We start from the raw sequence: 121896 nt of genomic DNA on the forward strand, positions 1-121896 counted from the left end.
ACAAACCCTTGAAAAAGAGTCATGCTGAAATTATGAATACCTGGAATTACAGGGCCAGGCTGCACCATTCCAGCAGCCAAGGTAGCTTAAGCATTCTCCTCTGGAGGATTTCCCTTATGTAAGGAGAGTCCCCGGGTGGTATAGTGCCAGCAGAATGGTTTCATACCACAAGCTGTGCTGAGCACTGATGGGCCAACTGCCAGGATCTGGCTCATTATGGGTACCTGTGAACAGTTTCCTTCAATCTCCTTTGACAAACTATGTTATTTCTAGTCCACTGTGTCTTTTTATCAGGTTTTCTGGGAATATCAGCATGTAACTTGTTCTGCAGCCTCCTCCCTGCAGCAGGAGATATGTGAGCCATTCTGTTGCATGTCAGATTGCTTGGTAGTTCTTGAAGAAACCTGATAACACATGATTTCCTTCTAGGTCAGCAGTTTGCAAACTGTCTTTCAAACTCAATTACAATGGTTTATTTCCCCAGTGGCCTGAGGATCATAAATGGAAGAATGTCTGTATTTAATATTTCTCTCCTTCAGAAAGCCTTCATATTTCTTGGATGGGAACTGAGGTCTGTTGTCAGACTATGTCTCATCCATTTCCTTCACAAGTGAAAATTAACAAGGACTGTTATGAACGTAAGATGAGACTTTAACTCTCTGGGCCTAAGTCACCATTGTTCTGACACCAATGCAAAATGACTGCAAAAAGGGTGAGGAATACCACTCTGTTTATCCAGTAACATTTTATACCCGCTTTGCACAGGGGCAAATGGCTATGCAGAGAAGTGATGAATCAGGCCCAAGTGTGGCCATGTATTTGCTGAAGTAACCAATTAATACGCTAATGGCTGCTAATCACAACTGCCATATTAAGATCACACAATCCACACCCACAGTAAAATCACCTGTCACCAGCTGGTGTTCTCCCACCCCAGCAATGAATGTGATTCCAAAGCACACAAACTAATGGAAAAACCACAGAATTCTTCCTTTTCCTGGGTTTAATCTTGTCCATATCAAAGTTCTCCTTTTTCCAGGGTACAGGCAATGCAACCCACTATCTCCTTGGGTTTTCCACCACCAGCAGCCGTACTCTTATTCATCCTGTTTTCTTTTAGTGGCAACTAGGCCCTGTAATTTAAACAGCTCTGGCTGTATTGCTGTGCCAGCTACTTAACCCTGCTGGTCTGATTCTCTGATCTACAGACCTGCCAAGAAACTTAGGTCATTGGCTTTGGTCCTACCTGGGCAACCATGACCACGGGGGTCCTGGCATCAGGACAGGCAGTGTCCCACCAGTGAAAGAATCCTCAGTGGTGTAGGAGAGCTGTGGCTACAACAGCTCCGACACCATCTTCTTTTCAGGAGCCCTGCCCTCCCACCACCATCATGTAAGAAGCATGTCTGAGAAAAAGGGTGCAGAGCCAGGTTGTCCTTGTCCCCTGACAATCCCCAGCAGCAGAATAGCCCCTGGGGACTGCTGACAGTTGGCTTAGTTTAGCTGGCTTTAATATGGCTTTAATTTGCACAGGGAGACCAGCCTGGCTGTTGAGGATTGGGGGACTGCAAAGGTGAAAGCCACCTTTGTCCATGCCTCCCCAGTCTTACACCAAACACTGCTCATCTGGACTCTAGAATCTGGGTCAATGTCTTTGCCCCAAGGTGCACCAGGAGAAGCCAATGGGATTACCTTTGTGAGAAAATACCTTCTCATGTAAGTAAGGGTTTGCAGCATCAGACCTTGAATTATGTGATAATGATAAAGAAATTAGTGCAATTTATTAGAAATTAGAGAAATTTATTCACAGACACACAAACACACACACACACGGTTTAATGGTATGGTCCAACTAGTTTCAAACATCTTTTTTGCAGATCTGAGAGCCATCAATTATCTTTGATTTAATGATTGTCTGTCACTGTCATAACAGTATGTTATGCCTGTAATGGGCTATGTTGCCATTAATTATTGAAATGCTATCCATTTAGTTAACAGGAGAAGACACTTTTCTGGTTAGTATTAAGGATGAGTTGAGCACTATGACAGTTTTACAGACTTATTCATATTCTCTTTACAAAGAGAAACAGATGTTTCAACTTCCGTATGTATCAGTTGCACACCATGCACCTCATACTTCTGTATATATTTCACCAATGCAACTAATTCTATTTTTATCAATAATGAATACAAAACACAGTCCTCTATTCTGGTCTGTAGAGGACAAATTGATTGGGGTCTAATATGTGTATTTGTGTTAAAATATTTCCAAAAGCTTTTTAAACACCCAAGGGAACCAATTTGGGGGCTAAAACAACATAGAATCTAATCTTCTCATGGTATTTCAGTGCACATATATTGGAAATACAATGAGGACACTAGTTCCTGTGTATTTTGCACTCATAAATGGCTTTCTAAGACATTATAAATGCTTGGTAAGAAGCAAACATGAATACCAAGCGTTACCAGAATGCTGTTGCTCCTGTGAACTAGAATGCACATCCCTATGTTTTGTGATGATTTGATCTAATAGTGAATTCAAGCAAATCAGACCCAGTAGGGGTAAAAATAGCTTTGTTTAAATTGTATTTTCACATATTGCATCATATTTCCGCCACCTATAATTTACTGTGAACAGAGAGGCTTTAATAAATACCCTATGTCTGCATAAACATAAATAATATGGAACTCCAATGACTAAAAATTCATTCATTTACAGAAACTAATCACAACCGTTGAGCAAACCATTTTCCAGAGAGCTGAAGAAAAATCCAGTGAAAGGTTTTAAAGCCACACACTAGCCACATGCAACCGGCTTTTTGGAAACCCTCCCATTTATTGTTCAACAAAATGAGGATGTACGGATGTCTCAAAAAGGGGACAATTTCTGCTTGCCTTTTTTAAAAGAGTAATCCACTGAAGCTATTGTGCCTAATTCTTCTCCCACCAGTATAATTCCATTCTTTTCATGGAGTTATTTCATGGAATGAACGAAAAATCACATAGGTTAGTTCCAATTCAGAGGTGATGTGCAAAGTGGTTTAAATCAGACTCCTTACATTAAGATAGACTCCTCTAGATCTACTTCCTTGAGCTGGTCAACATTTTTTGTCAAAACATATTTTTCAATAAAATTTTAAAATTGTAATGGCCAATTTTCGTTTTGGTCACAATTTTCCGGGTTTGCCTGTTGACAACCAGAAATCATAATGTAACAATTTATCATAAACATTGTCATTTTTTCATTAAAAAATATCATTTTTTTGGTTCTTGGTAAAAAATGTGAGGGTTTGGTTTTTGAAAACCACGCTTTATTTTTACCTGAAAAATGTTTTCAGAAGCAAACACTGTTTCAGTTTTTCATTTCCTGTTTGCATTCGAAAATATCCACAATCACTTTATAAAAAGAAGAAAAATGATTGAAAGCATCCTGTAAACAAATAATAGGCATTGTAGGGCCACTTACAGTAATGTTCTAATGTGTGTGGGAGTGAGATAGAGCCTCTAAGCGGGATAGCAGTCATTGAGGGTATCGGAAGAAGTTGTACATTTCACCTACTTGGGGACCCTGGACTTAGACTCCCTTCTGAATAGAATCATAGAATCATAGAATATCAGGGTTGGAAGGGACCCCAGAAGGTCATCTAGTCCAACCCCCTGCTCAAAGCAGGACCAATTCCCAGTTAAATCATCCCAGCCAGGGCTTTGTCAAGCCTGACCTTAAAAACCTCTAAGGAAGGAGATTCTACCACCTCTCTAGGTAACGCATTCCAGTGTTTCACCACCCTCTTAGTGAAAAAGTTTTTCCTAATATCCAATCTAAACCTCCCCCACTGCAACTTGAGACCATTACTCCTCGTTCTGTCATCTGCTACCATTGAGAACAGTCTAGAGCCATCCTCTTTGGAACCCCCTTTCAGGTAGTTGAAAGCAGCTATCAAATCCCCCCTCATTCTTCTCTTCTGCAGGCTAAACAATCCCAGCTCCCTCAGCCTCTCCTCATAACTCATGTGTTCCAGTCCCCTAATCATTTTTGTTGCCCTTCGCTGGACTCTCTCCAATTTATCCACATCCTTCTTGAAGTGTGGGGCCCAAAACTGGACACAGTACTCCAGATGAGGCCTCACCAATGTCGAATAGAGGGGAACGATCACGTCCCTCGATCTGCTCGCTATGCCCCTACTTATACATCCCAAAATGCCATTGATCTTCTTGGCAACAAGGGCACACTGCTGACTCATATCCAGCTTCTCGTCCACTGTCACCCCTAGGTCCTTTTCCGCAGAACTGCTGCCTAGCCATTCGGTCCCTAGTCTGTAGCTGTGCATTGGGTTCTTCCGTCCTAAGTGCAGGACCCTGCAGTTATCCTTATTGAACCTCATCAGATTTCTTTTGGCCCAATCCTCCAATTTGTCTAGGTCCTTCTGTATCCTATCCCTCCCCTCCAGCGTATCTACCACTCCTCCCAGTTTAGTATCATCCGCAAATTTGCTGAGAGTGCAATCCACACCATCCTCCAGATCATTTATGAAGATATTGAACAAAACCGGCCCCAGGACCGACCCTTGGGGTACTCCACTTGATACCGGCTGCCAACTAGATATGGAGCCATTGATCACTACCCGTTGAGCCCGACAATCTAGCCAGCTTTCTACCCACCTTATAGTGCATTCATCCAGCCCATACTTCCTTAACTTGCTGACAAGACTACTGTGGGAGACCGTGTCAAAAGCTTTGCTAAAGTCAAGAAACAATACATCCACTGCTTTCCCTTCATCCACAGAACCAGTAATCTCATCATAAAAGGCGATTAGATTAGTCAGGCATGACCTTCCCTTGGTGAATCCATGCTGGCTGTTCCTGATCACTTTCCTCTCATGCAAGTGCTTCAGGATTGATTCTTTGAGGACCTGCTCCATGATTTTTCCAGGGAGCAATAGGACCTTTTTTATAAGGAAAATAAGTACAATCTGAGCCAAGGCAAATGACTGTTATTTCTAGAAATCAGCAGAATAATTTCAGGTCAGCAAACCTAGCAGGAATGGCTGACTGCATTGCTCAACTAAGTTCCTATTGTCTCATTTCACTTTCTGAAAGCCGTGGAACACAGTTACATTGAATCATTGTTAGCACCTCTTCTCTTCAGAATCTGTTTAATAATGGAAATCTTTCAGGTACCCATGTTTCAAAGGGGTTTGCTTGTCGTCTTGTCTATTTATAATAGTGAGTTGTTTTGAAGTAAAAGTAAATCTAGACAATAAAGAGAGCATTGTAGGTATTTCTTAAGTAAATCAATAATAAGAGTGGCAGAAAGGTAAATATTAGTTAAGGGATCCTTTGGCAATAAAGCAATCATTTGCTTGATCACATACATAAATTAACTACAGACAATGGGAATGAAATGGTAAGGCTGCACAGTTAAATGAGAAAATGTCATGCAACAATAAAATGAAGAAATCAGCATTTCATTATATGCATTTTACTTTGGAAACAGTAATATATTGTATTATACTGCACCTTTTACCAGAAAACAGAAAATAATACACCTGTGTCACCGGGCTGACATAACACTGCTGTTGATACTTTACATTTCTGATTTTGTGTTTTTAACTTTACACTGATCCCATTTTTGCATTGAGTTGCATGCCTAACTCATTTGCATATTTGCAGAATTGAGGGCCGGCACAACATGATAGATTTTTGAAAAGTGCTTTGATGTTGTTCCTTCTCCACTCCTAGCTTTCTTCTGACTGTAAGGGTGGAATGATGGCCACGCAGAAGTCAATGAGTGGGGCAGGGTTGCTACTGACTTCAACAGAGTGAGGATTTCACCCTCAGTTCAAGGCAGAGACTGTGTCTTCCCAGAAGTTTGTACAGAACTTCAGATAGTTAGGGTACAAAATGTAAGCAGTTACTATAATAATAGAGACAGGAAAAGGGGCAGAGTTCCTATAGCTTCCTACAGCCCTCCTTACCTGAAGTCTGGCTATTACTGGATAGGTGCCTCTAGATTTATTTAAAAAATGTGAACATATAAATAAATAAACTAAGTATTTCACATTGGATATTTTTGGTGAGCATTTTTCAATGTTTACAGAAGTTTTCCTCCTTTATTCCCCCAGTCTAAGAGGCACAGCAATGACCTTTTCTGTGGAATAGCCAAGAAAAGCTGTACAATGCTCCCTCTGGTCCTGGGTGCCTAATGATGTTGCTCTGTCGATCAGCCAGTGGAGGGGATTATGTCATTCAAAAGCAATGCAAGCTCAGCAAAACTGAGCTTGGGACCCAAAACTGTACCCCAATATGGTGATGGTGCATTATTCTGCCACCAGGACACAAAGCCAGCCTTTACATGTCAGTGTTGTTTACCCAGTAGAGATATTCACCACAGCAACCAATGCATCAATTAACATGCACCTAAAATGTATTATTCCATGTTTAGTTCTTGGAATCAACATAATCCACATTTTTATTGAAGAAAAAAAATTGAAACCCAAGGAACAGCAAGTGGTCTCTTTAAAAAAATTACAACTTTGTTCTAAATCCGTGGAAGAAAATTTGTTGTGTTCTAGTTTCTCTGGCTCATTAAGCCTAGAAATCTGATAACAGTCTTAACACCACAGGATAACGTTAAATTTTAAATAGGAACAAAATAAAGCATGCCCAGGAATATATTAACCTGTTATGTCCCCAAAATAAATGCACATACTTCCACTGAATGGGAATTTGCAAAAGATGTTGGGGAGATGTACAGGATACAAATAGGCTAATACATAAACATATGGACATGGCTTAAATGTTGATAGTGGATAAGAAAGAGACACTCATCCATTGTATAAACAAAATAAACACCGTCATCAGAACCAGTTTGCTTTCTGACATTGTTGTTAGCATTTTCAGGCTGAGAGGCAAAGACTATAGCTGCAAGTAATTCAAAGACCACAAATTCACATGCCACTGCCCTGGGCATCATACATAGAGACATGCAATGGTATGATTGTTTATTAAAAACAACAACAACAACAGAAAAAGTCACAGGATGCTATTTCCAACCATACTCATATGGCCACAGCAGTGTCAGGTGCCCCCATGTCCTAGGTAAGTTCTGATGGGCATCACTGACACTGCTTCACCAAACACCTACCTCCTTTTCCTAGGTTGCCAGCATTTCTGTTTTGACTGCAAATCCATATTGGAAGAACGAAGCTATGAATGCCTTGCTGGATGCTGATAAACAATGTGGTAGTACAATGAGCCCTAAATATAAAGAAAAACATGAGGTAGATCACAATCCTACAATTCTAAAAATATAAAGGGCTAGTTAGTAGCTTTAACCCTAGCCCTGAGTAGGGAAGATCATAGGAAGAGAGGCAGTCTCTCAGATACTTAGGGCCTAAGCCATATAGGGATTTATACACTAAAACACCTAAACTGCATCCAGAACCAAATAGCCAGTTGGTACAGCTACCAAAGGGCTGGTGTATTGTGTACCCTCCAGCTAACACAACTCAGGAAGTGAGCATTTGAATGTTATATGAACAGTTGTTTCCCAGCAGTCACAAAGGCATGGGTCATAGGATCTGAAAGAAAAGGTCATAAATGCATAGCTAAATACAGACAGAAAGAGACACTCTTGGCCATCAGTGACACCTATGATTCCAGAAGAAGGAAAGGCCCCCCAAACTGAGAACTGCTTTGGTAGGAAGTGGACAAACGCTTGAATACTGGGGGGTGCAGAAACCATCACCTCAAGATCCTTCCTCACTCAACTACAATCACCTCCTTACTGTCCAGACTAAGCATTAGCCAGCTGGCTCTCATCCAAACCCCCACTTTCAGCTAGACATTGAAAAAGCAAAGACATCTCATTATCTTGGCTTGATGAAATTGAAATCTAGAGCTGAGTGCCATCCTTACACTAATAGAATTGCAGTCCAAATCCCTTCACAATTTCCCCACATATGTATGGAGCAGGAGAAGGTAGCAAAACAGAGCTTCATGGAACCATGCTTCAGAGATCATATAGCAGAGATGAGCAGTTGCTCAAAACTTCCCCCATGCAATCTCTGCATGCAGCAAGAAAAGAACAAAGCTGCTGATGAATGATATGATCCCTCCCAGGGCCTATAGATGAATTAATAAAATCTCATAGTTGATGCTATATAAGGTTGCTGGCAGATACAAAAGAATCAGCATGGACACCACACTATTTTCCTTTGCTAGGAAGAGGCTATCATGCAATGAGACTCATGCAGTTATTTGCTATGCTATGCCAGGAGAGCTGGCTGGGGTCAAGGATATCTAAGGACTTCAGATGGCACCTTGTCACAAATGTCTCAATAATCTTCCCTGGAAAAGAGAAAGTTGCGGTTATGTTCCAGAAAGAGGAAGAGGCTGGAGCTTCCCCCAAACCTGGAAGATTCCTACTGTACTGAGGGAGTATGCATGGGGGGAATGACCCTGTAAATCAGATCATCTCAGTAAGAGGACATTGGCATGAGGAGGAGTGGGTCTAGGGGAGCTGGTAGGCTTCGTGGAGGTCTAGTTTAGCTGTGTTGTTGGTTTTCAAGGAGGAAAGAAGTTGGGGACTAATGCTGTGCGAATAACTTTCAGTTCAAAATATACATTTAGTTTCATTTTGGGTTTGAAGAAAACATTTCATTTTGTTCTGCGGGGTTTTTTAACTTGCTGTAAAATGTTAAATGAAAAGGCATTTTGAATTAAAAAAATCAAAATGTTTCATTTAGAACATGTTGAGTGGTCAACTCTGGCCTCTGATAGGCCCACGATGCCATCTTCCTTTGCCCACTTGTTGAATGTTCAAACAAGCATGACGGGGATTGATCACTTGATGATTACCTGTTCTGTTCATTCTCTCTGAAGCACCTGGCACTGGCCACTGTCAGAAAACAGGATACTGGACTAGATGGACCTTTGGTCTGACCCAGTGTGGCCATTCTTATGTTCCTATGTTCAAGCACCTTCTTGCTTCTGCTGCCCCTCAAGTTCGGGAGAAACTCCCTATAAACATCCACAAACTTAACTCATTATCCTCTTTCAAATTCCTTCTTAACACTCTCCTTTGCATTGATACCCACAAAAAACTTGACAGCGGTTAGGCTGCTGCTGTGTTGAGACCACTGCCTATCATGCTGACCAGTATTGTCTCATTGTTTCCTTCCACTCCCTTATCTGTTTGCATCTGTCATCTCTTGTCTTAGATTGTCAGCTCTTTGAGGCAAGGAATGCCTTTTAGCTCTGTGTTTATATAGCACCTAACACAATGGGGTCCTGGTCCGCGGCTGGGTCTTTTAGGTACTATGATAATACAAGCAATGCATCATAATATTAAGTTTTAATTTTTCCAAACAAAAAGTCTGTTTTCCCCCCCAACCAAAACAAATTCAACCCAAATTCATGAAATTCCTCAGTCAACCCAAATCTGCATTTTTTTGGAGGGAAAAAGATTTTGTGCCCAGCTCTCTTAGATGACTGTTGGAAATCAAGAGTGCAATCACAAGATAGATCCAGGGGATGTACCAGGTCATGGTGAGGAATGGGAGTTGCTGAGGTTTCCCATCTTAGAAGGCTATGCACCCAGTCTTCTGAATACTTATCAGATCAGACTTCTGACTCTTAGAGATCTCAGGCTGTTCTAAGGTGTACCAGGGGACTGGCTGAGCATGGAGCAGCCCAGGATCAAGAACTGCAATGGGCACCTTTACACCCTTCCTTCCTTAACTGTGGCAAGTGCTCCTTGGCCATAGTTGAGAAAATCTGTTAAAGCCTTTTATAGAAAAAGACGAGTTTGCTGTACTCTAGAAATTGGGGAGGGTGGGGAGAGAAAAGGACATAAGTAACTTCTTAAAGTCCTGTTCCCCCAGTCAGCATGTGGCAGACCTTCTTAGGGGCTACTTTCTTTCTCAGGTTACTGTGGCAAGGGAACCAATAATTCAGCAGCTACTTGATATCCTGACAAAGAATGTAGATAAAATTACCAACCATGGCGGGGAAATATGTCATTTACCGGGCAGCTCCAAAAGGCAGCAGGCCACCTTGAGGAACAATGCTTTACAGAGCTTCCAGCAGAGAGGCCTGGCTGCCCACCACTCCTAGTTCTGAGCTCTGCCTTAAAGGCACAATCAAGCCCTAAACTAGTTCCAACAAGAAGCCAAGCATGAAGCTACAGCGGGGATGAATTTGGCTCTACATAGCTTGACTGAACTGTGTGCAGATGGGAAATGCATGAATATTAGCATCAGAAACGCACTAAGAAGGCTGCCTCAGAAAACTTCCTTTGGTGTCACAGGACACCCATATCACATGCAGTACGTTCCCAAGTGTTTCACTTGGTCTTAAAATGATGACTGACAGGTCTTGAGGTTGAAGATCTGTGTGAATATCAAACACAAGGCTTTACTCCGAGTTTCCTGAATGTTTTGTCAGAGAGAGCACTGGAAAATGCTCAATCACTAGTTACCTAAGTCTTGAGGCCACTAATAGGGGTTACGCAGGACATAAATAGTTGTGCAAAACCACTTCTTGTACAATTATGAGTCAGCCCTATTTTAAATATTGCATATACTATCTACTGATTCAGTTGTTATGCTTGCCCCTCATCAGACTAATCTCTCAAATTCCACAAGACTGAAGTGGATTGATGGTAGTGGGGCAGAAGAGAATCCTTACATTTACTTATTAACATCACAGATCCACAGGATCCTGCAGAGCCTTCTGGGAAATTTTACTGGGGTTACTGCAATTGCCCCCACTCTACCATTGACCATTTGACTTCACTTGATCCCCAAAACACAAAGAATCACTCCTTGATGATGGCTCACATACTGTATTGATCACAAAACCAAAGGTAGAGACACTCTGAGAAGGTGAAATTACATACAGGCAACTCAGCAGATTTAATGCTTGTGTTTGTGCTTTCTTCATTGAAGTTACCAGTTGTGCCTGCAAGAACTTTGTCACTGAGGGATCCAGTTCTGCACTATTCAGTTTGTGGACACAAAGACCAAGCTGTCTGAAGAGGATGCATTAGTATTATTCTTTGCAGGACAACTTGCTGTATAGCTGTCTTTTAAAGAGGAAGAAAATAAATTTTCATAAGAGTTCTTGGGTTTCCAATTGATGAAGAATCAAGAAATCCCTCCTCATGCCTGGCATGCCTGAGTGCCAATCTTTAAAAAGGGAAGAAGGAGGATCCTGGGAACTACAGGCCAGTCAGCCTCACTTCAGTCCCTGGAAAAATCATGGAGCAGGTCCTCAAAGAATCAATCCTGAAGCACTTGCATGAGAGGAAAGTGATCAGGAACAGCCAGCATGGATTCACCAAGGGAAGGTCATGCCTGACTAATCTAATCGCCTTTTATGATGAGATTACTGGTTCTGTGGATGAAGGGAAAGCAGTGGATGTATTGTTTCTTGACTTTAGCAAAGCTTTTGACACGGTCTCCCACAGTATTCTTGTCAGCAAGTTAAGGAAGTATGGGCTGGATGAATGCACTATAAGGTGGGTAGAAAGCTGGCTAGATTGTCGGGCTCAACGGGTAGTGATCAATGGCTCCATATCTAGTTGGCAGCCGGTATCAAGTGGAGTACCCCAAGGGTCGGTCCTGGGGCCGGTTTTGTTCAATATCTTCATAAATGATCTGGAGGATGGTGTGGATTGCGCACTCAGCAAATTTGCGGATGATACTAAACTGGGAGGAGTGGTAGATACGCTGGAGGGGAGGGATAGGATACAGAAAGACCTAGACAAATTGGAGGATTGGGCCAAAAGAAATCTGATGAGGTTCAATAAGGATAAGTGCAGGGTCCTGCACTTAGGACGGAAGAACCCAATGCACAGCTACAGACTAGGGACCGAATGGCTAGGCAACAGTTCTGTGGAAAAGGACCTAGGGGTGACAGTGGACGAGAAGCTGGATATGAGTCAGCAGTGTGCCCTTGTTGCCAAGAAGGCCAATGGCATTTTGGGATGTATAAGTAGGGGCATAGCGAGCAGATCGAGGGACGTGATCGTTCCCCTCTATTCGACATTGGTGAGGCCTCATCTGGAGTACTGTGTCCAGTTTTGGGCCCCACACTTCAAGAAGGATGTGGATAAATTGGAGAGAGTCCAGCGAAGGGCAACAAAAATGATTAGGGGACTGGAACACATGAGTTATGAGGAGAGGCTGAAGGAGCTGGGATTGTTTAGCCTGCAGAAGAGAAGAATGAGGGGGGGTTTGATAGCTGCTTTCAACTACCTGAAAGGGGGTTCCAAAGAGGATGGCTCTAGACTGTTCTCAATGGTAGCAGATGACAGAACGAGGAGTAATGGTCTCAAGTTGCAGTGGGGGAGGTTTAGATTGGATATTAGGAAAAACTTTTTCACTAAGAGGGTGGTGAAACACTGGAATGTGTTACCTAGGGAGGTGGTAGAATCTCCTTCCTTAGAGGTTTTTAAGGTCAGGCTTGACAAAGCCCTGGCTGGGATGATTTAACTGGGAATTGGTCCTGCTTTGAGCAGGGGGTTGGACTAGATGACCTTCTGGGGTCCCTTCCAACCCTGATATTCTATGATTCTATGATTCTATGAGTAGAAGCCAGAATGAATAACTGAAGAGGATGAAGAGACAGTAATTACTGAATACTACCAAACTGAGATTTTCTGGAATTATTTATCTCAGATGACTTTGTTATGGGGCTCGGGGTGCAGTACAGACCAGTAAAGGATTGTGTCACCACTTGCTCTGTAACCCTGGGTACCTCACAATGCTTTGCTGCTGTAGCTCCAAATGTTGGATGCTCACAAGCAGCCTACAAGCATGAAGGTCACACTCTGTGTGTGTGTTAGACAGCCCTGCTTCAGCAGCTCTGACCCCAGCAGTCTGCCCACAGCCCCAGTCTGGTGGCAAGGTGACCCCAACACACTCCCTGTCCTAAATTTTACAAAAACCATGTGTACTGTAATGTCCAGCCCTTTCCTGGACAGTTCAGAGAAATGATAAGGTCCATTTTTCTCTAAAGGAAAAAAAAAGCACATAATAATTTATTAACTTTAATTAATTTATTAACACCTTTCCCTTTAAACACAGCACTGAGTTGGTTTTTAGTAAAAATAAAAGAAATTTATTAACAATAGGATATTGGTTAAATGATGCCACGTAAGAGGCATAATGTTAGAAAGGGGTACGAGTAAAACCAGAGCAAAAACACACATCTAAAAGTTGAAAGCTTAGTCTAGCAAGGTACAATCTTTGCATAAGCAGGTTTCTCACCTATATTCAAGTCCCAGAGACATTGATCCCCCTTTAATTGAAGGCTGTCTTTCTCAGCTTGCAAGAGCTCTGTGCCCTTGTCTCTAGTGGTGGATTACCGCACAGGCTGAGGGTGCCCATGCCCAGGGGCCCCAGCCATTTTAGGGACCCTGCAGAAGTGCCGGAACTCTGGTCCTGCCCCCTGCTCCTCCTCTCCCCTCAGCGACCTCTGTCTCCCTGCTCCTCCTCTTCCCCCTGAGGCCCTGCCCCTGGCCTGGCCAGAAGACGGAACCTGTGGTAGGGTGACCATACTCCTGCCCTTCAGATAGAGCTTGCCTGAACGCCCTCCTCCTCTCTCCCGCGTGTGACACAGAGCTGGCCCAAGCCTCTGTCCCCCCTGTGCGGGGCTGGCCTGAGCCACTCGCCCAAGCCCTGCTCCTTTCCTGTACAGGGTTGGTTTGAGCCCCACTGCTCACCCGCCCTCCCCCACCAGCCTCTTTTTGGCAAAACTGGGCATTGGTCTTGTTTGCTCTTGCCATCTGGTGCAAAAAAAGTCAGGCTGTCTGGAGCTGAATTGAAGCAACTCAGACCTCACGTTTTGCTGTGCATGAATAGTTCAAGTTCTCTCCTGAATTTAGGACCTGTGAGTGAAACCCTGGGCGTACTGAAGTCAGTGGGGGTTTTGCCATTACACTTCAATTTGGCCCGAATTCACTCTGTTATTTTTGAGTTGGTTCTAGCAAAGTGAGTCTTCTCATCCATAGAGTTAAACCTTCGAGTTAAAACTGTCTTTTATGCCTTCCCATGTTTTTGCTGATACAAGTATAAAATATATTTTGCTGTGCATGAATAGTTCAAGTTCTCTCCTGAATTTAGGACCTGTGGGTGAAACCGTGGGCCTACTGAAGTCAGTGGGGGTTTTGCCGTTACACTTCAATTTGGCCAGAATTCACTCTGTTATTTTTGAGTGGGTTCTAGCAAAGTGAGTCTTCTCATCCATAGAGTTAAACCTTCGAGTTAAAACTGTCTATGCCTTCCCATGTTTTTGCATATTAATGATCGGAGTTTTGTTATTTTGCATTAGATACCTTTGCCAACAATTATTCCAGAAACTCCCTCCGATCTTGTCTTATTCCAGCACTTTACAGACCTCTCCCAAATATCTGGCTGAATCTGGCTCTATGTTTTCTCTTGCAAAAAATGCCTATAAATTTTAAGGAAAATTGGGACTCCAGTGTTAAACCTTACATGAAAGACAGCGCCCCCCATAGCACCGCGCCACATAACTGGCAAAGGCAGTGGTTTGATACTGGATCAAGTCAAAAGTGTCACCTGTTGAATCACCAACACCACACTCTGTGCCTCCATGGATTTTCCTTGGAGAGCTTCTAGCTTAGTCCTATCATGCTAGACTCTGCACTACATGTAAAATCGGATGAGGTCACACTTGAGGAGATACGGCAGTGGGCACATTTCAGCATTTCTTTCTCCACTAAGCCTGATGAAAGCTGTAATGATCTACCAATCGTTAACTCGGTAGGAATCCTGCCTGTAACCTTTACAATCTTCGTTGATGAAGTGAGGCCGAGTCTGCTGTCAGAAATCAAAGCCTGGGGGATGATCCATAGAATATATGAAATAATATATTGCAACAGAAATAGGCCAGTAAGAGCAAAAATCAGTAGCTGTGATACAATTGGGTTTATGGTGTTGAGGGATGGAACCAGACTCATCTTGGTTCATTTTTGTGGAGGGAGGGGAGAGGAACTAAGGGAAGTGCATTCATCTCTATACAATTTATTTGGTGACAAAATGAGAAGTCGATCAAATATTTAATATGTTGACCCAGGGAGCTGTAGCTGACAGATCAAGTGCTTTCACGTTAGATTCAAACATTCAGGAAACAACAGAAACAGCCAGCATACAACCAGTATTTCTGGCTAGACCTGAGGGGGAGTGCTGGCAGACAGCTTCTTTCCCTCCTTGAGCACCTGCCAAAAGAACACAGGGGGAATAAAATCCAGGGGAAAGCAGATAGAACGAATGTGTCAACTAGGACTTTTCATGTTCAGGGGCATGGCCAATCAGGCTGAAGGCATGTGCAAGGGAATATATCCTTGCTAGCATTTACCATCAAGGCCCAGGGAATCTGTGTCATTTTTGAAGACAGCAGTAAGTGCTGCTGCTGAGAGGGAATATGTTGACCCTCAGGGAGCAATCGGGGAGCATGCCAGTGAGGTGCTTTAACCACAAGACAAATCCTTCTTCCAGTAGTCCAGCCTGCATTTCAGCACAGTATAGAGTTAGGGGTCATTGGTAAATTCTGATCCAGGAGCAAGTTTGGATTTTGAACATCACCTAGGTTTGATGGTGGTCAAAACCAGTCTTTGGGTCCTGCAAAACCCGTACCAGTTGGCCCCTTTGGTTTTGAGGAGGAATCAATAGCAGTATAGTAAGAGAGGCCCCTGTGCTGCTGATACAGATGGGGAACAAAGATGAATGTGGCATGTACAATAGCTGCATAGTGCCTCAGCTGTACGAGTCTTCTATCAGTTTTACCTGTAGATCCTTGGCCTACATGTAGTTTGGTAGCCCAATTCCTTCTACACCCCCAACTATCCCATAGTACAAGGCAAGGACAAGGAGTAGCTCTTCAAAAGCCACCTATCTATTTGGAGTAACTTCTCTCTTTCTCTGCAGGTTGGAGTGTAAGGTCCATGGTGAAGGTTAAAGGCAGTTAAATATCCAGAATCTCCTGCCAAGAGCATCTGGTAAGACCCCAAACATACAGCAAGCTTTGCATTCACTAAGGCTCTTACAAATTCTGTTGATTAATTCATCAATTGATGCAGTAAGGACTCTCCTGCTAGAATAGTTTTACTTATAACTCTCAGATCACAGCAGATCTTGATTTGGCCTGATCCCATTAATACTGCTGCTATACTGGAAATCAATTGTGGAGCATCTAAGAACCATATTTTCATTCCTGGGGGACATGTAAAATCATGCCCGGGGCTCCATGGGACCATCGGGGTCCTGAACTTTATAACATGGTCTAGACCTCATGAGACCAGGCTTTCTCATAGTATTTAGGTACTGCTGCTGCCAGTTCTGTCTGAAACATATGCAGAGGCACCAAAAAATGAAGAAGATATGATATGGGTAAGAATATAAAATACATTTTTCAAACTCTATTAAAGCCTCAACTCAAATTTTGGGTGAAGGCTTCAGCTGGTACTGATCTTATCCCAAGTGCTTTGCCATACCTTACTTTTAACTTTTACTGGGCCTAAGCCAGAGACATGCTGACTATTTGAAAACCCCATTGATTTCTCTAGCATCAATAAGTGCCCTGCACGTCTTTGGTCAGGTCCATATTGTGCAAGATTGAAAGCAAACAAAAGTTTGAGGGGATTTTTTGTAAAGAAGTGCTGATTTTTCCATTCTGTATTCCCACTCTTTTTATTTTGTGTCTGTTTGGAAAGATAATCTTATTTCTTTTAGTCATGTCAATGACTCACTTTTTGTGGAAGAATAGCAATTTTGTGCCATTTTACACAGCTGGTGTCAGCTTTAGCTTAATAAGTCAGGAAGCACAAAAATAGAGAAATTCAAGCCCCAGAATGAATGACAGATAGCAATGGATGACTCCCCCACCTCCCCAGGAATGCAGCTCTTTCATATTATGCAATTATACACTAATGTGATTCAAAAAAGTGTTGCATGTGAAGTAAAGGAATGAAATTTCGGCTGGTTTTGGAAAAAAAAACATCTTCATTGCTGAGTTTTGATTATGTTGTTGTTAGAGTGTAAAAAACACTGAGGCAGGGATTTGGGCTTTCTCTTTGTCCTGGGAAGTGCTTAGCACACTTCTGAGAGCTGTATAAATAACAAGTGCTAACTGTGAGGGCAGGTCTGCACTTAAAACGCTGCAATGGCGCAGCTGCACCACTGTAGTGTTTTAATGAAGACACTTTATGCTGACAGGAGAGAGCTCTCCTGTCTGTACTTAATCCACCAACCTGAGAGGTGTTAGCTATGTCGACGGGAGAAGCTCTCCCTCCAACATTGCGCTGCCTCACTGGGGGTTAGGTCAGTATAACTTCGTCACTCAGAGGTGTGGATTTTTACACCCCTGAGCAATGTACTTATACTGATGTAAGTCTGGAGTGTAGACCAGACCTGAGTTTCTAGTGAGAGGCAGTTTTGTCTGCTAGTGAATTGAAAAGCCCTGGACTGACAGTGAACTGGTAATTGGATTCCCATCAGCGTGGGTTAGTCCAGTCCGAACAGGGTCACTGCTAAGGTAATTCATTCTCTGGGCCTCATCCAGCCTTTGGTCTCTCTGCTGAAATTGCCAGCAAAGAAACCAGTTGTGACATTGGGTATCTTTATGGTGAGGACACTTTTCCATTAAGAAATGGGCTGAGATCACCAACTCACGTCATACTGGCTGCTGGGCAGCTATTAGAATGTAAAGATTTTTGGCCTTGGGTCAGATTTGATTCACTGACTTGAAAGTGAAAAGATCCATGTCCCATTACCTAGTCTCTGCATCTGCATGAAAAGCAGGTTCATTTTATACCAGGAAAATTGCGTTTGGCTTTACAAAAGCTGCCCTTGTGAATTACTGCAGTGGAAGAAAGGTTTGAAGGTCAGGGTAAAATGTGGTAAAAATAATTAATCAAAATGGTTTTAAATTGCTCTATTTTGTATAGCCCTTACATTTCTGTTTGTCTGTTAAAAACTGAAAGGAAGATGAACTGATATTCCTATTTAGTCTTTTTTTCACACTAGGGAGTGAATCAGAGTAGAGTTGGGGGGTGGAGACTGTGATAAAATGCAAAGTTAAGAGAGCAAAAGGAAAAGAAAGAACCACTTTTATGTCCTCCTACCTTGACCCCTTAAGAATATTTGGATTTAACACACTGGATAAATTCTATTCTATTCCATTTTAAATAAGTTCTTATACTGCATTCTTCACCACAGTATCTGAATCAATAAGGTCATCGGCCAATTTTATTTGTAAGCCACACTGGCTAGAATTGCATGGCTAGAACCCTAAAGCAAGCAGGCTTTGCCATGTATCTCCATGGATGCAGATCCCCCTCTACTTGCAGAACCCTTCCTTTACCAGTTCTAAATCATCTGGGCTGAGTTATGTGGCTGTTTTGTGCCGTGGCCAATTACCCCCAGAGACTTGGATAATTTGTTTCACTTGTGATGTCACAATGTCAGCTTGAATCTCCTGTAATGACCTAAGTTTGAAGGAGGGGAGGAAATCTCTGCTCTCCCTCTGCATTTTAACTCTCAAACAAAATAATACAAAGCTTCATGGCATCCACTTACTCCTCTATTGGGAAATCAGTCACCAGCACACCTTAGAAAGTGGGGCCCACGAAGTCAGACTCTGAACAGGTGCTTGAAGGAGCTAATAGATTAACAAACAGCAGCAGCTCATATTAGGTAAATAGGTATTTCCTCTGCATTCCTACTTAGGGCAAAAAAAACATTACAACACTAGGACAATCCCCTTAATTTATGCATAGGTGAAGTTATTTGGCCAGAATCAGAGATTTTCTTATGATAATTAAAAAAAAAATAGGTGACAATAAAGGAAAAAGCCATACATTTACTGGGAAAGAAAACTAGATAGCAGTGGTCACTGGCCAGCACAGCCTCCTGCATTACACCATCTTCCACAGCAGTGTCTTTAGCCTGCCCTTCCTGCCTTCCGCTATACCTGAGATGTCTTTAACCTAACCTTTCTGTGTCACACTATACCTGCAGTGCCTTTCACTTAACTGTAGATACTGCAGCTGGGGTATTGTTACTGAAAAAAGAGAGCAGGAGGGGAAACAAAATGCCACCACATCAGTTTCCTAAACATAAACCTTGAAAACTTCCTCAATAGCGTAGTGTGCAACTTTCTGTTCAGAAGGTGAGATGGAAGTCAGCCATAGCTGTGAAGATTAAAAGGAATCAGGGACTTATCTTCTGTAACAGCTGTTGGCCTCCCAAAATCTTATGGCTAGAAGGGGACATAAATAACAGCATCCAGCTTCCCTATCGCTTTGTGCTGGTTTATTTCCAGAATCTAACAATTACTTTACACAGAGTGAGTGTGCGGGATAGGTGGAAGGTTACAGTATTTCACTGACAAATCCCTTAATAAGTTACTGTATTCCCCTCTGTCTTCGCTCATTTTGCACCTTGCCCCAGTCACACACACTGCTGTGGAACAAACTCTTAAAAGCTGGGAACAAATGAGAGTTTAAGGTCCCTGAGTTTCCATTTCCCATGGACATTACTATAAAACCAGATGCTATTGTCAGGCTAACCGTATGGTGAAGGGACATGGAACATTAAATATAGATTCAGTTAGCTCAATCAGAGAGAGAATTTCATGTTATCTGCCGCTAGGAAAAGTTTCATTTATGCTAGTGTATTGATTCAACTCTGATTCTATGATTCCTAATTGCGGAGTTTAACCCAAGTGCCAACACTAAATACAATAGCAACGTCTTAAAAAAGAATCAAGCAATTTCTTTTATTGAGTCATACTCTGCTGTTCATACAGAAGATCATAAACAAAACTCTCAATAAAATTCAAACAAGCCAGTGTTTCCAGTTTCCATCCACCTCCACCCTTTTTATCCTTTCCTTCAGTGAGCAGAACAGCATACAACCATCTCATCATCCCTTTTAAACATCCTGGACATTTTACCAGATCAAACACCTGGCTGCTCAGTTTCCAAAAGTTTTATGTGCCTCTTGACTCAGCACGTTCAGTGCCTGAGATCTGAACATGAATGGGGGAGAAAGACTATTTTGCAATACAGCAATCAGGTTTCAAACCCTTATACAGATCTTATATGATTCTGCAGATTTTCAGTGTAAATTTCTAGATGAGGCAATATTTCATTAAGATATATTTTAAAATGTAACATTTTTATGGGACAAACCCTGAGGTGTTTACTCAGGCAATACTCCTACTGAGTCTGTGGGCATTTTATCTGAATAAGGACTAAGTAGAAATTAAGATTCAGATCCTGTTCCAGGGATCTGTACAGTATAAGGATTTCACTCCAGGCCCAGTGTGCCCTTCCAGGCACAGCTGTTCCACTGGGACTTTGCTCAGAAAAGAATTGGAGAGTTTGGCGATGAGGTGAGAGGTGAAAAGGGAAGAGTGAGGGTCTGGTCATGCTCCATAGCACCATCCAGGGGTAGCCCAATGCTAATAATAATAGAAATTCTTTTTATATTACATTACCCAGGAATCCTAGTCAAGGATCAGGCCCCATTTTGCTAAATACTGTATAGTTAACAAGAAGATGGCCCCTGCCACAGACAGCTCACAATGTCCATGTCAGACAGGCTTCAACAGGTTGATAAATCTGAAAATGGGTGGAAGTCAATTGCAAGGTTAATGTTACACTAAAATAAACAAAGTTTAGCAGAATAGCAGAAGTCACAACTCTTCAGGTGCCTAATCAAGGCCGGATGTTGCAGTTACAGGGCTATCTGCACCTATGTCCCCCCTGAGGGCACCCTTCAGGTATCAGACTTTTACCTCTCCAAAGGTGGAACCACAATTTCCCCCTCTTAGACCAGCCCTCGGCTACAGTATCCTGTGTATCAACCACGCTTACCCAGCAAGTCTGACTGAGTTCAGGCATCTGTGGTTCTTCATTCAGGAGTCTATGACCAGTGGTATCCAGTGACAGAAGAACCTTCTTCAAACCAAAGTACTGTTTATGTTCATTGTAGGAATAAAGCATGAGAGAAAAAGAACTTTAACCATCAGCCAGTCTACTACATGCATGTCTCTTACCTAAATTCTTATCAACCCCTGTTGGCAGCCTAGGCAGGCCTAACTTCTTCAGACAACCCAGCAGGTGCTGGTGTCAGTTTGCTCCCCTCGAACAACTCCCCCTCTTAAGAGAGTGTTCTTTTTCAAACTGCTATATTCCTTTTGCTCTCCTGTGTTCCTGGGCCTTTTCCTATCCTGGCACTCTCCCTTAATAACCCTGCAGTGTTTGTGAAGAAATGGCGTATCCTGAGTCATTCTTTCCCTTCCTGGTTGGTTTTCCTTACAGCCCCCTATTAAACTAAACCAATATAGTAATATGGTAAACAACTCAATAGCCAGGTCAACATACTATATTCATTGGTTATTTCAGAGCCATTCCAGTTCCATCACATCGGGCAGGAGTGATTTGTAAGCATCATGACAATGGAATGAGAGTTAATGCTCGCTGAAGCAGTATTAACTATCCCGAGGTCCCTTATCTGACTGCTGTTGAGCAGCCTTAAGGCAATCCAGCTACGTTGTGTTGACAGAAGGATGGGAGGTAGCAGAGAGGGTCATGGGACTAGCATAAAAATCAGAAATATCATTGGCAGCTGGCTCTTACCTTGCCATACTTGAGGTCCTTTCCCTACAGATCCACTGGTGGGGAGATCTCACTCCAGGAGACATCTGTAAGACTTTGAATTCCTCTCCTGTGAGTGAGTATCTCTGTGTGAAGGAGCAATCTGGGCCTAAGCAAGGAAGGACTTCAGGATTAGCCCCTTATCCTTTAGTTTAAACAGCTTTTGCCTTCATGTTCACTATGGAGCTATGCTTTTCTTTTCCATGTGCTAGGGAAAGTATTTATGGACGTATGGAAGCAGAAAGAGATTGTGGCAAGGAAACCAGGTACTTTTTCATGCAATAGTTATGTACTTCACTGCTAACGTAATCCTGATAACATTATTACATAGACACCAGTAAATGTTAGGTACTTACTAAGAACATTACTGCATTGACAGACCTTTGATATAGAAATCATATTTACCTCACTTCTAAGGCTCTCATGGTTATGATTGATCTATAAAAAATATTTCTATTAAGATGCCACTTTTTAAATAATAATTTGCCTCCCAGCCCCAATGTCTACTGTAAATTCTCCAGAGCTGGAAATACAGTATATCTTGATGTTACAAGACACTCTTCACATTTTAAGTGCCAGATTGGCAGAGCAGGAGACGGAGAGCTTCCATTTATTAACAGAAGAAGGTTAGTCTCAGGGCAGACTTCCCTTAAACAGATCTGCCAGTTTCCCTCAACCCTGATTTAAATGGACCATCTCATAGCTCACAGGGATAGTTAAGCCTTCGTGTCTCTATTGAGACAGTCAACAACCAGGCCAATGACTGCCAGGTGGGGAAGTGGATTTTGTGATGTAGAGTTTTCTGCTCATAAGGAATTGAACAGAGACCAGAAATTTATTTCCAATAGGTCAAAAAATAGCCATCATTTGTTGTCAGATGTCACTGGTATGGTGCTCTGCTCTGTTCAATGTTGATAACAGTTGGCTGTGTGCGTGTGTTCCCTCTGCAGATTGCCAGCACAATAGACCCCGAGAGAACCCCCAATGACCACAGGCTCTGATAAGGTACGAAGGCACCCGGCCAGGTTTATTGCCAAACGAAACAGTCTCTAGCTCCCCAGATCAGATGTCTACAGTTCTGCTAGTACATATGTGCTCCCTGACAATGGACACAGCTCAGTCAGTGGCGGGACGCTCCACTGCCCCCTAGGCTGGACAGAGACACCGCCCCAGGGATGCATTCTTATACACAGGTACAAACAAGTTACACATCATTCCTGACGTATTGAGGTGCAACCCCTCTACGTAGCAAGGTGCTGCCTTTCACCTTGTACATGTTGGTTTGAACAAAACAACTCTATCCATCATATTACCCTTTTGCCGCTGTCTTTAGGATGGGTCAGCCTGTTCCTTGTTATGTGTGTGGAATGTGTAAATCTCGGAGTATTCTGGTATCTCCAGTGTCCAGTACCTTTTAGGTATGTATATTTTTGCAACATCAGCCCTTTCCTTGCCAGCTTCTGTGAGCGGGGTCTGCCTCTGGTTCACAGCTTAACTTTGCTTTATGTTAGCAAAGTCTTGACCATTACTTTAGTTCAGGCCTTAGGCCTCATACCGGGCCTCTGATACAATGGTTTATGTTTCAGGGCCTCATCTTCCCACATCATTTTATACCATTTTTTTATCATTACTGCCAAGGATTGGGTCTGAATCAGTTACCTAGAGATGAAAGGTTCTGTATATAAGAAGGTAAAACTTTTAGCAGGGAGACACATATATGCGGTTGGCGCCTCCTACCATTGATCTCTATTCTTTTTCATTTTTTAAATTTTCTCATACCAGGATGTTTATATAGATAAACTATTTCCAGTTCTTATTGAAAAGCTGCACCAACTAGTGCAAAGACAACTGTTGAACTTTCCATTGGAGTAACTTTTGTTTCAGATCTTTTTCGTAATCAGATTGCTAGTGTATTTACTGCTTAGATGCTCTCCCCCGCCCTGCTGCTAATTGTCATACCACACAGCACTGAAACCTATGGAGGTGTTTATGTCTCCAAAAGCTCATAAAAGAGAACTGTAAGAGTATTCCTGCTGACTGTGCAGCAGGGACTCTAGAAAATAATTAGCTCTAATAGCACTGTCCAGACATTTTATATTTCCAAGTTAAAGAGCAAATGACCTAACTACAGAGATGCACAGGTGATTGAGATAAGGAAATAGTATTCTTTAACGGCTTTTTTCCAGGGTCTCATGCATTCAGCAAAAAGCACTTTGACACATACTAGTAATTAGTTGTAGAATTTTCTCTTTTAAGCCAAGTGTTGTGGCTATAGTCGTTTTGATTCTAGTAGTTAATTAGTTACTACTTTCCTGCTACATCTCCTGCCTTTTGGGGTCTCATGCTTATTAAACTCCCCATTATTTGGAGTCATTAAATCAAATTTGGATGTCTCTTTATAAAAGAAATTGCTTTACTTCAACCTCAGGTTAGTGGTCGTGATCAAGGCATCTCTGAGTGTTATTCCATGTTCTTCAGGAGATCAGCCTAGATGATCATAATGGTCCCTTCTGGTCTTAAAATCTAGGAATCTATTCTAACATTGTCACCGGTGCTTTATTTACAGTGTGTAGGGGAAATCATTGCCTTTGCATGGTGCTCCTATAGATGGATGGCCATTAATTAAAAATGTTGCAGAATTGATTAACTAATGATTCAGGCCAGTGCAACTGTTGTAATGTGTAAAATTTGCAGGGTATTTGCAAACTTTTCTAAAGCAAAACAAAATAAATTATGTACCACCGAAGAGGCAAAATGTATTTAATGACTTAAATTGCGCAAAATAAGTTTACAATATTTCCAGGTTACCACTGAATGGGTTTAATACATAATCCTAGAAGTACTTGACTAGCATTTTGTTCACAAATATTTTCCCCATAATGAACTGCCCTATTCATATGAGGGAGGGGGAAATCTTTTGCTCTCCCATCACCTCCAGGGCTTCCATTAAGGGTGGGATTCAAAAGGGGAACTTAGATGCCTAACAGACATTTTAAGTGCCTATGTCCAACATTGAGGCACCACTGACATTCACAAAACCGCTGCTCAGTCTAACCCTGTAGGTGCCTAGGTTTCCATCATTAAAGTTCCCCTCGGTGCCTAAATTTCATTGGATGAGCACACATACAGCTGCTTAAGTCCTGACACCCACCAGCAACTCTCCACCTTACTTATACCCAAACCTTAGTGGTATTCACAAATGAGACATTCCCCACCTAGGTTGCCTTCAGGGGCCAATCCAATAGATGCATTCAGAGCTTGTCTAAACTCACACAAAATGGCCAGAAGAATAGCCAGTATCCATCCCTCCCTGCCCCCCTTATAACTTTTAGTCTAATCATTGGAGCATTTACCCAGGATGTGGGAATACACAGATTCTATTCCCCTCTCTGCCTGATACAAGGCAGGGATTTGAATATAGGTCTCCCATACCATGTGCCAGGAGAATGCCCTAACCACTGGCCTGTGGAGCAGGGCTCTCTGAGTCTATTCTGTTGAAGCTGTTCTCCTTTGCATAAATAATTGACTATTCATTGGAGCAGGGGGTACACTAGCCGATGGACTACAGAATCATTCTCACACACTCACTCACTCTCTCCGGACCAATGACTACTTGTAAATACGGCAAATTTTACCAGGGATGGATTTCAGTCATTTCAAAAATATCTGGTTTTGCAGGTAGCACTGAGATTTTCCAATCCAAAGTTATCTCCAGGCTGCCACGGTCATTCTGAGGTTGAATTTAGGTGCAGTCTCAAGATATAGAGAATACATATCTGTATGCATATTTCTACTGCTCGTTTGAAGTGTGTTTAATGATCCATGGCTTCAAACGTATAATTACTACAGAAGTCAACCCAAGTGCATACACATGGCATCAGGAATAGAAATCATGAATTTCATCTTCAAAATTCAGTCCTGTACCTGGTGAATTAAAGGAGCAGCTTTGCTAACTCTCTCGGTAAACAGAAGTGATGCACATGAACAGGAGTGACACCCACCAGGCAGTGGGCAGCAGTGATAGCATGCACACAAACTAGACCATCAGCTAAAGATTCCTGAACATTCAAAAAGGGACTTTTGGAAGAAATCTAAAATCTCCATAAACATTTTTAAACAATCGTCTCCCCTACCAACCATCCAAGACACTTCTGTCTCCAAATTCCAAATCACACAACATTCCTTTGAGTGATCCCTTGCGTCTGGTTTTGTTCATGCATCACAGCCACATATACATAAACAATGTGCCAACACACAATCCCATGTTCATATTTACCCATGACTGTGGTTTGCTGCACACATGTAGTCAGCCTCTGAGCCTGCAAGAGGCATTGTTGCTAGTGTTGCCAAATCACTGCTGAATCTGACCTGTGCACTAAACTCAGACAATCACAGGACTGAAGATGAGCAAATCAAAAGTTTTAGAAAAGAAAACAATCAGCAATTGTTAAGCTGACCTTTAGTGCTCTGGTGCCTCTGGACCTGCCAGACGTAGGCCTCTCCTTGTCTGATAATGACATTTGCTTCTGGGAAAAATTGGAAACACTGCAACCCTCCTCTTCCACCTATCTACTAGGTTCCCTTCAGCAAGGGAGATTCAAGTGGCTTCCTCTCCTCCATTTTTTGCCAAAGATTTAGATTTCTTCTTACACTGTGGAATAAAGGTGAGTTGTGCACGGGTGCTGACAAGTGAGTCTGAACTGTATTTTCTAGCCCCAATCACCTGACATTGGCTAGGATTATAAAATGTTCATACCACGAGCATATGACAGCAGTTAGTGTCCATTGACTCCAGTAGCTACTGTCCTACCACCACTACATATGAATATCAGATATAAAAGCCCAGCCAAATCCAAGTCACATTTCAGCTTCTGGTATCTAATAATTAAATATCTGATCGATAGAATGATGGAGTGATTGATATGATGACATGCAATGTAACTGGTAAGGCTTGGAGGGGCTCTCTCCCCACCCTGATTCCCATCCCATGACCCAAACTCCATCAAGGAATAATGCACTACACCTTCAGTCTGATGTTTAATTCCTATCTACTCTATCAACACATTTCCCCTATAAAAATAGAACATAATTTTATCAGATTAAATGTTAAATTGTAACAATACTAAAAATACTTCCCAATAACTGAGGAAATTACAAGAGTGTACTGTGTGTAGGCTTTCATCCAGCAATAATATGCTATCGGCCTCAGGCTGATATCACAAGAGAATGTATACATATCCCTTTGTAATAACTAGAGTAACTGCTATGCCAAATATAAAGTCAGATCCTAAAGGAATTATAGAAGGTAATAACTGTGCTAACTAGGCCAGGTGCCTGCTGCCAGGCAGCCAGCCAGCCACAGGGGCTAGACTAGGAGAAAGTGTGTGTGTATGTGTGTATGGTGGGGTTGTTATTGTTGGGGAGTGTTTGGGGGCTGAGAGGGAAAAAGTTAGATTTTTCCAGCTAGAACTGACAATTCAACTGAAATTCGGCTTCTTTATCTTTTTGAGAAACCGACAGAAATGGACTTTTGCTGATCACATGAGATAGGCTCAGCCAATCCAGACCGAGCAGCAGTACCATGTAATTTCTACCATCTGATTTGAGTCAAGTACCCCCACCTTTATCCCAACAAACCAGGCTCATATTCAAAATGAATGTAAACTCTAATTATCTGAATTTCAGAAGATCCCAAATGTAGATTCATCACCCCCTCCTCAAATCCAAAATTCATATAGAAATGGATTTCATTTATCTGTAACTCCAGTTATCCAGATGTTTCAAATAATTAGAACTTAGCTGCGCACTACAAACAGCCTAGAAATGTTCACAGATATCCAGATAGAGTGGGGGAGGGAAATCTCAAATATGTTCTATGGAAAACTTGCAGCCATAAACACATTTTCAGTGAACCTTGGCTGGTTCAAGGATATGGTCAGTTGCTACTCCAGGTACAAATTTTAGATGGGGCCCTCTAATTTGCTTTAGGTTTGCAGATGCTCCTTACCTTAAGTGTAGTTGCTGGCATGGTTGTTCAATGAAATCTAGCAGCTGCTGCTGCTTTGGAGCCCCCGGTACAAGTGTACACCATGTAGTCTGTGGGCTTGACTCTGCTCTGACTTACCTGAGCTTTACACTGGTATAACTCTTTTGGTTTGACTGGAGTTACTCTATTTACTCTGGTGTGAGAACAGAATCAGGCCCTGGGTCTCCAGAGCAGCTGCATCTTTCATCTCTAAGAGCTATTCCAGTGAGTTAACAGCTGTGAATGACTCAGAGGATTTCAATGAAAGTACACTATCTTATTCTACTTCTAACCCAAAAAAGCTTATGCCCAAATAAATTTGTTAGTCTCTAAGGTACCACAAGGACTTCTCATTATTTTTGCTGATACAGACTAACACAGCTACCACTCTGAAACCCTACTCTACTTTGTTTTTCTTATTTTCTGAGGGAGGGAGTGCTCAGGTACCCAAAGGTAGACCCTCCATGGAACATAGTTGGAAGTAGGGTGCGTTGCTACCTTTTGGTGGCTCACACCAGAAATGGACATAAGCCACAAAGTTGGATCCAAATCCTCTTTTTTAATACTTCAAAATTTGAGAATCTGTGGAACAGGATTTTCATTTGAGCCTCTCTTGACTTTGCAAAGCACTCAAAAGCACAGGAAGAAGATCCATAGTGTAAACCCTCTGGCTAGGGGGGAAAGAGCTCTCTACTCCCTCAGTTGGGGAAAAGGGAAATGTGTTAGCATGCACAGCTTCATTTGCGTAGGCTACTTATCCACAATTCCTCTAGCGGCACATGGGAAGTCATCGTATACATGAACCTGGATTTTAGAGAATAGTGGGCTCCCAGAGATGCTGTAGAGGTGAAAGAGCTGTTACCTTGTGGCAAAGAGCTCATTTCCAAACTGCCAGGACTGTACTCAAGAGTCGTAAGTGTTCTTGGTTCCCCTCCCGTGAAGACTTTGCTTCAAGAGACAGCACGGAAGACTCCATAGCAAGAGACAACTCAGATTGAGGACTTTGTTGCAAGAGCTACCACAGAGAATTCCATGGCAGGAGATGACATAGAGGACAGCAGCAGAGCTGAGTGGACTCCTGGGAGACCCTGTCTACTAAAATCTTGATAAAGCTGAATCACTGAACTGGGTGGTGGCACTTCCTGGGGGGATTAGGCAAGCAGCTCATTTGGGACTAGAAAGAGACCTGTAAAGAGGCACATAGACTGCTGCTAGCTGCAGGAATGGGGTTTGGTGGAGATGTGAAGTTGTGCAGCCAAAGGACTACCACCACTCACTGTTAGGTGGGAAGGGAGTTAGGTAGACTACTGCCAAAGTTACTGGAAGGAGGGTATTTTATTCTTTCTTTGCATATATATTCTGTGGCTGTGTTTTCCCAAGTTATGACTGTGTTCCCTTCCCCCAAATAAAGATTTATTTGTACATAGTCTCAGAGTGAGAGTGTGGAAGTTCTGCCTCTTAAAGGAACTCAGGGAGGATACATTAGATTTTCTAGGTTTCTGGGCAGTGGCTCAAGCTGGTCTAGTTATCTGTCAAAAAGTAGCCTAGGTATATTGATCCCGGCTCTTTTTTGCTGCCCTTAATCATGTGGCAAAAGGATTAGAATACTCCTAGCCTATCTAACTCAAGTAAGTTTGTATCTGGCACCCCAGTGAGTTTTGATAATTGAGCATTCAAAAATCATCAAAGCCACTAATTGATGCCATTCTGCTGTCAAGCTACTCTAACCCTTCTCCTCCCTTATTAAACCAACTGCTGTAAAACTAAGACTTGTTGCAGAGATAATAAGAACTAAAGACCTGACAATTTTATTTAATCTTCTAAGGAAAGACACAGTGCCTGGACATGCCAAAATGGCCCAATTAACCTCTGTCCAGCAGCACCTATGTTGGTATCTTAAATATAAAATGCAAACATTGGATGTGCTTTAATAAAGAGCACAGTTCAGTCCCCTTGCACAAATATCCATATTATAAAGATGACAAAAATGGTGATGCATGGACCTGTTTTTACAATCTCTTCTGTCTGGATCCCACTATCATGGAGCACTTTCAGGCCACCTATAAAAGCAGCAGAAAAAGTATAATTTGAAACTAACCCTTAGTCTAGGATAAGTTTGACTTTTGGATATAAATAGCAGCTAACCCCTGCTTAACCTAAATGTTCCTTTTACTTTAAACTAATTTAATTTAAGCAATAGGAGTGACAGTTATTTTTAATGGGCAGCAGCTGTTCATTAAAGTTATAATGACATTTAGATGTCCTGGTGATAGGCACCTCAGAAATGCCATAGATGGATAGATATTCATTAATAGCCCAATTGGTCTGAACGTAAAATTAGCTTGAAAATAGCCAGGTTACAAGCTTCTGGGTGTAATATGGAGGCCTGGAGATAGGAGTATTGCAGGAGATGCACATGTGCCAATGAACGTGCAACTCTGAATGTGCTAGAATCCAGTTTAGAGTAGACACATTGCAGAAGGGATGTTCTTGATCTTTGGGGGATCAAGATGAGTAATTAATAGACTTGGATGAGGCTACATATTCCATTTTGATAGCTGGAGGGAAACTGCTCCTGAAAGCCTGAAGCAAGTAAGAGGATTGTTTACACTGGAGCAGGAGGTGTAATGTTCAGCTTGGGTAGATATAACCTGCCTGGCTTTGATCAAGTTAGTGCTGTAAAAATAGAAACATAGCCATGGTTGTACAGGTGGCATGATGGGTTAGCACCTGAGTATGTACCTAGGATTTCAGATGGGATTGTACTCAGGATAGCTAGCCCAACCCACCACCCATGCACCTATTATTAGCATGCTAGCGTGTATATGTCTGCCTGAGCTAAAAATGATACCTTACAGCTCCAGTGTAGACATACCCTGAGAATCTTCCTGAGCAACAAGAAGATGAGCCCTATATAGTCATGGGATGCGTCTGGAAAAAGACTACCACTGGTTTCCATATTGGTGAAAATATATATATTCACATTCCCATAAAGTTAGAAGTGCATTGAAGAGTGTACCTACAAATATTAACACAGTTTATGTATGTCTAAACAACTCTTTATTTTCTTAGGGTTCATCTACACTACAGGTTATGTTGGTATAACTTATGTTGCTCAGGGATGTGAATAAGCCACCCCCCTGAGTGACATAAGTTATACCAACCTAAGTGCCGATGTGGACAGCACTATGTTGGCAGGAGTGCTTCTCCTGTCGACATAGCTACTGCCGCTCGCATCAGTGCAGCTGTGCCTTTGTAGTGCTTCTAGTGTAGACTAGCCCTTAGGGTCCAGGCCTTGTCCCACTGAAGCCACTGGGAGGTGGGGTTTTTTCAGTGCCTCAGTAGGATGAGGGTTCAGCCCATAAATCAGGGATTAGTCTGGGAAACAATTACCAAAATAAAAATAAAGTTTTAGACTCTTATTCTGAATCCTGCATTCAGCCCCTTTGACCACTAATTGCACACTAATTTCTTCCTACAGTCTTTATCTTGGGCCTCTTCCTCACCTAAAGTGCAGTTCTGCGCCGTAAAATTAGCATGGTCAGAACCATATTTATTATGTCTCAATGACCTCCATACTAACTGCGATCACTTTACAAGTAAAGAGGTGTTTTGTTTTTTCCTCCACTGGCCAGTCTTGAAAACTCAACATGGTCTCCGAGTCAAACTGGGCTCTTCCTTCCTTGCACATAATCAACAGTAATCAAGGTACTCCAGGCCAAATTAGGACCTCAGTTACACCTGTGGACCCCACTGTGTTCTAATTATGACTTCAGTGACACCTTTGCAACCCCACTGATAACAGCAGGGTTGCACAGTTGTTACTAACTGGAATTTAGAAAGCAATTCTGTTGCTGATATACTAAAAGGAATAGAATACAGCTCATTCCCTCTTTCACGAGGTTGGCTATCTAGGGCTAGCAGGAGTAAAAATCAGCAAATATGTATTGGCATTAAAGTCAGCAGCTATGACTCTGAATATGTAGAAGATCTGTGAAGTATGAAAATGTCATTTCTACACAATAGCTTTTCAGAACAGAACTGTACTTTAATTAACAGCTCTGATTAATTAGAAGGAGCACACATAAGTACTGTTTTCTTTGTGCATCTCTCTTATTTTTCTGCTCTCTTAAATAAGTACTAACATAGCAGGAAATTCATTAGCAAACTCTTTGCTGTAAGTAATGCTTAACTTTAAAACAAATGTACTGGCATGAGAGTGTTTTGATTAATCTGCTCTTCATTAATTGAACACCTTGGCAACTGTGTAGTAAATTATGTATTGATGCAAACCAGCACAATTATACACAGCTGCATTTTTTAGAATCCAGTATTCTGACAACATTTAATTATCATCGAACAAACATTCATTATTTGTTTACATCAGGTCTGGACCTAAACTTGATCATTGCCAGACATAGGTGCAGTTGTGGGAATACTGGCAATCTGGATGTCCATAGGGCTCCATTCCAGGGAAATAATCATTGGCTGGCCATAAAAAGCTCTGGCACATTTACAAACTGGACAGGGATGTACACTGTGTGACCTAAGAATTAGAAATGGAGAACATATGGGAATTGTTCCATCCACCAGAGCTGTTGGGAAAGTGCTGTAGAGATGACCAGTACAGATTAAACTCTCCTAGTTTTCCATTTCATTACAAACCCAAAACCCTGACCACTTTTTCTCAGTTACGTATATATTTTATTGAACTTTGGCTGTGTCTCTAGCTGAGTTGAATAGTAAATTGGGCCCAATTTTTATGCTAACCTAGGCCAATTTGTGAGGTTTAGCGTAAGGGGGAAAACACTGTCTTTGTAAGCCTACATTTTTATTAAACAGCAATACACAGATTAACATTTCTCTGAAGTGAGGATCTCACATCTGTGCGTAAGTCCACTGTCACTATGGAAAATGTCCCTATGAGTGGAGTGCAAGGGGTACTGCGATGGGCCGGAAACGTGAGAGCAATGTGTGTGGGGAATTTGGGAATGGCAAGGAAGGCAGTTCTGCGTGGGCTGCAGAAAAATGAGTTCTTACTGGAGCTCCCCTCTCCTGCTTCAGGTATGCCAGAGTCGGTCTGCTGGGATTGGCTACATCCCTCCTGAGTCAAAAAGAGGTCCTGGCTTACCAGATGAGCCTGGTAGCTGTCCCACATTCTCCTCCAACTTGACTTCCGCATCCACTACTTCATCCTCAGGGCTGACTCCGCTGGCTGCTGCCTCCATTCCCCTGAAGTATCTGTGGGGGGACTTGGCAGTAGAGGTGGGGTCACCACCAATGATGGCGAGCAGCTCCTTATAGAAGCGGCATTTTTTCAGGGCCACACCAGAGCGATGGTTGGCCTCCCTTGCCTTCTGGTATGCCTGCCTTAGCATCTTGATCTTAGCATGGCACAGCTGTGTGTCCCTATTGTGCCCCTTATCATCCATGTCACGAGCAACCTGCTTGTGGGCGTCAAAGTTCCTACAGCTGAATAGGAGCTGTGACTGCACAGACTTCTCTCCCCACAGACCCAACAGATCCAGCAACTCCAGTGTACTCCACATTGGAGCCTGTATGCTGAGGGAAGCCGGCATGGTCAGCTGGGAAGATGTGATGTGAGCTCTCTGAGCCAAGCAAACAGGAAGTGGAATTTCAAAAATTCCTGGGCCTTTAAAGGGGAAGGGGCACATGTCTGTGTATCTGGCTGCAGGGCAACAGAGTAGAAACTGCTTACCAGAGCAGTCATGATGGGCATTGTGGGACACTCCTGAAGGCCACTTATGGTGACATAAGCAAGTGTAATGTCTGCACTGACATTGTGTGGCTCTAACATTGCCACAAAAAGCTCTATGCTGCTTTTTGAGGTGGTTTTATTATGTCAGCGTAGCAGGAGAGTTAAATCGGTGGGAGGAGCATTGTAGTGTGTACACCTCTGCTGTTTTGTTGATGAAACCTGACTTGTCAACAAAACTGTGTAGTGTAGATTAGGCCTTAGTGAAAAATGAAAACATCCCTGTGTATAGTTTGTACTTTTTAGTTTCTAAAGTACTTTAAGATCCTTGAGATAAGAATCCTTATATAAATATAAGATCAAAGAATTATCACTTTCCTTCTAGTTTGCCATTCGTTTCATTTTCCACTAGCATAGCATAAGCATAAGATTCACCTGTCACATCCTTTCATGCTAAAATGTACCCAGCTAGAACTGCTCTGCTCTGACCCCCTCTTCAGAAGTTCATTTCAATATGAACTTCCAAAGACAACAGAGAAACAGCTCACAGGTCACACCCAGCCACTGAGCAAAAATTGATCACAATGATTTTATCAGTTAATAGCTGATAAAAGAAAATGGATCTCCCACCCTAAATGGGACTCTTATTCTGCAGTTATTAAACATCAAACAAGGAGGAGCTAGAGGGGTCTGCTGTTGCTTCTTCAATTTCTGTTTCTGCTGTAGCTACTATGAGAGTGGGGTACTGTCCAGCAAAAGAAAGAAAGAAAGAAAGAAAGAAAGAAAGAAAGAAAGAAAGAAAGAAAGAAAGAAAGAAAGAAAGAAAGAAAGAAGAAAACCCCCACCCCACTTGAAACACAGCACAGAAGGTCAAATTTTCAGAGCTAACAACATGAACATGTGCAGAAATTTACACAGAGCTCTTAAAAACATAAAAAACAGCATTTGTGAATCAAATAATATGAACAAACAGGTAGCTGTGTGAGCAACTAATTTTTACAGATAGGCTGGGGCACTGGAACAATTTGTATAGTGGGGGTGCTGAGAGCCATTGAACCAAACTGTACATCCTGCATATGATAGAAACCACCTCAAGCCAGAATGTGTGGCACCCCCAGCACCCTTAGTTCCAGCACCTCTGCATATAGGTATAGTGCCATGCACAAACCAAGTGCTCCCATAGCATTACCCTGTGGAAATTTGTCCCAAGAGGCCAATGGTCCCTTTTCTTTCTCCACTGCCCTAACACAACTGCTGTAAAACCAAGACTTGTTACAGAGACAAGAACTAAAGAGCCATGCCCTTTATATAATCACTCAGTTAAGGAGAAAGGATTTCTGAGAGTGGTGACTCAAGATGAAAGCCTTTAGAAAACTCTGAGGGATTTCCCCTTTGCCCACAAGAATCACTGCAGTTGTTGGCTTGCTATTGAATTCAAAATCAAATATTGGCATATAGAGATAGGCTTGAATCAAATGCCTGGATCTGAACACCCCAAATTTTGGAACTAGATCCAGATCTAATCTTTGCCACTTGGGCAATCTCTATCCATGTGCTATATACTGCATGTGTGAAATTGTACTGATTCATCTCTATTAAATACTATCAGATCATGTATGTATGTACATATAGATCACACTATTGATCAATCTGCACTTACTTACAATGAGTGAGGATTCAGAAGGGCTTTATTAAAGAGAAAGTCCACAGCAACTGCAAGAAAAAAAAGACAATGTATTCACATTGTCCTTACATCTCCTTTCCTTCTTAAGTTTCTATTCAAGGACAGTGGTGTTACATGCTAAGAAAGAAAGCATTCAGTACAACCCTTGCCAGTTTGGGATAATTGGTTCAGGTTATAAATAGCCAATCTAGTTGTTTAGGGGCTGTTCAGGAGTCAAGATAAGTTGCAAAAAATGGTTTCATGTTTGGTACCCACCGCAAACAGAAGTTGTTTTGTCTCATTATGTCTTCATTAATAGGACCTGCTGCTGCAAATCATTACTCACAGGATTAATTCTTATTCAGATGAGTAGTCCCACTGAAGTTGATGGGACTGCTTGTGGGCCTGATCCTGCATGCATGTAATCAAAGGGAGCTCTGCCATTGACTTCAATAGGACCGGAGCTCATGTTCACAAGCATTATTCACATAAGTGACAGTTGCAGGATCAGGCCAATATTGTGTTAGCACTTGATTCGGGAACACTTAGTCACATGACTAACTTCACTGCCTTTATGAAATTACATACATATATAAGGTATACAGGACTGTCATAAATATAAAGGGAAGGGTAAACCCCTTTGAAATCCCTCCTGGCCAGGGGAAAGCTCCTCTCACCTGTAAAGGGTTAAGAAGCTAAAGGTAACCTCGCTGGCACCTGACCAAAATGACCAATGAGGAGACAAGATACTTTCAAAAGCTGGGAGGAGGGAGAGAAACAAAGGGTCTGTATGTGTCTATATGCTGGTCTTTGTCGGGGATAGACCAGGAATGGAGTCTTAGAACTTTTAGTAAGTAATCTAGCTAGGTATGTGTTAGATTATGATTTCTTTAAATGGCTGAGAAAAGAATTGTGCTGAATAGAATAACTATTTCTGTCTGTGTATCTTTTTTGTAACTTAAGGTTTTGCCTAGAGGGGTTCTCTATGTTTTTGAATCTAATTACCCTGTAAGATATCTACCATCCTGATTTTACAGGGAGGATTTCTTCATTTCTATTTACTTCTATTTTTATTAAAAGTCTTCTTGTAAGAAACTGAATGCTTTTTCATTGTTCTCAGATCCAAGGGTTTGGGTCTGTGGTCACCTATGCAAATTGGTGAGGCTTTTTATCCAACATTTCCCAGGAAAGGGGGGGTGCAAGTGTTGGGAGGATTGTTCATTGTTCTTAAGATCCAAGGGTCTGGGTCTGTAGTCACCTAGGCAAATTGGTGAGGCTTTTTACCAAACCTTGTCCAGGAAGTGGGGTGCAAGGTTTTGGGAAGTATTTTGGGGGGAAGGACGCGTCCAAACAGCTCTTCTCCAGTAACCAGTATTAGTTTGGTGGTGGTAGCGGCCAGTCCAAGGACAACGGGTGTAATATTTTGTACCTTGGGGAAGTTTTGACCTAAGCTGGTAAAGATAAGCTTAGGAGGTTTTTCATGCAGGTCCCCACATCTGTACCCTAGAGTTCAGAGTGGGGGAGGAACCTTGACAAGGACAAAGTCTTTCAGATTTGATCTTGCACTATTCAAGCCAATGGGAGTTTTTCCAGTGGCTAAAATGGGAGCAGGATGAAACTCTTAAAGATTAAGGATTTCAAACAATTTTTAAAGCAATGAACCTCACCTTCAAATAAGCCTTATTGCAATCTTGTCTACTAAGTATGAAGCACTTTCATTTTCTTAGCAATGCAGTGGGAACAAATCAAGAGATTGATGGTAAAATAAATAAAGCTCTTGGTTTTCCTTACAGTATATTGGTATTGAAGTTTCCTCACTACATTCCTTTTGTATGTATTTAAGAGTTTGATTAATTTTTTTCTAGTATATAAACTCACAACATCTCTGAGGATGACATCCAAGTTATGAATCGTACAGACATATAATAAATGTATTGATTGAATTTATATTACCTAAACATAAAAAGAATAATATAGTATATGTTTTATGAAATGTTGCACATTATATATCTGTATGTGTAAATACAAGAATTATGTAGTATTTCAATAATAAATATTCATATGCATATATAAAAACAAGGACCATATATATTCTTTTAACCCCTTTAACTCATTAGCCAGGCAGATTGCTTTTTTTAGTTATAGTCTGAGGGAAAAGTTATACCCAAGGTGAATTTTGAAACAATTGTGTCACTCTGAAACTGATCCCTCAATGATCCTTATCTGCAAACTATGGGATATTTGTTCCATTGAACGTCACAAGGATAAAATCGATCTAAAGTCTCATGTTAGCTATTGGCAACCACATAAGAGCATTACATCTGAGAACAGGCTTCACTTTATTGACCATAAAAGTAAACAATGTATCTTATCATTCTACTATTTAGGCAGCAAAATACTTTTAGATGAAAGCTTTCAAAGACTTTCCAGCCTATTAAGTATACCGTTGTCTCAACATGGGCTAGTACTTTACTTAATATAGTCCTCACAACAGACCTTATAAAATCCTGCCATGAGGTAAACAGATGTTCTGTCCAAGTAACTACTCAGTCAGAGTGCAAGAAATGAGATGTTATTTTTGAAAATGTTAAATGCCCATTTTCAAAACTGACTTAAGCACCTAAATACAGTTCAGGATCTGGGACAAAGTCACTTTTGAAAATGGTGTCTACATGGTGCCATTAAAGAGCTCTGAAAGGGTATGATTTGTAAAGCACTTTGATGTGCTGCACTCTAACTGCCCCATGTAGATCCTGCTGGCCAGCTCCAAAAAATAACTAGTTCATGTTAATGTAGTTCTGTTCGAAACTTGTTTGAAACATGACCATGTTAACACGAACTATGTACCTTTTAGAGCATGCCAGAGAACAGTTAGTGTGCTTTACAAATCACACCCCTCTGATACCTTTTGCCGTGCCATGTAAACAAGCCCTTCACACTTTTGAAAATTTTATCCACAGTCTTAACTTTATTTTCATACTGCAATCATAGGACCAAATTATTTTTCTTGATCCAGCCCCTTTGATTTCTCTGTGATGCAAAGGGAGTGAAAAAATGATGGCTCTCTCCAGCTGAGGATTCTCTCAGAGTTGGAAATTTCCCAGATGTCATAGAGATGGCATACCCAGCTCCTGCACCAGGCCCTTGCAGCCCTGGCAATGGGAGCATGAGCAGGAAGAAAGGCATTGCTGGAGCTCTATTGCTTCATATGTGTTCTTCAGTGGATAGTGGGTGCAGCCAGAAATATGGCTGATAGAGTCAGAGAGTTAACGTCAACACTGGAGTAAGCTGGTGCAACTTTACTGGAGTGAATTTGATTTATGTAAATTAGACCTGTTAGGTCATTCAGTTCCATCCACACTGACACTGCAGGATTATTCTCTACTATATTTCCTACTGCTTTGTGCAGTCTGAAGAGTTAATTCTGTATCTTATGTCAATAATGAACTTTATATAACCTATCATAAAAGATGAGTCATTCTTTCCTCTATTTTAAACTTTCCAAGGATATTAAGTAAAAAATATGGATCTGGATAGCTTTAGGAGCCACATTTGGAAACACTAAGACCAATTTGTACCCACCAAATTTGTGTATGAGCTTGAGGCTGGATCCAAAGTTCATTGAAGTCAAAGGGATTCTTTCCATTTACCTAAATTGGCTTTAATTCAGACTCTCACTGCACATGCGATATACATATAGATGCATTTAAAATGGGTAAGCACTTATACTTGTTTGCATGTGAAAGAGGAAATGTGGAATTTGTGGGAAATCGAGTACTTACACCAATTTTGAAGGCACATTTCTTTTGGATACCAGAGTCTCAAACTTTGATTCTATGGATCTTAAATCAGCAAATGCCAAGAGACTGAAAGTTATAGTTAATAGTACATCCCTGATTCTTGCTCTTTTTATTTTTTACAACATGAGTGAAAAATGGAGAGTCAGCCCTAATTACGAATTTCAGTGCTTTCGTTAGGTTAAAATCAGACCTTTCTGTAGAAGCGGGGCTTTTATTTTATGTATTTATTTTTTGCTACTCGATTAATAGGAAAGGAAAAAAGTATGGAGACACCCCAAATATAAATTGTACATTCACAAATTCATATTTAAAGGTGAACTAAAATGCAATAAATAAATAATTGAGCTGTTTAAGATGTCAAATCATTAGCCAACATGTGTAGACTTAAATAACACAATAATAATTTAAATTACCAATCAATTCAGTTTGAAACCTTGGCTCTGATCATTGGCTGTGGCTGAGGGGCATATGGTGTAACTCAGGAGGAGAGGCACCAAGGTAGCCTTAGTGTTCTACCACAGTCCTGGGTCTGCTATGCACTGAGCTCCGCCCACCCACCCCCTCCAATCCAATGCAAGTGAGAGCTCTGAAGACTGCTCTAATGTATGCTATCTGACAATGGCCTCAACACAAACTACTTCCCCCCTAGCCACACCCCAGTGCCAGCTGCAGGAAGAAGGGTGCCATGGGAGTCATCACACTGGCTTTACAGTCCCACAGGATCTCCTTACCCTGGGGCTGCTTTGTGCCAATGGGGCAGTGGGCACAGCACAGATGAGCATCAGGATAAAAATATTTGGAGTTTGTTTCTAAGGGAGTGATAACCCTTGAGTTTTGTGAACGGTCAGTGACAGAGTAGTGTGATCTGGTTTCCATCAGATGATGGATCTAATTCCGGAGCACCTGAGGAACAGGAGTTGCACAGAGCTGGTTGAAAAACAGTATTTTCCATTAAAATTATTGTAAGAAACAAAAAAAAAACTTTTGGAAACTTTGTATGAAAAAATGTCAGGCTTTGTTTCTTGGTTTGATTGTTTTGAAAAACCATCAAACCAACAACTTCTCAGTTGTGTGTGGGTTTTTTTGTTTTCAAACGCAGAAAACAGGGGCATCCATAGCCGTACACCAATTACTCAGCGTTGGGCCCACCCAATGGCAGTGGCACCGGGGTGGCAGGGCCAAAATTGAGTGTGTGATGTCATGACCTGGTGCATAGGAGCCGCAGCAGTGCAGAGGTTTGCCGCCCCCCTATCATGACTGGGGAGCCGGGGGCCAAACCTGAGCGGGGAGTGGGGGTGGCTCGTGCTGTTCCTCCTTGCTGCTCTGTGAGACCCTCTCCTGCATCAGGGCTCCTCCGGCCTCGCCCCACTTCCAACAGTCTGTGTCCCCTCTGCTCTGCCTGCAGGACTCACTCAATGACAGCCTTGAGACCTGCTACAAATACAGGGAGCTGAAGGGAATGCCCATTAGGAGAGGAGGCTGGGAGAGACATGGTAGGGAGCCCTGGGATATACCACGTGATAGTGTTCTGGGGGGCTCCCTGACTGAAAATGCTCCAGTTCTGTTTTTCATCCCTGAAAATAGAAGATTATGAAAGAAATAAAAATGTGCATCTAGAAAAAGATCATTTTTAGTCAACAAGCTGCTGGGTAGGTGAAAGGTGAGGATGCGGAAGCTAGTAATGAAACCAACAGCATGGATAAATCTACGCTCCTTGAAATCTGATTGAAAACAGTGGGCATTGTGTTAGGGGGCTTATTCCTTCACCCACTTGCTTCCCTGGTCCTTCTCGCATGAACAGAGAGCAACAATACCCGAAGTCCAAAGTTGCAAACAATTCGATGTTTATTGGGGTGAACTTCCAGCAAGCATGATTCCAGTTTCCTTCCTTAGTGTTGGGATATAGATATTCAGGCCTGTCTGCAAAGGCCTATACTCTGAGAATTTAGGTGTATTCTTATCACTTGGCTAGTTAGAGGTATAAAAGAAAGAATCAAAATCGCTGTCTGCCAGTGTAAGGTCCTTCTCTTACTGAGACAGTCTGAGGCCCTGTTCTTAGGCTCAGGCCTTTGGCTAAGCAACAGAGGCAGCCATAAGCTGGGAAGTGACTGGTCACCTCCTCACATTCCAAACTAGTCCCATTGAAAGAAGGTGCTATTGGGCTGTTAGGAATACAATCCTGCCCTGATAGTGCCTATTGCCTCCAGAGAAAGGGAAGTGCCTAGAAGATGTAAAAGGAAACTTAGTTTGATGGCATCCTGCCCGGCAAGAACTCACTTATCAATAGCTGAGAAGTGAAATCCTCACTTCTGTATTGTCTTGTCATTATAGTTCCCACTTTGCCATTGTTTGTATAATCTCTGTCTGGTTCTGTGATTGTTTCTGTCTGCTGTATAATTATTTTTGCTGGGTGTAAACTAATTAAGGTGGTGGGATATACTTGGTTAAATAATCATGTTACAATATGTTAGGATTGGTTAGTTAAATTTCAGTAAAATGATTGGTTAACGTATAGCTAAGCAGAACTCAAGTTTTACTAGATAGTCTGCAGTCAATCAGGAAGTGAGTGGGTGTGTGGGGGGGAAATGGGAACAGGGAATGGGGGTGGGGAAATTGGAATCATGTTTTGCTAAAGGGGGAAATGGGAACAGGGAATGGGGGTGGGGAAATTGGAGTCATGTTTGGCTAAGGGCAGGAATGGGAACAGGGACACAGGTGTAAGACTCTGTGGTGTCAGAGCTGGGAAGGAGGACACTAAGGAAGGAAACTGGAATCATGCTTGCTGGAAGTTCACCCCAATAAACATCAAATTGTTTGCACCTTTGGACTTCGGGTATTGTTGCTCTCTGTTCATGCGAGAAGGACCAGGGAAGTAAGTGGGTGAAGGAATAAGCCCCCTAACACATTGCAGGAAGTGCAAACCAGGGCAGGGTTTAATACACAATATACATTCTAAGAACTACATTTTCAGATCTTACAAAAACACTTCAGCATTGTCAATGAAATGCACTGAAATAATTGTGCCTGTCTCCATGTCACATCTCTAAGTATTTTTACTCTACAATATATAATACTGGCAAGTGAGAATACAAGTGATCACTTCTTAGCCATTTTGTCTTACAGTTTCAGATGAAAACAATGAACTTTGCACACAGGTCTCTAAAAGACAAGCACACTGCATCTACAGGATCTGGTATACTTGGGAAATTTTAGGTACTAACTAAAATAAAAATCTATATTTAGGCTCTGTTACTTCATGCTTGGTTAATCTGGAGAGTATGTCTGGGAGAGCAACTGGTGTTAACCAGTCTGATAGGGTGCTGCCTGCAGCACTACAAACTTGTTAACCTAGCGTTTAAAATAGATCTTGCACACTCTCTCAGATTAATCATGACTAGCTTTACCCTGTATTGTCCATTCTCCTTCCCCTCCCCTATTACTCATGTTGGGAAGAATGAGATGCTGCTACAAATGGCTCCGTTTTGATAAAGTCCCTCATTAAGAATTGTATCTAGACAATAGGAAGAGCAATGTATGACTCACATCATCACAGATGGGTCATTTTATACACTGGCAAGACTGAGGGCTGGGGCTCAATTAAGTTAAACGGACCACAGCCCCAGTTCACTTAGGCACCCACTTTTGGTATTTTCTTTACTGTAGTTACACATATGCATTGGAGCTCAGTAGAGATAGGTACACCAGCTTGTTGTAGTTAAGATCACTGTTTAGGTATGGCCTGGATTGAGAGACCGGCTTGGGCTGCTTTCAACATACAGGGAAATGTCTGCACTCTGCCAGTCTGCAATTATAGCTCATGCTATAAATGGCCATTGAACATTTTGCATTCCGAGTGAGAGGACTGCCTGTTCTGCCTGCAGGACAAAACCAGCCCTTCATGAATTGAGACCAAATATCTGTAACTTCCATTGACTTTAATGAGACTTGTGGGTAACTCAGTGCTTCTGAAAAAGTCAGGCTGCTTTTATGTAGGTTCCTAAGTGTAGATTTAGAAGTCTGACTTTAAGCACCTAGGTTTGAAAATTTCATGCACTGTGCAAACCCAGTAAATGGGTATATTATACCCTCTAACATTAAATCCCGTTAGGGTTGCCAACAGGTTGAGCAGAAGTAAAGAAATATTTGAAGAATTCAAGTACAAATATTGCATTTAATTTGCTTTTCAGGTTTTTTAATTACAACTCTGGTTCAAAGCACTGAAATTGGTACCGGGCATTCATTTAGTTTAAGTTCTTGAATAACTTAATCAACATAATAAATCCTCAAAGACTTTAGTATCACTGCATCAGTGATAAATAACTGATAAGAGACATTTCAAAGATTGAAGAAATTAGTATTTTAGCTTTCTTGGAATTCAGGCTATAGCTAATTTGATTAGGTAAAAGAATTAGCTCATCAAGGAGAAGGCTGAAGATGTTTTCTTGATTTTTGGACCCATCTCTCTCCATTGAGCAGTCTTTTTTTAATTCATTTATTTCAATCGTACATGAAACCAGGACATTTTGTAGTTCAAGTGAACATACAGTCCTAATTTCATAGGCCTCACAACCCTCCTGTTTCTGTCCTCAGGCCACAATTTCTTTGTGATGGAAAATAATTTCTCCACATAAACCTTGCTTACTGGTATGAGTGGAACTAAGATCAGAATGGCCTCTGGCACTATCGCTGCTCTTCCAGTCAGAAGCTGGAAGGTAAGGAGCTGGTGGCCAGCCTACTGCCCTCAGCCCAGGGAGCAGACAGCTACGCTCATAGGCTCCCTGGATGCACTGATTTGAGTTGTAGAGTGCTACCTGTTCTATGTAAAAGAGGCAGACAGAACGGGGCAAGTGTGCTCCACTCAACCAAGATTGCCACATCACTGCCCTTCTAAAAAGCGTATTTTTCAGTACCTGCAAAGACATTGCATAAATGATTAATGCTGTTAGCATTTAATGGGAGAAAGAAAAACAATTTTCCATGAATTAGGGATATTTGAATATCCCAACAAGATCTGTAAAGGAAAAAGGCCATTGACTAAAGACAATCACAAAACATTCAGGACAATTGCAGCCTTAACTCTTATCCACTATGAAAAAGTCCTTGTCTACACTCTGTTTTAAGTGTGAATGGAATCACTCCAATTGCACTCAGGTCATCTGGTGCACTGGGGTCTCATGGTGTCCTATCCTACAGGGCATCCTCAAGATGCAAACCTCAGGTCCATTTTAGGTTCACAGAAATGAGGATGATATTACTGTTTATTTCTACTTCCCATATTCCCTTATAGCTATGCTGAGGGAGAATCTTCAGTGCTTGGGATTTTCCCTCTAAAAAAATTACCACCATTAAGAGAGCATATGCTAAATTTGTCATATCAAAAATCCTGTCAGCCCTCCCACCATGTGCGTCCCTTTGAAGGCTCCTCTCCTTTACTGGTTTTTATCTGCTTTGTTTATCAGTTTTAAGGTAGGTTGACCTTGAAGCTGAATGAGTGGGCATAGGTCCCAGCTGTGTATTAGGGCTGGGATCAGGGTCTTTGTGCTGGGATCAGGTGGGATACAAGGAGAGAGCAAGTAGGCTCATACATAATGACATCATGTGACAGTGGCCATTTTTAGTATTCATTAGCTAACCTTATTTTCCAAATTAGAGGTATAAGAATACAAAACCTAGCCAAATGGTGCATCAGCAGCATTTTTTAATGTTCTTGCTTTGTCCTCCTTAATTTAAATTTAGATAGACCTTTTTAAAAAAATAATAAGCACTTGGTTACTTTCTAACTCTGCTTCTAGTTGGTTAAAATTTGGTACTTCCATTTTCTGGGGCTCATTCTTCCCACCATCTAATGCTTAACTGAGGAAAAAGTGAAAGAGGAGAAGGGAATAAAGTCAGTTTTATTTGAAACATTAAATATTTCCAATTAGTGAACTGAACTAGTGCACCAATACTGTACAGGCTGGTGATTTTTTGCTGGCATGTATTGTATTGATATCATAAGCAGTACTACAAGAATGATCTTTCCATCCAGATATATCTTAATAAATCTTGGATTCTCCTGATACTTTGATGGATGAGTGTTCAGCTAGTTTTGACTTCAGTTCTGGGTTTATTTGTTTTTATGGCTTCTGACATGGGAAATGACTCCAATCTTGGATTTTCAAATGTGGTTGCATGTCTTGCATGCATGACATGTGGTTGCATGTCAAGTGATTGTTGGGGAAAGGGTTTGAGGCATTGGCCTTATGACATGCTCTCTTGTCCTGTACAGACCTCACATGCTACTCCTCAAAAGTGGATGTGGCCTTATGGCCCAAACGTTTCCATCTGGGTCTGTCCAGTGCAACAATTTCCATGTTCAAATTTCAATCTTGAATGCTTTGAGGTTGGCCTTCAAGATATCTTCCTATCTAAGGATAGGTTGACCCTTAGAGAGGGTTCCCATGCTCAGCTAGATATAGAGCAACACTTTCAGTATATGGGAAACCTTCATGAGGACCACATTTCCAACCCAGTGAAGTTGAGTCCTGATGAGCATAATCTCAATGCCAGGGATTTACACCTCTCAACAACTTCAGTATTGGGATCTTATCCTGCCATTTGATGTTACAGATGCATCTTAGGCAGGGAAGGTGGAAGCTTTTCAGCTGTTTGATGTGGTATCAGTAGAGTGTTCATGTCTCGCAACCTTAAAGGAGTGAGGTGAGTACAAGAGCATGGTAAACTTTTATCTTAGTTCTAAGACAGACTCCATGCTCTCTCCAAAGCCTCCCTTTTCCAGGCACTGAATGATCTCATCATCCAGCATGGCATTGCTGGAAAGTATGCTACCCAGATAGCAGAATTTCCTGACCGTGCTGAGGGCTGGGATTATGGTGCTAGTGATGCCGGTGATCTGGTGCTGACCTCTGTCTTTTTTAGGCTGATTGTGAAACCAAAGCATTTTGAATCATAGGCAAAGCGGTCCAGAATAAGCTGAATCTCCTTGAAAGTGTGTGCAATGAGGGCACAGTCATCAGCAAACAGGAGCTCTCTTAATAGCTGTTTGATTAATTTAGTGTGGGCCTGAGTTGCTGTAGACTAAATAGACCTCCATCCAATCTAAACCGGATCTGTATGCCTCTGTCAAAGTGCTGGAATGTGAACAAGAGCATGGCTGAAAGGACAATGGCAAAAAGCCATTACACATCCTCATTTGGTGCCGTTAGTGACAGCGGAGGCTTCTCATAAGTCACCACACTCCATCACCCAGGACATCATGTCATTGTAAAATGAGTGGATGACAGCAATCATCTTCTCTGGGCAGCCAAATTTATGAAAGAGTTTCCATAGGCCCTCACATGTCAAAGGCCTTGGTCAGGTCAACAAACCCCATGTATAGGTCCTTGTTCTGTTCATGAGCCTTCTCTTGTATTTGTCCAGCTGTGAAGATCACATCCATGATGCAATAGTCAGCACAAAATCCACACTGTGACTCTAGCTACACCAAGTCCACTAGATGAGAGACAAGCCTGTTGGGGACAACCCATGAAAGAATCTTCCCCACTAAAGACAGCAGTGAGATTTTGTGATGGTTGTCACAGCTAGATATGTTTCCCTTTCTTTTGTATTGATGGACTATGAAAGCATCCTTATATTGCTGGGGCATGGTACCCTGTTCCCATATAGTCTTGAAAAGTCTGGAGATTTTCCTAACCAGGTGGGCACATCCACATGTGTACACTTCAGGTGGAATGCCATTGGGGCCTGGAGGCTTCCTGTAGATAGCTCTATGATGGCCTTAGTAACCTTGGCTAAAGAAGGATCCATGGACAGCTCCTCCAGGACAGGATGCTGGGAGTGAGTTGACAGCTTAGTTGGACATAGTGGATTGACATTTCAGGAGACTATCAAAGTGCTCTGCCTTTGAGAATATAATTTTTGTTTGTGAGTAGCCAGCTATCATCTGTTGTGAGGAAAGGGACTGTACCACTGGATTTTGGGCCAGATATAATACAGAGACCTTCGTAGAAGAATTTCATGTCTGCTTGTCAGCTACTTCCTGCAATTCTGCAGCCTTCTGCTCCCACCAGTCGTTCTTCATTACCCTTAATCAGGTTTGTAGTGTATGTTTGGCCTGAAGGTACCTGAGCATTCTTTGCTGCTCATTTCTTGTCCAAGATGTAGGATTTGTGTGTGTAGAGCATGGTCTCCAAGAGTTGGTCTATCTCAGGGACATTCTCATCAAACCAGTCGGTGTTTCTGCCTGTCGCTGGCTCCTGGTGTTGTCTTTTGAGGGGTCTTTGCTGCTCCTGACTGGACCTCCTTAGCTTGCCTTTTGTCAAGGCAATTCTTGGACCCTCACCTCTAATTAAGTCTAGTAGTCTACTTCAATCTCCTGGCTATGTTCATGGAGGCAAACCGGTGCAGGGGTGTCATCCCTTTGCTGCCCCAGGCCTTTATGCCTCCCTTTCCGTCTCTGTACTCTCCTCTTTATAGCAAGTCTTGTTTCCTCTAGTGGCTGCAGCTGTGAGTGCCTGCCTTCATGATTGACAGCTCTGGCCACTGCCTGGGGATGTAATCCAGCATATGCCACTGTTTTGACCTAGGATGCATCCATGTTGTCTTATTTTGTTGGCCTGTTGGAAGACTGTGTTGGTGATAGTGAGATTGAACTGAGCATACTTAGAGAGTAGTTGGCCATTGGAGTTTGACCTTCCAATGCCATGAAGGCCTAGCACCCTGCTCTACATGTGAGAGTCAGCTGCCACATAAGCATTAAAGTCTTCAAGGACAATGACTTTGTCCTGGTGTGGCAGACCTCTGATGACCCTGCTGAAATTCTCATAAAACACCTTCTAGATCTCGCCTGTACAAGTCGGTGTTGGTGCGTAGCCACTGATAATGGTGGTGTTTTGGTCTCTGGAAAAGTTTATGCAGAGCACCACAAGTCAAAGTCATTGACTCCCTTGGTGAGTGAGTCAAGCTTGCAGGCAATCTCCCACCATACGGCAAACCCTACCCCCGACTGTTTGGCTCATCCTTGACCTTGCCAATCCAGTAGAATGTGTAGCTTGCTCCCACATCTTCAAGGTGGGACTCATCAGTGAGTCTGGTTTCACTGAGGGCAGCAATGTCTATATTATACCTCTTCAGTGTTTTGGCATTAAGGGCTGTTCTAAATTCTGGTCTTTGGTCATTGTCAAAAAGTGGTATTTTCCACTGCATGCATCCGATGAAGTGAGCTGTAGCTCACGAAAGCTTATGCTCAAATAAATTTGTTAGTCTCTAAGGTGCCACAAGTACGCCTGTTCTTTTTGAGGATACAGACTAACACGGCTGCTACTCTAAAGAGTTCTGACATTCCATGACCCAAATGTCAGTCTGTGAATCTATGTTTTATTTCAACTGCTGAGTTCGATGACCAGCCAGAAGTGGTAGCCTGACAATTACAGAAAGGGCAGGCTGTGTTTAGGGTTCCTTTACAATCCCCTTTCCTTGGACTGGAGAGAACAGCACTATGCCTAAAAGGGCCTGCTCTATCACCTCAGGAGGATAAGACCTCCATATTTGCCCAGGTCTATGGAGAATGACCATCACCCTAAGGTCTGTCTGTGTGAAATGTTGTAAATAAGGACTGCTGGAAGCATCCTCTACCTGTTCCTGTCACCTCTTCCCCATTGCCCCAGGACTGTGATAAATTCATTGGGTGAGATGAGCTAAATGAGTTGAATAAGTTGATTGAACAACCTGCACTCTGAGTGGATTTAAGTGAGTGAGATTTGTGCAGAGCCTTTTTCATTCTCTTGCCCAACCAGGTGTTGATGTGCAGGTGCAGTAGATGCCTCAATCACGGCATCGAGCATAGGTGTGGGATTTGTATTTGGAGCTGTCCTCCTAGATGAGATGCCGGCTTGAGCTAAAGAGCCTCATCTACCCCTGGGTGTAATGATTGGCCAGTGACTGTGTATATAATACAGGGTGCCCTTATATGCCATCACAAGAAATGCTTCATCTCCATCCTCGCTGTTATCATCCTATTTGTTATAACTAAATTTCACATCATCTGCCAATGAAGATTTCATGGTGACACTGGCAAGGAGGATGAGGTTTAGGGGTTACTCACACTTTCTAGGGTGTGACTTCAAGACTAGTGGAGGGCAGGAGCATCTCACTCTTCCCATATAGACCTGTGGAGTTCTGCCCACTGCCCACTTAATAAATAGGTAATAAAGATAAAGATCTTTATGAGTTTGAAAATCAGGTTTTCGAGGCTAAAGTTGTAAGCTGATAACAAGTTGGCCAGCTTGCACTGTAGCATTGTGAAAGCCTAATGCTTAGCTTCTATTTGTTTTAACTTACTACCTGCATTTTTCCATTCTCTAAGCATTGTAAATGTCAATTCTTTCCATAAGCACACAAGGCTGTGTCCTGATCTTTGCTCACAAAGATTCTAGTTCTGCCATCAGTTCTGCACTGTAACTCTCCATATTTTTATTGGAAACCTTTTACAGTTTTACAAAGTGTTTATATTATCAGCTGTTTCAGGGAAGATATATGATCACGAACTCCAGATTAGGCAGGTAAAATGGATCAGATTTTCAAATAGTTTGTTTTATAAATGCTTATAAATGTAAAATTTGCAACTCCCAGGCAGCCACTGCTTCTAGCTGATGATGAAGTCATCCCCAGTAGCTGCTTAGGAATAGCTGTCAGTTCTCTACAAAAGCTATTCAAACTTGGGTGATTAGCCAAAAGGATCCCTCATGAATAGAGCCAGGTTTCTCTGTTCTGAACTGGAACTTAAGTGATATGGAGTCAATAATTTACATTTTACAGAAAATTAAACAATTTCAATGGGTCATAGACATTAGCGATGGGGGAAATGCCTACTTGTTCATCCAGTCTAGCCTCCAAGTTTGGCTTTTTATTTGATTGATGAAAAATACCCTCTTAATTTTTCAGGGGTGGAGGGGGGGCAGTGGGGAAGAATGTGGTGGAGAAAATGCACAAAAAGCTACAGGAGAATGCTATAGGCAGTATAAATAAATCTCTGAACTCTTAAACAGCTCACATAATTTGGAGGATAAATATTATATAGAGAAGCTACTCTCCTCTTCACATGCACACTTACCAGCCACTAATCTTAAATGAGGGACAAACATATGGAGACTAGACCTTAAAAATAGATGCAGTCTCTTCCTGCATCCAGGGAATAATAAATTGGAGCCAGGTAGCTGCACCACATAACATTACATACAATAAAACCAATATTGCACTTGCTCCTTTCATATAAGAAAAAGGAGCATTGATCCTGCAGTCATCTCCACATGGACAGAAATTTATGCCCACAGAGAACCCCACTAAAGTTAGTGAGGCTGTTAAAGTTAAAGGTCCACATATGCAGATCAGATTGTATGTTTGAGGTCTTAGTTTGTAAAGTAACCACCCATCCCCAAATACTAAGGTGAAATCTTGTCCCCACTACTGTCCGTTATGCTGGATAAAAGGGCCAGAGCTGTATAAAAGTGCTCTAACAGCTCCAGATTTGGTTGTGGGAGATTTCCCTTTAGCTGCTGCCTTAATGCAGGTTTAAGCCCCATTTGCACTGTTGAGAATTACCAGGGCCAGGAATCTGGCTCAATGTAGCTAGAACTTTGATTTCACTGGTTACTTCTTCGGGAACAATTGGCCTTACTGGAGCATCCAAGTTCTGAGGGCCTGATCCAAAGTCTACTGAAGTAAATGGTAGTCTCTTACTTGAGTTCAGTGGTTTTGGATCAGGCCTTGAATGATTTTAAGAAAGACTTGTGATGTTGGTGTGTGAGACATTCTGGTATCTTTCCCTATCTGGAAAATGTGTTCCTACCTATAATGCCAAGCAAATGCAACAATCAAACATGTAGTAAAAATTGAACATTAGTGTTAATAATAATTTTATAATCAAATATTAAGGACATACAGTGCCAAATTTCCATTGACTTCAATGAGAGCAGGAACTGGTCTTTAATAATGGATGGTTATAATTAATTTTAAAGCACAATTAATCCTATTTAAGACCACACATCAAGAGTCTCATGAAACTGTCACTCCTAGAATGACTTTGCATAATAAAAACATAATGTTAATTTGTATCATCGTTTTCTGTGAACATTGATATAAAAATTATAAACTTTAGATATTCTTGTTTGCACTCTCACAGCACAATGCCATCCTGCACAATACTTGTGCTATAAGGATCCTGGGGAACATAATTATTGCTCAAGAAAGTATTCATTATAGCAAAGTTATAGAGTACGAAAGTCTTTTAATAGGTAGTCTCAACCCCTAGTGAATAATGGAAAAACTTGGGTTATCTAATTTCAAATTCCCTTATTACAGTTATAGGTCAAACTCATGTGACTTCAAAGCAATGAAATTACATGACAGGAGACTCAGTAAAGTGTAATATGGAAAAAACAATAACTAAAAGCAAACAACATTAAAAGGTTCACAGGTTCATCTTCCAACACCATTGAACTTAAAACTAGCTCAGCACAATGACATAAATCCAGCTATAATAAAAGTCTCAGTTACCATGCACTATTACTCAGCAAACTGGATTCCCTGTATTGACAGAAATCTGTGTGATCAGCTGGAGTGCCCAATCTAGCAGCCTTTATACAGCAAAAACTCTAATTGATTTTAATGGAATTCAGTAGTGGTTTTGATTGAAGTATGCAGGATTGGGCTCCTAAATCTATTTACTTTTTCAGTATAAAATCCCAATAATTGCAATTCAATTCTAAGGTCTATTCTCCATATGTGTGGCTCTCATTTAAGATTAGTGGCTGGTAAGTGTGCATGTCAAGAGGAGAGTAGCTCCTCTACATAATAATTTCTCCCCCAAATTATACGAGCTGTTTAAGAATGAAGAGTTTTATTTACATTGTCTGTAGCATTCTCCAGTAGCTTTCTGTGCACTTCCTCCCCGACCTTCACCCGCCCCCCCCCCCCACCTGCTGTCCCTCCTCCAAAAATTTAAGAGAGTATTTACTCAGCATAAGGGACTATAGTGGGAACAAAGATCCCAACTTAGTATTTGGAGATGGGTAATTATTTTACAAACTAAGATCCCAAACATGCAATCTGATCTGCATAGGTGGACCTTTAACTTTAACAGCTTCCCTAACTTTAGTGGGGCTCTCTGTGGGCATAAGTTTATGTCCATGCAGAGCCGATTGCAGGATCAATGCCCTTTTTCTTATATGAAAGGAGAAAGTACAGTATTGGGTTTATGGTATTTAAGGTTATGTGGTGGGCCTACCGGGCTCAAATTTATTATTCCCTGGACACAAGGTGAGTCTGCATCTATTTTTCTTTCCTACTGGCTCAAGAGATATTGAAGCCTTATAATTTGGTTAATGTGTTATCCACCCTTTCAATAAATAAGTAAAAAGGCTTACCCATGATCCAGTCATTAATACTTATTTCGAGGATTAGCATAAAGTTAATTGTCTTCTAAAAATAGTCCAGCAATTTCTCCTTTATGACCCTTTATGATAGTTCATGTTTCCAAGATATCTTTAAAGTGTTGTTGTTTGTAAGTGTTGTAAGATCTTAAGAGAGATATTTTATGGAGGAGTTCTAATGCCTTTTTCCATACTGAAAGGTAAGTAGAAAATGCCAGGGATTAACTTTTTCAATTGTTTATTATTTATTTAATGGTTGTCTTCAGAAAGACAAGATGACAGCAACCCTGAAACAGGCTGTGGTTAGACTCTAGCTCAAGTAACTGACCATCATTAAGTTTCAAATCTTCTTTTTTTCAGGGAAGGTAGTAGAAAAGATGGTGATGAAGAAATTCCAGTCACACACACAGACCACAGATTTCTTCTCCCTTTAGAACTGGATATAGCACAAAGGCATTGGCTGACCCTCCTCCTAGCAATGCCTTTTTTTGTGTGTCAGTCAGGCCTAATATTATTTTGTTGTTTATTTCTTGTTTTTCTCTGTGGGATATTATAGGTTGGATCAGTATTATATCAAGGTCAAGACATTTTTGAGCCATTTTGATTTCCTCATGTCTTAATAACCCATCTAATGAACCTTGGGAAATTAGTTATAGATGCTGCAAAGACATGTAAAACAAAAGTCAAAGGGAACAGTTTTCAGAAAACCCATACTCTGAAAATTATTCATCCAAACTCTTCTGTGAACATTTATGACTAACAAATATAGTCAGAGAAAATCAGGATCACTTCACAAGCAATTCACTAATTATGGACCGTGGCTAAAATAATAAATTTTGAGCCAGATTCTCAGCTGACTTCATTGTAGCTATTCTGACTTACACAAGCTGTGGATCTGGCTCATTATCTATAATGAGAAGCCCAACTAGCTCTCGCTAAAATGAACTACAAAGGCTACGGTTTCTAGTTTATTAATCAATTGATATTCGTACAGCACTTAGAAAGTATAAATGCTAGGGCTCTGATCTAGAGTCCACTGAATTCAGTGGAAAGCTTCCTATTAAATGCCTATTAACTAGATCAGACCCTGTATATACTTGTATTATAAGCCAGACTTCAATTTAGTCACGGAGGTCATGGAAGTCACAGAATCCATGACTTCCAGTGACCTCCGTGACTTCAGCCTGCAGTGGTCAGGAGCTGCAGGGTTCCCACACTGCGCATGGGGGCAGAGAGCTGTTGCATACCCCGCCACCTGTGGCACCTTGGAACCCGAGGAGCTGCCAGAGGTGGCGGGGGAATCCCCAAGCTCCCAGCCCTCGGGGGCAGCAGGAGAACCCCCAAACTCCTGGCCACCGGGGGCAGTAGGGGCCCCCAGAGCTGCCGGTGGTGGGGGAACTGCTGAGCTCCTGGCCACCTCAGGCAGTGGGGGAACCCCCAAGCTCCCGGCCACTGCGGGCCCCCAGAGATGCAGGCAGCAGGGGTATCTCACAGCTCCAGGCAGGCGGCAGGGATACCCCATAGCTCCCAGCCACCACGGGCAGCGGAGGAACCCCACATCTCCCATCCGACATGGCCCCTGGAGCTGTGGATGGTGAGGGTACCCCACAGCTCCTGGGCTGCCATGGGAGGTTGGGGCACCCCACAGCTTCCGGCCCCCACAGGCAGCAGGGTACTCCGCAGCCCACAGCCCCTGCACAGCTGCCCCACTTCAGGCGGTGTAGGGACCTGTAGATCCCCATTTTGTCATGGATATTTTTAGTAAAAGTGCCTATGACCTGTCCGCGACTTTTACTAAAAATATCTGTGACAAAATCTTTATTTTTAAGATCTTTTTAAGTTCTTTCTCTTTGTGAATGGAAGTTAATATCTTCTTAGCACTGAGAAGACCACCTTCTAATTTGGGCTTTACATAACTAGAGTCCAGTTGCATTAATTTGAATGGTGGCTTGGAAATTCATTAAGCATGAAAATGTGGAGCACAGTTAATTACACAAGTGATTATTTTTGCATGTAAATGTCTTCTACTTTTACTTTAATGTGCAGAGGTGCTTTAAGTGCAACAACGAGGGACCATAAACCTGTTCACCTCTTCATATTATTTTACAGGGGCACATAAATGCTTTGTACACAGTACTGATTTTGGAAGTGTTAACATTATGAGAAGACAACATGATTTTTAAGATCCAGAGTATGGTACTTACACATATTTGTGTACATTACTAGGAGGAAGTACATATTTTAAAAGTTCCAGTGAGATTTTTTTTTAAGCCTCTGGCCACCAATGATCTACGTGTAACATTTTGTTCTAGGCACTTTCAAAATGTAAATAATATTAAAGCACCGTCACATTTAAAATCCTTCCCACCCTCATGATTAAGGATGATTAAGACTACGAGTCAGTCATGGAGGTCATGGATTCTGAGATTTTATGTGACCTCTATGACTTCAGCCCCAGGTGGTAGGGCTCTGACTGTCAGCCCTAAGCAATAGGACTTTATCTTCCATGATTTATTGTTTATTGTCCTCGTCCTGTCCTGACTTTTACTAAAAATACCTGTGCCAAAATCTTAGCCTTAAGGATGATATAGCCCTCTTCTAGAGTCAGACTTTCAGATCAAAGATTAATAAGAGACACAGAAGTTGATGTGCCAATTCAAAACAGAGCACAGCAAGTAGCAGACCAATGTAAGATGCAAGTAAGAAGTCTGAATACATGGGTTCAGTACTCAATTTCCACTAGTTCATGCAGCTGAAAGATGAAATTCTGCACTGTACAGTGAAATTCAATATATTTGGCAAGTATAAAACGTTACTTTATTGGTGGAGACCTGTTTATGTAAAAAATTATGAAAATGCCAGTTACATTTTTGTAGCCTTCTAGTGCCCTGTCCTCACTCTAGCACCTCACTGTTTTTTTGGTACCTTGTTTGGTCACAGAAACCCTGACAAACAAACTTGACCCACTGCTTTGATCCCCGCACTAACATTACTGCTCTGTGTGCTTGGTCCTGATACTGACACTCTCCTCAATTCTACATTCTATTGCTGTCACTGTTTCTTTGTGGAAACCCTAGAAAGTTTAGATCTGTATTTGAAGTCAAGAAAAGAGCAAACCACAAAAGGTTCGGAATGATGCCATATCACAGGTCATTTCTTAATTAATCTGAGCCATCCACAGCTTAAAATTTTCATTGGTGGGAGCTTGATATAACCATGATTTTTTTCATGTGTCAAAATATAAGAGCATGACTGCAATTAAATATAGTCAGTGATTTTGTTTGGTTAGTATATTGCAAATCTATAATGATCACTATGATCTTAAATGTATTTCAGACATTTTGTACTTATAACAAATAAGATGTTGAACTAAATAAATTAATTACCATATTCCCAGATCCTTCACCTTGCCAATAAGTATTATTTAAATGTACACTGCCCACAACATGCTGGGCACTTTAAAGAATACAGACATGTTCCCTGCTCTGAAGAGCTTACATTCTAACAAGGGAGACCTAACAAAAGAAAACTGTACACAGTAAGTGGGGAAAGAGGAGAATGGAAACATTTGGGGCACAAATAGTCACATGATAATGTATGTGTTATGCACACATGTTGTTTCATAATATTTACAAAATCCCAGCCACCCAATCCATTAAAATCCTGCCCAGGGAAAATTGCCCCTTTAACTCTCATCCTCTGAGACTATCCAGGTCCCTTGACCATGGCCCCTGCTCTTATTCTCCACCAATAAACCACCTTCGTCCTCACACCACATGACAGCCCCAAATATGTAATCCTGAAAGCATCACCCACACTTATACATTACTCCTGATATCTGAAGCTCCCAGGTCCACAGGAAGTTTGGATCCCCCACCCATATCAAGCTGCCCACTGACCAGAGAATTGGTAATATCCTGTCTGCCGATCAGACAGTTGGCAACATATCTATGGCAGAGTCAGCTCCAGGAGATAGTCAGGAGGATCCTGCCTCATCTGAGGCTAGGGGTGATGGGAGAGGGCTGCTGGGGCCTGTTGCTACTTGCAGCGGGCATCCCAGGTGTGCAGGACCACAGAGTGAAATAACTTTTCCCAATGGGGACAGAACCACCCTATGGTTACAGGTAGTAACAGGTTGCCAGGTGAGGGAAAGAGAGGACCTCAGCGGGGCTGCTCTACTCCCTGCTTGCCAACCCACTGCAGCAGCTCCAGGAGAAATTCTTGCTCCTCAGCTCATAATAGCTGCTGGGGTCCTTTCCCTCACTGGTGTCTGGATTTTAAGTGGGAAGGGGCTCAGCTGGGAGATCTCCTCCAACCCTGACGGAAGAGGAGCAGCAGCTGAGGCATTCTCATGTTGTGTCTATCCCAAGCCCACCCCATGGCATCTGAGCACATCCGTGGTTCCAAAGAGTTTTGTCTGAGTGTAAAGACAACCCCTGGTTTGTAGCTCTCTACCTGTGTTACCATTACCTGGGGACCTGCCTCCCTTGAAACTTTCCCAAAGGGCATTGTTGACTGTTTGTCTTTACAGAGCCTTTCATTCCCGTGTACACCACACCTCAAGCTGGGGGGGGGGGGAGCATGTTCATACATAACCCACAGCTGCCCCAGTTCCAGCAGCAGCATACAGGGAATGAGCCTCACGGGCAAAACTTATCACCGAAAACCGCTCCCCAGCCATATGTGTGTGGTAGCTTCAACTCTCTGCCGCTGGCAGAGCTCGGGTCGCCAGGGACCATCAGAGACGCGGGGGGGGGGGGGGGGGGGGAGAGAGACCAGGACTGTCTCAGGGCCCCGAGGGCTCCCTTTGCTCGGGGACCTGCAGCTTTCCAGCTGGCCCGGCTGCTTGGGGTGGGTTTTCGCCGACGTTGGCCCCAGGAGCCGGGAGAAGGGACCCCGCCGGGGCACGCGCCCACCTGGCAGCGAGCAAGCGCTGGTGGGGCAGCCTCGCCCCGCGAGAGGCGGAGGAGGGAGGCGGGGAGAGGGGAGGAGGGAGGCGGGCAGGAGGGGGGGGGGGTGTGTGTGAGGGGGGGCGGCCAGCGGGGGGCGTGGCCCAGCCGAGCCCGACGCGATAAATAGAGAGCGCGGTGCCGGCAGCCCGGTCAGCACCGCGGACAGCAGCGCCCTGCCCCAGCCCCAGCCGCCGCCGCTCGCCAGCCCGCTCGCTCGCTCGCCAGCCCGCTCGCCCTCCGCCGCACGCGCCATGGCCGCGGAGACTCACCTGCAAGGAGTCGAGATCTCAGCCGCGCAGTTTTTCGAGATCTGGAATCACTACGACTCTGATGGTGACTATATTTCATTGCAACCCCCCCCCCCCCCCGCAAGCCCCGAGCCGGCGGGGGCCTCGGGCACCCCCGTGTCCCACACACCCCTCCCGGCAGGCTCCGCTGCAAACTTTCCCCCAGCCCAAGCCATAACTTTCCCCAGCGAGCCCGGAGCATCAGCCCCTTGCGAAGCAGGCGGCCCGGCTGGGGCTGGGGCTATGCACTCGCGCCCAACCTTCTTTGCCTAGGGCTCGCGCGCCTTTAGCAGGGCACCTTTCAGGCTCCCGTAAGTGGATTCAAGCGTCAATGCCTCCAGCCGCAGCTAGGATGCCGCTGTTTTCTCTTCAGTAACTTTGCATGTAGATGCCTCTGGAGGCGGGAGGGGTGGCAGGAGGCTGAGCCTAAGTTAGCAGATCAACTGGCCAAAAAAAAAAAAAAAAAAAAAAAAGCCACCGATTTTTAAACACAAGGTTTGTGAATGTCCTTTCCAGCAGCTGGAAGGGAGCAAATCAAAGGGTTCTGGAACACTAACCCTAACTCTTTGTGTTGTAGGCAATGGGTACCTGGATGGGAAAGAGCTGCTGAACTTCATCCAGGAGCTTCAGCAGGCACGAAAGAAGGCAGGATTGGTAGGTTAATGTTTCCTCCTGCTTTATTTCATCTTAATGAAGAATTTTCTTGAGCAGATTTCAGCGACTGGGTCTTCTCTATCCTTAGGGCCATCAAATGTTCAGTCACTTAGCTGGTCAGGCAAAGGCAACGTTTAGAAATTGACACAAATCAAGTAGGATGCTCAGTCACTTTGGGAAGTGTGGGGAAAAGGGGTACCTGACCAGATACAAGATAATATTTAGATTCCACCTTGGTACTAATGCAGATGATTCTTCTGGCAATGTTAAAAAGTAAGAGTCCAGAAAAATATGGAACTGGCATATTATATAATATAGATTTAAAGCAAGACTTCTGTCTTTGCCTCACTCAATTATCTACCAATATTTTTAAAGACCTAATTTTTCATGAGCTGGACTCATTTTTAACTCCTTCTTTAATGGGAAGTGTGTCAGTTTATCTGCATTTCTGCCCCTTGGTGGTCAATAAACAGATCTGCAGATCATTCTTAACTATTTATTTGCACTTCATTGGATTTATGAAAGAGGAAAATCAATACTAAATCTTGATAATCAAAACTGTACAAGAGAACAGAGAAATTATCTAGAGAATATTAAAATGTGGACAAATCGAAATGCATATTGGAGTTTAATTTGTAACAATTATAAATTCAGCACTTTCTTAAGCAAGAGAGAAAAGTTTTAAAGTAAAATACTATTAATTTTTTAACATTCTGAAAAAATAAAACCAAATGTATCTAGATAAAGATATTAGTTTAAGTACATAGTGACACTTCCTTACTGAACAAATAACTCCTAAAAGAATCAGAAAATAAAATAGACCACTTGGCAGCACACTGAAATATATAGCACAGTATAATGAAGCCTACTTAAATCCACTCTAAAAGATAGTTCTAAAAGCATATAAGATAAAAGTGCACTAAGTAGCTGACCTGTGGGAGGGGAGAGAGGGGGGGAAGAGGTTATAAATTCATATAGGGCTACATCAAAATTAAGAAATAAATGTTAGCTTTTGGATAATGAATTATTGTCTTTGTTTGGGTCTTCCTGTTAAAGGCTGGAGAACAAATGTGTACCAGTATTTTTATTTGTTTTGTGGAAAGTAACATCTTCCTATTAGCTTCATGAGTTAATATGCAGCTGGAAATCTGTCATCTGTAATATTACATATAAAATTACATACACACTCTAGATTCCTAAACTTTTTTTATTGCTGTCACTGTAGAATTAATGTCCAAAAGCACAGGTAAATTTGATTACTGAAAATTGTGAGATTGCAATTTCTAGAGGAAAAGGATATGTATAATCTTAGTTTCTTTCCACAAGGAGAGTGAGGCAAGTAAATTACATTTAAAAGGGGGTGGGAAGAGAAGGTAAGAAAAGCTTATTTTAATTCTTTAATTGGAACTAAATATTTTTAACATATTGAGATGGCAGTAACCATAATAATAAATATGTTCTAAATAGAGTCTCGAACATCATCTTTTAACTGGGTTTACTGATGAATTGTACTTTTAAAAATAGTCCTAACGTAATGCTCAATGGATGAAAGATTCAGAGGTTTTACAACAGGAAAATGTCATTTTAAACTCATCTTCACATTTCTCCAGAGGCAATTAGTGTCATAATAAGTCATCTTCTACCTAAAAAATTAGTGTTCACAAAGTAATGTATAAGGTGCTTGTAGGATTATTGTTGTCTCCCACCCACTTTACCATTTATGCCTTTTTAATAGACTCTGCCTGCACACACTGTTATATTTTGAAAGTGCTTAGGTGTTTAATTAACTTTTCCTTTGTCATTGCTCTGGTACAAGCTTATTTCTGGAATATTCTGCTGAAAAGACCAATCTACAGTAACAACACTGAACTTCAGTACTCTCATTGGATCATCTAGAGATTCTTGACATCTTGATCCCTAAAGTCTTTTCTGGATTATGGATATGTGCCATCAGGGGTTTCAAATCTAAGCTGATTCTTGGATTTGGAGTGTCATTTGCCAAACAGTCATCTCACTAGTTCACCTATCTTGCCTCACTGGATAACTAATTCAGTGGCTTTGAATTTTTTGCTCTTTTGCCAGAAGGGACACAATGAGAAGATAATGGATGTTATATGTGATTTCTGTGGCTGAGCTGCCCTTTCCCTTCCTCCCCCATAAGCTTCTCTCATCATTTGCATCTGCATTTCAGATAGTTTCTCTTGCTCTGTATTTTTGGAATATTCAATTATGTATTCTTCATAGCTGGATTATACTTCAGTCATGCTACATGCCTTATAAAATCTCACTGATTTCAGTCTTTGAACAAGATGGCTTAGCATTTCTCAGTGCTCTTCCCAGCTTCTGAACTGTCCTAATTGTTTTGTCATTACCTAACAGCCATATGATTTTTTTAATTAATCCAATGACTATTGTGAAGTCCATCCTTTTGCTTTCTATTACTTCCAAAGAGCAGTAACATGCAATTTGATGCATGTTATTTCTGTCTCATGTCATACTGTCAGAAGGAGGTTACATTTGCAACGTTGTGTTTGAACTATTTTTGGTGACATTTCATATTTTCCAACACCACTCCACCACATTACAGTATGTGAAATACAAAGTTGATCTTTCACAAAGGCTAAAATAAATAATTCTTTGACAAAAAATAAAATCACAATTTTTAATCCCAAAAATATACGCTTAACCTCTTTTGGCCTACATTATACTTGGTATGTTCTCTCTCTTGTTTCACTTTTGCCAATTGCCAAGAGAGAAAATGTGTGGGGAAGTGGTTACCAAAGGGGTTCCCAGCTCTCCTACTGTCTCGTTGGGTGACTTTGGGGAAGTTTTTCAACATCTGTTCCTTGATTTATCCTTATGTAAAATGAGAACAATATTTACCTACTTGACAGAGATAGTGACTTCATGTTCATAAGTGCAATGATACTGGTGTTACTATTGCACCATTCATCCCATGATTTCAAATCACTTTACAAAAACTAATGTGTATATAACGCCTCTGAGTCAGGTAAATTATCTCCATTTTAAAAAGGGGAAATGGAGATACAGAGAGGTCAAGTTACTTGTCTATGGTAACAGAGCAGCAAGTCCGTGGTGGAACCAAGATTAGAACTGGTTGAATACTGGATAAAATTATTTGTCGCATAATATATCCAACAAATATGTTATTCAAAGGATATTATTCAATCAGTTATATAACTGATAAAATTCAAACATGTATTAAGTGAATATTTTTTTAAATGAATGACATTCTATTTTTTCAGATTGTAAGCGGTGACGGTGCCTCTTCATATGATTGTACAGTACTTTACATACTGTGGGTGCTATTAGAAACAAAAAATATCAAAATATTTAATCAGGGCTAATTAGAATCCAGATATCTAGACTTTCAGGCCTGGACCTCAATCACTAGGCAAATACTTCTTCACTTTGAGATCCTTGTGTGAAAGGTGACATTGAAGGGCAAAGTATTAATAATCATGTCTTAATAACAACTATTGCAAATTACTAACCACAACAGATGACTCTGAAACAAAGAGGACATTGGGCCATGATTTGCTTTGTCATAAACACTTACATGTAATGCGTTTTAGCAATTTCTAGTAATACAAATTTTGGGCACAATCTAGTGGATTTGACTCAGACAAAATTCCTAACAATTGCAGTGAGAGTTTCTCCTAAGAAAGGACTGTAAGACTAGACTCTTCATAACATTTTGATAACTTTGATAACTTTGATAACTTTCATTTTGATAACTATGAGATATTGTTTATACTACAGATCTAAACCCTGATCCTGCATGAGGATCTATTAGCATAGATCCTTGGACTCATGAAGAGCCCAAAAGAAATCAAATGGGCTCCTCAAAGGTGAAGGAGTCTATACTAGTGAATCTGAGTCAGACCGATCCTTGGTGCGACTCCACCGCCATATCTTAAAGAGAAGCTGTCATTTTGAGACAAGTGCATGGTGGGAGCAAACATATATATCAAAAGCACTTTGACATTGGCCTTGTGGATTTACCTTGTTATTCAGGATTGCTTTATATGTTTCAATAAGGGATTACTCTCTCACAGCCCAGCCTCTCCTTACATTTGTTCTGGCAATGAAGTTATAGTCCTGCTTTTATGACATCATAAACAGTGAACAATACAAATGGCTGATGTACAAATTCCACTTGTATGACTTCATTGTGAGATCTGTTTGGAGTCTGGTCAAAAGGGGATAAAATCCTCATTCAAATGAAAGTAACATATTAAAATATGTGAAAGGTAAATATTTTGGTGTTCCAATGTGTTCTGTAAAATTTTCCCCCCTGTGAAAGATTTAAGCTTGTCTCAGACTTATTCATTTAAAAATGAAAACTCTGGAAAAAACTGAATAGTAATCAACAGTGAAATTTCATTGCCATTTGATTAAACAAAGGAACAGTAAGACCCACCTTCCAGCAGATTTGTCTTTACATGTGAATGTTCTCATTTTGAAAGGTAAAATAGAAGATCTGAATATCTAATGGTCAGATTCCGCCACTCATTCCTATCAAGTAATATCTTACTGCTCAAGCAGTCACGGTCATTGCAACAGTATAATTCAAAGTAAAGCATTACTCAGCATAAGACTGGCAGAATCTAGGCTCTAACTAGGTTTTTATATATTACCTGGTAGTTACTCATTGGTGTTGAAATACTTAGCAGGTATTTCTACATGTCTTACAAATAACAATTCCATTATTGTGAATTTCTAGGAATTAACACCTGAAATGAAAGCTTTTGTGGACCAGTATGGGAAAAGTACTGATGGAAAAATAGGAATAGTAGAGGTAAGCTAGTTTCTTTATTTCAGGCTCAGTCATGTTTATATGCACAGAATGCTCTTAGTATAGTAATACAAAGATAACTTGAACATAATCTATAAATATATATATATATATATATATATATATTGTCTTGTATTTGCTATAACACAGACTTCTTTCCCCATCTCAGGATCTTTAGTATTTTTTTTTCACTGAGGCATTAGTGGAAAACAAAATATTTCTTTCTCCTCAGACATTTCATTTGACTCCACTGAACATTACAGGCTTACATCAATAGAAATAAAGGAGACCATCATTATAGTTTTCCTGTAATGCAACTGAAGTCTGCATCATTTCAGGAAATTCAAGTTATTAAAAACACTGATGTGCTGGAATATTGTGAACTGTTTTATGCTGAGTTATTCTGGAATTTGATTTTGCATTGGCCCTCAAGTCCTGTAGTGGGTGTAAAGTACAATTCAGTGTAAATTGGCTAAGAATCTGATTTCCTTCCCTCTCCTCCTTTGTAATCATTGTACATAGTGGTTTATTATTTCTAATTAATGCATACGGTAAGGACAGAGGGGAAGGCTAAAATCTTGTTGACATTTTCAGCAATGTTTTTTGACAATCCAGTTAGTGAGCGATTTTGATTACTTATGAATTCCTTTATTGAACACAGTCACAGAAACTGTAAGCAGAAAACTTTTGTTTGCAAAAGTTAGAAACGCCTGCCACCTGAATTGCCCTGGGTTATATGGTTCTCATGCTTTTCCATTGTGTAGACAACTCTATGAGAACGAGGGACACTCATGGAACCACTTCCCTTTCCAATCCCCACTACTTGTTTCTCAGTGTTTAATTCTACAGATCAAAAGGAAGGTATCCATGGGTTGGTGTACAGTTTGTGAACCACGGTTTTAGGACCAGATTCATGACTCATTGAAGTCAATGGGAGTTTTGCCATTGAATTCAAAGAGATCAGGATTTAACCCTTAGAAAAGACAATCACGTTCCCAGTTTGATTATCAGAAAAATATGTCTGAACAATTTATAAAGAGCTCCTTGGAAACATGCTATTACTGCAACATTTCTATTGTTACTGACTTAGCTACAGCTATTTAGAATTGATATACTGAGCGGAATATACAACCACCAATGAGATTTACAATATAAAATATCCTATTATCAGTACATATAAATTATTACCTAGGAATATATGCTCTTCTTTAGGTGTAATTCCCATATGTAACTTCCACATACTTGCTAAAATATTCATGTCACTTAGTCTAAACGTACATGAATAAGCGAACTGTGACTGAATTTGTTAATTTCTTACTATATTTAAGGTTAAACTGACTAAATTTTGACCAAACTTTTGATTCATCATCAGATTGAAAATTCTGCAAGTAGGAAAAGTTAGTATAGGCATATCTTTCTTTTTCTGATAAATAGATTATTAGTATATGAAATTAAACAGGCCAGTTTAAATACTTGTTTTTTAATAGAAGCATGCCTTTTTTATTTCGAGTACACATGACAGCAGACTGTCACATGAAGCACGTACAGGCATTTCCTGAAGTAGTCTACTGGTTAGACAAGGCAACTGGGCGTTGTATCTCCTGAGTACTATTTTTGGGTCTGTGACTAACTTATTATGTGACATTGGCCAAGTCCCGTAGGGCCTGATCTTGTAAGGTGCTGAACACCTACAGCTAGACTGCTGAGCACCATCAACACTGACTGAGGTCAATGGGTGCTGAGTACATTTAGCAATTAGCTGGAGGGCCTCAGCACCCTGGAAGGTTGGGATCTTAACCTGAGTACTACTTAACCTACATCATTGTATCAGTGTGAAGCTGAATTGTTTATAAAGTGCTGTGAGATCTCAGATGAAAGGTGCTGTATGTGGAAAGTGTTATAATAATCTTACAGATGATCAGTTAGACTTTGTTTTCCTGACCCTTTAAATTTTCTAATTTAAAATGCCTAATGTTTCCAAAATGAATTCAGCTCATTTACATGCCATATTATGAAGTCTCCCCACTCCAAAGTTCATGTAGAGTCGATGAACCATGCTTTTTTTAGTATAAATAAATGCAGCACTCAGTCACTCAATCACCATAACACATGGCACCTGAAGATTTTTAAAAATATCCCGATTAATAATTATTCCTCAGGGAAGATCTATTAAAGAGGAGTCCTGAATGACTTAAAGTAATGCATTTTCAGCTCTGCTGACCAGATTAAGTGAAGCCTTAAAGTGCAGATACTGACTTTGGCAGTACATTGCTGCAGTGAGTTCTCCAGCTTTTAAACAGTTTCCCCCGGCTAAATGTAGAATCTGACACATCTCTTCCTCTCTTTTATAAGATACTCCCTCCCATTCCCCATCCCAATATTTGGTCTGGTCAGTGCTTTCACTGACATGTAGATCTTAAAGTCCAAGCTTTTTACATCTCAGGACTGCAGTTATTCCATATCCAAGTGATTTAAATGCTTATTCCTGTGAAGCAAAATAGCTACTTACCATACTGAAAATGCTTTTCTCCCACTTCCAGATTAAAATTTTAAGACAAATATATTGAAGCATGTAAATCAGGTGTTTTAAGGAAAGGGTTAAATATCGGAAAGTGAGATCCATTCAGAGAGTGATTTCTAGAAAACTGTTCATGCTGGTCTGTTTTAAATATTGTAGCTCCTTTTCCAATTCGGTAACAATCTTCCTTCTTTCTTTAACAAGTTCATAATGAGAGGTAGAGGGTCAAGCTAGTCTCAGCAGAAGCATCTCTCCAACCATGTTCTATTACTCCGAAAACAGAGAGAGCTGCCATATTCACCATAAAAATAGCAGGAGCTCACACTACAGTCACAAACTGGTTTTGTGTCCTTTGAGTCTGCCATTGTGAGTGAAGGCTTGTGAAATTTCATACTCCTGTTTAAACATCCTCATGAGCTACTGCTACTTTTATATTCTAGACATTGACACCAGGCTTCCAGGTTTACTCTCTTTATGAGTCAGTCAAATCTGCTCCATTTACAAGTAAAAAGATGGTATGCCTAACTACTAACCCTGCCAACTCAACGAGTAATAATTCTGCAGCTGGAACTTCATTAATGCTGTTGATGCAAGAATCAAAAGAATCGAGCTCCCTCTCCCCCACAGTATTGGTCCTACAATGCTAAAAGGAGCAAAATAAATCAAATAGGGAAAATTTACTTTGTCAAAAATCTAGGCAAATATGATTTAATACTGAGTTATCAAATGAGACAGTTCACTTATCTATAAAACACTAATACAGAGAAAATGGTATCATATATATTTCTCTCAGGCCTATGTGGAAGTTATACATCTGCATAAAGGAGAGTAAAACTTAAAGTAATATTTTATTGGCAGTGGTAATATATTTGTATCTTAAATGTAGCTTAGTACTGGTAGTTGGTTGTTCTTTGGAAAGTTAGTGAATTCTGAAAGGATGATTCTATCAGTTAACTGTACCTACCAGTAAGTCACAATGGGAATGTTGCAATGGCAGCATGTTTCTCCTTTAAACTGTACGCATTAAATATCTTCTGATTGTGAAACTAGAAACTTGTCTATGTGATTGAAGGTTAGATCCCAGTCCCATTGAAATCAGTAGAAGGAATTCCTTTTGCTCTAAATGAGCTTAAGATATAAACCTAGAAATAAGTTCTCAAACTGTGGTCCATGGACACCTTCCTGTTGTTCTGCAGAATGAAACAAGTAATGTTACAGTCACTGAACACTACAAAAGGAACCAGCCTGTGCCCCATTTACATAGTCATTTTTTACCATACCTACACTAATGGAAGACATTCTTCCTTGTGGAAATGAATATTGCTTATGCCAGTTAAGTCCCGACACTAAGGGACAACTTGCAGCAATTAGCTACTGGCTCAAGTAAGGTGTGGTGTGGAAACTGATCATCCCAAGGGGAGCTTGGGGAGACGTGCCTTAGGGAAGCCCAAATCCCTCTCTGAACAAGCCAGGGAACAGGCTACACTATCCTTTTGGGCTCCTTGGGCTCTCTCATCAACCATGCTTGGCCTGTCACGATCTGGCCCTCAAATAGATACAGCCTTAAATATACATTGAGGGCAAATTTGCATGAACAGACAAACTAACAAAGAAAAATATATTTTAAAAATGCTACAGTTGTGAGAGAAACAAAACAAGGAATACAGTATTAGGAGATGTTAGCTGCACTACAGCCAGCCACCAACCTAATTCATCCACTATTATATAAATAGTACCTCTGACACTGAACAGGGTAGCACTCTTATCACTTGGTAGGGATAAGCGTGCACAACCTAACTGGTATTTTGTTCCACCAGTCATAACCTACAGTATGGGAAAAATCTCTAATTCATGACAAAGTGCCTACACACTCTCGGACATATGTAGACATCTGTACCATAGCTGCTGAATAAATAAGGATGACTTTATCTCTAGCAAATATGGTAGCTTCAGATAGCTGATAGGTTTACCTATACTGAGTATAAATAGCAATACTGAAAATCTGGAATTTGTTACATACTTATGAAGATTTGCAAAAAACTAATGTCTAAATACAGATATCGGAGCCTAATTTAGGCACCTAGGTGGCCTGATTTTTCAGAATTGCCAACCACCCACCAGCTTCCATTGACATATGCAAGATGCAATACTTCAGTGGGAGCTGCTGGGTGTGCAGTGCTTCTGAGGCCATTTACTTGAATGCTTGATTGTGGATTTAGGAGCCTAACTTCAGGCCACCATTTCTATAACTCCCATCTCTACAATTAGACAATGACTTAACATCCAGTAGTACTGCAAGGGCTGTGCTGTGCTAAACTAACTTTTCTTGACAATAACTGGAAGCCCTTGTAGAGGCTGAATATTTTATGGTCTTATACCTAAAGATATGAAATTACTATGCTGGTTATACCCTTAAAAATACCTGTAGAATAACCACATGTCTGTATCAACGTGCACCACTGCCCACTGTCAAAGTGCAATAATCCCATAGCGCACTGACATCAACAAAGTGAATGAAAGTGGTGTTTTACGTCTGATGTCACAATCGCTCCATTGGGAGAGGTGAAGGAGGAGACCGTCGGGGAGGGGAAGGAAATGCCAGGTCTTTGAACTTTTCCCATGTGCTAATACTAAAGAAACAGGTCACACATCCATATCTATTACACACACACGTATGTATGCACACTCAGTTTTTACCTATCAAGGAATCGAATTTTGAACATTTGAGTCAGAAACAGAGTAGCACCCATGTTAGTCTGTATCCGCAAAAAGAAAAGGAGTACTTGTGGCACCTTAGACTAACAAATTTGTTAGTCTCTAAGGTGCCACAAGTACTCATTTTCTTTTTGAGTCAGAAACCTCATTTTACATTGATTAGATTTAGTATTCAGCAATTTAGCAAAATCTCTCAAGATGCACTTTGCTATGCTTGATAGTCTATACCAATTGCTCTATTCTTGCAAGTCAAATGAGTGATGTGCATTTTAAATTGTATCAACATTTAACAAATATAACTGAGTTTTTGCAGTGGTAATTTTTGAAATACAGATGTTCTATTTCCATCTCATTGAAACATGTTAAAAGACACCTATCGAGTCTGGGACAGGAGTTGCAGGCAGCTATGGTCCCACTGGAATCCAGCAACAAAGCCCCAGTTTTGCAATCCTAATTCATTGCAGTGAATTGGGATTGAAATAGGGATGGAGATAAGATCTGAAATGCACAAAAAAGAACAGAATTTTGAATCCAGTCTTGGACCAGGCTACAAGGAGGTGGCACCTGTTACTGCTGTTTTTACAAATGGATGCATTTAAGAAGAATTTTAACACCAAAAGGAAGGTGTCTGCCTTCCCCTTCTTCTGTACCTACATTTTAAAATTTCTTCTCTTTTCCATTTCTTCTCCCCTGTTCCCCTATTTTAATTAGAGCTGGTCAACATTTTTTTCAAACAGAAAGGTTTTTTGTTCAAAACCAGATTTTTTTATAATTTTGCCCCCCCCCCCCAAGATTAACAATTTTTTCCTTTGGAAAAAGTCTTTTTCAGATTTTAAATGATAGAAAACACTTTCCAAACCATCATCAAGTTTTCATTTTCCAAAACCTGGGTTTCCAGTAAATGAAAATTTTCAATAATTATTTTAATAAAACTAAACATTTTTGAAAAATGAAAATGGTCCTTTTCAACTACTTCAAAAGGAAAACCACTTCACTATTATTTGTGGAAACAGATTTTCATCAGGTTTTGAGTTTTAAGGGCATGTTCCTTGAAGTCAATGGAATGGGTTGAAGGGCTGAGTCCCCCTCACCTTGCTGTTCTGGTTCTTGAATTGGCTTTTCCTCAGCAAGGTCTCATATTTGGGGCTGACAAATGGCTGTGGTTCCAGGATGGATTTCCATCTTACATATATTCTTTCCTTGTTCTCACTTCTCTCCTCTTTTCCTCATTGGTTTCTCTGCTTGCCTTGCTGCACCTTTGCCTTCTCCCTTTCACTATCCTTCTCAGCCTTTTCCCTTACTCAGTATCCGCATCTCCATACAGTTCTCCTTCACCCTTGCTCTCTGTATCCACCATGGTTCTCTGCATCTTGCTCCCTTCACTCTCAACATTCTCCCCCCTTTGGTCTCTCTTTCACTCTCTTACGCACTTAAGCTTTTACCACACTTTGTAACCCTGCATTTGTGAATGTGAGGTGCCTCTCTCACCCTTTCTCTAGGCCTGCTGGTTCACTCCTTTCCCTCTGATCTTCATTTGTGTCTGCTCATGAGGAACATATCAAAAGCAGGGAGCCAAAGGCCAATGAGAGGCATGCTCCCCATTCTAATGTACAGGAGATACTCCAGCAAATGGCACGTGGCTCCTTGGGTCATCATGGAGAGTACTGATTACCAAGAGAAGAAAGGAGAGCTGATCAGGGTTGTACAGCACTCACCTCAAGAGCAAAATAGGGAAGGAATCTCTGATTTCTATTAATGAAGGGGACAGGTGGGCCTGTTTGTGAGTGGGTTAGAGAGCCACTGAGAAAGCAACATTACTCTACATGTTGGAACAATATGGAACAACCTTTAAGGACCTGATTCTGTGTGAATCTGCACAGTGAGCAGATGAAAAATTGGGGCTTGAGAAGCTGATCCAAAGACCACTGAAGTCAGTGGGAGTTTCCTAATGGCTTCAATGGCATCAGAGTAGGCTCCAGATTAAATGTAACCACCTATTCGACAGCTGGGAGTAAGAGCACACAATTCAAATCTTACCTGGAGAGTAAGACAATGTAATGACTATATTTGTAAAGCTCCCCGACACACAACTGAGGTTCTTGGTGTGTGCTGCGAGACACTTTATAATACAACTAAACAGCCAACTAACGGGAATTGAAAACAATTTTAGACTTGTCACTAGAGCCCCACTAAGGAGGTTATCTGTTCTCAAAGAAGCAGTTGGAGTTTTATAACAAACTTTAAACTTGCTTTAAATCTGTTACAGCTTGCTCAGATATTACCTACAGAAGAGAACTTCCTATTGTTCTTTAGGTGCCAGCAGCTAAAGTCAAGTGAAGAATTCATGCAGGTACTGTACCCCATTTTTCCTTTGATAAAGTCATCCAGGTCTAGATTTCAAATACACAGATACATAAATAAACCTCTTTCATTTACTAATTGCAGACCTGGCGAAAATATGACACTGACCATAGTGGCTTCATTGAGACTGAAGAACTTAAGGTAAATTGATGTTTATGTGTATTTCACAATCATTATATAGATGTGTGTGTATTACACGACAGTACTGATATATATGGCTGTTGAAATGTAAAACACAACTGGCAAGTGATAGAAACTGATGTTTCTATCACAGATAAATTGAAGTGTGATTTCTGTTCTGATAAATGACTCTAAAAATGGCACTTAGAGCAGATCCATGTTTGTCCCCCCGTGATTGCCAAATAACAAGTGCTCAGTTTAGAAGTAAAAAGATGTTTTTAAACTAACCACCCTACAAATGTAGCTAGGACGTGAGAGCTAAAGTGGGTTCTTTCTCCTAGCTGCATCACTGCCATTACTAAACACTCTGTGGTCCAGTTTAAGCCCTCAGTAGTACCTGTGCAACCCTGTTGTTGCCATACTAACCCCTGTTCAACACAACTGCAATCCCATGGTCCACACTCTGTTTGCATAGGTGTGACTGATGGGAACTTAGCACATTTGATGCGTAAGAAATAACAGCATCCAGTTTGTTCTATTAGCTGTGTCCGCTCTGCAGTTTACCGGAGTAAAAAGCAGCCCATTCTTATTCTTGTCACTAAAGCTAACAGATACGGTTTGACTCTGAATATACATGGGGAGCAAGTCTGAGTGGGAAAGTATCTTTGGTACATAACCATTTTTCTATGTAGAACTGCACTTCAAGTGGTGCAGATTGTCAGCTGGTGCAACCTGTCATAGCTCCCCAGGATCTCAGCTGAGGACCCGGCCCTGCGTACACATTGATTGAGACCAATTGTCTTGTTCAGATGCAGAATTCCAGACAAGAACTCCCCATACATTAACCAAAGCATTAAAAAGTCAAATTGTCTGAAATCCTTAGTAGTGCTTTATAAAAGCAAAACTTGCCTCATAAATCCATGTAGCCAAATTGTCTTTTTTTCCCCATCCTCTTTGACCTGCTGTGGTAGTGCAAAAGAGATGAAGCATGTCTGTCTGTCTGTATCTCCTCTGCTGAGGATTCCCACCTCACAGAAGAGACGTCGGTTGGCATGACCGGCTCCTATGCCCCTGGTATACAAGTGGCTACCCCCTCCCACCCACAGTCCCACATACAGGTGTGTCAAAAGGGAGGTGAGGTCAGGAAAGAGGCACAACTGGTACACATTGTACTTTAGCAATCCCCAGTTGTTGGACAGTCCCTTGAGGACTGTTTCCAGAGAGTATAGTTTAGACCAACCAATAAAGGCTGGGCTAATGAACAACCAGAAAATCTTAAATGGCTCCCTGATGGCTCCCCAACTCTGCTGTGCTGTGCAAATCTCATATGCATCAGAAAATCTGGATCATTTTCATCCTTTCAGAACTATATACTGTAGCTTGTTTTTTTAACATAGTGATCAATAAAATACTTCTCTTGGCAGGTATGAAAATATTAGTATGCATTTGCTGTAACTGGTTTTACTCCCTGCATAACTATTTTAAAGCACATATGATCTAAAATGTTTCCATGAAATCTGTTCACAACATTTCTGCTATCACTTTAGTAGATAGCACAGGTACAGAGAGGCCTGATGAGAAAATCTACAGTATGGTGGTGACAATAGGGCTATCATACTTGTCTTTCAAGTTCAGGGGCATTATGCATACGTGATTGGGAGGGGAGATGGCTCAAGAAGAAATTCCTATTGTAAAATGTGGTCCAAACTGTGAAAAAAGCAACTCCAACACATCAGATAAAGAGGTTATAAACCAGCTTGATGTGTTCTTCCCTGAAAATTGATAGGCATGCACAGTTCTCAAGACTTGCAGACTCCTTGCTTAATAAATTAAGATTTTTTTAATGTCACTTATCTAGGACAGTTGTTCAAACTAATCAGTGGGGAAAACAAAACTTCATTCTTTAGAGTAAAAGTAGCTATTGTTGAAGGTCAGGAAGAAATCTTGCCAGTTCCTCCCAAACTAGCAAAATGGGCAAAATGCATTTGCAATATATCTGTGTGAAGGAGCAAGAAGGTTTCACCTTCACCTGAAGCATCAGGTCACTGCTGTAGGCAGGAAAGTAGACTGGATTAATCATTAATCTTTTCTTTAAAACTATTCCTATATTTCAAGCAGTGACTAGGAATCCAAGTTTTCCTACGGGTCTCAAGGTTAATTAATGTAGTTTACTGTTAAAATTAATTAGCACACAGTATAGCTGGATGCCAATCTACTTTTCCAGACTTCTGTATAGTACAACAAAAGGCATATTACGCACAAAGCTCTGTGGGGATCTTTTTAAAAATAAAGTGTTGCAGTATACTTGGTCTAGTTAAAAGAATTTTTGTTGTCAGATTTACCTGATATGAAAATAAGTAGTAGTTTCCATGTTTATTTTACATTTCAGTAGTAAATATGTAAAAGTAGAATTTCCCAGACTGTCTCTAGACTGAAATTGGAGTACAATAAGGAAAGTAACTATTCTGTAATCCTTTTGGCTTTCGGGCAAATATTCACCTGTGCTTACTTTACTTTCACAGAGTTTTTTGAAAGATTTACTACAGAAAGCAAATAAGAAGATTGATGATTCCAAGCTAACAGAATACACAGAAATAATGGTAAGATTATTCAGACATTTCATCCATAAAAGCACAATACTGTGCACATCTATGGCCACTAACTTCTCATTTAAAGACTTGAATGAGAACCAGTTTGGATTCCTATTGTGCAAAATAAGACATCACACCTTAGAAATCATCGTCCGAGCTAAGGAGGCATATCAGGTAATTCTGTAGCTATGTCACCTTCGGCTGTGATCTGTAAATTTAGCCCTGTTGGGCCTAATATAAGTATGGGAAACCTTCAAGGAAATTTAACTGTTGTTGACAAACCAACACCACAGCATGGTGCTAAGGAGAACTTTTCCACCAAAGGTTCTTTCCTGTCAGGTAAGATTAAAAACTGAAGCTCTGAACACTTAAAGATCCCATGGCACTTGTCATAAGAATAAGCAGATTAACCTGTACCTGAGCCAAATTCCAATTTGACTGATTATATTCGACCTACCCATTACTTTTTAGTTTATTTCATTTCTTGTCCTGCACTGTTGTGCTGTTTGGTGCTACATTTCATCCTAGATTTGGCTGCATCTTGGTGATGAGTGAAGCAGTTCTTTGTGTAAGCTGCAAAGGCCAAGGGCAGTGGGATAGTTCTGGATGAAAGGCTCTACACCTCAGCTTTAAGTTATTGCATGATTTAGTGTTGGGCACAAGGAAAGAAAAGACTGCCCAAAATATAAATGCTGGCATGCATTCATTAAATAATTAAAAACAAAGATCACTCTAGTATTTTTAATTCCATGGTATAGAATCTGATGACCATCTAAAATGATCTATAGAGTCTATGATATAGGCACATTTGTTTGGCATATATTTATTACTTTTCTCTAAGTGTCCCTTGCATACCGCTGATGGAACAGTAGTGCACACAAGTAGCAGTGGGGTTTACTCCATCCTCTCCGAGGAAGGGCCCAGAATCTCTGGTAACCATTTACCATGCTTCTTTGACCTTTAGAACCCTAAGGACACATATGCCTGTTCTTAAACTTCTCAGGTAGGGAATGGAAGCAGAATATATTCTTCCCCCTGCTATGCCTCCTTCTGTTCCTCTTCCTGCCCTTTCCTCATAGCTTCTAAAGGAATCTTACCCTACATTTGTGACCTCTCTCCCAATAGATACCAAAATATGCCTCAATCCTCCTTTTCTATGAATAGGCAAGGAACATACCTGCTAGTCTTCAAGTACAGAATGCTAAATGGTTTTGGTTTTTTTGCCAGTTCTACACTTTTTTACTGCCTTCCTTGTGCCCTATGCTAGTGTGAGAAGGGGAACCTGATAGCAGGGCAAGCCTCCTAGGCAGGTGGGATAGAACAGGCTCTGCTTCAGTCCTAGCCAGGCCCATCCTTAAACATAGCCAGATTCTCCCTCCCCTCTAACTCCTGAACATAGGACTCTCTAGTGGCCTCCATGCAACTGTCAGTGAGATTTGTGTGTTCCAGAGACTGGGAAGAAGAAAATTCCCTGTTTTAAGAATGGCCAAAGTTGTGATTTTTTTTTCTCTTTTGCTTTGCCAGCAACTTTGTTTCACCCTGAAACATTTTAGGGATTTAACATTTCAGGCTAAAATGCCTCAAACTGACCCCAACTATGAGAGAGGTTAATTAAGACAAATATCTAGTGATTCAGTTTTCTTATGGTAAGCTAGAGGTCTAGAAATCTCATGATGGATTAGTTGTAGAAAGTGTTACACGCTGGAGAAATAAATCTCACATCCTTAACCTTCATGCACTGCAATTTTTTATGATTCTTTAGCCCAGATTGTGCCCTACATTTGGACCTCTGCAGGTTGAAAGTTATAAGGAATTAACACTATAAATAAGTGATAAAGGTGATGATATGCTATCTCCTCAAAAATTAGAAGGGAAAAACTAATGAACAGAAAACATAAAAGGAGTTAAGAACACTTACCAGTTAGAAAAAGGGAGAGGCATATAACAACCAGACATAAAATAGCCACATTAGGGCTGCAACTGCTTGCCTCTGCCAAATTTAAAGCACCCTTCCCCTTAAAGGTACGCTAGGAAGAAGTTCCTATAAAGGGTGGGGAGAATTAGAAGGAGCCAGGTGGTCACACTGGAATGTATGGGTTCACAAACAGTCACTTCTCTATACTATCTCTGTATCACTAATTTGTTTTTTTAGGCAAAACTGTGCTTTTTCCTGCAGCATGAATTTTGTATTTAAAGGGGTCCAAACAAACTGATACAGGTGTCTGATTCTACCCCCAAACACTGTACATCTAAAGTTACTGTAATTGAAACTAAAGGGGTAGGGGAGAGAAGGGAGAAACCCTCTGTTTTCAGTTACACCCCCACAACTCTTTGTACAGTAAGTTTTCCTTGATGCTTTTTCTCAATCTTTCACTAACATCTAAAAATAGGAACATGCAATTGTACAGTGACAGGGAGAGGAAGTCACAGGCAGCCTAATACCTCAAAGTCCTGCTAACTAAATTTTAAAAGGTCTTAATTTCAAGTTAGCCATGTCTCTTAAGAGATTAGAGGCAATGCAATTTGCTGACTTTTCACTGTATCTGTGATACATTAAATATTACATTTTAGACAGGAAACCAATTTCTAATACACAACAGGATCCTGGAAAATAGTTTAAAATAGTATATAATACTTTGTTAAATCACATTAACATATATATTTCTATTACATGACAACTCATTTCGATGGAAGTTACTTAGATATAGTTCTTGTATAAAATTAATTAACTACATGTCAATAGTGGAGACCTTTTGTTATTAACACTTAAGTGTTTATAGGGCTTTAAAGCTGGGAATAAGCTAAACATGAGACATTAAGTCAGTCCTGTTTTCATTCTGTAAATGAGATTAATTTATTAGCTACTTAATTCACTTGTAATACATCACAAGCTAAAAATTTTCTTGAAGTGCATGGCATGAGGCAGATTCTGATACCATTTACGTGTGTGTAGACTTGACAACCAACTGAATAAGGATTATAAATGTTGTCGTCTTTTACATGAAGATAGTACATCTAGATGGAATTTAGAACACCCCAACCTACGTTCGAAGATTTAATTCTAGCTACTGTTTATTAGATTTTAAACTGAATTATGTTGTTTTATAAGCAGCTTTATGTATACTAAGTATTAAATCATGACTCAAGACCAAATATACTATTCAGTAACTTCAAAAAAAAAGTTGCTCTTATTCTATAATTTTTGGTCTAAATCTTTATTCAATAGACAACAACCATATGGCACTGGATCTTGATCTGAGTTTAAAATAATGTTTAAATGGGTTCAGTAAAGGATGTTGGATATCATGGCTATAGCTTACGTGCCATTTGTGAGGGGCCAAATTCTGACCTCAGTTATAGAGGTGTCAGTTTGGAATATCCCTATTCAAATCAGTTGAGTTACAAACAAGACCCTTTGTGGGTCTTTAAACATTGACCCACAAACTTTGACATTGTAGACCACACATAAAACAATCAGAATTCAGCAGTACAAAATGTACCACAGTTGAATTCAGTTGTAGTGATTACTGTGTATATTGGTCATTAGGCAGAGAGATTAGAGGACTATGTATATTGCTACTGCTGCAGCTGTTTGAGTCCCTGCTTTATATCAACCAAGTGAGGTATTTGGTTGTAGTAACTGAAGTGGAGGCAATTTCTTTTCTTTGATGTTTTCAAAGATAGAAAGGTGAGAAACCCTTTCCTTAAAGCCCTTTGGCTGTGGACAATGGGTGTTGCATCTTGTGGGGGTGACAATAAGAACCTGAGTGACCTGTCATGATTTAAAAATACTTAAGTGGACCTTGCTCAGTTTCTGCAAGATGGAAATTTTGATACCATTTACATCTCTGATTTGGGAAGTTCACTGTTAAATGAAGCTGGATTTAGTGAACATTTCAACACAACTATCAGAGTTGTGCAAACAGTTCCTTACCAAGATTTTATAGTAGAATAACTAGTTATCAATTTGTGTTCAATAATTTGTAACCTTGCTTACAGTAAATATACCACACAACAAACGTGAGTTTATTGAATTAGGTTCCTATATTATATTTAATTAGTACCTTCCCATTGCTTTTAGATTTCCCAAAGAAATACTTTATTTCTTTGCTGCACTGACCAATACTTTAATAATAAATATCTACATTTATTTCAGCTGAAGATGTTTGATTCAAACAATGATGGAAAGCTGGAACTTACTGAAATGGCCAGGTATGTTTTTATACCTAGATCATCTAAGTAGTGCATGTCAGTTGCCATTATGGGAAAAAAAATTGTTTGAACTCTCATTTTTATCTTCAAAGTTTACTCCCAGTGCAGGAAAACTTTCTTCTTCAATTTAAGGTATGTAGCTTTACATTCTGAAGTTTGAACATATAACACTATATATTATTCTTTTAACTCTTGGCTTTTTTTTATTTTAGAGTGTCAAAATGTGTGGGAAAGAGTTCAATAAAGCTTTTGAGCTGTATGATCAAGTAAGTGATCTGAAAAATACTATAAAACTCGCCTTTTATGAACTGATTGAATACTCTTTGATATCACTTAAATTTTCTGAATTAGGGAAAAATAAGTTAGGTGTAATGCTACAGTAGCCAAAATGAAAAATAAATGCTCCAAAATAAACCTTGATATTAATATTTTTCAGGATGGCAGTGGATACATAGATGAAAATGAATTAGATGCATTACTGAAAGATCTGTGTGAAAAAAACAAAAAGGTAATTCTAGAGTTTTTCTTCATGATTAGTTTAAATTGGGATTTTAAATTCACCCAATTACAATAGAGCTGCTAAATCATAATTCCTGAAGTGCAGGACAATTACAAATCTTGGCAGAAGTAGAAATGTAAATCCTTCACTAAGTGAGCAACATCATTATAAACTGGCTTCAGAGACAGTGATCATCATCAATCTAGTGTGCATGGATGTGAATTGTATGCAAGCACTTGAACAAATGGTACTGTCGGGCGGGCAGGCACCAGCCAGATTCCCCCCACCCCAAATCTCTATCATTGGCAACTGTAGTTGGCTACTAAACTGGATTATAAAGCATTATCTGTTCTTTAAATAGGACTTAGACATTAACAACCTGGCAACATATAAGAAAAACATCATGGCCTTGTCTGATGGAGGAAAGCTTTACCGAACAGAACTTGCTCTTATTCTCTGTGCCGAGCAGGATTAGAGACATCCTGTCACTTCAATTTAACTAGTGATATACGGTTTCAACACAATAACTGTGCACTATAAGGGAGTAGCCTGTACTTTCTTTTATATCTGTAAATTTAAACCGCATATAGATAATTAGCCATGATGTGTGGCACATTCTTTTCAGTCTGTTTCTATACTGTTTGTAATGTACAGTTTTTGTAATTATAAGATTGATAAAGAGAATGTCTGTCTGTTTGGGCCAGTCTGTATATTCAAGAAGAAACAAAGATTTTTTTGCTTTCATAAACACGGCTGGAGAAAAATTTTACATTTTGCTGAGACTGTTTTGTTCATCATATCCTTTGACACTTGCAACACTTCTGTTCAATGATACATATTAAGTAAAAGCCCAAAGAGCTCTTTCAGTGTATGACTAAATACGGGTTTTTAAATGCAGAATGTAAAAATGCTGTTTTCAAGTAGGAATGATGATCAGGGCTATTTGAACTGAAAGTGATTTACCAAGCTGGTGAGAAATATTTTCAGTAGTCAGACTACCTACTTGCAAATCTATGCTCCTTGCAGTTTTGCAGTTAATGAGGAGAGCTTATGAAAGTATGGCATACAGACATAACATCTATAAACAGCAGATGTCTGGAACAGCTACCAGTGCTGCTGTTCACAAACATTTTCCATTTAGTTGTTTAATTTCACTAAATTTAAACAAGGTGATAAGCACCTAAGAAATACAAGAGACAGAACTTCTTGACAAACCTTTAATCTGTTTTGGAAACCTGGCTAAACTACAGATAGGATAATTAATACACACACTTGCATAATACAATAAGTGTAACTCATGAAAACTGCTGTGTCAGACTATGACAATCCATTTTCTAAACTATTTGCACATACCGCAGGTTAAAATTATTCTAGTAAACTGCTGTTTTTAAATCATTCTGTGTAACCTATAATTAAATTTAATATACTAAGACTATTCGTGTCTAGTTTGTCTACTTCCTGGATTTTCTGAGCAAGTAGAAAACAAGGAAATAATTTGTTTTAAGTGTGCTTCCTGCATCTTACACTAAATTTCTAATGGAGAAAATTATTGGAATTTAATTAAACTAAAAAACAATCCATTTCTCAAAGTACTAATTCAACACCAAGTCTAGTAGTTTATATATCAGACTCTAAACTAGATTACTCTGCAGGGGAATTTTTTTTAAGCAGAAAGCACACTATAATTGCTCCTGTCTTTTTTCTGATTGTGCTCTGTAGGTGTGGGTCTCCTTTTACTTACACCAGTTTTATGCCAGCATAACTCCACAGACTTCCGTGGAGTTACTCCCAATTTATAGTGGTGTGAGAAGAGAATTAGGTCTATGTCTTAATGTCAATCAACCTAAGCTGCCTCTACTTAAAGTGCGTTGTTTCAGAAGCAATCCCAGCTCAATAGATTATTTTATTAGCTAGACACAATGCCTAAAATGCATCCATAGTAACTTATCTAACAGGGGCAAATCGGTTTAATTAGATACAAGTGGTCTCAAGCAGCAAGTGTACTGGGTACTCTCTGATCTTGAGATAGATGTAAGTAGAAGATAGAAGGAGGAGGCAACAGAGTGATTCTTAGTGGAAAAAAAAATAACGCACTAAGTTGTTTAGAGTCAGATCAAGACAGGTCAATGACAACCTCACTCCAGGCACAGTGATCTGATTACTCAGCTTCTGGTTCACCTCTTTTCTCTATGCAATGTAAAGTATAATTGTGTATTTTAAGTGAAGGAACAGTGAATAAATTATCTGCCTCTAGGCTTAACACACACACACACACATATATATATATATATATGATTAAAGTGAATTGTGGATAGATTTTGTGCACATGAAGCAATGGATTTTGCCTTATTTTAACACTTAAAAGTAAAGGTGAAAACATCTTGCACTGTAATAGTATCTGTGATTTAAAGTGACTGTTTGGTACAATAATTAGACTGAAAGATGAGGTAGTTAAATTGTTTTGATAGAAAGATATCATCTAAACTTGAATCTGGCTTCCAGAACACAAGAAAAGTTGCCTATCAAAGATTTGTTCCAAAGTCTCACTTCTACCATTCCTATTAAAACCAGCTGCCTTGTGGTACTGTACAGAATATATAAAGAAGATTTGAGTCCTCTACATGTGCATTGTTTCTTAAATCATGCATAACAAGCCCATATTTCCACTGAAGTATAGCAATTAAAAAAGACAGGCTAACAATGACGTGTCTTATATTAATACAATGTCAAGTCTAGCAAATATAGTAAGTCAGGATCACTGTAAAAACGCCTGCTTTTTAAAACATCTACACCTCCCTAGAATTGTTCCTCCAAGTCTGGCACCTGAGAGGTGCTGAAGACAACAGGAGTTGGTGATGGTCAAACCCTAAGGTTGCTTATTCTGGGAGATATCTGGTGGCAGCAGAAAGATCATACTGGAAGAATAATAGACAGCTAAAATATTAATTATACCTGCGGCTCCTGTATACTGTATTCAGACTCTATAAAGAAACCTATATAGAGGTAGTTAAACAGGAAATAATATATTTTAGTTACTAAAATGTTTAATTACTCACTCATTAACAAAATAATCTACTAAAATGTAACACTATACAATATGCAAGCAAATGTGCTATGTAAGATGAGTATAATATTTTGGAGTTTAAATATATACATTTTACAAAATATGCTGTTACAATGGAGACCTCACCACACTATCTGCTACTAAATCGACTGAGAAGACCATTGTCTATGTGCATTTTAAAGTGTATAGTTTAGTGAAGTGTAAAACAACAAAGTTCTATTGTACTTTAGAAAAAAAAGTTGTCTTCATTACCTTTACGGCTGACACTTCAATTATATGCATTATAAATAAATTCCTTACTTACTGAATTGATCTAACTAATTAAAGCTAGGCAGTGCCAAAACACTCCCCAACCTTGGCCTACAACACATGATATTCACAACATGAGGTCCCTCAGGAATCTCCTAAACAGAAATTGTTAACAATGCACAATTGACATCTGTGACAAAGGACCACTACCCGGAGTAAAGAAAAACAAAGCTTTTCACGGGCAACCTAATAAGGATTTGAACATAGAGCTTGAAGGGAGAGATTTATGCATTCATTCACTGTTGCACATAGGCCTGACATGTTCTGTTTTGAGGGAGAAGTTGGCTGAGGTAATATCTTTTATTGGATCAACTTCTGTTGGTGAGAAAGACAACTTTCAAGTTTACACAGAGCTCTTCCGCAGGTGGAACAGATTGTTTAGCAGAAGTAGTTAACACATATTTCAAGGGCCCATTCAAGGTGAAGAGATCCATTAACACCTGTCCAGTCAGAGAGGGAGAAAAAGGGCATCTGGGCAGGGAGGGGTTGTTAGTGGGTTATAGATTGTTGTAATAAGTAATAAAGCCAGTGTCTCCATTCACTGGATGATTTTTAGTGTCTAGCAAAGTTATGAATTTATGCTTTCAGGCCTAGGTGGTGGAATTAAGGGTGCTGGTGATGGGGCCACACCCCCAGCATGGGTGGCAGGTATCATAAGCCTCGCCTGACCCAGGCCATGGCCCTGCCCATGTTGCACCCCGAGGCCCAGCCCTCACTCTTCACCTGAAGGCCACTGAAAATTTAAAAATGTTTATAGCAGCAACTCTCACACTGTGCAAAGGTCAAATATAGATCAGTACACTGTTTGCCAATGCTGCTTTCTTAGTAAGATGTGCTTAATATAACAAGACAAGTTTTTTCAAGATCCAATTTAACTGACAAAAACTGTATTTAAGTTTTTGTCAGTTAAAGGGTTGATTTCATTAGGCAAAACTAACTTTGTGTGATGAGAACTTATGCACTGCATTGTTACTAGAAATCAGTACATCTTCCATCCTAAGCATTTTTTAGCAATACACACTGAAATAACATTCTTCTTAGGTGCCTAAAAGGCGGCTCAGAAATCCATAGTTAAGCATCTAAATATAAGTGGCCTGATTTTCAAAAGTGCTGAGCTCCTTCAAATCCCCCTGAAATCAACAATTGCTCTACACCTTGAAAATCAGGCCAATGTATTAAAACATCAAGAATGGTTTTATTTTACTGGATTATGGTAGCACGGTAGTATTTTATTTAAGTCAGTTTAACAGTGTAAAAGCAGGGATACGAGTTACAGCACATTGTTCAGCAAAACAGCTACATGACCCAATTCTACAGGAAAGAGAACACTCAATTCAGAATTAGAAACCATCTGTATGCAAAAATGCTAGTTAATACCAGCATGAGATGCAAGCTGGGGTTAAAAAGTCAGTTTACAAATTACCTTCCACTTCAACCTTTGTATTTATTAAAGTGCTGTCAGTGTGTATCAGAATGTAAAGAAGAAAGAGGAAGACACAATCTCTGTCCAAAGAGTTTAGAATCTAAAATGAACAGACAGACCTCAAAAATAGAAATATCATACAAAAGCGAGGCAGATTCTCAGACTGGTACACCACCACCAATGGTCTTAGCAGAACTTGTGTTGTTCTAAAGGAGAGAATTCCTATAGGCAACAAAAGGTAAACAGCAACTGTAATATCACAGTGAGGAACACTCCAGGTCAGCTCTATTCCGTCTTCAATAGTAACTGCAAAATTATTCTGCACTCCCTGTTTCTCCATATAAAATATCTGAAATGGGTTTAATATATTGTAGAGTCTTATTTATGTGCACGCTGAACAATGCAATACAATACATTTCACTTTTACAGAGCATCCTTAATGCACAGAATTATAAAAGGTTCATCAAGACAGCAAATCACCTACTAAAGCAAAAAGGAAAAACTTCATGATACAGTTGAAGAGACCAGATTTAATTCTGGCTTGAAGAGCGATGATGAGTAGTCATTTGCATGGTCTCTCCACGTTGAGGATGAGTTCATCCTGAGTTCACAGGATTGATCATACAATTCACTGATGTGATAGCTACTGTCCCCTAGAAACATGATTTTACTTCAAAAAGTAGCTGTAACTTCACATCCAAGGGAGCTTGTCCGTCTCTGCAGCTCCCACTAGCTCCTTTCCTCTTCTCCAGTACTCCCAATGCTCGTTACCTTCCTTTCTTGCTTGTTTGCAGGGCTGGTTCAAGGAAATCTGGGGCCCCTAACAAAGTCGTTCAATTAGGTTCCCAGCTAAAAGGCCCAAGGTCCAGCATATGACCTGATCAAAATTCCTATGCCATACTAGACATGGAGGGAGGGCTACATCAGTCCCAGAGGAAGCAGGGAATAGGCACTGTATCCAGAACTGATGTGTACACTTGTGGAGAGAGTTAAAAACACAGTGGATAGAGATTTCTTGTTAAACAGGAAAAAAGTCTGGGGGCCTGTGATGTGCCTGAGCTCTAATATAGGAGAAAGCATCCTGCTTTTATGGGCATAAGCACTAGTTACAATCCCACAGAACACTTGGCAATAAGCGATTTGTGTTCCACACCATGCGGCACTGGAACATTGGCAGTAGATATCACACAAGCAGTAGTGCCCTCTCACCATCCCCTCACACCCCCTGAGGCTGCAGATTTGGCAGCACTGCCTATATTAGCCCTGCTTCCCTCCCACATACCACTGATCTTTCCTACCCCAGAACCCTCCATTACAGACTACTCAACATAGACCAGAATAGCACCGGTTTGTGAAGGCAAGTGCTGTGCAAGCTTTCCACAAAGCTTTGCCAATGCAGTCCTCAGTCCTGACTTACAAGTCTCCTTTTCTAGTTTTAATAAAGTTCCTCCTAAGCAGACATGCCTAGTCATGCAGAAAATGTGTCACTAGTACTCACAACAGCTCTTCCCTGGAGACTGCACCTTGATGCAGTGAGAAGGCTTGTATGTGCCAATGAGAACTCTAGCAGCACGAGTTTGGACTCCTCGTAGAGCCACCCAAGCCAGACAGGTCAAAGGGCAGAGATCAGACAAAAAGCAATCCACTGAGCCTTCAGGTTGAGTGAAAGGCCAACAACCTATTCTCATAAAAAAGTTATGGAAATACAAGGTAGCCATTCCATCAAATAGCACGATAGACAGGAATGGTGGAGCCTTGTTCCTGCCCTAAGTGATATCAGACAATGAGTAAAGGATTCAGAATCACAATTGCACCGAAGGAGCTACTAGTCTCTCTTTTCAAGAGCATTTACTCAAAACTTTTGAGGGAGCAAAAATATATATAAAGAAAATATATATGTATTCAGGAAGGCAAACCCAGTCTTCAATGCAATTTTTAACATCAATTACAACAGATGCAACACAGACTGAAAAATGTCAGCAAAATCAAGATTGTAACTAGTATTCAGTCTTTAACTTCTGTGTGAGATGTACCTTAGTACTCCCTACTCATTTACACTCTTCCTCCCAACAACAGTATTAGGCTCCAATTCTGCAAAAACTTATGTATGTTCCATTGACTGCTCACGGTAGAAAAGCAAAGCACGTGTAAGTGTTTACAGGATCAGGAACTAATACTGGAGTGCAAAGCTTACATCTTAATTTTGTAGTTTTCATCAGTTTATCTTCTATCTTTTCAATAAAATATTCCAGAAACATTACTGGAACTGAAATGATAATTAAAAAATATGCAAATATCTGAACTGAGAAAAAATGTTGAAATACAGGTTTGTCTACATGATGTTTTAATGTGTGCCAGCTGGGATGTAAATTCTAGCACACATCAGTATGTCATGTACTAACTGGCCTATATGGATCCTGCTAGCACGCACTAAAGCAGTGGCTCCCAACCTTTCTGTTGCAATAGCATATTCATGTTCCCGCGGCGGCATTTCGGCGGCGACGCTTCTTGGCGTTGCCACTTTCGGCGACATTTTGGCAGCTGGTTGTCCGGCGGCCGCGCTCCTCGGCAGCGGTTTGTACGGCGGAAGCGCTCCGTTATCAGTAGGTGGGTGCACACAAATGCCCGGGCGGGCGCCATGGAGCCTGCAGGCACCGCGTTGGGGACCACTGCACTAAAGGATCCCTACTCCCTGAAAACATAGTACTGTTTGAAATGGGACTATGTTAATGGAGACTGGGGAACTTTTAGTATGCGCCAGCCAGGTCCCACATGGACCAGTTAGTGCTGGTGCACTCTGGACATGCTGGTGCACACTAGAATTTACACCCCAACTGGTGCACGCTATCACACCATGTAGACCAGCCCACATTAAAACAAGAAGAGAAGTGGAACTAATTCTACAGCATGGCATAGAAATTTTTACTCAAAGCTGTAGAATATTTTACGTACCTAATCAGAAGACTTCATTTGCCTATGGGAACAAAACAGTCAAATTAAGGGGTAAGTTTAAATGACTCATTCAAAACATATTCCAATTTAAAAATGTTTTATTAGAATTGCCAATAAAATGTTTAACAAGATTATTTCTTAATATGTGTGTGATTTACAGCTAATGGTACTTTTCCAGTGATACTTTCTGAAAGGAAGATAAGACGAGTATTTTAAGAGCCTTTTGTTTTCCTGATTAATGCTTCCATTATATCCCACTGCTCATTGGTAACCTACATAATATAAGAAGAAATAGCATTTCACTTGGGTCTGCATACAATTTTATATAAATTTTTAAGTATGTTTGTATGTAAATAGCATGCATGTAACTTATTACCTTTTTCAGGTCATTGAACTCTCCAGCCATAGAAACATATTCTCCACCATCCATTCTAATAACCTTGGGGAAAAGGAAGCAATGCACTTAAAATTGGTGCTTTTTTATTAAGTTCCTGTATCATTAGCATTCTCATATATCAGGGTTTGGAAACATCAACCTCAACTTGTACAAATTCAGACTAAAAAATACACTCAGAATAAATGAATGCAACACTTCTTATAAGAAGCTCTGTGCTTTAAAACCAGTAGCTAGAGTGAAGTATAATTAAGGCTAAGAGTTTGTCACGGATATTTAGGGTAACCAGATGTCCCGATTTTATAGGGACAGTCCTGATTTTTGGGGACTTTGTCTTATATAGGTACCTATTACTCTCCACCCCGTCCCGATTTTTCACACTTGCTGGCTGGTCATCCTAAGGATATTTTTAGTAAAAGTCACGGAGAGGTCACGAGCAATAAAGAAAAATTCACGGAAGCTGTGACCTGTCCGTGACTTTTACTAAAAATATCCCTGACAAAATGGTGATCTGTGGGTCCCCACACCACGTGCAACGGGGCAGCTGTGCAGTGGCTAGGAGCTCCGGGGGCCCCCACTGCAGGTTGGGTGTTGGAGCTCCAGGATCCCCCGCACCCCACAGCTGGGAACTGTGGGGACTGAGCCGCCTGCAGCTTCGGGGGTCCCCTGCCATCTGCGGGGGCTGGGAGCTCTGGGGTACCCCCACAGCCCTGAGGGCCTGCTGCGGCCAGAAGCTTGGGGGGTTCCCCTGCTACTCCTGGGGGCAGGGAGCTGCAGGGTGCTCCCACTGCCAGCAATTCCAGAGGCCTCCACTGCCTGCCACAGCTGGGAGCTCAGGAGTTCTCCCGCCGCCCGCCACAGCTTGGAGCTCGGGGGTGCCCCTGCCACCCACAGCTCCAGGGGCCCACACCGCAGCCAGGAGCTCAGGGGTTCCCCTGCTGCCAGGGGTGGCTGGGAGTTGCAGGAGTTCCCCCGCCACCTGGGACGTCTTGGAGCTCTGGGGGCTGCCAGCGGCGGCAGGTGTACACCGCTGCTCCCGGCCCCCATGGGCAGCTCCCGAGCGCCACAGGCTGAAGTCATGGAGGTCACTGGAAGTCACGGATTTGTGACTTCGCGACCTCCGCTACTAAATCATAGCCTTAAATATAATTAACTGACTAGGTTAAAAATGAACCTAAAGTTTTCAAATTAGCAATTTCTTTTGCTAAGTTCTCAAATATGCTACAGCACCTAAAGCTTCTTTAAAAATTCTCAACACCACTCAGAACATCATCTATAAGCTTAATACTGGTGACAGCATGAACTAGAATAACGAAAACTTACTGTTCCAGTCACCCAACTTGCATATTCACTACAGAGGTATGTGGCAAGATTTGCAATTTCTTCTACAGTTCCCAGACGGCCACAGGGAATCCTCCCAATCATTTCTTTCTCAAATGTACCTGTTGGGTCAAGACGACTAAAAGCACCCTACAGAATTAAAAAAACAACAACAACATTCAGCAAAATGTTCTGAGTAACTAGAAAATAAATTCAAACTAAGATTTGATTTCTGGTATCAGACTTAATACACAAGTTAACAGTTAGTAGGAGTGTTGTGACAATCCCATGCTTATTGGGGGCTGGGTGAAGAGAGAACAGGAGACAAAGGTCAAATTCTGGGGTAAATTCAGTCAACCAGTTACACCAGAATTTAACAAAGCAGTTCATGGTGTTCAGCAGTGACCCTTCTACACGATTAGAAAGCAGTAAAGAGAGGCTCTAGTAAGCGTCTTGTGCACTTTTTCTGAAAACGTGCAGAATAAAGCTTTGAGAAAAACGAAAATGCCGCAGAGCTACTAAAGAAATGTAGAGGAAACTTAAACAAAACCAAAAATCATACATAGCACAGAATAACGAAACTGAAAAGCAAGCATCCTTTAATCTGGTTGAATAGGAACAACGAACAGAATAAATCTAGATAGCTTTGGGCTTTAAAGTGCATTTGAATATCTGGGGACAGTGCAAGACATGGCTGAGCTTGGGGAGAAAAACCTCACTCAAATGGACTCTTTTACTAACACGAATAAACTTTACTGAGCAAAATCAGAAACCTAAGAAAACATAATTGAAGTCAATGCAAGCACAGTGCTATTTAGTAAAACACATCAGTAAAATAGTAATATATAGTAACATAACTGCTTAATGATCTTATTTTTTAAAATACCAGGTTGTATATCTAATAACTTGGCACTGACAAAGGACTTTTCTTTTCCTCCTATGGTTACTTAAAACAGTGTTTCCCAAAGTGTGGGCCCCTTCCCCTAGGACAAGTGCGGGTAGAATAAAGATAGGCCTCTCCATTGTTCTCCAGCATATCAGCTTTCATTAAAAAAGTAAGTCTCCAGCTATTACAGTTGCAGAGAATCTTGAAAACTTGACTCACAAGCACCTGATGCAGCAATGCCTACCTTAGTTCGTAGAGAGCCTGAACAATACCCCGAAGCATGAGCTGCCCCACTAACTCAGATACAATGATAATAGTTAATGTAAAGTATTTAATTATTCAAGGTTTATTATGAAGGTCTACAAAATCTACTCTAAGTGACGACAGGGTGGGTTTATTTCCCTTACTTCTGCTTGAGAAGCAAAGCCAAAATTGCCCATGAGGGCATCTAAGCCCACTTGAGAGGAAGCCAAGGCCAAGACCTGTGCTTAACATAGTCAATGAGTGTGAAACTGTATTTTAGAGAAAAAAATTAATGTCAACACTTAGCACATGCAACTAGAACTAAAAACTGCTGTGAAGTGATACTGTAAACTTGACAATTAATGTTTTATTTCAGTTTTAAATAATAAAATAATTTGTATTCATTGATTTAACATCCCATATTGACTAGGGAGTTGCACACGTCGTTGTATCTGTAGGCCAAGCACACTGTACTCACCTGGGGCTCCTTGCATTGCTCCATTACCCCTACAAGCTCCATGTTTGTCAACCTCCCATACCCCTCTAGTTCAGGGACTCCCTGCAAATCCCCCACTCCATCATTCATGCCAAAGGCTGTGTGTGCCCCCCATGTCTCCCTTCACCCATATCACTGTCTCCCATGCCAGGGGCTCTATGCCTCCCCTATTCTCTCCCTCTTCTATCCTTTCCCTTTCCCCCTTCCTTTCAATACCAGGGTTCCCCCTGTTCTCCTCCCTGCCACCCAATCACCAGGACTTCTGTGAACCTCCCCATTTCCCCCACCACTATTATTTCTTTTCTTTCTGTCTGGGACATAAGTCATTCAGGATGTCAGCATTTTTAAACTGTACTGGGAGGATCAGCAGAGCTGAGATGGTGGGTATTATTATGCTGGAAGGCATTAAGGGTTGTCATAAACCAGTTCTTTGATATATACACAATTGTAAAGGAAGTTGAAGCTGCTGGGTCTGCTAACCAGATGCCAGGGGCCCGTGTGTCCTCCAATTTCCTCCTTCCACTTTTCCTATTTTCACCAAAATCAATAGGGTTCTACCCATTGATGCCTACAACATTCCCTGAAATTTTGGAATTGATTGGATGTGGTATTCAAAAGAATTACAAACAAATGCCACAGAATTTATTGTAAAGCCTTGCTTTCCTCAGACAAATATGTCATTTCTTAAAATAAAAAATGAAAGACCTGTTTAAAAATACTATTTAATTTCATTTAACTAAAATTCTCAAAAGAAAGTAAACCTTAGACAACCCTCAGAGGAGTTGGAGAGGCATGAAGTTCCATTTTCCTTTATTGGGAGAAGGGAGGCTCAGCTTTTAAAAGTTTGGGAAAATACTATCCTGAAGCGTTTACAATTACTCTCATTTCACAGATGGAGAAAATAAACTACTGAGAGTATAAGTGACTTGCTCAATGTTGCACAACACTGTTGGATCACTGAAGAAACCAAGTTTGGTCTTATCTATACCAAAAGGGTTATAGTAAGAGATATGCTATATTAAAGCACGTTTGCATGACATAACATATGTAGACTTGGAATGATTAGATTTTTATTGGTAAATGTCGATGTGTGTCTGTGATGGGGTGGCTCAATCAGCTAATTAGGCTTCAAACAGGGGAGCTTTTGGCTGCAGGCAGCTAATTCGGAACAGGCTCACCTGTGTACAAACACGCGAGGCCTATAAAGCCAGGAAGCTGTCACAAGATAGGGACAGCTGCTGAGAAAGGATAGTCACTCCCTGGGAAAAGGTTTTCTGGAGCTGGTACACCCAGAGAGAGAAAAGGGGAACCAGAGTGTAGGAAGCAGTCCAGAGATGGAACAGTAAGGACATAGAGAGGAAGCCCAGAACTGCTGAGCTGAAGGTCCCTGGACTGGAACTTGGAGTAGAGGGCAGGCCCGGTTCCCCTTCTAGCTACTGAGGGAGTGGCACCGGGGCCGTGAATGAGAACACTGCCAAGTGACCAGGAGGAGACGCTAGACTGGCGGTGATTGGAGAACCTCATGACAATATCAATTTCACTGTACCCACACAAACTGATTAAAATATATTTCCATCAAATATCAAAATTTACAGATAGGCAAAGTAAAAGAAATGCTGCTTGATAACTCACTGGAGTTTGATTTAAGATTATTTATTTTGTATATTTTGATATGACGACAATTTGTGTTAACAGTTATAAAGCTTTAACTTTTTAAATCTCAACATCTAATGTCATTAAATAATTATTGTATGACTGCCGTAAGTTCCTACAATTGTGAAAATTTGAGAAAAAAATAAGAAGCCGAAAAACCATAATTTTGTGCAACTGTGAAAATATAAATGAATACAAATATATAAAATGCTTTAAAATAAACATTAATATTTTCCATCAAAATTATAACAAAAATAAAAATCAATTTCTGCCAGGCCTAAGCACATGTAAAGTCATGTCTCACTTTTTAATAATAGAAATGTACCTTTGTTCTTATTGGACCTGGTTGGATCACATTGAATCTCATGCCATATCTACCCCATTCAGCTGCAAGAGACCTAAAAATTCATTAATAGAATGCATAAATATTTCAAACAGCATGTTGTCTAACATGTTCCATATATATATATATATATTATATTTTTTCCATATATAAAAATTCTTTTTCTTGGTGGTACAACATTTTTAAACAGGATGTAATTTAGAAACAATTCTGGGAAGTATATGTGTCAAATTTATAAACACTTAACATTTGAATCCTGACCTAGGTTCTCAGATTTTTTTGAAATATTTTTACTTTTTTTGTTATTGGATTTGAATCTTCTCACACATGGATCTCATGTTACATTGAATTAGCCAACTGACGAATACAGTAACACCAATTTGAAGTATATATTGCATATAAAGCATACCTTAATGACAATCATTGGTATTTAGGTACCTATCTCACTTAGGCACTTTAGAAAATCCCACCAGTATACACTTGTGGCAGTCTTCAATATAATTCTCAAACCAAGTGTTTTAGGAAAAATAAGATAACCAAACCCCAACTTCCAATATGTTTTACAAAGCAGAGTAAGAAATGCAGTTTTCCTTTTATGAACAATATCGTCTTTGCACATGCTGTTTCTTTAAAGGTGCTAAAACATCTGTTGTGGTAAATGAATAAGGTGGCTAGTCTTTGAAATACACCCTTTTAAGTCATACTCAACTTCTATGAAAAAAGTGTAAAAGAACAAAGCAAAAGTGTCCCTTATTTGCTTTCTAGAGAAATAATCATACCTGACCTACTTATATTTTCAAAATTTCCATTTGATTGTCTCTACTGAAGTGTACGGGCTGAACTGTCTGTTAGTATCTTCTACTCCAGGGGTCTCAAACATGTGGCCTGTGGGCCGCATGTGGCCCACAAGGTTATTTCCTGCAGCCCGCCAAGCTCCCTGCACCCCCACAGAGTTATTTCCTGCTGCCGCCGCCAAGCTCCCCTCCCCCCCGCGTCCAGGCTCCTCTGCCTACCTCCAGGCACTTCCTGCCGCCAAACACCTGTTTGGCAGCGCTTAGCACTTTCCAGGAGGGCGGGGGAGGAGCAGGGAGCCGTGCACTCAGGGGACGAGGTGGCAGAGAAGAGGTGGGGCAGGGGCAGGGATTTGGGGAAGGGGTGGGAAGAGGCGGGGCACGGGTGGAGTGAGGCTGAGGCCAGGGCAGGGGATTTGTACCTTTATATGAAAAAGGTGTCAGTGATGCGACCCTCGGGCCAACGTACTAGTCCTCATGCTGATCTATTCCCATATAGCTGCTAATCACAGATGTATTTGTTTGGGGAATGAATGTGGATATCTGTGTAATGCTATTAAAAGAATTATTGCAGATAATCCTGATAAAAATTTAAGCAGCAGAATTCCATGGAATTGAGTAAACTTCTATTTATTGATCTTTTTGCTCTAGTAAGATGGCAAAAGTAATACAACTTAAATTCTTCTTTCCATGAGAAGCTGTGATAGTAGCAACTGCTTTCTTGTTACATAAAATGGAAGCTAAGGAGTTCATTCATGATCCAGTCAAATAGCTTAATTTTGCCAGACTGACAAGATGTGGATAAAGAACCTATCAGCCCAGTCTGGGAAATGTGAAGATAAAGCACTGGTATGCTCAACTACTCACTTGCACATTGCATCTACCCCAGCTTTGGCAGAGGCACTTGGTGATACAAATCCAGACCCACTCTCCGCATAGATAGTTGTAATAGCCAAGAATGCTGCCCCTGTAAGATGCAAGAAGACAACATTTTTAAACATGCAGGATGAGCTACAAATCTTAAAATCAACATAAGTATCAGAACAGTACTGGTGTTTGCATCATCTGTTTTCAGGGATTTAACTTTCAGCTGTAAAAATGAACTCAAACAAGTTTGGCTCCAGCTGTTCTTTTCACTTTCGATTCTCCCTGTCCCTGAAATGAAAGAGTTATTCCATATATATATATAATTTTTCCATATATAAAAATTCTTTTTCTTGGTGGTACTATAAACCCCAATACTGCATTTGGAATTGTGCAAATAGGTCCTTGCACCTATAGAGTCCCTCTGACACTGAAATTATACCAAGAAACCCTTTCTAGTGTACACAAGGCATGAGCCAGGATACTATTCTCATGATACTTCTTGAGGCCCAGGCCTTTAGGATATTTCTATACTGCAATTAGAGCTGTAATTTCCAACTTGGGTAGATGTACACATGCTAGCTTTGCTTGCGGTAGTGTTCCACAACCAGTGATATAGCTGCGATGGCATAGGCAACTGCTTGGGCTAGCTGCCTGAGTACAATCCAATCCAAGATCCTAGAGATGTCCTCGGGCAGCTAGCTCGAGCCACTGCTAGTGCTGCTGTGGCTGCACTGCTATTTTTAGTTTGATGAAAGCTAGCGTGGGTGCCTTCTCAAGATAGGAATTACACCTCCATCTGCAGTGCAGGCATACCCCCAGTTCTCAGGCAGCTATTTTTGCTCCAGCTTCCATCAGTTCCCCACACTTCCTGGCTGAAAGGGCAGGACATAAAACATCAATGTGAACAATTATTTATTTCAGCATAGTCTTAAATTATTACGAATTGCAGTAGGGGGCTTGAGGTTGAAACTGAAGTTTATTCTAGTGCCCAGAGATCTCTTTCTTAGCAGGTTACAGTAACTCATACTACAACAGAAAATATGCCAAAGTTAATCTTGACAATTGTACTAAATCTTGCTATTAGTGCCATAATGAGGTCTCCTAACAAAGACTGTTTTTATAAAATACATTCAGTTAGAATAGCAATCAACAACATAAATGAACAAACAAACAAAAATATTACATCACGAAAAGTACTTCACTCACTTTCTTTTGTAATACTCAGTAACTCAAAATAGCTTACCCAATCATTAGTGCATACCTACTGTAGTTGGGGGGAGGAAGGGGGGAAGGGGGGGCGGATAAAATATTAGCTATAAGTCCCTGGTAAAGAGACCACTAGTTCCTTATGCTAGTGAATGTAAAACTAAAATATTAAAAAAAAAATACTATAGGTAGAATAATGATTTTAATTAGAACTGTTGCCCAATGGACATCACAAACATTTTATGTCTTGGGGATAGCCCACATACAAAGTCAAAGTAAAGTAACTCAATTAAACATTTATGTTGAGAAAAATTCACAGGAGAATTAAAATAAAAAACCATTAGCCTTAGAGAAATAAAATTCTCCATACAGAGACTCTGAACAGAAAAACAGACCAAAAAAACCCCAAACTAACTTTAAAATCTATTTCGATGAGGATATAAATTATTCATAATTAGTAGACTTACAAGGAATAGGTTTATTAAATGCATGTTAAGTAAAACCAGGTGCCCCCAGCTTAGAAGCAGCAAAACTGATATTTACCAGGTATTGTTAAGGCTCATCTATGTTTTATTTATATGTATTTCAGTTCACTCTTACAAGGTGTATGTGTAAATGTATCAGTTCATTAAAAGGCATTATTTAATTGTTTTCACTATCTCGTGTTAAAATTTAAAATAATGTTTAAATGAAGAGGCAATGGACTGGCAGATTACTAATAGTAATTTGTATTACAGTAACACTTAGATGCCCCAACAGAGATTGGGGCCCCCCACTCTGCTAGGAAGAATACAAATGCACAGTAAGACACTTCCTGCAACAAAGAGCTTAAAAGCTAAACTGTGTACTATTTATAAAAATAGTTTTAACGTAGATCACATTTTGGACCTAAAATACATGTCAGTGTCTCTGTAACAACAGCTGTGATGTATGCTAGCATACTATTAAATATTTGTTTATAGTAGCACTCACAATGTACTATGTGCATCCCAAACATTCAAGAAAGAATGGTCCCTGCTCCAAGGAGCTCATATCGTAAGGAGAGGCAAGTAGACATGGGTTAGGGGAAGGGAAACAACAAATAGGGAATTTTAAAAAATATAAATGAGATTCACTGAAGGCAGCATGGCAGAAGTGGGTCTCTCAGAGGGCCTTAAACGTGAACAGGCCTTGCATGAGAGTGCCATGAAGAAGAAAGCACGACTGTGAAAGACGATAAACTGGTGGCCAAGGCTGTGAACACTATTAGAGTGGAGAGGGAAGGTAGAGGGATGTCATGAAACTTAATAAGGATATGTAGAGATGGAAAGAATTACATTGAGCTTTGAAGAAAGAGGCAAGAAGCTTAAATTTAATGGGATATGAGATGGGGAGCCAGGGAAGATAACTGACAAGGACATTGACAAGTTCCTATTGTGAGACAAGGAAGCTGACTTTAATGGCTGCCATGTGTATTGACTAAAGGGAAGCAAGGTATATGTTTGGAAGACCAGAAAAGATGCTACTGCAGTAAAATAGTAAAATACTGCAGTAAAATAACACTTAGGTACTAATATCTTCTTCCTACTCAGCATCTAAGATCCATCCCAACAGAGATTTGTCTGTTGGGATGGATCTTAGATGCTGAGTAGGAAGAAGATATTAGTACCTAAGTGTTATTGGACTGACTGTACATTTCCAGAATGCATTGCATGTGGCACATGAAAAATACCATTTGACCAGAGACCATAACATACTCTAAAGTGTCTATACACAGCTTTGAAACTTTAAACTCTAGTCATCAACATACAGCAATGGCAAAGCAAATTCAAAGCATCGTGGACACTTTTTGGAGTAAAGTTGTACTACGTTGTCATAAAGACTGCAATCTCAATAAATATGACCATATTAGCATTTTTTGTAATTATGATAGTAACAGATTTTTGTTCAGGTAAAATATAGGAACAAGCCTATATGCATGCTATTACTTTTCATGCTCTAGATAGGACTTCTTGCACTTCTATATTTTTCCTATATCGTTCTGGAATAAATGTATGTTTTGGATAATAGAGGACGAGATTACATTACAGTTGCAAGATGAGATGGCTCACATATGTAAAGTGAACTACTCAATATTCATGTACAGTGAAGAGACTATGAATTTTCATTATAATTATCACAAAAATAACGGAAGATGATGTAACTCATTCTTGAACTAAGTCTATACTCTACTAGCAATTTACTATTTTAAATGTTCCCAAGGAAAAATCCCATAGAAATTAAAATACCTTATTCCCAAGGATTCCCTGAAGCACAAAGAGGTAGTTATACGCAGATTCGTTAAAAAGATAATAATGAAGCTCATAATGATATACAGCAAAATATATGAAGAGATGATTTTAAAACTACAATCTAATGAGCAGTAAATATGGTTTCAGGTATGAAAGAAAGAGCCTGACACAGTGATTGTACAATAATTAAGAACATATTTAGCAAAGTTTATTATTAGAAAGGAAACACTTTTTGCTGCTTTTACATAATTGCAGACTGTGTTAAAGCAACAAAAATCTGAAACTTTAGAATGAACGAGTCCATCTGATCAGGCAGCTAGAGAAATGCAATACAAATAGGCTTTGCAGAATTCAATTTTTATTGTTTATATTTAACAGATGATATCAATGTTTATTTTCAAGCATTTTTTATTTTTATCAATTGAAATGTTCACTGTTGTGTGAAATCATGGGTTTAACGCTTTTTTTTCAATTTTTATTTTTTAAATTTTCTCAGTTGTGGGAAATTATGGGGTGTGATCAGACAATTTTTTTTAGTGACAGTAGATACTGAGATTCAAAAAGTTAACACTTCATATAAGTCTTAACACAAATTGTCAACGTCACATGTCAAAATATACTGAGTAAATATAATTAAATCAAATTCTTAAGTTCTCAATCAGCATTTTTCTTACTTCGCCTATGCGCAAATTTCTGTCACCACTGACAGAACTACTTTTTTTGTTGGTTTGTGTGCGTACAGTGAAATCGACGTTTACCAAAATTTACCTATTAAAAAGCTAATCTTTCTAAATACAAGTCAGGACAATTCTAGGCTCTTATCTAGTGTGAGCTATTGACTCAAATGTGTGACCGTGTGCCTTAATAAATCTGGAAAAGTAGTAATAAAAAAGGGACCATATGGAAAACCATACCCAAGAACTTGCACTGCTGCTAGCCAAAGAGCAGGAAAGGAAGATTTATTTTTTTTCATTTTATAAATTAGCAAAGCAGTGTGCCAGAATAAAAATAGAGCTTTCTACATACATCTGCCAGTTATTATATACTGGCATATAACATTTTCCCCTAAAACAAATGAAAAAAAATTGGTTATGTTGTCGCCTACTCAGGCTCTATATATTTGAATGTCCACTGGAACAGAATTACCAATTAGTCCAATTTTCAGAGTTACCGTCAGACACTCTGTCAAGTACTTTAGGATCAAAATTTGAATTTAGGAAAAATGAGAAACAAAAGCTAATATTAAATATTTTCGTAATTTAAAAATATTGCTTGAAGTTAAACATTAACCTCTAGTATTTGCCATCAACACATCACAGCCTGGAACTTGAAAAATGACTGGAAACAGAATAGAAAGAAGACTGAAACCAATACGTCTACTTTTATTGGTGAAGTAGAGGGAAATTCAAAAAGTCTTCAAATGTAGTAAAAAGCAATATTTAGATGTTTGCAGTTCTTTTACTTTAAATAAATCTAAGGTGCTGATAGTAACATTAATGGTATTTTTTTTGGGGAAAAAATAACTTAGCATGATTTTTAACCTAACTGAATCCATTTAAATGAATGCCACATAGTTCATTGCTTAATCAAAGGAAAATGGAGAAAGGACACAGGAGATGAGTTATAGCACTATTTGTAATTTAAAGAAAAGTCTTATTTTTAATAATTTACAGATAAGGTCCAAATCCTGCAATCAGATTTATGTAGGCAGCCTCATTCACTTTGGATCTGATTGCAGGATCAGGTCCTAAAATAAAATGATGGATTCTGCAAGGTAGTGCTGTGTTGTAAAGATGTTTGCACTATACAAAAGTTTCTTCTTGCAAACCTGTACAGCAATACAACTCATTTACCAAAATGTTTATTTAAAGCATCAAAACTTGCTATTGTACACAAGTTTTAAAGCAAGGACAGTAAATGGTAATGAGATGTCACAATCCTCAGGCACTGTTTAGCTTTAAGTGTAACTTACCTTTTTGTACTTTAATTAGTTCCTTTCCAATTTCTAGAGTTACAAAGGCAGTACCATTAAGAACAATATCAACTATTGTTTTCCAAGCATTAGCAGAAAGACGTTCAGTAGGAGAAACAAAGTTTCCAGCTGCATTGTTTATCACAACCTAAAACAAGAGAAGACAAGCCTAAAAAGTTATACAGAAATTACCATATATACTCGTTCATAAGCTGAATTTTTTTGGTAAAGAAGTGACGCATCAAAGAGCGGGGGTTGGCTTATAAACGGGTCTACACCAAAATCTGCTGATTTTAAACTCTATGAAACCATTGAATTGAATATTTAATACACTGTCGTTTTGTTTACCTGGAGCGCCTGCAGGCAGGGAGGAACTGAGGGTTCCTCATGGCCGCGGTTTGCTGTTCCCAGCCACTTCCCGCAGCTCCCATTGGCTGGGAACGGCGAACCGTGGCCACAGGGAACTGAGGGGCTCCATGCCTGCAGGCGCTCCAGGTAAACAAAACGTCCCAACCCGCCAGCGGCTTACCCTGACAGGCCGGGAGCCAAAGTCTGCCGACCCATTTATTGATGTCAATACTGCAGCCTTTTAAAGTTGCAAAGGCTTTGTTTAGTGGACTAGATTGGCTTGAAAGGAATCCTAAAAGAGCAGTAATTTGATCTCTTCATGCATTTCTACCAATGGACCTCATAAGTCTCGAGCCAATATGAAAATATAACATGCAGAATCGATGGAATCTCTAATAAAACTGAAACAGCCTATTATCCCCACAGACATGCCAATCTATAGGGCTGTTTTGAAATAAACAAACAAGAATAATAATTTGACAGTGATAAAGCAGGTGACATTCCTGTATAAAGTCCTACAAAATCTATAACTACTATAATAATAATAATCTATTTTCATACTAGTATTTAAAATGAACAACAGTGAAATCAAAAGAAAAAGGTCTGCTTATCACGCAGCGTTCAAACTTAAAGTTGTTGAATATGCAGAAGCAAACAATAATTGCGCCGCTGCTCGCGAATTCTGTATCAATGAGAAGTAAGAGAATGGCGAAAAAATAAAACACTAAAAGTCATGCCAAGAAGCAAGAAAAAATGTCCAACGAGGTGCGCTTCATTTCCTGAGCTGGAGAAAGATCTCAATAATTGGGTTGTTGAATGTTGACAAAATGAGTACATTGTCACTAGAACTGGAATTCGTCTGCGTGCTCTGCAAATGTCGAAAGATGACAAATACAAATCAAGTTTCAGAGTAGCAGCCGTGTTAGTCTGTATCCGCAAAAAGAAAAGGAGTACTTGTGGACCTTAGAGACTAATAAATTTGTTAGCCTCTAAGGTTCCACAAGTACTCCTTTTCTTTTTGCAAATACAAGTCAGTAAAGCCATCAATGTTTGTCGCATCAGCGGGTTGGTGTACTCACTTCATGAACCACCATAGTGTCTGTGTCTGTCTTTGTCAGCTAACAAAGATAGCGCAAAAGCTGCTGAGAGATCTGGAAGAAAAAAATCTAATCTTTCCAAAGGTTTATTATAAAATATCGAAAGAAATATGCATTTGAACTGTCACAAATAGGAAATATGGACGAAACACCGATGACATTCGATCTCCCGAGCAACAGAATGGTAATCGGTGTTGGTGAAAACACAGTTTTAATTAAAACCACTGGCCATGAAAAAATCCATTTTACGGTCGTTTTATTGTGTTTGGCAAATGGATCAAAGCTCCCTCCTGTTGTTTTTTTAAAAAAACTTTGCCTAAAAACATGAAATTTCCTGCTGGTGTCATCGTACGTGCACACGAAAAGGGATGGATGGATGAAAGTGGGACTACTGAATGGCTGGAAAAAAAAGTGTGGAATAAGAGACCAGGAGCACTTTTCAAGAAACCTGCTATGCTCGTTTGGGACATGTTCAGGGCACGCAAGACGGAGGAGGTGAAAAATGTGCCCAAAAATATGAAAACTACTTTGGCTGTAATACCTGGAGGCTTAACTTCAGTTCTACAACCGCTTGATGTCTGCCTGAACAAATCCTTTAAAGACAGGCCATGCAAAATATGGTCTGAATGGATGTGCTCAGGCATGGCGAAGCTGACAAAAGGCGGAACTCTTATGAAGCCCGAAATCAATCTAGTCACCAAGTGGATCAAGGACGCGTGGGTGTCCATTCCCTCGGAAATGACAGAAAAATCATTTAGGAAATGCTGTATCAGCAACGCATTCAATGGGTCAAAAGATGATGCCATGTTTGAAGATGACACAACAGAGGCTGATGATGAGAAGGAATCTGAGTCTGAAGATGACACTGCCGACATCTACGATGACAATGCAGGTGCAGCTGTGACTGAAGCCGAGTTTAATGAACTGTTTGGTGAATCAGAGACTGATTCAGACTTTGAAGGATTTTAAGACTTTTTAAAGTCTCTTTGTTCTAATTTACTTGTTACATATTTGTTCAGTTATTACATATCGTTACATATTATAACAGGTTTTTCGTTGGATTACATTAAAATAATTCTAGCAAAACTTTTGAGTGTTTCTTGTGATGCCAACTTTTAAAATATAGCAGGCGTTGGCAAACTTTGGCTCCCGGCCCACCAGGGTAGGCTGCTGGCAGGTCAGGACATTTTGTTTACTTGGGGCATCTGCAGGCACAGAGCTCCTCAGCGTCCAGTGGCCGCAGTTTGCCGTTCCCAGCCAATTGGAGCTGCAGGAAGTGGCGCTACTGGGAGCTGAGGGCTCCATGCCTGTGAATGTTCCAGGTAAACAAAACGTCCCGACCCTCCATCGGCTTACCCTGATGGGCCAGGAGCCAAAGTTTGACAACCCTTGAAATATAGGGTCTGCTTATGAAAGTGTCATACAGTTTTTACTATTTTTTACCTATCCATCTTGGGGGGTCGGCTTATAAACAAATGGGCTAATGAACAAGTATATACGGTAGTTCACCATAGCACTTAAGAGGTATAAGAAACCTTTTGGCATTGCTAGACACAGAAGTAAAAATCTTCCTATCAAATGAAGTACAGTTTAGACAGACAGGAAATAATCCATCATAAACTGCAGAGGAGGGCCACCATATAGACTCTGGCCATTAGGCTATGCAGCCCTGACTAAGGGGGGCAGCCATATTGACCCTGGCCACTAGGCCATGTAGCCCTGCAGAAGAGGGCAGCCATTTTGACTCCAGCCATTAGGCCATACTGCTCTGAGGCTAGGGTGGTCATTTGGACTCTGCCACAGGGCTATAACAGCCTTCCCCCGTCCCCAAAGTATGACAAGGTGTTCCAGCCCCACGACATTCTCCCATAGTGAATACCGGAAAGAAAGCTATTCTGGACAAGTAACTTGGTAGAATTTTAGGTGGTGAAACTCAGGGATCTTTACTAATAGTTCAAACAACCACCTACATATCTAATATTTCCTAAGTTGCTAATATCAGTGTTCAATGATCCTGACTGTTATATCCCATTGAGGACAAGTGGGTATAAAAGAATAAATGTTTTAAACAGACTCACTGTCAAGTGGTTTTGTAACATATGGTACTGAAACAGGATACAGAACTCCAAGAAAGTGAAAAAAATGTATATATTCTCTTCACATGGCTTCTGGTGGGATTTTTTCCTGACTTCTAGCCCATGCTGTCTCCCTCCTCCACTTTACCCCATTTTTGTCCTCTGACCTCTCCTTTACATCCCCTACTCTGTTCTCTTGCCAAGTTATTGCCTTCCTTCCTTCCTTGGGCTTTTGTTATCTCTCTCCCCCAAGTTCTGCCCTCTGATGGCCCTATACACTGCATTAAGCTATACTGGCAAAAGCACAGTTTTGCCAGTTTAAGCTGTGTCCACACTTGAAGTGCTTTGATATGGAATACCACTACAGCTACACTGGCAAAGCCCTTCTAAGTGCCAGCCTGACATATGTGCCCTGTCTCCCAAAACTGAACAGGCTAGTTCTCCTACAACTCTAACCATCTTGGGACCTGTCTACTTGAGACACTGCCCATCTCCCTCTTCCATAATGCGACAGCTGGATACCTCTGGACTTAAAAGAGAGGGACTGGGGGTAAAGAGTCCTATGTGAGAAGCCCTTCGCTTTGGAACCAGCTCCCTTAGCTTTGGTCCAAAATAGCCTTATTTGTTCACCTTCTGGGCACAGGGAAAGGCTTATCTTTTTACTCTGGCTATATGGAAGTTGACATTTTGTGAGTAGAGTTCTGATTTGTTTAGCTGACAGTGAGTTGCTGAGGACTGTGTGCAGGTTATTGGAGAGTGTTTACCTGCTAGGTTTAATCGGTAATTTCTTTACATGTTAGTTTTCAAAATAGGTACCTTTTTTGTATATTTTGTATACACCAAAAAAAAAAAAAAAAAAAAAAAGGCAAGGAAGGAAGAGAGAGGAAGAGAGAGAGAGAGAGACTTATTTCTGCTTTTAATTTGGAAGACATTCTGATAGTAATGTGACAGTTGTCATAAGTCCAGAGATAAATAAAATAATTCCTGTAGGGCTTCATTCTGCTCGCTTTACTCACACAAGTAATTCCACTCGAATAGCAATGGAACTTTTTGAATGGGTAAGGGGACAGGATTTGGTCCATTTGGCTACTGAACCATTCAATAGCTACACAAAACCAGCTAGATACTATGGGGATAGGCACTGTAGAAAACTAGGATAAACAGATAAAACACTAGTTTTGTGCTGCACTACTGCTGTATTAGTAGCTGTCTTTTTCCTGCAGGTCTCTGTATGCAGAGTTGCTTTTCTACCACATATCACTTTTGTTCCCACATACTACTCAGGGTATTTTCACTGAAGATTGAAGTCCTTGCCTCATAACTATCATACTTACATCAGGATGTCCTGCCACCTTGATTAATTCAGCAACAGCATTCTTAACTGAAGCTGGGTCTCTCACATCACACTGGATTGTATGAACCTATATATTAATAGAGAAAAAGGCAATTGTAAGACTTTATAAAAGTATCACTCATGATATAAAGAATAAAAAAAAATTCTTTAAAATTCATTAAAAAATATAAAAATACAAACTTATCCATAAACTTACCTTGTTTCCTGTTTTAGAAGAAATCTCTTCTGCAGTTTGTTTCAAAACATCGATCTTCCTAGAAATAATTATAAATTTTAGCATGACTTGAGTTTCCACTAAATGCATCTATGTTACAAATCATTACACTTTGAAACATTAAAATCTTTCTATGAATGCCATTTGTGTGTTGGTGATTTTAGTGCAAAATTTACCTTTGAAATAAACATAATTTAGGGCCTTGGTATTTCAATTCAGTTTCTGAAAAAAGCTCTTTCAAGTAAAATGGAGCTTTAAAGAAATTCCAAGTTATGTCCAACAAAGTAATCTTCTCTCATATTTTCAGCTAAAAGCAACTCCGATGGGACTTAAAAAAAAAAAAAAAAAAAAAAAAAAAAGATACTGTTGATAGTAAAACACAGCAGGTGATATTTAACAAAAAATGCCTTCATCCTGGGCACAATGAAATTTAGCAAAGACAAATTTAAGGTGCTACCCTTAGGGAAGAAAAACCAAATGGAAAAATACAGAACAGGGGATAACTGGCTTGGCAGTAGCACTGCTGAGAAGGATCTGGGATGGTGGATCACAACAATGCAATGCTGCTGCAAAAAAAGCAAATGCAGTTTTAGGTTGCATTAACAGAGGCATAACATGCAAATCACGGGAGGTGATAGTAATGCTCTACTTAGCACTGGTTAAGCCTCAACTGGAGTACTGTGTCCAATTTTGGTCATTAATGGATAGAAAGGATGTAGAGAAACTGGAAAGGATCCAGAGGCAAATGACAAAGATGATCAAAGGAATGGAATGTAAACCATATGAGCAAAGACTGAAGGAACTGGGTATGTTTAGTTTGGAAAAGTGGAGATTAAGGAGGGACATGACAGTGATCTTCAAATACTCGAAAGGCTGCCATAAAAAAGATGGGAAAAGTTATTCTCTTGCCACAGAGGGCAGGACTAGAGGCAATAGGTTCAAACTACAGCATAGCAGATTTAGATTAAATCTCAGGAAAAACTTCCTAACTGTAAGAAGAGTAGGACAATGAACAGACTGCCTAGGGAGGTTGTGGAAGCTCCTTCATTAGACTTTTCAAAAGGAGGCTGGATGATTTAGACAACACAAATCCTGCATAACACATTTGACACCTAAACAGCATACTGGCAGGGCGTTAGCAGTGGATGGTTCTATGATACTAAGTATTTTATTTGGGGCTGTCAATTAACCACAGTTAACGCTGGAGATTAACTGAAAACAAAATTAACACATTAATTTCTTTAACACGTTAATCACATACCTTTGGGCAGGGAGGGAGGCATCAGCAGCGGCCCCAGCTCAGAGCATTGGGTGGGCTGAAGGGGAGTGGGCTCCAGTCCAGAGCTCTGAAGGGGAGGGGGCGGGTGTGGCAGTTGGGCGGGAGCCCCGTGCCGTGAGAGCGGCTGAAGCCCAGTTCCTGACTGGGGCTGGAGGCCGGAGCCCGGACATGGGATTCGAGCCTGGAGCCCTGCACCTTGAGGGGGGGGGGGGGGGGGGGCTGAAGCCCAGAGCCCTCAAGCCTATTTTTGAAAATACAGAAAATCTAAAAAATATTTAAATAAATGGTATTCTATTATTGTTTAGCAGTGCGATTAAAACTGCAATGAATCACAATTAATTTTTTTAATCTCGCAAATAGTCACAATTTTTTTAATCGTTTGAGAGCCCTAATTTTATTACTTTTTATATATTCACTTATTTTTGGGGGGGAAAATATTAAGGAAAGGCCTACCAAGTGTTATAAGTACGGTATTTGATTTGTTATTTGGAAGAGCTTCACAGGTTGTTTATGTTAACTTGATGGATGAGATTAATTGCTCTTATGCTGGAAATCAGTAGAAATCCTGATGGTTAAAAGAAATATTGGCTATAGGAAATAATAATAAAAAAAAAACTTGATAAGAAAGATAATTCTAATGATAAAATCATAATGGCCATTGCTGTCCATTTAAAAAGAAATTTGATGACTTATTTTGTAAGCATCTAGAGGATAATAGCCAACGTGAATTTGTCAAGAACAAATCATGCCAAACCAACTACATTTCCTTTTTTGACAGGGTTATTGGCCTAGTAGATAAGGGGGAAGCTGCAATGTGCTAGATCTTTATTTTAATAAGAGTTTTGATAGTCCCACATGACATTCTCCTAAACAAACTATGGAAATATAGTCAAATGAAATAAATATAAGGTAGATGCACAACTGGTTAAAAGACTGTATTCAAAGCAGGGTGGATAAAAATCAATTATTTAAAAAAAAATAGAAAAAAATTGTTTCTTAATTTAAAATCAGATTTTTTTGATAAAATGCTTTTTGAGGAAAAACCTAAAGATAGTTTTAATTAAGATATATAATAGCTCAAAGATATCTCATCATAGAATAGGGATTATAAATTCTAATTCTATATTCATGTAATGTTTAAGAAAAGTTTGAGTTCCAATAGTTCATGGATTAAGAACCCAATCTTATGGGATTCCAGGGGCTTCTGGAATTATTTAGGTTAATCTTTCTATCTACCCAATGGGATTCAGTGCTCAGTCTAGAAGATACCATCAGAGATGCTTAGTTTTGAGGTTCTCAAACTGTTGATTTGTGTCTCCAGAGATAACATGCTTGTTAACAGCAAATTTTTTTTAAATAAAGAAAGAAATCATATATAGAGGTGAGAAATAACAGACCTCAAACCTATTGTCCCTCAGCAAATTTGTGTACACTGTGTCAATTCCTTACCTCTCTCTAGAAGTGCAAAGTTTCAAAAAGTTCAATGAACTGTTGGGGGCGGAATAGATCTGGAGAAGGAGCAGAAGACTGGAGATAAATGTGAGTAGGGAGGGACAGGCAGTAGAAACAAAAGTGAAACTGTATGAGCACCATATTCCAGAAGACTTGAGATCTTTCTGAGTATAGCCTTCATTGATTTGAGATCTACCATACCATTCTCTCACTAGAAGGGGAAACCTATAATGGCAGCAGGCTGTAAGAGAGACCCAGTTTGGGAATATTTTAATGAAGTTCCTCTATCAGTGGGTAAGACAGGCATGCATGCAAAATGCAAACTGTGCAACAAAGAAATGCAAGGCCTGGTTGCCCGAATGAAACAACATCATGAGAAGTGTTCCTTCTCAGGAAGAAGCTGCGTTGAAGAGGATGCAGGAACTTCAGGTTGGTTAACTTTTTTATTTCATACTTCTTTCTTAAGGACTGCCTGTCTTCCTTCTGGACTATTCTTGAATTCTCATGTTTGAGCAAAAAAATATAGTTGTTACTCTATGGTACTATCACTTTAGATGCAGTTGTGATAAAAAACAAATAGCTGAAATAGGCAGATCTTCCTTTTACAATTTCACCTTTAAAGTAGTACTGAGTGTCAGTGAATGCAATGAGTAATACTAAATAAGCAGTATGGAAATAATAATTAAATAACTGCATTGACTTATTTTGTTTAGGAGAATCCATCCTCAACATACAGGATTCTGAAGACTATCCACCTTCAAGATCATTATCATTTCCTATCATTTCAGAGTTATCTGCCAATGATAGCATTTTAGTCACATAGTGTATGTCACATAGCCACAGTATGTAGCCATAGCCTCTAGCAAAAAGAAAAAAAAATCATCTCTATCATTCAGAAACTATCATAGATAAATCTGTGATAAGAACCAGCAGATTACAAAAAGAAGTAATTGATGAAAAAATTGCCCAGTCTGTTTATGCAACAAACTCTCCTTTCAGTATGATTGAGAACCCACACTTCAGTAACATGGTTCAGTCATTAAGACCAGGATACAGTCCACCCAACGGAGCAGATGTTGCAGGCAAATTGCTGGATAAAGTGTATGAAAGAGAAATTGAGAAATTAAATGCAAATTCAAAAGGTCCAGAGGGTGAAATTGTTAACCTGAGTCTTGATGGGAGCAACAATGTCCACAATGATCCTGTTGTACATGCTTGTGTGACAACTGAAGAAGGGAATGTCTTCCTTACAGAAACAATTGATACATCAGGAAATGCACACGCAGCAGAATACTTACAAGAAGTAGCAGTAAAAGCTATAACAAACTGTGGGGAAAAAAATTCAAACGTCTAGTACGCAGCTTGGTCACAGACAATGCTGCAAATGTATCCAAGATGAGAAGAAATTATTCAGAAGAGAGTCCCAAGCTAATAACATACGGTTGCAGTTGTCATTTGATGCACCTCCAAGCCAAAGACTTCAGTGTTCTAGAAATAAAGGCTAATGTTGTTGAAATTGCAAAACACTTCCCTAACAACCACTTTGCAGCAGCTGCTCTGAAAAAAGTGGGAGAAACCAAGCTAACCCACCCACAAGACGTGCGATGGAACTCAGTAGTGGACTGGTTTGAGCACTATATGAAGAACTGGCCTAATCTGATGACAGTTTGTGAACAAAACTGTGAAAAAATAGATGGCACTGTCACAGCCAAAATTCTCAACATTGGGCTTAAGAGAAATGCTGAACACATGCTGAGTATCCTGAAGCCTATTTCTGTAGCCTTGAACAAAATTCAGGGAAATAGCTGTTTTATTGCTGATGCTGCTGAAATTCGGAAGGAACTGAGTGAGATCTTAAAGAGAGAAATACACAATGACAGAGTTAAATTACAAGCATTAAAAAAATGAATGGGACAAGCACTATCTCCAGCTCATTCTCTTTCAAATATTCTCAATACTCGGTACAAGGGTCAAACCTTAACTGCTGAAGAAGAGGAATTGCCTATGACATGGACATCCAGCAATCATCCCTCCATAATGCCAACTATAATAAATTTCAAAGCTAAGGGTGAACCATTCAAGAAATATATGTTTGCTGATGACGTTTTAAAGAAAGTCACACAAGTGAATTGGTGGAAGTCACTTAAGCACTTGCATGCAGAGACTGTTGAAGTGATAATCTCACTTTTAACAGCAGTAGCTTCTTCTGCCGGTGCAGAAAGAGTATTTTCTTTATTTGGACTAATTCATTCCAAATTGAGAAATCGTTTGGGACCTGAAAAAGCAGGAAAGCTGGTTTTTCTTTTCCAGATTATGAACAAACAGGACAATGAAGGTGAAGACGACTGAAATAGCTACAGAAGCCAATATTTTAAGTTTCTCATGTTGGCCTGGCTGACACAGTCAATTTAATTTTTCTTCTTCTTTTTTTTTTAAATATTTCATTCAACTATTTTAGTTAAAAACAATGTTAACAAAAACAAACCTGATTTTAAAAAACTTGAACGTTTAACTAAATTCAAAAATTCATACGCTTGTTTTGTTAAAATATGTTTTCTGTTGAAGGAAAAAACGCGTAACACTGGTTTAGTTAAATAAAACAATTTAAATGTCTGTCTGGTGATATTCTCCTCCTAATATAGCATGGCAAGAAAATCCTCCAAATATTAATGATTAACCTGTTGAATTGGAGATAGTTCACCTCCCAAAGACTTCATAAATATCTGCTTCAATTACCTTTGGTAAATGAAATAACCAATCATTCATTTTCCGATATAGCTGTAAAATTAATCTGAAAAGTTTTCAAAATAAATCACTTTAAAAATGTATCATGTGTACCTTCTAAAAATGAAACCTACATCTATCTTGGAGTTGTGAAGAATATGTATTAAGGTTATAACAACCAGCAAGAATGCATTTTTATGTAGAAATCCATGATTAAATCGAGTCTTCCTGACTAGTGATCTAAATCAAATCCACCCTGATTCAAAGAGTAGTTATCAATAGTTTGCTGTCACACTGGGGGGACATATCGAATGGAGGTCCTGAAAAGGTCTGTCCTGGGTCTGGTACTATTCAATATCATAGAATATCAGGGTTGGAAGGGACCTCAGGAGGTCATCTAGTCCAACCCCCTGCTCAAAGCAGGAGCTATCCCCAATTTTTGCCCCAGATCCCTAAATAGCCCCCTCAAGGATTGAACTCACAACCCTGGGTTTGGCAGGCTCAAACCACTGAGCTATCCGTCCCCCCATTAATTTTCATTAAAGATTTGGATAATGGAGTAAAGAGTATGTTTATAAAATATGTAGATTATACCAGGTTGGAAGCATTGCTAGCAGTTTAGAGGACAGGATTAGAATTCAAAATGACGGACAAATTGGAGAATTGGTCTCAAATCAACAAGAAGAAATTCAATAAAGACAAGTGCAAAGTACTACACTTAGGAAAGACAAATCAAGTGCATAACTATAAAATGGGGAATAACTGGCTAGGCAGTAGTACAGATGTAAAAGATCTAGCATTTATAGTAGATCACAAATGTAATGATAGTTAATGTGATGCAGTTGCAAATGAGGCCAATATCAACCAAAGGAGAGCAACAAAACTGATAAAAGGCTTAGAAAACCTGACCTACGAAGAAAGGTTAAAAAAAACTGGGCATATTTAGTCTTGAGTTAAGAAGACTGAGTAAGGACCTGATAACAGCCTTCAAGTATGCTAAGGGCTGTTTTAAAGAGGATGGTGATCAATTATTCTCCATGTCCACTGAAGGAACAGGCAAAATCTGCAGCAAGGGAGATTTATATTAGATATTAGGAAAAACTTTCTAACCATAAAGGATACTTAAGCACTGGAGTAGGTTTCCAAGGGAAGATGTGGAATCCCTGTCATTGGAAAATTTTAAGAACAGGCTGGACAAACACCCGTCAGGGATGGACTAGGTATACTTGGTCCTACCTTAGTGCAGGAGGCTGGACTAGATGACCTCTCGAGGTCCCTTCCTGTCTACATTTTTATTTTTTGCCTCTCTTCTCCCAACCCATTGAGTTTGCAATAGAGGTGAAGTATACCTGGCTTTTTTTTTTTGTTTTACTATACTTCCTTTTTGTGGACCATCATGACTTTCTTCTCATTGAAGGCTATGCAGCAGTCAAGCACAAGACATTACAGGTCTTACATAAATACTAACAATTTTAAATGTAATATTTATACTCTGCAATGTATTTGTGTATATTTCGGAGCAGCTTTTTAAAATTTAGCACATCAGATTATAATTAAAATGGTACTGCAGGTTAAGAGCCAGATTTAAATTACATGTCTGTAGCTATGAATAAAAAAAATGTATCTTTATGTATTGTTTACGAAGGAACAGGGAAGCAGATCAATGCAGCTTTCAATACTAAATTTTAAAAGATTTTTCAGGTTTGATTATTAGTATTTACCTGCTTGATATAACACATTCGGCACCTAAACTGGACAGAGCTGTTGTCATTCCTTTGCCAAGCCCAGTACCTCCACCAGTAACAAAAGCCACTTTTCCTTGAAAGGCATTTGGTGGTAACATCATTTTTTGAAGAGGTGGAAAGAAGCTAGCTTGTGGTGCATTGTTACTTTGACTTAATATATTTGATCCATGACTGAAAAACTGAAACAAAAAAATAAAATTATTTATTACTGCTTACATACATGGATTCCCACAATGATCATAAGAAAATTAAGTTTTCAGTCTTGGAATTATAATAATAAATATTTTCACAATTGACAAAAATTCACTGTAAGCAATAATTGTATATTTATTGCATCACACTATACGTGAATACTTTTAAACAAATATGAATATTAAAGTAATTTTAATTGTTAGGGTAAGTTAATAGACTGCGGTAATTTCCTCTACATTTTCAAATGAAATAAATGTTTTTCAACAGTTAAGTGATTTTTGTTCTTTTGAACATTGTGCCCAGTCCTGCAATAATTACTCACATATGCCCCAGTCCTACATTGGGATTAATTAGTGTGGACCCATCAGCGGTTTGTAGATCCCAAAGCAGGAGTGATGCTTTAGACCCTGATCCTGCTGCAAAGACTTCTGCATGCGCTTAACTATATGCGTTGTGAGTAGCTTCACTAAGTCAGCAGGACTACCCGTAGTATGTAAAGATAAGCACATGTATAAGTCTGCAAAACTGGGGCCTGCAGTAGTAGCTACCCAAGGCCTTGATCCTGCACCACTGAAGTAAATGGAATTTTCATTATTGGCTTCAACGGGAACAGGATCAAGCCCCATACAACTAATCCCACTGGTTAATGGAACTACTTTTATGGGTAAGGCTTTTATGACTAGAACATTTATTATAGGTGAAGTAGGTATCACTGCCTATTATTAAAGTTGTCTGACACATACCATTATAACACCCTGTTTTGAGTTGCTTAAAATTTTGCCAGTTTTAACAGTTTGAGCTGAAAATTTCAATGCTGGGGTCTGCTTCAAGCAGAAGGTTTTTGTAAACTTTCAGCCAAAACAGTTCAACCATTTCTGAGAATGAGACTAGGAGAAAATATGATTTTTAACATTAGAGCAGGGACTTGAAATTTTGCAGGGGAGTGGCCTTTGTGTCAGGGATGTGCTTTTTGCAACCCCTGTGCAAATTTGGCCAAGTTATAAGTCCACGAAAAATCACAGTTCACACGTGCTCAGTAGAGACTTGAAAGAGCTTAACTTAGGCCTGGTCTACACTCGGGGATGGCGGGGGGGAATCGATCTAAGTTACGCAACTTCAGCTACGTGAATAACGTAGCTGAAGTAGACGTACTTAGATTGACTTACCGTGGTGTCTTCACAGCAGTGAGTCGACTGCTGCTGCTCCCCCGTCGACTCCGCCTGCGCCTCTCACGGCAGTGGAGTACAGGAGTCGACAGGCGATTTATCGCGTCTAGACTAGATGCGATAAATCGACCCACGCTGGATCTATTGCTGGGTAGTGACCCTATCCGAGGGGTAGCGTAGACATACCCTAACATATCTGAAGATTCCATCCTCGCTAAGCATGCTCCCTCCCCTCACAGCTCCCACATTTTACTGGACTGTAAATGCACCAGCCCCACACAACAACTGAATATGCTCCATCCCTTCACAGATTCTGCATGTGACTGGTCTGTGCATGAACCAATCCCCTGGAGCAACTGAGCATGCTTCAGCCTAGGCTGCAGGAGCAAAGCTGGACTTCTCCTGTAATGGCTGCTTCCAGCAGCTAGGGTGGGACTGCAGGGCACCAAAACTGAGAGCAGGCAGCCTGCTAGCACTCAAGTGGCATGGAGGAAGAGGCCATCTGATTCAAATGCAGAGGGGACAAGAACACATCTAAGTAATTATGGAGGACAGCTGTGGGAACAGATTCAGAGAAGGAGCCTGAGTCAGGAGACTAGGACTGGAGGTTGCCCGCGGGTGTAGGCTAGGACTGGTTGGGGAAGGAGGCAAGGAGCCAGGGAGAGAAATGGGGTTGGGAGAATACAGGGAACCAGTGTGTCGGGGCGGAGGGGCATGCGTAGAAACTGAGATCAGATGAAGAGCCAGTAGGGGGAGACTGGAAGGGAAAGGAGACAGGTGGAGACAGGGAATCGGGGGGAGGGGGAGTGGTGAGGACGACGGGCAACCTAAGGCCATATCATAATTAAAGCTAAGATTTTGTCATGTACATTTTTAGTAAAAGTCATGGACAGGACGCAGGCAATAAACAATAAGTCATGGAAGCCTGAGCCCTGACGCCTGAGGGCCGAAAGCCCGAGCCCCGGCAGCCAAAGTTGCAGAGGTCATGTAAAATCAGAGAATCTGTGATGAACGTGACTGACTCATAGCCTTAATCATAATGCATATGCACAAGATTGCATAGGAAACCTTAATTCTGGCATTTCAAACTTTTGCAACCTAAATAATGTCCTTTTAACATTTTTTTTCAAGTAATTTGTATAACGAAGTATGTATTGTAAATACTTGTAGATTTTTAAAATTAATCACTAAGGAAATAAATGATGACTGACCATCTTCTATGCATGTAGATTTCCAGTTTTCAAGATGAAAATTAAAGAAATTAAATTCTTGTTCTTGTATAAATATCATGTTCATTATTAAATTACATTAAAACTGGTTAAAATTAATAAATGCGTATTTTTTAAAACCCTCAAATACTCAGTTTTTTAAAATATAAAAATCAAAACAGTTTAAATTAGAAAATTAATTCTTGTGCTGAACCTCATGTTATCCATGGCAACGCTTAACGCTTCAGTAACCAACAAACATCAATTAAAATGGACTATGGTTATAACTGCACTTCAGTAATATGAATCCACTTTACAGTGATACTCAGAAGTCCCAAATCAGGATTGGGGACCCTTTATGCGAGACCCTATACTATGCCCAATAATCTCCTGAATTTCAAGCCTCTGCATTGGAGTAGATAAGAGAAACATGGCCAGGGTTATGCCAGTCTTATGTAACCCAGATGGCAGGAAAACTATCAAGGGGAGGTTGAAATGGTGTAAGTTGCCTGCTATCTCCTTATCACAGGGAGCATGAAGAACGTCAACTGGGGCTCAGGCTAGCCTTAAAATTGCGTGGTGCTGGCCAGTGGGGACAGAACCACATTGGTTGCTCCTGGACCTACAAATGGAAACTAAAATTGCCCTCTCAATTAGTCCATGTCAGAGGTTAGATGACAGCTGTAACCTGCGTCAGCAGCAATGCTTTCAAGACTTTCCGTAAGACTGGTTCTGACCAGGGCAGATAAAAATCAATTATTTTTTTGTATTTAAATCGGATTTTTGGATAAAATGCTTTTTGAGGAAAAAGCAATCTAAAGATAGTTTTAATTAAGATACATTATAGCTCAAAGATATCTCATCATGGAATAGGGATTATAAACTCTAATTCTATTCTATATTCATGTAATGTTTAAGAAAAGTTTTGTAAATGAGTTCCAATAGTTCATGGATTAGGGACCCAATCTTATGGAGGTTCCAGGGGCTTCTGTGTAGATTATTTAGATTAATCTATCTACCCAATGGGACTCAGTGCTCAGTCTAGAAGATACCATCAGAGATGTTTAGTTTTGCAGTTTTCAAACTGTGGATTTGTGTCTCCAGAGATAACATGCTTGTAAACAGCAAAAATGTTTTTAAATAAATAATATATAGAGGTGAGAAATAGTTAAATAAAACAATTTAAATGTCCGTCTGGTGATGTTCTCCTCCTAATACAGCATGGCAAGAAAATCCTCCAAATATTAATATGATCAACCTGTTGAATTGGAGATAGGTTCACTCCCAATGACTTCATAAATATCTGCTTCAATTACCTTTGGTAAATGAAATAACCAAACAATCTTTCATTTTCCGATATAGCTGTAAAACTAATATGAAAAGTTTTCAAAATAAATCACTTTAAAAATATATAGTGTGTACCTTCTAAAAGGTGAAACCTACATCTATCTCTGAGTTGTGAAGAATATGTATGAACGTTATAACAACCAGAAATCCATGAATAAATCGAGTCTTTTAAATCAAGGCACTTTAAATCATGATTTAAATAAAATCCACCCTGGTTCTGACCAGAAGAAAAAGTGTCTTTACTTGGTTATAAAGTTGTTTTAAAGAAAAAGGAAATCTTACATTCCTGAAGTGAACCTGGTAATTGAAGTAACAAGTAAAAAAGAACATAGTGAGGCATAGAAAAGAATTCAACACTATAAAGAGAGTCTGTGGCAGAAAATGTCTGCACACTTATCATGAAAATCTAGATTACATACTAAAGTAAATACTCTGGGACAGTTTGCAGTCTGCCTGGTAAATAATATAAAAATTTAGAACTCCTCCACAGCAGAGCTTGTGGAAATATTTTTGTAATTATATAAGTTAATGTTTTGCTTTTTCAGTTAGCTGTTTACTAGTTGTTTATTTTGGCATGGTATTTTTCTCTTTTTTCCCCCCCATACACAATGAATTGAGCAAACTACAATAATCTTTTCCCATATCAAAGACAGTTTTACTATCTGATTGCCATTCACCACCAGAACTTTTCATGAAGATAATAAAAGTCAAATGCTTTTTTGCATAGAATGACATTTTCACCACTCACTTCTCCATCCGAAGAGTCTGCAACCTGCATCAGAGCCGAACACCAAAAAATCATCTTATCTCATTGGAAAGATCACGCACATTAAAGGAAGCCTTCTCAAATGGCCTGGATCCACTCCACCTATCACCACCTGCATTCCTAGAGTTCGGTATATTCACTCATCGAGAAGTTCGGACATTACATGAGTGTCAACCTGAAACTTGTGAATCCAACCCATGATCTTCCTGGCTTGTGAAAGAGCCAACATCAACTAGTACCATCCCTGACTGAAATAAGTCAATGTCTCATTCAGAAAAGGAATCTTTCCTTCTTACGTCAAACGCGCAACAGTCCAACCAACACTGAAGAAACCTACCCTGGACACATCAGTTCTAGCCAACTACTGCCCAGCGTTAAATCTCCCATCCCCCCAAGCAAACTCACAGAGAAGCTAGCTAAAGGCCAACTACAACCTCATCTAATTGAAGCTAATATTCTAGACACAGCACAATCTGGATTCAGGCCAGGCCATGGAACTGAAATTGCTTTAGCGGCACTGATCTCCTGTCAATGGAAAGGACAGAACATCTATTCTCATCCTATAGGACCTCTCTGCAGAATTCAACATTGTTGACAATAAGATACTCCTGTCTCACCTTAGAGGGGTGGCAGAAGTCCAGGGTAATGCACTAAAACAGCTTAAATCCTTCTTGGAGGGACACATCCAATGAGTACGGATAGGAAACTGCACCTCCACTGAGCATAGCAGAGGTGATGCTAGTGAGCAAAAGAAAATATTTTCAAGAGTTTTCAGCCATGGCGAAGTCTCCTTTGGTTGAAGGTATATACCCACCATTGCTCAATTCAGTCTGATGTTTAGGAGTACTTTTAGATTGCTTGCTGATACTAAATTTTCACATAGCAGCATTCACAAACAACATTTTCTTGCCATCTCCAGTTGGTTGTGTCCCATTCTGGTGGACAATGACCTGGCCTCAGTTATTCATACTTTCATGATCTCTTGGCTGGATTACGGCAATGAATAATACCTGGGCATGAAACCTTCAGTGCTCAGGAAACTCCTGCTATAGAAAGCTGTAATACATCTGCTCAGTAATATAGGCTACTACAAATAAATTAAAACCTATACTACCCTTAAAATCTCAAATCAAGTTCAAGGTTTCAGACCTTATCTTCAAGACACTCCATGATTTGGGCCCAGGATATCTCCAAGATGAAGACTGTGGTCAACAACTTCACTCCTCTGACACAATGGAACTCTCTACAAAGAAGATAAAGCTCGTTTGTGTGAGACACGTAACTTTCTTGGGGGCCAGACTGAGACTGTGGAATGAACTCCCCCCAGGAACTAAGGACCATCACAAACCTCACCACATTTCTTTGACCTTGCCTAAGCTAACATAAATACATAGCAACATGTATATTAAAAACATCCTAGTAAAATAAGACTCTCCACTGTATGCATTTCTCCCTCTGGGGAGCACACACAATACATGGCAGATGGTAGTTACATCACTAAATGCACCACTGGAAAGGGATCAGATACTACTGTGATGAGGAGTGTGGCACACAAACCCATATATAATATAATGTTCTTGGAAAATCTTCATTTTCAGTGTATATTACAATGTAGCGAAGGGTTCATTGTAGCGGCACTCACAGCAATATACTATGCATTACATTCGCGTTCTCTCATCTGACTTTTGTGGTTTCTCAACTTCAGGAAGACCAATTACAGACCTGATTATTCTCTTGTCCATTCCACTCAACAACAAATGGTAAGCATATGCCCTCTTATTCCATAGACAAATGTACTTAATATTTATCCATTATCTCTAATATTACTCCTGGGGAATTCTGCGCGAAAAAAATTAAAACTACCCAGTCCATCACCCCCCCAACGGTGATTTACATCTCTACTGGCTGCTCTGGGGACCCAAACTAACCTGCCTGCACCTCCAGGGAGGGATGTGTGACCAGTCCTGTGTCTTCCCTTTGCTTCCCTGTCAGAAGTCATAATGTCCTCTGCAGATTTATTTCCTTCCCCGTAGAAAATTAATTCTGTGAACGAACTGTGACACAGAATTCCCCCAGGAGTATAATATGTAAGGGTTTTGTTCACTTTTAAACTGATGTTTAAAGGGAGAGACACAGATGGGTTTGTTTCACGATCTGTAGGTTTCATATAAAACAGGTTTTATGAAACCTAGTACTATAGGAATGTTTTAGAAATAGTGCTTAAAATATTACCAAAAATGGGTATGCTTGAATTTGAATATTCCACATTTTCCACCTACATATTTTTACAATCCAAAGAGTGCAGCATTGGGCTAATGTAAAATCATTAATAAGTGAAAATAACTGATTTCTATATTCTGAATATAGAACAAAAAAAAATCATGAATGATTAAAAGTATTTTATTTTTATAAAGACATTAATAACAATCTAAAATAATACTTTCTTGCTAATGTTACTAATTTTTTATTTGTAATAGATCCTTTTAAATATAAGCTCCCAATATGATTTTAAGAAGCCAGTTTGGGCCATTTACACTATATAGAAGTTGTCAACTAAAATATATTAGAGAAATTCAAGAAACTCAGATCAAGATTTTGTTCAGAATCAATTGAGAATCAATAAGAATTTCCCAGACCATGTGTTTTCTGAAGCACCAAAATCCTGGTAATCAGAGCTGTAACAGAATAACCCCGTACACAGACTTATTTTTTATATTTTTTCTAATGAATACCAGATTTTCATTGGAGGCACTGTCAATTCTTAAACTTTTTCTGGAAGAAATTATTTCAAAAATAATGCTAGCAAAGGCTCTTTTTTTCTTTCCTTATGAACTCCACAGCTTTAAAACGCTCATATTGTCTACCTCACAAACTACCTTCAATTACCACTTTTCTCATTTCCTTTTATATATCTTGGTTACAAAAAGCTAAGTGAGATGCTCAAAACGTAACCTAATATATATACCCTAGGAACAGAACATAAGAAGTGACATTTTGACCATGAATCTTTTTCCAGGCTGAAGGAAAGAGAAATAAAACTAGACTAGTTGAATTTTAAAAAGGAATTTCAGAGAAAATGTGAAGATGGGAAAATGAAAGGCAAGTAGACTGGGAGAAAACAAAACTGGGAGAGTGGGCACATTTAGAACACAGGTTTAATATACTTTGGCCACATCCAGGCTTGCCAGCCAAACAGAAAGAGTAATTGGTTTGATGGTTTCAGAATCTCAGCTCCCAACCAAATGTATATGGGACTTTCAAGTCTTACTGGGCCCAATTTTTAGAACTGCTCCATGCAAGCACACATACAATTGCAGTAACTGCTTATGTCCAAAAGGTCAGTTATACATCTATGTAGTTACTTATGAATGCTAGCACCAAGTGAAATCAGGAGCCCAGGATTTTTATTCCACGCCTGCTACTGACTCATTATATGACCATTAGCAAGTAACTTAATTTCTGTATCTCAGCCGTACAGTCTTTAAAATAGAAATAATCCACCTTGGTAAAGTGCATTGAAAGAGTAAAATTACTATTTGCTTGATAAATTGACAAATCATGTGTACACATTTGCCACAAAATAAAATAATAAACGTATTTTTCTTTCTTTACTTAAATGCAGTAATACATTTATGGTTTTAAAACTATGTGCAGAATTTTTAGGGGATACATAGACTCATAGGCACTTTTATATAACTGTTCTATAGAGATCTGATTGGTTCTTCAAGTGAGACTTGCAAGCAAGGCTGACAAAGAAAAAACAGCTAAACTAAAAGAGGGCAGGATGCATGAGCAGCTGTATATTTTCCTCAGCAGGCAGTGATCGATCTATCAGGGATCGATTTATCGCGTCTAGTGTAGACACAATAAATCAATCCCCGATGGCTCTGCCGTCAACTCCGGAACTCCACCATGGCGAGAGGCGGAAGCGGAGTCGACCAGGGAGCGGCAGCCGTCAATCCTGCGCTGCAAGGATGTGAAGTAAGTGATTCTAAGTCGACATCGACTTCAGCTACGATATTCTCATAACTGAAGTTGCGAATCTTAGACCGATCTCCAGTATAGACCAGGCCTTAGTCAAGAGCTGGCCTTACCTATTCTGATCTAGCAAGATACTTAGCACATTACAGAAGGGGCTGAGCAGTTACAGCACAGACCCTCTGTGAATGGACAGCTGATCTGGAGAGTCAAAGGATAACACAGCGTCCCAGGTACAACACTGGAATTCTAACTGTGGCACAGAAACAAATTAGAGTCAAAAGAGTAAAGGACTGAACACAGCAGCAGAAAATATGTATAAGTGAAAGTCAGACAAACATACAGCTGATTTCTGGGGGCAGGAGAACAGAAAGGGCTCATTATAGGACAAAAGCAGCAAAGTTGTTCAGAGGAGTCACAGTAGTGGGAATTGTCACAAACCACAACGAAAAAATCTAATACTCAGTTCTATGTCGGGACACGGGTGCCAGCCACTAGCGTAGAGGCGCTGCAATTGTATACACCATAATTTGCATGCAGATAGCCCATTTTCAAACTGAGGAAAACTGCACTGATACAAGTCACTTTTTACATGGGTGCATGCAATGTTGTCTACATTAAGTAGTTTCCACCAGTGTGCAACAACATCAGTACAAAAACAACCCACATGTAAACATGGGTTAGGGATCAAACTAAACTGAAAACATGCCTAGGAACAAGCTAAAAATAAACTAGGTAACTGAAGGAGGAGGGGAGAGAAATCATAACATTACTCCCACTTGTAGGAATAACACAGCAAGTCTTCTGACCCGTAAGTGCTGTGTCTGGACAAAACTCTTCCAAAACACGGTCTGCAAAGGTACCATAAGTAAACAGACCAATTTATTTTGTTGCTCTGACTGTAAAATGTAAGCTATTTTAGTTAAACTGTATTGAACAGTACTGCTCCCAAGACCAAAGGTTGGTAAAAGGCTTGCTGTGCATCTGCAATATTTATCCAGCTAGAGAAGGGAAGGTTCCACTGAATGCTTGGGGGGAGGAGGATACAAATTACACCATTATGTATGGTGAGGTGAAGGTGACTCTGTCTAAGGAAGTTATACTGGGTACGTAGATTTCAGAGCAGCAGCCTAGTTAGTCTGTATCCGCAAAAAGAAAAAGGAGTACTTGTGGCACCTTAGAGACTAACCAATTCATTTGAGCATAAGCTTTCGTGAGAAACAGCTCACTTCACTGGATGCATGGCTTTCACTGTGTTCCTAGAGAGAGGGGAGAAACAGAGTGGGCTTCCAGTGTTGTTAACTCTCAAAATTTTATTACAAGTTTCATGATATCTGTTGGCATTTTTTCTAAAGCCCTAGCTACTGAAATAAAGACATTACATGAGAATCCCAACTTTAATTAAAAAGTAAATTTCTAGCCCTCAAGGTGACAGAGGAAAACTTGAAACAATTAAGCAAGCGCATCCTAAAGACTAAGAAATCAAAAGATAAATAAAAATAAACCACAACTGATTTAAAATATCATTATTATAAGTAAATCTCATGATTATTTTAAACACTTGGTGGGGCAGGCAATGCTGAATGTCACTGTATTTTACAGGAGCAAGGGTTAGCACTGCATCCAGAGGGAGGGGAGATGAGATGGGTTATGCTGGTTCCTGGGATAGTTACATTGTGAGCCCTGTGGGGAAGGAAACTGGAAGATGGGAATGGGTTACCTCATGCCTCAGCCATAATGGCAGCATGTGTGTGCCAGAAGACAGTAAGGGTACACTGTTCCCTAGCTATGGGGGTACCATGTGTGTGCCAGCGGAGGGGGGCGTTACACGCCGGGCCCGGCCGGGGGGGCAGCCTGGGGGTGCGGGACGAAGGGGGGGACCGGACACGCCGGGCCCGGGGGACAGCCTGGGGGTGCAGGAGGGGGGGGACCGGACACGCCGGGCCCGGGCCGGGGGGCAGCCTGGGGGTGCAGGAGGAGGGGGGGACCGGACACGCCGGGCCCCGGGGACAGCCTGGGGGTGCAGGAGGAGGGGGGGACCGGACACGCCGGGCCCGGGCCGGGGGGGCAGCCTGGGGGTGCAGGAGGAGGGGGGGACCGGACACGCCGGGCCGGGGGGGCAGCAGGAGGAAGGGGGGGGATACGCTGTGCTCCGGCAGAGACGCGGGGTGATACGGGCCAGCTGGGTCGACAGGGAGGGAGGGGCGGAACAGCGACTCCCCGGCCGGCCGGCAGCTCCGCAGGGGCTGGGAGGGGGGCGCCTTACCCGCGTCGTGGGAAGGAAGCGCGCGGCCGCACCACCCCACAGGCCGCACCACCCCGCCCGGAGCGCCATGGCCACCGCGCTGCCGCTCCCCCGGCCTCCGCCAAACTACCAGACTTCGGCCCCGCTCCTCGCTGGGACCGACGCGCATGTGGAAAAGGCGGGGCTTGAGCGCTGCCCTGGCCACGCCCCCTCTGGTCTCCTGTCTCCTGCGGGGGCGGGGGCAAGGAGGGAGAGCCGCTTGCTTGCTCGCACCAGGGCGGAGCTTCCCCTCGCTGGGGCTGCGCGCGCCTCACTCACCCGAAGCCCCCACCCCAAAGCCGCTTCGGGGTCGCGGGGGCTGGCCGCGCGCGCCCGTTTTTACCCCTCACCCATATTTCTTATTCATTGGTTAAATGTCGTTACCCATTTAAGCGCCCGCGGTGCCCAAGTAGCTGGCAGGAGCCTGAGCC

At 40.5% G+C, this 121896-nt stretch overlaps 2 protein-coding genes and 1 long non-coding RNA gene across 3 annotated transcripts; 1 reads left to right on the forward strand and 2 right to left on the reverse strand.

Annotated features, from left to right (window-relative positions):
• Positions 1-57434: 57434 nt before the first annotated feature.
• Positions 57435-79469, forward strand: CALB1 (calbindin 1). Its single transcript, XM_084619611.1, has 11 exons — positions 57435-57604; positions 58136-58212; positions 62960-63034; positions 70531-70614; positions 70710-70766; positions 73268-73345; positions 77493-77548; positions 77641-77680; positions 77761-77814; positions 77985-78056; positions 78409-79469. Exons 1-11 carry the CDS (start codon positions 57523-57525, stop codon positions 78520-78522), a joined length of 789 nt encoding a protein of 262 aa, XP_084475737.1. The 5' UTR covers positions 57435-57522; the 3' UTR covers positions 78523-79469.
• A 6406-nt stretch (positions 79470-85875) lies between these two features.
• Positions 85876-121605, reverse strand: DECR1 (2,4-dienoyl-CoA reductase 1). The gene is made up of 10 exons (XM_084619609.1): positions 121448-121605; positions 110501-110703; positions 103307-103364; positions 103091-103177; positions 98237-98384; positions 92789-92888; positions 91113-91185; positions 87513-87659; positions 86172-86234; positions 85876-86067 (listed from the first exon to the last, which is right to left on the reverse strand). Exons 1-10 carry the CDS (start codon positions 121514-121516, stop codon positions 86008-86010), a joined length of 1008 nt encoding a protein of 335 aa, XP_084475735.1. The 5' UTR covers positions 121517-121605; the 3' UTR covers positions 85876-86007.
• Positions 115827-120441, reverse strand: LOC311516011. The gene is made up of 3 exons (XR_014710289.1): positions 120371-120441; positions 116353-116446; positions 115827-115941 (listed from the first exon to the last, which is right to left on the reverse strand). It is a non-coding gene; the product is annotated as an uncharacterized lncRNA (long non-coding RNA).
• Positions 121606-121896: the final 291 nt, after the last annotated feature.

This window comes from Lepidochelys olivacea (genome assembly GCF_965140295.1).
Source record: "Lepidochelys olivacea isolate rLepOli2 genome assembly, chromosome: 2".
NCBI classification, from domain to species: domain Eukaryota; kingdom Metazoa; phylum Chordata; order Testudines; family Cheloniidae; genus Lepidochelys; species Lepidochelys olivacea.

What these genes read in the sequence shown, in the direction of transcription:
- CALB1 (XM_084619611.1), top strand. Translation starts at nt 57,523, where the DNA reads ATGGCCGCGGAGACTCACCTGCAAGGAGTCGAGATCTCAGCCGCGCAG. An exon ending in GAAAAATAGGAATAGTAGAG is followed by an intron (nt 63,035 to 70,530) that starts GTAAGCTAGTTT and finishes AATCTGTTACAG; the next exon opens with CTTGCTCAGATATTACCTAC. An exon ending in ACTTTCTTCTTCAATTTAAG is followed by an intron (nt 77,681 to 77,760) that starts GTATGTAGCTTT and finishes TTTTTATTTTAG; the next exon opens with AGTGTCAAAATGTGTGGGAA.
- DECR1 (XM_084619609.1), bottom strand. Translation starts at nt 121,516, where the DNA reads ATGGCGCTCCGGGCGGGGTGGTGCGGCCTGTGGGGTGGTGCGGCCGCG. An exon ending in CTTCTAAAACAGGAAACAAG is followed by an intron (nt 103,178 to 103,306) that starts GTAAGTTTATGG and finishes ATTAATATATAG; the next exon opens with GTTCATACAATCCAGTGTGA. An exon ending in CAAGTTGGGTGACTGGAACA is followed by an intron (nt 86,235 to 87,512) that starts GTAAGTTTTCGT and finishes CTTTTCCCCAAG; the next exon opens with GTTATTAGAATGGATGGTGG.